This window comes from Misgurnus anguillicaudatus, chromosome 19 (assembly GCF_027580225.2).
Source record: "Misgurnus anguillicaudatus chromosome 19, ASM2758022v2, whole genome shotgun sequence".
Taxonomy (NCBI): Eukaryota; Metazoa; Chordata; class Actinopteri; order Cypriniformes; family Cobitidae; genus Misgurnus; species Misgurnus anguillicaudatus.
In genome coordinates, this window is record NC_073355.2 from 164,419 (window position 1) to 308,597 (window position 144,179).

Here is a 144,179-nt window from a genome sequence, read left to right on the forward strand (position 1 = left end):
TCCGACGTCACTTTGCGCAGTGGGTATGTAAACAAATGACCCAGAGGCTTTCTTTGTTATAACATAATTTTATTTAGTTTCCACTTTTATGAACGGTTGGGATGCTTAATTTCATAATGATCTGTGTTATGATGCTTTATCTTATAATTTCACTCTGTATTAAAATTGCATCAAAGCTCTTGAAGTGTCCCTTTAACAACACAGACCCCCCCACCCCCAAATAACAAGATGACCTAAAATATGTAAGTTGTTTTATATATGTTGCACCAATATTAATTTTCAGTCCTGTATTTTACTTTGCTTTATTCATGCAGTTATCGTCTAATAACTCATCTGTTAAAGTTTTTTTCAGTTGCTAACAAGCATTTACCATTACCAATACTTAAAGGAATAGTAAAACATTTATATCAATGAATCATAAAATGGCCCTGATATGTCACTAAACATTAAGAAATCATTGACAACAGTGGTCTGGCCAGGATATTGTCATTTATAAAGTGGAGTTGCAGCCCTCAACGGATGTTTATGTTATCATTGCGTGTATTGGCTACCAGTTGTGTGATTGCAGTACCAGTTTTAGCCACAAGTTTTGTGACTGCAATACCAGTTTTGGCCACAATCCTACATACTGTTCCTTTAAAGTGCCCATATTATGACTGCTTTTTCACAAGTTAAATAGGTGTATGAGTTCCATAAAGCATGTTTCAAAAGTTGTTTGCTTGAAATAGCTTGTATGAAAAGATTGTTACCCATCTCTAGTAGCCTCTGTTTCAGTGCCTTTCAGATTGTGCCGTTTTGAGCTGGTCATTACATATTTATGAGCTGCTGCTCCTTTGATCACGCCCCACTACTAACGTCATGTGCGCGTGCGCATGCTCAGTGGTATTGTGAGCAGTACAGACCATACTGTGTTATTTTTATATATTAATATTAACGGTTTATGTTGCCAACAGACAAATCAAGCAAAAAAGTATCACTAATAAGGACACTCCAGGAGAAGAAACTCATGACACACAATGATTCCAGAGTAAATTGTGATGTAGCAGTCTCAACAGTACACTCGTTTTCCCTGGACAATACTAACATATTCCCGTTATAAAACATTTTCAAACGCATTATTTTCGCAAATGACAGAAATTTAGACCCAGCGGGGGATGTATACTGCTTGTGGACCGCGTGCTTATTGCTAGAAGCTAGCGGGAGGTCCGGACCGTAAAGTTACAAGAGTCTCGGGGGTACGTTAGCCTCTTCAGAAAAGCGGGGGCGGTAAGGCCTGGTCTCGGTTAGTTTGGCAAAACACTTAGTTTGGCAAAGCACTATTACTTAGTTCATGTAGAATTGTAAAATAAAGCCGTTAAATATTTTTTTTAACTTTCGAAACCACGCTGCAAACTATCTAGCCTGCAAAGAAGTATCTATATAGGCTTCGGTCTACATTACAAACAATTATTCACATTACTATACATTTAAAAGGTATAATTTACGGGATTAGCATCAATGTTTGGTCTCTGTTTTGAGATACAGATGCTCTAGCATCGTAAATGTAGTATTTTGTGACAGATGACAACATGGAAAATATAACATGGCTTCTTACCTTTTGTTTTAATATATCGATCGCGAATCGAATCAAGTCTGTTTCAGATGTGTGAATGATCCAGTCCAATAAAATACAATGACCATTTTTGTCCACAGATGCGTATAATCCGTGAAATATAGATACATAGTCTTACATCAGATTTCGCATGAATGTCTTATCACCTACAATCTGAGGACTATTTCGTCGTAACACACTGTATATAAGATTACTCCGGGTTCCAATAACCACGCGTTAAAACTTTGTTTTTAAAAGTAGGCGGGAGTATAATCCATAATATCCAAATAGCACTGTTATTTCGGGGAGAAATGATGACAGCACAGAGGGTATCAGCGAAGTGACTGACTGCTCTGTGCTCTCTCTAGCTCCCTGGTGGGTGGAGACCTGCGAGTGGGGTGGTGGGCGGGAAAATTCAAACGGAATGTGACGAAGCGGCTAGTTACGTCACAACGGAGCCGAGTTTAAACTTGTGCAATCTGAGACTCAAGGCAGAGGAAATTCAGAAACGTGTATCTCACTCAAAACAGCATGGATGGATTTTTTTCCAAGTTTGTATGCGTGTGGGTAGCCTGGTAATACCATCCTATGCTATTTTGCTTCGCTTCATAGACAGAGTCTGGCTGGGCACAATTGACAATCGTTTTCCTTCTCGTGGGAGGGGCTTGTCTGAAGTTTAAAATTATTGGTCTAAACATAAGCCAATCACACATAACATTTAGATATGATGTGCTTTATGCGCCGGATCAGCCGCATCGAATCTCTGCTGTAAAATACACGTATGATGTGAAAACAAACCCATCGAGCGAAATACCAGAGTTAACATGGCTATGAACGACTTTTGCAGATTATGTAAAGTAAATCGGGCCATAGCTAGTTGAACACTATCCTTACGGTGGCTTTCCACTCACGTCTAACGGGAGGAAAGCCCCTCTCTCCTCTCAAACTCTTCCACCAGACAACCATAACCATATGTAAATTAAATCTTCCTACCTTATTTTCTGGTTAATCAGGAATGTCACCAAAGAATGTTTGCCCACGCGTCCTCCACCATTAACTGTGAACAATATAATTCCATTCCATGATTTCTCGATCGTTGTGCACGTCAAGCTGTGCTGCACACAGTTTCTCGCTGACGATCGGTAAAGTTGATAAATTAAACTTTTCCAAAAACTTGTCGGGAGTAGGGCAACAACATAATCTCCATTCAAATGTTTAACAAACACTTTTCTTGTTCGGGTTTAAGTTGGCAAGTGCCGGTTCTCCACAACAGAGCAAATAGCTTTCTGTGTCTCCATGTCCACAACAAACTACAACAGTGATTCGGCGTTTAGCGTCTACGTCACGGCTCTCAGCCCGCCCTTTGTTCGTTGATTGGAAGGTCGTTTTGAGACCGGAGGAAAACGGTTTGAATGGGAGGTATCTCAGACTGAGTACAGAAGCGTAATGAAATTTAGCGGAAGTACGAAGTCTGACGTAGTCAGGCTAGCGTGTGGGAGCATCAGAGACACAAATGAACACCCCAAAACCCAGAAAAAGTGAGTTGTCCATAATATGGGCACTTTAAAATACTTTTTCAACACTCTTAACACAGCAAAACACTTACATCATTTCCCCAAATGATTAATTTTCTGCCCAAAACCACATTTTGTTAAATAAATACAAACTCTACATGCTAAATATCTTAGTACAACATAGTGAATGAGCCATCAGTACTTTATGGATTGTAAAAAAGTGACATAATTGCTGCAGTAAAGGCTTTACAAGCATAGTTCTAATCTTCAGTATTTGGCCATGTTCTCGTCGACTTCAAACCGTATTGTCTCTCGCTATGCACCTTGGATAGAAACGCTAAGTATGCCTTATCCACCCCTGGCAATCTTCAGCTGAGATGTCTCTGCAGCCAGACTCCATTGCATCATGGGGGGACAGTTAATCATGTGGTTGATTATCAAAGACTTTTCACCTCCAGGCAGAAAAAAATTCCTCAGTGGGATTGAGGATTGCATGTGAATGGTGGAATGCTATATTGTCCCATGCAATCACAAATGTTTCCTCCCATTTGTTTCCTTTCTGCTTTTGGCAGCAGTTGTGTGGTCTATGATGGTGGCTGTTATTTCATCAGTGACAACAGCTCTTGCTCTCCTTTGAACTGCTTCACGCATTCTTACTCCTATCCCCCTTCCTCTCTCCTTATCCCTTGCCCTTGCTCTACTAGTCCTCTTCGTCAACTTGTTCTCTCCCTAGTCCAACTCTCCCTGCTAACATCAGCATTTAATTGCAAATGATATCCAGCCCATTAAAAGAAAAACATGATTGTCTCTGCATTTAACTTGTTTGACTCTGTGTACCCTGTACCGGGTCCAAAATTATCTTATTTTGACTTAATATAAAATATTCCTTTAATTTTTAATGGTCTGTCATGGACCCAGTACGACATATGATATATTGTTTGAAAGCTTAGACTCTCTACTTTCTGCAGATATGCATCACTTTGAGATATGTTTTACTGTAAGAAAGTTATTTACACTTAATTTACACTATCACCCCCCCCCACACACACACACACTCAATTTTTTATATGATTTAATATTCACATATTTCATATTTGTCAAGTACACATAGGCAAGTCTTACATCAAATGAAAGCTCTCACTCTCATGAATAAGGCTACATTGTTATTTTATAAATCGTCTTTTGTAAACATATGGGAAACTTGAGTGTGAACTGCCTCAGATAGCAAAGATAGCCACAAATGATACACCATCTTTTATCTTAGGTCCTACTCTAAACAATGAGTGCGAGTGTGAGTTTTGAAGGCGACATGCTAAAAAGTTCATTCTTTTTTGGGATGTTTACAGTCTGCTGCTGGTAACAACCAGAACTGTCTGCAGTCTGCTAGAGCACACAGAACCAGAGTTATACACTATCAAAGACAGTGTTTACAACATAAAAAAGACAATTTGGTGTTTCATCATATGAAAAACAACATAAATAACAATATTTGTCACAAACAGTAGCTTTTTATGTAACTTAAAAGGGTTTTCCACAAAATTATACAAAGATATTGCATTTATTCCACTGTATGTGGTTATGGGAGCACTTCAATTATTTTTAGGCGGAAATTAAATACGAAAAGGCTATTATTCCTGCCATCAGTTGGAGTAAAATAACTTTTGCATTTATTATGATAGAAAAAAAATAATTTTTCCTCTGTAAGCAGACAATTGCTGGAATCAAACAAAACTGTCTGCAGGTTTCATTACCACTCAGGGCCAGAGTTATAGACTTTTAAATACAGACTTTAGAAAAAAAAAAACATCAACAAGCGCCTATTTATTTTTGTGTTTATTAGAGGACTGACAACACATACAACCATGTTGAGTTTTATGTAATTTCAAAGGGTTTCCTGTAAAATGATACCAAACTTTGTATGTGCACCTCTGCTTTTGGGTATGGGAAGCTTTTGAAATTGGTGCCATAACATTGTTGTTGACATTTTATAAGGTATATACATTACACACCATGTATATGGCTGTATAAAATACTGTGTAGAAAGTGTCCTAAATTTGAATAATATTTCTTAGAAATTATAGGTAAGAAGGGTGATGTTCTACTCTTGGGCCAACATTTTTCAGACATGTGTGCTGTCCTGAGCTCACTGTGAGTGTACCATGACTTCACATTATGACTACAGTATGAGTTTACTGTGAGTGTACCGTGACCTCACACCGTGACCAACAAAAACTGCTTCCTGCTCTGCTACTGTTCGGACGCTTTTGCTTACTGCTCTGCGCTTTGCTCTATCGCTTTTATATTTATTCTTATAATTTTAACTTCAGCAAATCAGCATAGTGCTCAAACAACAAAGCTTGGCATCAACGTCAATTTACAAACTTTCGGGACTGGAGGATTACAAAAAAGTGGAATTTTTCATCCGTCTAGCCTCCCACCGCCATCAGCTTACATTCCAGAAGGAAAAACACAGCTGCCTTCATTGAAAAGGATAAGAAAAAGGAATGCCTCATCAACAATCTACTTGCTGCACAAACTGCCACAGACTTTTACAAAGGATTGCTGTTCTTGAAACAAAGTTACTTACAGGACTACCAAACCAGACGGAACACACAACAGAGCTTCGTCATCATGGACGCCCTCAGCAAACAGCCGGTGAGTCCAATGAACCTAATGATCAACACACTAATCAATGGTACAAACAGGGAGCAAGACCCAAAATCACTCGAGAAATCAGACTGTCACGAGCATCACATTTTGCCGCAATAGCTTCCTCTACGCCAGATACAGCTAGGACAAGGATTGCAAACACTGACTTTCTACCACCACCTATACATCTTGAGAACAGATTTGAAGTATTTATGAATATGAGTGAGGAATCCCCAAATGTGATAAATGTGACTAAACACCGATCAAATCAGCCAGCAGCTAACACTGATGCTAACTGCCGCTCAAGATCGAGCAGACAGCGGCACTCAGTGCAGAGCGCATCCGAGCCCAGAACTCTGATATTGGGTGACTCAATAATCAGAAACTATAGCAACAGAGACTCAACTACGTGCTGCCTTCCACAAGCAACCGTTTCTGATGTAAACAGGGAACTTAAGAACATTCTGATGAAACATAAGACTGTAAATCGAGTTGTCATTCATGTGGGGAAGAATGATATTCACAAAGAGCAATCTGAACTCCTTAAGAGGGATTTCAACAAACTTTTTGAAACACTCAGAACAGTAAAAGCTCAGCCGTTCATCAGTGGACCACTTCCAGCAAGAGGAACAAATAGGTTTTCACGTTTGCTTGGACTTAATACATGGCTGCAAAAAACCTGCAACATAAAAGGATTGAACTTTATCAACAACTTCAATCTTTTCTGGAGTCAGAGACAACTATTTAAACAGGATGGCATCCACCCAAACAGGCTGGGTGCAAGAGTTCTAAAGGACAATATCTATTTCTCCCTTCATCATCCTTCAGCAGTGTATGCCAATCCACTCAACCTGAATGGCACACACACACCTGGACAGAGTATGAATGACCACAGGACTTCTTTCCAGCACCTGAATGGACATGATGTTGACATATCCCACAAGGACAGAGATAACACCACTCAGCCACAACAACCACTGCTCATGGACACAATCTCAGCTGAGTCATGCCCACAGAGCTTACTACAGTCAGACTGTGTCAGATTAGAACGGCTCCAAGATTCAGCACCCAAGGACGACTTTCTGGAAAACAGCCAGGGAAACCAGGACAACATATCACAGCCTCCGGTCACATCAGAACAACAGGACTCCTCACTAGATATGTCATTCCTCTCTCCAGCATCCCCGCTTTTGACCTTCTCCGGAATAATGGAGGAACTGGTTTATGCTGGAACTAAACTATCCCACTCTATTGCTGCAAGCCCACAGATTTCAACCAGAAAAATGCAAGCCCCAAAACCACCAAAGCCAGTGGGCCCAGTTCCCCCTCCTCGTCCTGTGAGAGCTCTTCGGTCTCTGACACAACGCCAAGGCACGTATGGCGTAATATTTGTGCCTCAATCCTGAGCGAGCAATTGTAAGTTTTGAGCACAGAGAACTATATTTTGCAAGCACATTACATTATATTTTGAAAAGAAATTAACAATCGCAAAAAAAAAAAATTGTTTGAGCAAATAAAAAAACGATTTTGTGCTCAATAAATGTATTTGCTTGTTTGCTATTATCCATATATTTACGTGCAGTAATAACCCGTCTCACGCAGTTTACTCAGGTGCTCTCTCTCTCTCTCTCTATCTCTCTCTCTCAACCTCTTTCTGTGCGCGCTCAACTCAATGCACACGTTCGCTCAACTTACAACAGCGTAAGAAGTGTGCCACAAAATTAACCAATCAGAAAATTAAAGGTCAATTTTGATTGGCTGTTGGTCTCCAACCAAATCGCTAGTAGAACCAAAGCCCGTCTGGTAGAACTATCTACAGCTTACTGAAACAAATCTAAAAAAATAACTGACTACAGCGAGATTAATGGATTAAAACACATTTTGGTAAGTTTTTTTTTTATTAACTTAAAAGTGTCTTAATAGTTTTGTGTATTATAATGCTGTTGTGTGCAGGGGCGGAGTGGGACCAAAAAAATCTACCGGGAAATTTCGTATACCACCAGCCCTCCGTGGTAAAAAAAGGTATTTTATTGGTAGTAAAACTATGGTAATACAAATCGTAATAAATCTGCCAAAAAAATAAAATAAACATTTTCATAATAATAATAAAATCATTAAATCATGGCTAATTTTCCTAAATGAGTAACTATACAAAATGATACCTGTTTGAAAGACGGAGATGCACCTCAATCAGCTATTACATAACAGAGCGAGACCAGAGATGAAGGTGCTCATAAATGGGAGTAATATGGAATACTTTTTTACATCTTTGAAAAACTGTAAGAATTTTTCCTTTAAATATTATTTTTGTCATAAAATTTTTTGTTTTGAGAGATAATAATGTTTTTTTCACCCTTATTGCTTATTTATTTTTAACGTGCTTGGCACATTTACCTCAAGAGATTATTTCAGTAATTGCTGTTTTTCCAGTAATAATAATACAATTTACATGCCAATCCTGCTTCCTTGTCTTTTTATTCTTTCATTATGCTGTTATGATAAGTTATATGTGGATATTCATTGCCGTTATATACTCTCGTCTAATATTCAAATCATATGCGGAATAATGTGTGCATCTTTGAATAACTGTAAGAATACAGTTCCTTTGAAAATAATTTTTGTCAAAGTTTTGAGAAATAATAATGTTGTGAGGTTATTTATTGCCATATTGCAGTTGAATGCTCGTCTATAATATGAAAATCACATAGTAAGAAATATATAATGTGATACTGCCTTTGCAAATGTGCTGATTTGATACATTCAAGTACTGACCACCAGGCTAGAGATTTTAAACATCCCCCACACTTACTATCAAATAGTCTATCCGCTTGATTTATCAATCCGACCGCATACGGCAATAAACATGCCTTCGGTGGCACGGCTTTTTACATCAGGCTATGCCATTTGGGGAGGAGCCGCTCTAAACCCCTTATATTTTTTTAAATCCTAGACATGGTTGAGCACTTTTATATACTGTGTTGAGCAAAGAGGCTGCACAGTTTATTTATTAAGGGAAGCGGCAGCAAATCAGGCCGCTAGACGGGGTTGCTATATAACTCGCAATGTATATTATTATCAGACTGGCCCTCGCAGCCTCAAAACACTACCGTCCCACCGGGAAATGTCCAGACTCTCCGGATGGCCACTCCGCTGTGACTAAAGTTAGCTTGACTTATCCTTTTCAAAGCACAGCTGCAGACAATGTCATCAGAACAGCAACCCCTAAATGTCCTACCATAGCCACATGTTAGTAGTTTGTAATATTTTGGTTAGTTAGTGTGTTTATTACCTTTATTTTATTTGTCTGCATTCTTAGCGTGCAAACTACATTTTGTTGCTTACGTTAACTAATTTATATAAAAAAAGCAGTAGACTAACTGCAGGATAACTTTATTTTGCAAAGAGAACAATAAAGGCTTAACTTTGTTCTCTGTAATGATTTAAACGTTATTTAAACTTATAACTTTATCTAGAATGCACGTTGCTGCCAGACATTTCAGATGTTAAATTGAAATTGGTCTTCTTGAGGCTTGTGGAGGATGTATGAGAGTTATGCAATCAGCATACAAAGTACATGTATTCCATTACAGGATCAGGAATGTTAATAGTTACATTTAGTAACATTTTGCATTATAAGCAGAATTGAAATAGTTATTCATTTTTTAAAAATAAATTAGTTAACGTAAGCAACGTACGCTACGAATGCAGACAAACAAAATAAAGGTAATAAACACACTAACTAACCAAAATATTACAAACTACTCACATGTGGCCGTGGTGGGACATTTAGGGGTTGCTGTTCTGATGACATTGTCTGCAGCTGTGCTTTGAAAAGGATAAGTCAAGCTAACTTTAATCACAATATGAGATGTAATATTGTAAGTTAAACAACGCAACAGCATTATAATACACAAAACTATCAAGGCATTTTTTATTTTTTCCAAAATGTGTTTTAATCCGTTAGTCTCGCTGTAGTCAGTTATTTTAGTCAGTTATTTTTTTTAGATCTGTTTCAGTAAGCTTCCGGGATGCTGTAGATAGTTTTACCAGACGGGCTTTTGTTCTATTAGCGATTTGGTTGGAGACTAACAGCCAATCAAAATTGACCTTACATTTTCTGATTGGTTGATTTTGTGGCACACTTGTTACGCTGTTGTAAGTTGAGCGAGCATGTGCATTGAGTTGAGCGCGCACAGAAAGAGGTTGAGAGAGAGAGAGAGAGAGAGAGAGAGAGAGAGAGAGAGAGAGCACCTGACTAAACTGCATGAGACGGGTTATTACTGCACGTAAATATATGTATAATAGCAAACAAGCAAATACGTTTATTGAGCACGGAATCGTTTTTTATTTGCTCAAACAAATTTTTTTTTGCGATTGTTAATTTTTGTTCAAAATATAATGTAATGTGCTTGCAAAATATAGTTCTCTGTGCTCAAAACTTACAATTGCTCGCTCAGGATTGAGGCACAAATATTACGCCATAGGCACACACCCTCCTCCATCTGCTGTAGGTGAACCAAAAACAACTGATAATGGCTCTCAGTGATGTGTGTCGGGTTCCTGCTATGAAAATACTAATACTTTTATCAAATGTTTACAAAAGCAGGAACTCAGTGTGCCTGTATCTTTCTCTATTTCTGTTTTAGTACATGATAGAAAGTGTAAGGCTAGATCAAATCGTGTGGCAAATCAATCTAATCTGCTGCCTGTGACTTGTCAAACTAAGATCTCTGTTAGGGAAAAAAATTGTACTATTAAGTTAGCACTTTTAAATATCTGTTCACTTAAAAACAAATCACTTCTAGTCAGCGACTTAATAGCCACAAACAACCTGGATTTTATGTTTCTAAATGAAACATGGCTAGAAGAAAGCTACAGTGCAACAGTCCTTAATGAAACAGCCCCTCCTAACTTTGCCTATTTGAGTTTCTGCAGAACTGCTAGGAGGGGTTGAGGTCTTGCTGCTCTTTTTAAAGATGTCTATCAATGTAAGCAAGTGTCATTTGGGAATTACCCGTCTTTTGAACATCTAGGTATTGTGTTGAAAGGTACCCCACACATTCTACTGACCATTATTTACAGGCCCCCAAAATACTCTCCAGCATTTGTTGAGGACTTTACAGAACTGTTATCAACGATTTCCTCAGAGTTTGACTGTTTTGCTATTGCTGGAGATTTTAACATTCACATAGATAAGCCAGAAAGCATTATGACAAAAGATGTCACAGCTGTTTTAAATACTTTTGATCTGACTCAACATGTACATGGACCCACACACAATCGTGGACACACTCTAGATTTAATTATCAGTAAGGGTGTAAACATTTCATCAGTTGTTATTAAGGATGTAGCACTGTCTGATCATTTCTGTATTTTCTTTGATATATTAATCTCTCCTACTATTGAAACTAGATCTGTGTCTGTCAAAAAGAGATTCTTAAATGAGAACACCAGTGTGCTATTTATGAAGGCTATATCTTTAACACCAAGCATATCTGCAGACTCTGTTGATTTTCTCCTTGATTCCTTTAATTCGAAAGTTAAGAGTGTAATCGATGATATTGCTCCTGTAAAAGTCAGGAAGAAGAATGGCAGGCAAAAATCACCTTGGAGAAACTCAACAGAGGTGCAGAATATGAAGAGACAATGCAGAAAAGCTGAGCGCATGTGGCGGAAGACAAAACTTGTAGTCCATTATAATATCTATAAAGACAGCCTTCGTGCTTTCAGTGTGGAACTAGGCAAAGCTAGACAGACTTTCTTTTCAAATATTATAAACAAAAACATAAATAACACACGCACTCTTTTTGCTACTATAGAGAGACTAACAACCCCCCCAAGTCACATTCCAAGTGAAATGCTCTCAGACAGCAAATGTAGTGAGTTTGCTAACTTTTTCTCTGAGAAAATCAATAATATCAGAAAGGTGATCAGCACATCCTTGAGCTGCACCGGGGTCAGACAAATCAGACCACAACATCAGAAAGTAGTTACGATGTCTGATTTCGAAGCAGTTGATGGTAAAATTTTGGAAGAAACAGTACAGCATCTTAAAACATCAACCTGTGCCCTTGACACACTCCCAACATCTTTTTTCAAAAGTGTCTTTAACTGTTTAGAAGCAGATCTCCTAAAAGTGGTAAATTCATCACTTCACTCTGGGACTTTTCCAAAGTCCCTTAAAACTGCAGTTGTTAAGCCCCTCCTGAAAAAGAGCAACCTAGATAACACTGTATTGAGCAACTACAGACCAATCTCAAATCTTCCTTTCATAGGCAAGATCATTGAAAAAGTTGTTTTCAATCAGCTGAACAAATTCTTAATTTCTAATGGTTACTTTGACATTTTTCAATCTGGTTTCAGACCACACCACAGTACAGAGACAGCGCTCATAAAGATAATAAATGATATTCGCCTCAACACAGACACAGGCAAACTATCAGTGCTGGTGCTACTTGACCTCAGTGCTGCTTTTGACACTGTCGATCACAACATACTTCTTGACAAGCTGGAAAACTGGGTAGGGCTTTATGCGGTGGTCCTGAAATGATTCAATTCATACTTAGAAGGGAGAGGTTATTATGTAAGTATAGGTGGCCATAAATCTGAGTGGACATCCATGACATGAGGAGTCCCACAAGGATCAATTATTGCACCACTCCTGTTCCAACCTGTATATGCTCCCACTAAGCCAAATAATAAGAGAGAACCAATTTGACTATCACAGTTATGCAGACGAAACTAAGATCTACTTAGCTCTATCCTCTAACAACTACAGCCCCATTGACTCCCTGTGCAAATGCATTGATGAAGTTAACAGTTGGATGTGCCAAAACTTTCTTCAGTTAAACAAAGAGAAAACTGAAGTCATTGCGTTTGGAAACAAAGATAAAGTTCTCAAGGTGAATGCATACCTTGACGCTAGGGGTCAAACAACTAAAAATCAAGTCAGGAATCTTGGTGTGATTCTGGAGTCTGACCTTAGTTTCAGCAGTCATGTCAAAGCAATAACTAAATCAGCATACTATCATCTCAAAAATATCGCAAGAATTAGATGCTTTGTTTCCAGACAAGACTTAGAGAAACTTGTGCATGCTTTCATCACCAGCAGGGTGGATTATTGTAATGGCCTCCTCACTGGCCTTACCAAAAAGACCATTAGACAGCTCCAGCTCATTCAGAACGCTGCTGCCAGGATTCTGAGCAGAACCAGAAAATATGAACATATCACACCAGTCCTCAGGTCGCTACACTGGCTACCAGTTACATTTAGGATTGATTTTAAAGTATTATTAATGGTATATAAATCACTCAGTGGACTAGGACCTCAATACATTGCTGATATGCTCATTGAATACAAACCTATCAGATCACTCAGATCATTAGGATCACATCAGCTAGAAATACCAAGGGTTCACTCAAAGCAAGGAGAGTCAGCTTTTAGCTATTATGCCAGTCGCAGCTGGAACCAGCTTCCAGAAGAGATCAGATGTGCTCCAACAGTAGCCACATTCAAATCCAGACTCAAAACACATCTGTTTAGCTATGCATTTACTGAATGAGCACTATGCTGCGTCCGAACTGATTGCACTATATTATATATGCACTATTTTAATTATTTTCTATTTCTCTTGTTTTTATTCTTATTTTTAACTGTTTTATACTTTTATTCCTGTTTTATTCTTTTTCACACATTTAAACAGTTTTTATTAAAATCACATTTATTTTCTTTTAATTGATATTTTAAATTCATGTATCTTTGATTTTTGTTTTCTCATTTCTATGTAAAGCACTTTGAATGACCTTTGTGTATGAAATGTGCTATACAAATAAACTTTGCCTTGCCTTGCCTTTGCCTCACATCATGAGCTATTGTCACAATGGAAGGTCACAGCACACTCACTGTGCGCTCATACTATGGACACTACGTCAGGTCATGGCACACCCATTGTGCACTCATACCATGAACTTAACATTTTGAAATCACAATGAACTCACATATAGCTCACACTGTGATTATGACTGGGTATGATTTTACTGTGTTGTAATGCTGTGTGTTATGATTTCACTGTGTTGTGAAGCTGTGTGTTATAAATTTAAATGATTGTGATGTTGTGTGTCATGATGCTCTGTGTTTTCTGATTCATTTGTTATTCTTAGGAGGTAATCGGAATGCTTGGCTCCTACATTACCAAGTCAGGAACCAGAATTTAAGAAGACAGTTTTATAGCACAGTCTCTAGCACACCCTGTGTGTTGATAGAGATGGAAAACTACAGTGATGACGGTTTGCAACAGTACAATACAACATTTTCATTGCCAACTATCATATTTTTGACAGATTTCATAGTGCTATAAAAACATAGTAGGGGAGAGCGGGGCACAACCTAACGCTTTTTGACTTTGGTTCTATCATTCAAAAAATATTTAAGTTAGAATAATCTTTTTTTACATAATCAACACACATCACTGCTACAAATTAACATTTAAAGTTTGTTTGTGGGACCTACTGTAATTGTACAATTAAATTACAATTGTCAGTTATTTCAGTATTTACATTGTTTTCATTTCATTATCATTACACTCACCTAAAGGATTATTAGGAACACCATACTAATACTGTGTTTGACCCCCTTTCGCCTTCAGAACTGCCTTAATTTTACGTGGCATTGATTCAACAAGGTGCTGAAAGCATTCTTTAGAAATGTTGGCCCATATTGATAGGATAGCATCTTGCAGTTGATGGAGATTTGTGGGATGCACATCCAGGACACAAAGCTTCCGTTCCACCACATCCCAAAGATGCTCTATTGGGTTGAGAGCTGGTGACTGTGGGGGCCATTTTAGTACAGTGAACTCATTGTCATGTCCAAGAAACCAATTTGAAATGATTCAAGCTTTGTGACATGGTGCATTATTCTGCTGGAAGTAGCCATCAAAGGATGAGTACATGGTGGTCATAAAGGGATGGACATGGTCAGAAACAATGCTCAGGTAGGCCGTGGCATTGAAAATGATTCCCAATTGGCACTAAGGGGCCTAAAGTGTGACAAGGAAACATCCCCCACACCATTACACCACCAGCCTGCACAGTGGTAACAAGGCATGTTGGATCCATGTTCTCATTCTGTTTACGCCAAATTCTGACTCTACCATCTGAATGTCTCAACAGAAATCAAGAATCATCAGACCAGGCAACATTTTTCCAGTCTTCAACTGTTCAATTTTGGTGAGCTCGTGCAAATTGTAGCCTCTTTTTCCTATTTGTAGAGGAGATTAGTGGTACCCAGTGGGGTCTTCTGCTGTTGTAGCCCATCCACCTCAAGGTTGTGCGTGTTGTGGCTTCACAAATGCTTTGCTGCATACCTCGGTTGTAATGAGTGGTTATTTCAATCAAAGTTGCTCTTCTATCAGCTTGAATCAGTCGGCTCATTCTCCTCTGACCTCTAGCACCAACAAGGCATTTTTGCCCACATGACTGCCGCATACTAAATGTTTTTACCCTTTTCACACCATTCTTTATAAACCCTAGAAATGGTTTTGTGTGGAAAATCCCAGTAACTGAGCAGATTGTGAAATATTCAGACCGGCCCGTCTGGCACCAACAACCATGTCACGCTCAAAATTTCTTAAATCACCTTTCTTTCCCATTCTGACATTCAGTTTAGAGTTCAGGGGCCGTATTCACAAATAATTTTATCTTACCACTAAGAGTACTCTTAAATCGCACTAAAAGATTTTAGCTAGGAGTTTTAGGACTAAAATGTGTGGAGAAGGGGTGGTGGGGGGATGCTGCAAACTGACAACATAGTGAGGTAAGACTGCTGAGTCTATTTGTACCCTCTTAGGTTGATTGCTGAGTGCTTCCACCTGTGTTTGATTATCTGAGAATGCTTTCACCTGTGATTGATTATCTGAGAATGCTTTCACCTGTGTTTGATTATCTGAGAATGCTTTCACCTGTGTTTGATTATCAGAGAGTGCTTTCACCTGTGTTTAATTATCTGAACATGCTCCTCCCGAACCTTGTTAATAAAACATCATTTCACGAGTTCACACTTACATATAATTTGGAGGGTAAAGTTTAATGCGTATTTGGCGTGCTGTCCGGAGGGAGGGCTCCGAGCTCGGAGTTCGGCCCGAACCCAGAGTACTCCCCCCAAAGTGCAAGAGCAGAGGACAGCCGCCAGACTAAAGACCCCCCAAATGAGTGCCGAGCTTGGCGGGCTGGCATCTCGAGAAGGTGCCTGGGTGCTTGACCGGGGAGGCCCGTAATAGTGGCTCTCCGTCTGAGCTGAAGGCCCCTGTTGGTCTGTGAACGGGGAGCGATTGTAGGGAGGAAAAGTTCTCACTCTTTCTGCTATGGGACCAGTGCTTGCTGGACAGAAAGAGCACACTGCAAAGTAAGTGCTTGCCCGGGAGATTTTCTCACACTGCATCGCTGGATGAAAGAGAAAATGTAAGTGCTCTACCGGAAAAGTTCTCACTCCGTCTGCTGTGAGACCAATGCTCGCTAGACGGAAACGAAACAGGAAAATGGGCGTTTGCCCGGGAGATTTTCTCACACTGCATCGCTGGATGAAAAATGTAAATGCTCTATCGGAAAAGTTCTCACTCTTTCTGCTATGGGACCAGTGCTTGCTGGACAGAAAGAGCAAACTGCAAAGTAAGTGCTTGCCTGGGAGATTTTCTCACACTGCATCGCTGGATGAAAGAGAAAATGTAAGTGCTCTACCGGAAAAGTTCTCGCTCCTTCTGCTGTGAGACCAATGCTCGCTAGACGGAAACGGAACAGAAAAATGGGCGCTTGCCCGGGGGATTTTCTCACACTGCATCGCTGGATGAAAGAGAAACCTTAAGTGCTCTATTGGAAAAGTTCTCACTCTTTCTGCTATGGGACCAGTGCTTGCTGGACAGAAAGAGGAAACTGGAAAGTAAGTGCTTGCCCGGGAGATTTTCTCACACTGCATCGCTGGATGGAGGAGAAAACTGAAGTGCTCTACGGGGAAGAGCTGACTCCGTCCGCTGTGAGACCAATGCTCGCTGGACGGAAAGGAAACAGAAAAGGAAAACGAGTGCTTGTCCGGGAGATTTTCTCACACTGCATCGCTGGATGAAAGAGAAAATGTAAGTGCTCTACCGGGAAAGGTCTCGCTCCGTCCGCTGTGAGACCAGTGCTCGCTGGACGTAAAGGAAACAGAGGAAAAATGAGTGCTTGCCCAGGAGATTTTCTCACACTGCATCGCTGGATGAAAGAGAAAACTTAAGTGCTCTACTGGGGAAGAGCTCACTCCGTCCGCTGTGAGACCAATGCTCGCTGGACGGAAAGGAAACAGAAAAGGAAAACGAGTGCTTGTCCGGGAGATTTTCTCACACTGCATCACTGGATGAAAGAGAAAATGTAAGTGCTCTACCGGAAAAGTTCTCGCTCCGTCCGCTGTGAGACTAGTGGTCGCTGGACGGAAAGGAAACAGAGGAAAAATGAGTGCTTGCCCAGGAGATTTTCTCACACTGCATCGCTGGATGAAAGAGAAAACTTAAGTGCTCTACTGGGGAAGAGCTCACTCCGTCCGCTGTGAGACCAATGCTCGCTGGACGGAAAGGAAACAGAAAAGGAAAACGAGTGCTTGTCCGGGAGATTTTCTCACACTGCATTACTGGATGAAAGAGAAAACTTAAGTGCTCTACTGGGGAAGAGCTCACTCCGTCCGCTGTGAGACCAATGCTCGCTGGACGGAAAGGAAACAGAAAAGGAAAACGAGTGCTTGTCCGGGAGATTTTCTCACACTGCATCGCTGGATGAAAGAGAAATGTAAGTGCTCTACCGGAAAAGATCTCGCTCCGTCCGCTGTGAGACTAGTGCTCGCTGGACGGAAAGGAAACAGAGGAAAAATGAGTGCTTGCCCAGGAGATTTTCTCACACTGCATCGCTGGATGAAAGAGAAAACTTAAGTGCTCTACTGGGGAAGAGCTCACTCCGTCCGCTGTGAGACCAATGCTCGCTGGACTGAAAGGAAACAGAAAAGGAAAACGAGTGCTTGTCCGGGAGATTTTCTCACACTGCATCGCTGGATGAAAGAGAAAATGTAAGTGCTCTACCGGAAAAGTTCTCGCTCCGTCCGCTGTGAGACCAGTGCTCGCTGGACGTAAAGGAAACAGAGGAAAAATGAGTGCTTGCCCAGGAGATTTTCTCACACTGCTTCGCTGGATGAAAGAGAAAACTTAAGTGCTCTACTGGGGACGAGCTCACTCCGTCCGCTGTGAGACCAATGCTCGCTGGACGGAAAGGAAACAGAAAAGGAAAACGAGTGCTTGTCCGGGAGATTTTCTCACACTGCATCACTGGATGAAAGAGAAAATGTAAGTGCTCTACCGGAAAAGTTCTCGCTCCGTCCGCTGTGAGACTAGTGGTCGCTGGACGGAAAGGAAACAGAGGAAAAATGAGTGCTTGCCCAGGAGATTTTCTCACACTGCTTCGCTGGATGAAAGAGAAAACTTAAGTGCTCTACTGGGGAAGAGCTCACTCCGTCCGCTGTGAGACCAATGCTCGCTGGACGGAAAGGAAACAGAAAAGGAAAACGAGTGCTTGTCCGGGAGATTTTCTAACACTGCATCGCTGGATGAAAGAGAAAATATAAGTGCTCCACCGGAAAAGTTCTCGCTCCGTCCGCTGTGAGACCAGTGCTCGCTGGACGGAAAGGAAACAGAAAAGGAAAACGAGTGCTTGTCCGGGAGATTTTCTCACACTGCATCACTGGATGAAAGAGAAAATGTAAGTGCTCTACCGGAAAAGTTCTCGCTCCGTCCGCTGTGAGACTAGTGGTCGCTGGACGGAAAGGAAACAGAGGAAAAATGAGTGCTTGCTCAGGAGATTCTCTCACACTGCATCGCTGGATGAAGGAGAAAACTTAAGTGCTCTACTGGGGAAGAACTCACTCCGTCCGCTGTGAGACCAATGCTCGCTGGACGGAAAGGAAACAGAAAAGGAAAACGAGAGCTTGTCCGCCAGATTTTCTAACACTCCATCGCTGGATGAAAGAGAAAATGTAAGTGCTCTACCGGAAAAGTTCTCGCTCCGTCCGCTGTGAGACTAGTGGTCGCTGGACGGAAAGGAAACAGAGGAAAAATGAGTGCTTGCCCAGGAGATTTTCTCACACTGCATCGCTGGATGAAAGAGAAAACTTAAGTGCTCTACTGGGGAAGAGCTCACTCCGTCCGCTGTGAGACCAATGCTCGCTGGACGGAAAGGAAACAGAAAAGGAAAACGAGTGCTTGTCCTGGAGATTGTCTCACACTGCATCGCTGGATGTAAGAGAAAATTTAAGTGCTCTACCGTGTAAGTTCTCTCTCCGTCCGCTGTGAGACCAATGCTCGCTGGACGGAAAGGAAACAGAAAAGGAAAACGAGTGCTTGTCCGGGAGATTTTCTCACACTGCATCGCTGGATGAAAGAGAAAATGTAAGTGCTCTACCGGAAAAGTTCTCGCTCCGTCCGCTGTGAGACTAGTGGTCGCTGGACGGAAAGGAAACAGAGGAAAAATGAGTGCTTGCCCAGGAGATTTTCTCACACTGCATCGCTGGATGAAAGAGAAAACTTAAGTGCTCTACTGGGGAAGAGCTCACTCCGTCCGCTGTGAGACCAATGCTCGCTGGACGGAAAGGAAACAGAAAACGAAAACGAGTGCTTGTCCGGGAGATTTACTCACACTGCATCGCAGTATGTATTACTATATGTAAGTGCTCTACCGGAAAAGTTCTCGCTCCGTCCGCTGTGAGACTAGTGCTCGCTGGACGGAAAGGAAACATAGGAAAAATGAGTGCTTGCCCAGGAGATTTTCTCACACTGCATCGCTGGATGAAAGAGAAAACTTAAGTGCTCTACTGGGGAAGAGCTCACTCCGTCCGCTGTGAGACCAATGCTTGCTGGACGGAAAGGAAACAGAAAAGGAAAACGAGTGCTTGTCCGGGAGATTCTCACACTGCATCGCTGGATGAAAGAGAAAATGTAAGTGCTCTACCGGAAAAGTTCTCGCTCCGTCCGCTGTGAGAACAGTGCTCGCTAGACGGAAAGGAAATGGAAAAAATTAGTGCTTGCCCGGGAGATTTTCTCACACTGCATCGCTGGATGAAAGAGAAAACGTAAGTGCTCTACCGGGGAAGTTCTCACTCCATCCGCTGTGAGACCAATGCTCGCTGGATGGAAAGAGGAAACAGGAAAGAGGAGAAAAGAGGGGATTTGAGTTTGAGGGTTACTCGATTAGGGTTTGGTGGGCTTTTTTAATGTGGAACCGGTTTGTCCTGATATAGCTTTGGAAAGCATTAGAGGACCATCTCCCAAGGGCTTGGATCTGCTGTTGGGAGAGGCCTTTTTGGGCTGCTGAAGTTGCTGCCCCGATGCGGAATGAGTGACTTGAAAAATTCTTTGCTGGAATGCCTGACTGTTGGAGAACAGATTTGAGGTGTTTCTGGAACCAAAAACGTGTCACAGGTTTTTTGGATTTGTCTAAAAATAGGGGTTCCAGGGGAGATTTAGCCTGGGAACTTCTCCAATGTAGATAGGCCAGAATTGACTGGTATGGTTGGATTTGCGAAGCGAGATTAAAAACGTAGATGAAATGACCTTTTTTGGTTTGATCCATTTTACTTTGTTTAATCAGATATGAAATAGTTTCGCCGTCTAGTACTGATAAGTCTGAGATGGTTGGGTGGATTTTTGGGTCAAATTTAGAAGTAATGGCGAGTTCCGAGCATCTAAGAAAACCAAAAAAGGCTAGGATAAACATAGCATCGAGTGTGCGAGCGGAACCAATGGGCTGGTAGCCTGTGCGGAGGGTCTGAATACATTTGGTGAGAATGTCTAGCGTTATAGGTTGTCTGGCGTCGGGGCGGGGGGGCTGGGATTTTTGAATTCCTTTAATTAGGAGAGAGGTTTGGGAATTGATTATCTCCGTGGAAGGAGCACCGTACATCAATTTATGGAAAAACTGGATGCCGCTCAAATAACCTTTAATGGACCCGACTTGTAGGCCCTTAATGATGTTAAGGAACGAGATAAAAGAGGTGATTGAAAGGAGAGAAAAATCAGGGAAAGGCAGGTTATAAGAGGCATGGAATGTTTTAAAGCATCTCCAAGCGGTAACGTAGGATTGAAGGGTCCTGGGAGATACCGCTTGAAGGATAGTGTCGAGTGATGCGTCAAACAGTGGTTTTAACGGGTGGGTTATGGGAATATTAGTTCTGAATAGCGAAGAGCTGGAGTTGGGAATTGTTCCGCCTCTGGAGCCAGCATCCTGAATTTCTGAGAGGATCTGAGCTCGGATGGATTGGGAAACTGGTGGAGGTTCCATGGCGACTGCGTTGGATGGAACAGGCGTTGGAGTGGCTGAAAAACAAAGAGGATATGGTGATTTATTTTGTATAGTAGAACCGGGAAGGGTATGATCCGGGGCTGCGAATGACATTGGTGCCCTTGTGATTGGAAGACCTGTTGGAAATTGAAAAGGAAAGTTAGAATGAGGATGTGAGGGATGATAGAAATCGCTGTGTGCTTGGGCTGCAAGCGGAGGCAGGGCTGTGCTCGTTTGAGTTGTTGCACCTGCGGGCCATTGGAAGTGGGTGGGGTTGTAACCTGTTGGGTAGAACTGATGACCCTGTTGTATCTGTGGTGCTAGCGGCGATAGCTTCACGCAAGTGTTTGCCACCGGAGCTGGAGGCCACTGAAAAAGAAAAGGGTTATGAACAGCTAGAGAATAAAACTGCGGCTGTGGGGAGGCTTCTGGGCCTGTCTGCATACAGCGCTGCTGTAGCGTAAGCAGAGGTGGAGGGCTGAGCCTCGTCGGCCGGTGGTAATGAACCTGTCATGGCGAAATCTGGAGCTTTGCCCAGGCTAGCTGAGGGCCTGTTGCTGCGGCGACTCAACAGCTGGCGCGAGCTGCGACCTGAGCGAGAAGACGATGGTGGTGACTGGGCAGGCGATTTTTGAGCCCTGTGGGCTTTGCTCTGCTTGTGAGTCGTCTTGGGAGTCGACTGAAGGGATACATACAGTGAGTACAGCTCCGCTTTGTTCATCTTCCTCGGAGCTTGAAGGTCTGAGTTACTCAGCGCTTGCCTCAGTCTGGCTACGGTCCATTTCCCAATAGGAGGGATCGTCGAGACGGCCGAGCGGTAGGAGGAAGGAGGTGGGTGTCTAGTCGGGGGCAGTGAAGATTGGTCCCGGCGCTTTGGTGAGCGCCGGGCTGATCGGGCCGGTGTGCAGCCGCGAGGAGAAGCCAGGGGCTCAAGTGGGACGTCCGGTGTAGGAGGGATGACCGTGGGCTCGGTGGGGTGTGGAGATGCATCCCTGGAGGTGTCCGTGTCTTTGTTGGAAGAGGAGCTTGATTGAGACATTTCTGCTGCAAACTGACAACATAGTGAGGTAAGACTGCTGAGTCTATTTGTACCCTCTTAGGTTGATTGCTGAGTGCTTCCACCTGTGTTTGATTATCTGAGAATGCTTTCACCTGTGTTTGATTATCTGAGAATGCTTTCACCTGTGTTTGATTATCAGAGAGTGCTTTCACCTGTGTTTAATTATCTGAACATGCTCCTCCCGAACTTTGTTAATAAAACATCATGTGTTACAATTAACCCTGTGTTAGTTTGTGCCCGCTCACCCCTACACTTCTCATTCAGTGGATGTTTGCTCGAGTGACACATTTCTGTGTGAAATGTGATGTGAATCTGTCACTGTGTAATGTGGGTGTGCATTTACATAAACCAGAGAGAGGGTAAAGAATAATTGGTAAAAACAAAACTTTAAGATCATTAAGAAAATGTATGTTAAAATGTATGTTACATTCCCATGAATTATTAGATTCTTACACATTAAAAAAGTACTATCACAGACATTTTGGTTTATAAGTTGCCATGTATTCTAGATATATACTAACAGGTAATGCACCATTCTTGTAAGTCTTGACACTATCTGTTTTTCGGTTTTGTCACAGAAAACGAGATATCAAAGGACCTGCAAGATATGTCTGATAAATTCCGTGCTCGTCTGTTGCGTGAAATGCCACTTAGAGTCGCAAAGCATCACCATAGGGTTATGCCCCCAAAAGAGGATAGTAAAGATGGAACCAGACAACGCAAAAGGTACTGCAAACAACAGTTTAATTCCTACATTTAAAATGAATGCAGGTGCAACACAGTTTTAACTAGTCCCCAAAACCCTGCTGCGAGGATAGGAAACCAGTGATCGCCGCAATTCTTGTCTAAGCTCTGTGGACAAGACAAGGCTTTGAAATGGTTCACGGGACAAAAACGAAAACCAGAAACTTTTGATGTTTGGCAAGGAACAGAAACTAAAAAAAAAAACATATGTTCCGGAACAGAATCGTTTATTTAAAATAATCGTTACTGGTTAATACCAGTAGCCTACTCAAGCCCAAGTCTCTAATGCTCAGGGAAATATCTACGAAGTATCTCAAGATGTTTTTTTTTAAATACTAATAAGTGGTGTAACGGATCGCAGTTGATCTGTGATCCGTATAGATCACAACCCACGGTTCGCACTAAAAAACAAAATAATTTTCACTTTATGTGAAGTGACTGTTTATGCTGCATCTTCTTCCCAAAGCGTTGTTTGGAATTCGTCCTCCGTCTGTGTGTGTGATATTAAACCCATGATTTACTCACCCCTAAGCTGTCCGAGATGCATATGTCCATCGTTTATCAGACAAACACATTTTTAGATATTTTAGAAAATGTTTTAGATCTTTCAGTTAAATTAAATGTGAAGTTATAAATAAAGGATTATAAATAAAGGTCTTCTGAGGGTAATCCGTGCAGTGTTGTTGTAGAAATATCCATATTTAAAACTTTATAAACGAAAATAACTATCTTCCGGTAGCGCCGCTATCTTAGACTCCTCTGTATTCAGGAGAGAGTATTAGCGTAGTGTACGCAGTTTTCTTAGTGACATATAACAAACTCGGAGGGCGGGGGCAGCAGCATAGTAACCTCCGTACGCTGCGTGAAGCTCTGATCTTGAATGCGGACGCAACTAAGATGGCGGCCCTACCGGATGCGAGTTATTTTAGTTTATAAAGTTTTACATGTGGATATTTCTACAACGAAACTGCACGGATTACCCTCAGAAGGACTTTGTTTATCATCGTGGAGCCGTTTGGATTTATTTTGTGAAGGGTGGATGCACATTTTTTTGGACTTGAAGGTCGTGGACCCCATAACTTCACATTTGATTAACTGAAAGATCTAAAACATTTTCTAAAATAACTGAAAATGTCATCTTCTGAAAAATGATGGACATATGCATCTCGGACGGCTTCGGGGTGAGTAAATCATGGGTTAAATATAATTTTTGGCCGAACTATCCCTTTAAGTGAAATCAACAAATGTAGGCATGTCAGAATTACAGTTATTCTGCTTACATAATGTAGCCTTTTTAATGTTTGATGACAAGATAGAGACTTCAGTAAAATTATGTAGACTAATAATTGAAGTTAAATGTCCTAATGATCAGCCTACTTATTTGAATGTCCCACAGCTGACATGGAACGTTATTAACCGGTTTGGGAACTTTATTTTTCAGGAACGTAATTTTTAGTGTTGAACCAAAAAACTGGAAACGTAAAAATACTGTTTCTGTTCGGAACGAACAAATTGGGAAAAAATTCTGGTTCAAAGCCCTGGGACAAGAGATTGGGCAAGGTAAAGAAACCAGGGAGCTTTTCATTCTACGGACACACCTGTGCACCGGTGTGCCCAATACATTTATCCAAAGTGAAAATCAGAAAACAATTAAGTGATTTGTCATAGGCAGGCAGTAATACAAGGAATGCTTATAACAAGTTACAAGTTTTTATGAGGGGCCACGCGGCTGGAAAATTATACTTCACTTATAAATACATTTACTGTATAAAAGCATGCATATACACATAAACACTCACATATGTATACTATATGTGTATACTATTGGTTGTTTAAGAAAATACCTGTGAAATTCATCAGACTGGCTAACACCAGACCATGTCTCCTTCAGTCTGGGAACCCTATGCTATGGAAGCAAATAAGAGACAGAACTATTTGAAATTTAACAGCTACTGAATACTTAGTTTTGAAATATTTTCTTTTGAAAAACATTTATCTGAATTTATTTGTTCTGAATTCACCCCTTTGAAATTATTTTACTTTGGAAACCATTTATCTGAATTGATTTGCTCTGAATTCACCCCTTTGAAATTATTTTAATTTGGAAACCATGTATCTGAATTTATTTGTTTTGAATTCACCTCCCAAAACCTGAATTTCGATGAATATTTTAAAATTCTTACAAATTCAGATACAAAAAAATCAGCTTACAGAATTTCAGATAAAATAGATTCAGGTTGATCAAATATAATTGCTAAATATTCACATGGTAACATCCGGGAATGGCAGGAAAAGCAGTAGAGTACCGAGCATAATCTCCATCTGCTTTTAGTCGATCTCACCAGCAGGTGGTGCAGGGTTAGGGTTTTTAAACGGCAACAGTAGCCTATTGGCAATTTTATTTATATAGCACCATTGATAACAACCCAATCGCAATCTTAAAATAAATTAACCAATTCTAAATTAAAAGTTACATCTCTACCATGACATTGTAACACTGCCCCCTACTGGGGTAGTAAATCAACACAAACAGATTATTTACTGGACAAGAATGTTTATTTTGAGCAAGCCACAGCCAAGAAAATATCCAAACACAAAACACCCAACTCAATAAAAAAGTAACAATTTTATTAGATTAAAGTTGACAACAATTTACCCATTTAAAATACAAGAATGAAAACAGTTTGCAATTCATTTTGGATGGACACCTTCAAAGGGACAGCTGATAAAAGAATGAAAGTTCACAATAAATTATTTCCTGATAAAGACTTCCACGAGTTCTGTATTCTTAGCAGGGGGATACCACGATGTTAGTGCCACACATTATTTTACCCACCCACTATGCAGAGCAATGCACAACAAATTTATCAAACACCCTAACATGTAAATATATCAATTTAACACCGCAAAGTAATAAATACACCATCAAATATTCAATAAATATCATTAATATCACTCAAGCTAAAGACACAGCCATCGTCAATTACGGTAAAATTGATATACAAAATTGATGGGATAAACAACCTGCACGCAACCCCTGTTTACATACAAACAGTGAAATGAGTGCCGGGAGACCGTGGCATAATTCGTACCTCACATTTATCAAGGTCTCCATGCAGGGGCGCAACTACCCAGTGCTAGAGGGGTATGCAGCAACAATTTTGGCGCCCCCCCCCACTCCCACAAAAAATGCATTCACATTTTGGATTTTAAAAAGTACAAATATGGCACACACACATAAATACAAACAACATTAATTAACAACATTAGCAAACACTAACCAGTCTGTTAACATTAATATTTGACATGCTTCCTTTTATTTTCCATTTTTCAGCTCAGCAACCTTGGTTTTGCATTTTAAGCTGGCCTTAATTTAAACCCATATTTGGCTGCTATTAGTGATGCACTGATATAAAAAAACTCTGGTCCAAATTCATACCAATGCATCTCAAGTTAGTAATGTCAGGGTGTGGTGGTGGATAGAACCCATTTGCAGACAGCTCGTAACTTAAAGATGTTTATTAAAACATAAATACCCTCGAGGGGGCAAAACAATGACAATAACTAGAAAAATAACCATGACAAGGCAAATCACACATGACATTTTATCATTGTATACACAATGAACCGGCACAAGAAATAAGACACAATGGCATTAAATAGGGAAAACTAAACTAGGGAACAATGACAAACAGGTGAAGGGAATAAACAAATCATGAATAATTAACAAGGAAACGAGGGGGCAGGGTTAAGACTTAAAGGAGCATTTCACCCATTGAAACATTAATCTTTATTGAAAGTGCGTCATATTTGTAGTTGAAATGTAACATACATTTCGAATATGGTGCCTATTTGACCAAGAAAAGGGGTGTTTGTAGTCTCACCCCCTCAACAAAGATATAGCACTTCCTTCTTTCAATGATGCAAAATGATGATTTTTACATCATTGAAAGAAGGAAGTGCAACACTGAAATCTGTATTTCTCCTGTCTCAGCGGCAACTGAGGAAATAATGCACGACTATTCAAAAACATGACTGGGGATCTAACTATACAAAGATTAATGCAAATGTGTGAAGTGTCCCTTTAAGACAGGAGAGCATGCGGTACACAAAACATAAACACAGAGCACGTGACTCTCCACACAGACACAAGACAACTATACAGGGATGTCAGGACCCTGTCAAAGTAAACTAGACATTAAAAACAAGACAAAGATTCTGACAGGATCCTGACAAGTAATGCATACGTATACACTTGTGAATAACTTGCATAAACTAAGAAGCTAAGGTGAACGGAGCCATAAAGCAAGTAGGTGCACCGCTATTTGATGTAACTTGTAGTAATTAACAAAAAAACGGAGCCTTATTTGAGAGCAGAACTAATAACACCAGACTAAGCATTGACACAAACAAGCACAATAATTTTATAAAAGCAGTTGTCTATCAGTGTGTATAGAATTGAGTCAATACGGTCTTGGCTTTTAGACTGCAGTCTGCCTATGCTATTCCAACCTAACCCAGACTGCAAGTGAAATGTCTGACACCTTCAGTTCAGCAGCTTCCAGCTCAAACTCTCTAATGGAGATGCCAGGGATAACACTCAGGTTTTGTGCGTCCACGGTGCACAAATGTGGATGAGTTATGACTTTGAACAAATCGGCATGTCTGCGGAAGTCCGCAAAACGTGATTTGAATGACATCAGTAAATCAGATGTGAAGGCTGCGAGCTGCCTGAGGTCGAAATGATGAGCGGGGTCCCTCGCTAAGCAATCCTCTCTGTATGCTTGTCACAACCGGCTCAAGTCATGACAAAAAGGAGGACGCAGTGAAACCCAAAATAACAATTAATCTTTTTTTTAAGGGAAATAATAATAAAACTGAACTTGCTAAGGCTTTTGACAATTTAAAAGAACAAATGCATTTGAAACCACAAAATTAGCAAACCAATACTTACAAAATAAAGAAGTAACAAAACCCAAAATAACCAAACGAAAAACCCAAACGGAGATCTCTCTCAAACACAATTAACCACAAACTTAAATAATGAAAGATAACGAGCAACAGATGCAGATGATGTATCGGTAGCTCCACCCACTGGCCGGCCGCATCGGGGAAGCCAGAAACCCGTCACACACCCCTCCTAAAAAAAAGACCACCAACAATAAATAAAAAAAACAAAAACAAATAAATCACTATCCTGTTTCCCAAACAGTATTAGGCCATGTTGGTCACACTCATAACTTCAGTCCCTCAGTTCTTCATCTCCTCCCAGCAACCTTGGCGCCTAGGAAGCAAAATTTAAGAAAGGGAAAAAAGAGAGAGACAAGAATACGGGTGTACCAGCAGAACAGGGCATCAGCAAATTTCTAATGAATAAGCCTGGAGAAATAGGCACCATCTCATAAGCCGCTGGTTTGGGTTTTGTAAGGAGCGCAAAAAAGTTAATGGGTTATGGTCAGTATAGACGACCAAAGGACCCTCCGTCGCCCCCACGTACACATCAAAGTGTTGCAATGCCCATATTAAAGCCAGTGCTTCTTTCTCAATTACAGAATAATTTAACTGGTATGAGTTAAATTTCCGGGAAAAGAAAGCCACTGGAAGGTCAATACCTTCCTCAGATTTCTGGATCAAGACTGCACCCGTGCCTATGTTGCTTGCATCTACTTGTAATTGAAAAGGCTGGTCAAATTTCGGAGCCGCCAATACAGGAGCTTCTGTAAGCAACATTTTAATCTTCTCAAAAGCCTCTTGGCAAATATGATTCCAATGGAACTTTACGGTCCCACGTAATAAATTTGTTAAAGGCGCAGCCACCACAGAGAAATTCCGACAGAAACAACGGTAAAATCCCACCATGCCCAAAAAACACATTAATTCCTTTTTGGTAGTTGGAGTAGGATAATTATCAATGACGTCTACTTTCCCAAGAACCGGCCGCACCTGACCTTGACCCACAATCTTACCAAGGTAGGTAACAGTGGCTTTTGCAAACTCACACTTTGATAGATTTACAGTCAAATGGGCTTCAACAAAGCGATCCAACAAAGCCCGAATACGCTGTAAATGCTCGTCCCATGTGTGGCTGTAAACTACCACATCGTCCAAATATACAGCACAGCCCTTTAAACCAGAGATGACGTGATTCATTAATCGCTGAAAAGTGGCAGGCGCGTTTCGCAAACCGAAACTCATTACTTTATAAGTAAATAATCCAGACGGTGTAACAAAGGCAGATATTTCCCTCGCCCTTGCAGTTAGGAGTACTTGTCAATACCCTTTCAAAAGGTCAAACTTGGTCACAAATTTGGCACTTCCCACCTGATCAATGCAATCCTCAATTCGAGGTAAAGGAAAAGAGTCCGGTTTGGTAACCGCATTTACCTTTCGATAATCCATGCAAAATCGAAAGGAGCCATCAGATTTACTCACCAACAACGACGGGGATGCCCAACTAGAAAATGAGGGTTCAGCAATACCATTTTTTAGCATATAGTCAATTTCAGCATCCAGATGTTTTTTCTTATTTGCTAAAACACAATAGTAGCGCTAACGAATAGAATCCCCGACATCTATATCGTGCTCGATTAAATGAGTACATGATGGAATATCGGAAAACAGCGAGACGTACTGAGTAATTAAATTAATCAAGTCAGTACGTTGCTCACTCACCAAATAATTGAGCCGATCACCTAGCGTTGCAAGAGCCTCTGAATTTTGCAAACGGCCTTGCAAAGCCGAATCACCAGGATAAAACTCATCTTCAGAGGGGGTTACATCAGGTCCAACAGTTTGTGTCAAAAGAACAGGTTTAATATCCGACCCCTTTATTTTTTCATGTCAGTACCAGTAATGATTTTATTAACCTCCCTGCAGGCATAATAGTGTATTACACCGGATTTCCCACGGACTGCGGAACGGCTGCGGATCCGCTGCGGAACGGCGGCGGAGTCAATCGGTTTCCATTCAATTCAATGTGTGTATTTCCACTGACTGCGTTCCGAATCCGTCACAGCTCCGGCCATCCGCAGCCCTCCGGCACAAATACGCAGAGCTTCTATTTTTGACGGATGCCGGACAGCTCCGCAGGGCGGAGCCATGACTTTATCGCGTGATCATACCTGAATTCGCGAGAACTCGTGTTTTTCTTTATTAAATCTTTGCAATACAAACATTACAAACACACACAAATAAAGTAATTAATACAGAAACAACAAACAATAGACAAGAACAGAGCCAGGGGGAGTTTCAAATAAATACATTAAAGATAGAGCATAAGTAAATGTTTTAGCAGCCTTCTTATTTTATAAATTTTAGATGGATTTGATGTACTGCTCTGTCTACGCGAGATCTCGTGTTGTGATCTGGGCTGGTTTGTAAAAACATCATAATTCAACGGCATAATGGGCAGAGACAGAACTAGGTATCGCGCGATCATCACGTGAATTTACGAGACCTCATGGGTCCTCGTCACTTCAGCACGCAGCCGCTCTGCAACAAATACGGATCTGGTGGGTATTGGCGGACGGCGGAGCCATAACGCAGTGGAGCTGATCTGCAGCCGTTCCGCAGTCGGTGGAAATCCGGGGTTAGCAAATTTATATGACACACTCTGGTCTTTTTGTTTCGATCGGGAGTTTCAAACAAATAATTTAGATCTGATATTTGACGGGCAACGGTGTAAGGTCCAACAAATTTAGCCTGAAAAGGCGAACCCACAATAGGCAACAATGCAAGAACTTGATAACCTTGTTGAAATGAACGAACTTCTGTATGGCGATCAAAGAAGCGCTTCATTCGGTCCTGTGCCTTGCCTAAACGCGCTTTTGCTATCTGACCAACCTCAAAAATGTTCCTACGGAAATCGCTAACATAAGTCAGAAAATTTTTTGGCGGATCAGATTTTTTCCAGTCATCAGCCAAAACATCCAAAGGACCTCGTATATCATGCCCAAACACAAGCTCGTTAGGACTAAAACCTGTACTCTCTTGTGAAGCCTCACGAGCAGCCATCAGCATCCAGGGTAACCTCGCTCCCCAGTCTTTCCCCATCTGAGTGCAGTACGATCGTAGTAAGGACTTCAGTGTTTGGTGAAATCTTTCCAGAGCTCCCTGGCTCTGCGCATGGTAAGCACTGGAAAGATTATGTTTAATGTGAAGTTGCGTTAATATTTGACCAAACACATTAGATGTAAAATTACTACCTTGGTCTGACTGAATAACCCGTGGTATTCCAAAGACAGAAATAAACTGCGTAAGCACTTTCAAGACATTTTTCGCAGTAATAGAATGAAGCGTGTAAGCGGATGGATAACGTGTTACCTGGCACATAACTGTGAATAAATACTCGCTGCCTGACTTTGACTTCGGCAAAAGGCCGACACAGTCCACTATCAAATACTCAAAAGGTTGACTTATTACAGGAATTGGATAAAGTGGTGCTGGTTTTATCCCTTGATTAGGTTTTCCCGTAATTTGGCAAGTATGACATGATTTAATGTAAGTAGAAACATCCTGTTTTAATTTTGGCCAAAATAATCGCTTTAAAAGCAATTTATAGGTCTTTTTGACACCCAAGTGGCCAGATGTATCATGTGCAGTTTTTAACACAATGCCTCGAAATTTCTGAGGAACAACAATTTGTACCATAGGGTCTCCGATTGCAAAATCTCCATGTGGTACCCATTTTCGAACCAACACACCGTCATCTAGGTAATAACCAGAAGGAAGATTGGCAATCGCGTCACACGGAACAACCCGATCAAACAGCTCATTTAGGGTCAAATCCAATTTTTGTTCCATCACAAGATCATTTCTCGATACTGACAAAATTGACGGAATTTCCAAAGTACTAATCTCCTTTGGACTATTACAATTATCAGCTATTTGGTTTTTTGTCATAGCTCGTGTTACGGCACAGGACGGCAAAACCGTGGTGATGAACGAAGAATGATCTTCACTCTCCGATTCGTGAAGAACGGGAGACGGGGTCACCACCAGGTTTGACGAACAATCTTTCCAAACGCAGTTTCCTGCCAAATCATTCCCTAGTATAACCTGTATTCCTTCAACTTGCAAACAAGGTCGAACACCAATTTTCACTTTACTCTGAATTAAATCAGACTGCAGGACAATTTGATGGAGAGGAATGGTCATAACATCCATACCGATGCCACGTATCAGCACATTATCTCCTGTATACGAGGTTGATGAAAAGGGCAGTACTGACTCTAAAATGAAGGATTCAGATGAACCTGTGTCCCGCAGGATTTTTACAGGCACCTTTTCCTCAGAATCAAGCAAACTTACATAACCTTCTGTAACAAAGGCATTAAAAGTCAGATCGCAGGGTGCGCAAACGGTTTTCTCATGAGGATGAAATGCCGAAACAGCCAAAGCAACAGGTTTCGCAGGTGGAAATTTTTTACTGTTTTTGGACGTTTCTCTCATTTTCAACATCGGACACTCATTTTTCCAATGATCAAATGTATGACAATAATTACACACATTATTTGTATCTTGTCCTCCAACAAATTCACGTTGAAATTTACCAGGCTGTGCGGATTTACGCCACGGCTCACTACAACTAGTTCCTCTATACATCTTAGCCGAAGTCTTATGAATTAACGAAAATTCATCCGCGGCAACAGCTGCTTCATAAGCAGTGAGATTTTTTTGTTCGCTTATGTAAGTTGCTACACGATCAGAAATACAATTTTTTAATTGTTCAAGCACAATCAAATCCTTTAAGTCGTCTAGTGTTTCAACCTTAGAAGCCGTACACCAGCGATTAAAGTACATCGAAATATCACGTAGAAACTCAACATGTGTCTACTTCTCCCCTTTTCTCCAAGACCTGAATTTTTGCCTGTATGCCTCCGGAACTAATTCATAAGATTTTAAAACCGTGGTCTTCACAGTCTGATAATTTGCCGCATCTGTACTAAGAGAGGAGTACGCTTCTTGAGCCCTGCCCGTAAAAATACATTGCAACATCAAAGTGCGTTCGTCATCTGGCCAATTTCTTGCCTCAGCAACACGTTCAAATAATACAAAAAATCGTTCCACATCTTTTTCATCAAATTTTGGAATCAGTCTCAAATTACTCACAATATCAAATTTACGTAAGTCGTGTTCACTTTCCGACCCATTTGTGCCAGAAATTCTTCCAACTTTAATCAAATCCAAGCGATAACGTTCAAGGTCTATCTGTTGTTTTTGCAACTGAATCTTAGATAATTCGAGACGACTTTGGGCTTCAAATATTTTTTCTTTTGTCGCAGCTTCAATCAACAACAGTTTTTTTTGCTGTTCAAACGTCAATTCAGACGTTTTAGATGTAACCTTAGCAACAGGTTTTGATTGCGACTTTAATATCTCACGTTCATTCAGCTCGGCTTTTATGACCGTTTTAATTGTATCTTTTAAACGCTTATCTTGGACAGATAACGTAATTTCATAATGATCCGCAACTTCTAAAAGTTGGTCTTTTGAAAAGTCATCCAAAAGATGGTCTATCGAAGAGTTTATTAAAACTCCGTCAGATGATCTTTTGGATGTATTAAAATTAGGGATGCACCGAATCCAGATTTTTTAGGTTCGGCCGAATCCCGAATCCACCTTTTAAGATTCGGCCGAATCCGAAACCGAATCCTACTCGCATCCTTATTCCATTAACACAGTAAACACATTAATGAAGTAAACAACGTCCACAGCAGTGTATTTCTCATTTTATTTAATTTTAACTACATTATGCCAGGATGACAAGTTGGAAAAACTATTTTGACAATTACCATAAGCCTATGCATAATGAAAGCGATGCGTTGCGACACGCTCGTTTTTCCAATAAGCAAGCAGCTCCGCGCTGAAAACTATATTTAACTTTGAGTGAGAAGCTCCACTCGTCAATGTCAGTTTTCACGCGGCCATCCAATTACAGTGGAGGAGAGGCGGGACATTACCACAGCAACCAACCGGCTCACAGCTTAAGCATCACAGCTACCAAGCGCTCGGCTGAAAAACAGCTGGCATTTGGCGTCCTCAAGGCGTTTTCAGCCGTGTTTAAAAGTTTTGGTGTGTCCAGCCCCTAAGGCTCACCGAAAGGAAAAGCTCATCTCCACGTCAGCACCCGATGTGTGTAATCAACGGCCGCGTGACGTCGACCAGCGTAGCGCAAGCCAAGGGTTCGGTTCGGTGGGAAAAAAATCTAGGATTTGGCCGAACCCGAACCCCATCAAAAAGCCCAGTATTCGGCCGAATCCGAATCCTGGATTCGGTGCATCCCTAATTAAAATGTATTAAAATAAGGTAAGCTTATTTTAATACATAGGTAACAAGATTGAAGTGCAGCTCCCCCTAACTAAATCATAAACTAAACTGAACCCTAGTCTTCATATAGTTACTTGCGGTGGGTATTTACACACTACAAACCAGTGTTTGCAACAACAACCAATTGACTTGTTGCCATTACAAAACACGGACGTGTTCCCAAGCTATTGCTCTAACCGCTTTCACCATACAAAAAAATAAATTAAAATAACAAACAGAGCATCCCGTTAAGGATACCCTCTTATTCCTAACTAGGGAAATGCACTTCAAAACCATCACCTATTCAACTTTTCAAAATAGCTTACTTACTAAATTCAATTCAGCACAAATGTTTACAAAAACAAATATAAACGAATATACCTAATTCACTGCAGCCCTCCAAAACTAAAATTTCAAGAAATAACCAAATATTATAATCAGCCAAATTATCAAGAAATTAACCAACTTAAATTCTTACTCAAAACTTAAACTTAAAGGACGAGCCCCCAAATTTGTCACAACCGGCTCAAGTCATGACAAAAAGGAGGACGCAGTGAAACCCAAAATAACAATTAATCTTTTATATAAGGGAAATAATAATTAAACTGAACTTGCTAAGGCTTTTGACAATTTAAAAGAACAAATGCATTTGAAACCACAAAATTAGCAAACCAATACTTACAAAATAAAGAAGTAACAAAACCCAAAATAACCAAACGAAAAACCCAAACGGAGATCTCTCTCAAACACAATTAACCCCAAACTTAAAGATAATGATAGTTACTTACTGTATATCTTGTCTTTTTACTTCATTAAGATCAGAATCTGCAGGTAAAATTACAATAATAAGGTGACTTGACTTGGACTTGACTTGACTTGACCTACTACAGGACTTGACTTGACTTGACATAGCCTGTGACTTGACTTGACTTGACTTGCCCAAGAAAAAAAATACTTGGGAATTACTTGAGACTTGAAGGTTCAGACTTGAGACTTACTTGAGACTTGCATGTGTGTGACTTGGTCCCATCTCTGTTAAATAGTGTCACTATCATGGAAAAACAGAAAAGACCAAAATTGATGCCAACTTGGGCACTTGTTACAGTTTTTTTTTTTTTTGAATTGCTAAAACATTTTTTTAAACCATCACACATTTTCTCAAAACCTTAAACACAATTCCGAATTGTCAAAACTAAATTCACAGAACCCCTGATTCTTCTTGCAAAATTGAACAATTCCTTCAAAACCATTTCACCTGTACTCAAAATAAATCTAAGCTTTCAAATCATACACACATAAGTCTCTAATATAAAACACTACCGAGCAATTGAATTAAAAAATTGAAAACACAACACCCAGGACATCTGCTGACAGAAAAATACATTGATTATTGTATATAACAACATACTTGATAAATACTGTTAAAAATCTCTATTACTGTAATCACCAGTTTAGTTCAGTGAATATAGTGAATACTTTACTGCAAGTAAGGTTCTTTACTGCTAAAAGAGTGCATGATTTGACCAATGGGTTTAGGCCACTATGAATTTGGTTCAGAGATTGGGGTTTAGTGTTTTAGCAAGTCAGAAAAAGAGTTTACCTGGTAAATACACAATACAAGGGGGTAACAAGTGCCACTTTAATTTACAGCCCCCAAATATAATATTTACCTGGTAAATACACAATACAAGGGGGTAACAAGTGCCACTTTAATTTACAGCCCCCAAATATAATATTTACCTGGTAAATACACAATACAAGGGGGTAACAAGCACTTTAATTAACAGCCACTTACAATTTACTTAAGAGTATAAGTTATTTATAATTTTCCAGATAGTTTTCCCCCTTATTACCCCAAACATAACATACTGTTCCCTAAGTACGTACTGTAGAGATACTCTGTTGTTACAAATAGGTACACTGTAAATTCGGTTTAATTACGTGGTACATTGTGGGTTGTAATATAAACTTAATGCACACATACATCTATTAAACACTCGCATATACATACAAACTTTCGGAACTTGTATATGTGAGTGTTTATAGATGTATTGCATGCATTAAGTTATTCACAAGTGTATATGTATGCATTGCTAACTTAAGATGTATTGGTGTGAATTTCACATTAGTGTGCACATGTATTTCATAGGTATTTGCTTAAACATCCAATTGTATACATGTATATGCGAGTGTTTATATGGGTTTGTGGATGCTTTTATATATGTATTCATTAGTAAAGTATCATTTTCTAGCCGCGTGGCCCCTAATAAGTTTTCACTATTCCGACACAATACCTGTTGAGGGAGAAAGAGGGTGTTAGTATTTTTTTAAGTTCCTGTTCTTTCTGTGTTTTTGAAGCTTTGATTGTGTTTACGGTGCGCAATATAATGTGTTCATGTTTCACGTGTAAAAAAACTGTATTTTTCACACAGTTTACTTATCTGTATACCTGTTTTCACTGTCCTAAAAACAGTCTGATGTCTTCCTTGTTCTATGATTGTGTAGTTTGTTTAGTGTGTTGTGATTCGATAGCAGCTTAGTTTAGCAGAGCTGTTTGAGCTTAGCTGGCGACTGACGTATTCCTGTGGGCGGAGTTTAGTCAAAAACTGTTTTATTGATGTCATTCAAATGAGAAATAGAGGACTGTAGTCCAAACCGGCCGTTTGCTGTAGGCTTTGAAGGGGGAATTCTGTTAAAGGAAATATATTGCCTGACAGTGAACTTGAGCTTTATCATTTTACAGGTATTATTTATGCTCTAACAGCAACATTTAACACAAATTAAAGTTTGAAAAATGGGATCAGGAAGAACCTGACCTTTACATTAGAAGAGGTATGTCTGCAGTCAATATCAATTTGTCAAGTATTTTGGAAAGAGATAAGTTTATGTTGCTTTTGGTACGTAGTGAGAGATGTGCCTGACCAGACTACTATAGGAAGATCATTCCACCAGCAGAGAGTACTGAAGGTAAATGAGCGGGAACGTGATTTAGTGTCCTCTTGTAAAAGTATGACAAGACACTGCTTATTTGCTTAACACAACATTCTGGATAGGGTGTAGGAATGCAGGAACGTGTGAAAGTATGCCGGTGCAGTGCCAGTAAAGCTCTTTTGGTGAGCAGTAGTGACTTATACCTGACATGCGCTTTAAGCGGTAGCCAGTGGAGAGAGATGAAGAACGGTGTTACATGAGCCCTTTTGGCCTCCTGGAAGATGAGCCAAGCTGCTGCGTTCTGAACCAGTTGGAGTGGTTTGATGCTCTGTGCAGGAAGGCCTGAAAGAAGAGCATTCCAGTAGTTTAGCCTAAAGATTACCAGGACCTGGATCAGGAGTTGTGCAGCATGCTCCGTAAGGAATGGGCGTATCTTTCTGATATTGATAATAGGGATCAATACATATGATTAGCACCTGACCAAACCTCAACACGCCTATATGGAAACACAAAAACATAGCCAGGGAGAGGGAACAAAGTCAAATGGGTCAATGAGGGACAATAGGTACAGTACAAAGAAGATGATAGGTCTTCAGACGGTCTGAACAGTTAATGTACCTTCAAATGTTGTGAGCCACCAGATTATTTATAAAGACTTTTCATTTGCTCTCTGGATCAACATGAATATCTCAGTTTTGATTTTTCTTTGATACAGTCTATGCATAATCTTGCCTTACTTTGTCTCTCCAGTCTTCTGGTTTGTGCTGGAAAGAGATCCCAGTGTTTCCTAAAGGTAATTTACTGATTACTGTACCCACCTTTTTTCAGTTTTTTTTAACATTACAGTTTGTAATTATTATATCAGTTTTCAATGAATATGGTAAAATGCAGGACGTAAAAAGGTATGAGTGAAGGAGGATGTTTTACCTTCAGATAACATTGGTTGTCTGCCCCTAAGGATTTCAAAGTAAATATTAAATATATTGGTAATTTTATACGAGGTTGAAGATTTTATTAACCGGTTTTAATATAATCAAATGTCTGCAAATTTTTCGTAAGGCCGCACACAATGATTGACACACACAATAGACTTTTTTCATGAAAACACATTCAATCAATCAATCAAATCAAATCAAATGAATATGAAACTAATATAAACTATACATGATTGGGTAACAGGATTGGAAAATTTGGGGCCATGTGGTTTGCCTGTTTCGGACCATGTGTTGGTTTAGAGTTGAGTGATAAACATACAGTATATTTTGCATTGATCTATGAGTATTTTTAAGGAAGAATTAGAAATGTCTTGTTTTTTGTACTTTTGTTTGTCTTATTTGCATTGTTTACCTATTATGTATATTGGAATTGTATATCTATGTAATACTGTACCTTTTTACTAATTATATCAATCTGCTTGCCCTTAAGTGTTAATCTATTTAGACAAAGGGTGAATGTCTTTTGTATAGTTAGCACTGAAACGTCTGCTTGCTTTTTTCTGTTTTTAACTCAAGTGCAAATACAATTTTAAAAAATCAAAAATGTTTTTCTAGACTTCTCGTGTCTAGTTTGTATCTAGTGTGTGGCTAGGCTACCCACCTTTTTGTAAAAATAACTTTCTTGCGATAACTTTAACTTATTCCCCGCCAGCATTTTTTTTTTTTAAAGTTGCCTGACCGCATTTTTTTGTGATTTTCATAAAAGTTTTACAAAATGCCTTCCAGGAAAATTTTCTTCTAAAAATATAAACATACAAATATCTGACCCGTCAAGGAAACCAGTGACACAATTCGGCAGCACAAGTTTCAAGATAATGAGAAAGTTTTTTTTCAAAATTGGTGATTTTCATTTTTTTGCAGAATCTGTTAGTTGAGATCACGAAGAAACCTCTCCATGTTTGTGAGATAGCAGTTTTTGTATATATAAAAGCGTACATTTTGCGGTTGAAATCGGCTTGTTTTTCCGGAGATTCTAGCGTGCAGCGGGGGCGTCATTGTCTGTGTGTATTTACATACTGGATAAGCGGCTTTTGTTTGTTTTGTTTTGCCCCCCCCCCCCCAAGGGAACAGCGTGGCTACCTAATAGGGATAGTTAACCTAAAAATGAAAACAATGTCATTAATGACTCACCCTTATGTCGTTCTAAACTCAAATGACCTCTGTTCATCTTCAGAACACAGATTAAGATGTTTTAACGTTTGATGTAGTCCGAGAGCTTTCTGTCCCTCCATTGAAAATGTATGTATGGTTTCCATGTCCAGAAAGGTAATAAAAACATCATCAAAGTAGTCCATGGGACATCAGTGGGTCATAGGGGTGGGCGGTATGAGCAAAAATTCATATCAAGGTATTTTCCACTCTTACGGCAGGTATAGCGGTATTACGGTATGTTGCCATATGAGATAAAACATTTTGGAGTCACACTGTAGTAAACCTTAGTTAAATTACTGGCAAAATTTGTATTTTTAACCTTATGTTACTAATAAGTGAGGGATTGAACATAGACATGATTTTTTTTATCTTTTCCCATTTTTCCTTTAAAAGTGCCATTGTGTGGATGGGTGGACTTATCTTCTTATGCATATTGTCACTAATTTGGGAAGTATGAAAGTATGGAAATTAGTATGGTCATTTGCTGGTAGGCTATGTGCCTTATTACAATGTTTTACGCTACATCCAACAACTTTAAAGCTGTGTGCTGTGTATATCTTGTGTCTGTTTGATTTATAAATATACAAAGAAAAAGATTTTCTTTTTGTTGTTAATATGAACATCTGATGGGAGATGCCAACTCACTTTAAATTATTATTAATCCATGACCGCATTAATAAATGCAGTTTATATTAATACAAGTTAGTTATATTAATAAATGTATTTATTGCATTTAATTTAATTAACCAGCAGATTCACAGTGCCAAAAACACTCCACTCATACGTTTTTAAGCGTAAATATGCACTTTGTATTGTTTAATAGCCTCTCTAATTAATAAATCTGCATTAAGAAAACGAAATGTACCATTTTTAATGTGTTTGGTATGTTGCTAACGTTAACCGCTAAAGGACTCTGAAAGCGCTATTCATTTAACCGTAACTCCTCAACCATTTGCGCTATCAAAAAGGAATGGTTCTTAAAAGAAAATAAATTGCACTTTTTGGCAAATTATGGTTTACTTTTCGGTAATTTCTTGCTTTCCGTCCAATTGCTGCTGTTATCTGGAGAGCGCAGTAGAGAGCAGATCTGAGTGAAAAGGGAGTAACACCGTTAAACGCCTTTGAAGCAGTGAGGTAAAAAAGCCTCCTAAATGTATAACACTGTTGATGCGCTGTTGGTGTCTTGGGACTCAACAGCCAGACTGTTTAAGTTGATTTTCAATAAAGCAGTGTTGATCTTGTTCGCGTCTGGGTCCTCTTATGTTTCAGAACCTGGTAATGCTTGGGTAAGCAACGTGCTGGTTTCTCGCCAAACTCGCTGTATACAGATCACAACACCTGAAATATATTCTTTGGCAGGATTTGCGTGCACTATGATGTGCATCCTCTTAAAAAAAATTATGATTAAAAATGTATTGAAGTGCGATCTGAGCTTTTTGTTTTGTGTTTCTGTGGACAGCGCATCTCGGGAACGGATGTATGACTTTTAAGACTTGGGTAAACTTCCGCGGGGTCTTAAAAAAATAACATTCAGAAAGTTACATTTAAGTTCTAGGATGAAGATCTGGGCGTTTTAAGGCCTTAGATAAAACTTTCTGAAGGTTAGTTTTTTTAACACCCCGCGGGAACCCTGATAAGTGCAAAAATAGAATTTAAAATATGTAACGCCGGTATCAACGGTTTTGCAAAATCCATATCATGGTGTGACACAATACCGGTAATTACTATCATACCGGTTTATCGCCCACCCCTAGTGGGTCAGTTAGAATGTGTTGAAGCATCGAAAATACATTTTGGTCCAAAAATAACAAAAATGACGACACTATTTAGCATTGTCTTCTCTTCCGCGTCTATTGTGAACCGCGTGAAGTCACGTGACTGTAGTGACACGACTGACCTGTTATCCTCACACAAAGATCGTTGAATAATTGTCTACATGTTTTGTATATCAATATTTTCCATGACGTCATTGGCTGGAGTCATTGGCTGGTGGAGGAACGAGCGAGCGACTTGGCTAGCATACTTTTTGGAGTGCCTACCTTCACATGGCCACAACTTATCCAAACATTATCAGAAGGACTCAGTCCTTGGTTGAAATTCTGAGGATCCTTGACATTGGAACATTCCTTCGACGGATGTCGATTACGTAACATCCTCGAAATTCTGGAACACCCACTGTCTTGACAATCTTAAATTTTTCTCATCTCCTTCCAATCCTCTGTTAGTCATATGAGACAGGGTTGTCCGGTCAGTACGTGATTTACACTCTGATTCACAAACGCGTGTGTTTGGACTCGTTCTCGCTTAACAAAGAACATCAGGTGAGGGAGAGTGGAGGATGATGGGAAGTGAAGTCCAATTGACAATGATAGGGAAAACAACGGGAAACAGGCAGGGAGACAGATTGAGACTGTGACAGTATGGGTGTTTTGATTTTAGGAGTATGGCTTGTATGCATATCTTGAAACCCTTTATTGGTGCAATGTGCGCATATCAAATGATCAAATCTGATTTGAAGCTTGTGCCATATAAACACACACATCAATCCGATCACATTATTAGGTGTTCATGTTAACGCTATGGTAGGATTATCAATCAGAATGATTTCATTCAGATTGAGGCAAAAGATGTCCATGTAAGTTAATGATATAATAATGACATCATATATAATCCTGATGAAATCTAATTAAACCTGTTTTTGATGCCTAGGTTCTGTGTCGGAGCTGTTTTGAAGCATTCCGGTCCATTCAGCCATTTGAGAATGCTTTTAAAAGCATTAGCGCTTGCTTTGGCACTGAGGTTCTGATCTATTTCACCTTCTTCAGAACTCTCTTTTTCTACAACATCCTCCTCATCTTGATCAATGGGCTTTTTCTGCTCCTGCCACAAATTGCAATTCCTCCTCATTTTCAGAACAGCAGCACACATTCGCTCGCGGAGCCCTGGCTGCTCACTGGGACGGTAATGATCCATGCTTAAAATATAAATGTGTAGTAAAGGGTGGGAGGTCCTCTATGGAACAGTTTCCTCATTTCACATCAAACGGTAAAAACACATGGTTACTGTAGTAAAATCATGGTAACCACAAAATAACCATAGTTTTGACAACCATGGTTTTCAAAAACCATAGTTAAACCTTGGTTAGTGTAGTAAAACCAGGGTTCCCTTTCAGTCGGTCACTACGACGTCACGTCGTGACCGACAAATTGGGAACCGCTTCGCGGGTGACCTATCTACTTTAAGAAACTATGAAAACGCCAATGAACTTGGCATGCAGGTATTTGCATAATCCCAGCGCCGCCCGCCAGGTGCGTATATAAGCCCCAGGTGCACAATACCAAATCAGCTTTTATTGCTTCGAAGCCAGCAGACATCTGCTTACGAAAAGCGTACTGATCTTCGTAGATCCTTTTTTTCTGAAGAGAAATATATCTCAGCTTGCTGAAGTTGGTTGGGCTAAGACACCTCAGCGGAGGCTCGCAGTGTTTTTCTCCACCCTTTCTCTCTCTCTCTCTCTCTCTCTCTTTAATTTAGGATTTGAGTTCGAGTGAGTGCGTTGCCTCTGCCTGTGTGTTTCACCAGCTTGCACAAAAGAGTGATTTCTCTAAAGGAGCAGTACGTTTGAGCTTTGTGTCTTTTTAAAGACAGCCACTCATTCGTGTCACAGTCGGGTTCGTCTTTTTAAAGATGGAATTCCGTCCGTGCTCCGTTTCTGGATGCGGTGTGTTCATCGCCCCCCCTCGCACGATATCTGGGGGTGTGGGAACAGCTTCCCAGCCCGTCGCGTTGGCTTTTACGCACGATTCGTCTCGGCTATGTGATCCAGTTTGCCCGGCGTCCCCCCAAATTCTCCGCCATTCATTTCACTACGGTGAGAGCTGCCGATGCGCATGTCCTCCGTGCGGAGATCGCTGTCCTATTGGCGAAGGACGCGATCGAGCTGGTCCCTCCAGCTGAGATGAGGTCGGGGTTTTACAGCGCTTACTTTATTGTACCCAAGAAAAGCGGCGGCTTGCGACCGATCCTGGACCTGCGTTCGCTGAACCGTGTACTTCACAGAATGCCGTTCAAGATGCTGACGCCCAAGCGCATATTTCTATGCATTTGTCCAAACGATTGGTTCGCATCTATCGACCTGAAGGACGCGTACTTCCACGTATCGATTCTCCCCCGGCACAGGCCGTTTCTCCGCTTTGCTTTCGAGGGGCGAGCATACCAGTACAAAGTCCTCCCATTCGGGCTCTCTCTGTCTCCCCGTGTATTCACCAAAGTAGTGGAGGGGGCTTTAAAACCCCTGAGAGAGAAAGGTGTGCGCATTCTCGTGTATCTAGACGATTGGCTCATAATAGCTCAAACACGTCAGACGCTGTGTTATAGATTTAACTCTAAAACACCTTGCTCGTTTGGGTCTTCGGGTCAACTGGGAAAAGAACAAGCTTTGCCCCGTGCAGAGAATCTCTTTTCTCGGGATGGAACTGGACTCGGTCGATTTGACAGCTCGTCTAACAGAAGCGCGTGTACAGTCGATTCTGACTTGCCTGAATACATTCAAGAGCAAGAGCGCAGTCCCGCTGAAACAATTTCAGAAGCTCCTGGGGCATATGGCAGCAGCTGCGGCTGTGACACCGCTCGGGCTGCTTCATATGCGACCGCTTCAGCATTGGCTTCACAACCGAGTCCCAAGGAGAGCGTGGTTGCACGGCATTCACCGTGTTATCATTACACCTGCGTGTCGTCGCACTTTCACTCCGTGGTCAGACCGTGCGTTTCTCCGAGCCGGTGTGCCTCTGAGACAGGTCTCCAGGCATGCAATAGTATGCAGATGCTTCGGACCAGTAGCCGAGTGGCCATCGGGAGAGTCAGGACATTTCCCGGTGGGCCGGTAGTGTTTTGAGGCTGCGAGGGCCGGTCTGATAATAGTTACACATTGCAAGTTATATAGCAACCCCGTCTGGTGGCCTGATGTGCGGCCGTTTCCCTCTGGTCAAACTGCAGCCTCTTTGCTCAACACAGTAGGCTATATAAAAGTGCTCAACCTGTTCGGCAAGTCCAACCATGTTTTTAAAAAATATAGGGGGATAATTGAACGGCCCCTCTCCAAATTGCATAGCCTGTCGGCCTTTGATGTGAATAGCTGCGTCGCCGAATGCTTGTTTATTTCAGTACATATTCGGTCGGATTGATCCATCAAGCGGAGACTATTTGATAGAAAGTGTGGATTAAGGATGTTTAGAATCTCTAGCCTGGTGGTCAGTACTTGAATGGATAAAATCAGCACATTTGCAAAGGTTTATCTCCATATGGCTATATATAATAAATAAAATTTAGAAGGGTAACTTTGCAGTATCACATTTTATATTTCCTACTATTAGATTTCTATTAGATTTCCATATTAGTAGACGAGAGTATTCAACTGAAATATATAAATATCCTCACAACATTATTTTTTCTCAAAACTTTGACAAAAATTATTTTCAAATGAACTGTATTCTTACAGTTATTCAAAGATGCACACATTATTCCGGATATGATTTGAATATTAGACGAGATAATATAACGGCAATGGACGTCTCATATGCCATAAAATATGCACATATAAATTAACATTACAGCATAATGAAATGAATAAAAAGACAAGGAAGCAGGATTGGCATGTAAATTGTATTATTATTAGCGGGGAAAAAAGCAATATTACTGAAATAATCTCTGAGGTAATGCGCCAAACACGTTAAAATAAATAAGCAAAAACCGTGGAAAAACATTATTATCTCTCAAAACTTTATATGACAAAAATTATATTTAACGGAAATATTCTTACAGTTATTCAAAGATGCACAAATTATTCCATATTACTCCCGTTTTTGAGCACATTCATCTCTGGTAAGTGGTCTCGCTCTGTTATGTAATAGCTGATTGAGGTGCGCATCTCCGTCTTTCAACCAGGTATAATTTTGTATAGTTACTCATTTAGGAAAATTAGCCATGATTTAATGATTTCATTAATATTATGAAAATGTTTTTTTTGGGGGGGGGCAAATTGATTACGATTTGTTGTACCCTAGTTTTACTACAAATAGGCTACGAGACATTTTTTTTTACCACGGAGGGCCGGTGGTATACGAAATTTCCCGGCAGATTTTTTGGTCCCACTCCGCCCCTGCTTCGGACACGGGGTGGGGGGCCACGTATGATGGGCTTGCGGCTTCGTGGGTCTGGACGGCACCCCAGCTGCATTGGCACATAAATTGCCGAGAAATGAGGGCTGTATATCTTGCGCTCGTCCGTTTCAGCAACGATTTACGGGGCAAAGACGTATTAGTTCGCACAGACAATACTGCGACCGTTGCGTACATCAATCGCCAATCACCTCCTCACTTGGAGTCAGAAAAACTTGAGGTCTCTTCGTGCCATTTACATTCCTGGCACGCTCAATATAGAGGCGGATGCGCTCTCTCAGGCTGCACAGATAGATCTGTTTGCTTCCCCAGAGACGACCCATTGTCGCCTGTTCTATTCACTAGCCGACGACTCGCTCGGCGTGGATGCATTGGCACACAGCTGGCCACGACACATGGCAAATACGCGTTCCCCCCTGGTGAGCCTCACTGCGCAAACCCTATGCAAGATCTGGGAGGACGAGGAGAACGTGCTGTTGATGGCACCATATTGGACAACCAGGAGTTGGTTTCCAGAACTCTCTCTCCTCGCGACAGCCCCTTCTTTAAAGATTCCCCTGAGGAAGGACCTTCTTTCTCAACAAGAGGGCACATTATGGCACCTTTGGAACCTCCATGTGTGGTCTCTGGATGGGGCACGGAGGATTTGAGTGATTTACCGCAAGAGGTATCTAACACTATTGCTGCAGCGCGAGCGCCGTCTACGAGACAGGCTTACGCACTTAAATGGAATCTGTTTGTCAACTGATGTTCTTCCCAATGTGAGAGCCCCCGAGAATGCCTGATTAGTGTTGTGCTTTTGTATCTCCAGCATCGTTTGGAGAATAGGCTGTCACCATCCACTATTAAGTTCAATATCGCTGCGATATCAGCTCACCATTCACCCATAAACGGTAGGACAGTGGGTCAGCACGACCTGGTCATTAGATTTCTCAGAGGCGCTCGAAGGCTGAATCCTTCGCATCCTCCCTCTATTCCTCCTTGGGACCTGTCCTTGGTGCTGAAATCACTCCAGGAAGCCCCATTTGAGCCTCTGCATAGTGTGAGTGTTAACCCTTGTGCATCAATTTAAAAAAGTTACACATAGGTTCACAGGGGACAAATATGTCCATGTCCAAAAAGTGTCATAAAAATATTATAGATTAATATTTTTTTCCACTTTCACTGATGCCATTTTTTAACCAACATCAGCTCTAATCAAAATTACCAAACATTCATTAATTTTCAGAATGTTAACCCTTTAAATGCTGGTTTGTTTACACAATGCCACTGCTGTTTTTTTATGAAAAAGAAGAAAAATTTTAATTATTTTCAATTTACTAAATTCTAAGAAGATTTTTTTTGTTTGAGTATTACAGCCTTGGATATGTCAATGATTAACACCAACATTAATTTTTATGCATTCATATTTTTTATGCAGTATCAGATAAAAAAAAGTTACCTCTCAGGTCCATAAAGGACAAAAATGTCCATGTCAAAAAAGTGTCATAAAAATATTATAGATTAATATTTTTTTCCACTCACTGATGCAATTTTTTTAACCAGCATCAGCTCTAATCACAATGACCAAACATTCATTAATTTTCAGAATTTTAGCCCTTCAAATGCTGGTTTGTTTACACAATGCCACTGTTGTTTTTTATGGAAAAAAACGACACCTCCTTTGCAGCGGTTGTAGTCTTGTGATTTCCAGTACAATATATTTTTTTCATTCAAACTGTTCACACACACGCTCACACACACACACACACACACACGCACATTCTGGTTTCCATGTTTTGTGAGGACATTTCATAGATGTAATGCATTTTATACAATACAAACTGTATATTCTATTCCCCTTACCTACCCCATTCTCTAACACCAACCATCACAGAAACCCTTCTACTACTTCACATTTTCAAGAAACATCATTCTGTTTGATTTATAAGCTTGTTTTCTCATGGGGACCTCAAAATGTCCCCACAAGGTCACAAACATACTGGTATTCCTATCTTTGTGGGGACAATTGGTCACCACAACGTGATAATTACCAGGTACACACAAACACACACACATAAAATTTTTAGTACACACATACAAACCACACTCTGACATCCATACCAACACACCCACACAATTAGAGCTTCATAATATATCTAATTGGCTCTACAATATGCATAAGCAGAAAACAACAATAAAGCGATAATTTGCTTTATATGCCAAACCTAAAAAAATGGCACCATCTGGTAAAAAATAGTAAAAATTTAAATTTTGAAGCCTTGCCAACAGAAGGAAAGCCTGTTAACAAAGATTGCATGATTTTATAGTTGAATGGCACTGGGATTAAAAATTGCAGTTTTAATGGGTTTCAATGGGGATATTTTTGTCCAAAAGGTCCTGAGAGGAAGTATTTTGTGTACCTAGTAGAAAATAGATTTTTTAAAGGAAATGAAGGTGAAATATTAAAATTCCAATAAAAATGCACACCTGTGGCAAATTTTATGCAGTTAGCATTAACGCAGGCAAAGTTTTTAAAAAAAACTGAAAAAGACAAAAATTTCCTCAAGGATGCACAAGGGTTAAATTTCTTACTATGAAGACTTTAACTCGGATTGTGGATACTATAGCCCTTGCATATCAAAAGCAAGACGTGCCTTGTCCATTTAATTTACGTGCTCACTCTACGCGCAGTGTGGCATCATCTTGGGCACTAGCTCGCGGTTCCTCGCTAACGGATATTTGTAGAGCTGCAGGCTGGGCGACACCTAATACGTTCACAAGATTCTAGTGTCAGTGTCGAGCCGGTATCCACTCGGGTTCTTTCTTCTAACTAGTTAAGAACACAGAGGGTCGGCTCGTGTGTCGGCTTGGAGCCTCTATTTTGGTGCTGTAAATTTGCACCATTATGGAAGGCTGTTGAGGCAAAAACGTCACAAAAACTGTTTTTGCTCTCCTCCACCGCCATGATAGCCGATGTTGCGGAGCATCCACTGTCAGCCTATCACTGATGTATTCTTTGTAAACCTGTGTAGGCTAGGCGCCCACATTTGTCCCCTACGTGGGGTTCATTTGTGTGTATAGTCCGTGGGGTTCTAATCCTCCACGTTTTCCTTAGCACGTTTTCCTCTCTGCATACCATGTATTGTTCAGAGACTTTTTTGAGCAACCTGTCAGTTGTTTCATATTTTTTATGTCATCCATTCAACCTTCTTAGGGGATGGCTTCCGCAGTGTTCCTAGCTCCGCTCAGTTTAGGTCGCTTCCCCAGTTCGCTGGTTCACTATCGTGGGTTAGGGAACGGGTAGTGACCGGCCTTCTGCATTTCGCCTTAGGTTCCGCCCCCTATGTGGAGGGCGGAGGGCTTTTGCAGGCACTGGAAGGGTTCAGCTGCAGTGGCGTTTTGGTAGGGATTCCCAATTCGTCGGTCACGACGTGACGTCGTAGTGACCGACTGAAAGGGAACGTCTCGGTTAAGTATGTAACCCTCGTTCCCTGAAGGAAGGGAACGGAGACTTCCCGTCGCCACAGTTTGCTGTTCCATTGCTGTTTATCAGGCCGGGCACTGTTGCTCGGCTTCTCAGCAATAATATAGCTGATTTGGTATTGTGCACCTGCGGCTTATATACGCACTTGGCGGGGCGGCGCCGGCATTATGCAAATACCTGCATGCCAAGTTCATTGGCGTTTTCATAGTTTCTCGAAGTAGATAGGTCACCCGCGAAGCGGTTCCCAATTCGTCGGTCACGACGTGATGTCTCCATTCCCTTCCTTCAGGGAACAAGGGGTTACATACGTAACCGAGACGTTTTGCTGATAATAATCAATGCACCAAAAAACCATGGTTACTACACTTTTACCACACAAAAAAATGGTTAATTTTCATAAGGGACATTTCACTGAATGCTGTGGTCTTTCTTCCCCAACAGGGTATTCTAACAGACTCTGTTATGTTTTATGGTTATTATTCCAACCCCATAAGCGGAAATTGCGGAGCTAACAACAAAATCATGTGTCCTGAAGAATACAACACAACACTGGCATATATCTTTACCCTTGGGAAAGGCCTGTTTGTCACCTGTATAATGCTACTCCACAGGTTTGTAATTGTGTATATACTTTGTGTGAGTTAAAGTTCTGATTTTAGCCGATGTCTAAATCAATTTTGTTTTTCCTGTAGCATGTCAAAATCATTTGAGAGGACTTTCCGAACATTCAAGTCTAATGGTAATCTAGCTTTGAAAGTGTTCAGTTTTTGGGACTTTAACGTGAACAAGGAGCAGTCTGTGAAACGGCAGAAACTCATCTACACTCAACTGAAGGTTAGTATACTTTAGCCTTGGTGGAAATCACATTATTATAATACAACCCCAAATCAGAAAAAGTTGGGACACTGTAGAAATTGTGAGTGAAAAAGTAATGGAATAATTTACAAATCTCATAAACTTATATTTTATTCAAAGTAGAATATAGATAACATATTAAATGTTGAAAGTGAGATATTTTGAAATGTCATGCCAAATATTGGCTCATTTTGGATTTCATGAGAGCTACACATTCCAAAAACAGTTGGGACAGGTAGGAATAAGAGGCCAGAAAATTTAAATGTACAGATAAGGAACAGTTGAAAGACCAATTTGCAACTTATTAGGTCAATTGGCAACATGATTGGGTATAAAAAAAGCCTGTCAGAGTGGCAGTGTCTCTCAGAGGTCAAGATGGGCAGAGAATCACCAATTCCCCCAATGCTGCAGCGAAAAATAGTTTTCTGAGTTTCTCAGAGAAAAATTGCAAAGAGATTGAAGTTATCATCATCTACAGTGCATAATATCATTCAAAGGTTTAGAGAATCTGGAACAGTCTCTGTGCGTAAGGGTCAAGGCCGGAAAACCATACTGGATGCCCGTGATCTTCAGGCTCTTATACGGCACTGCATCACATACAGGAATGCTACTGTAATGGAAATCAAAACATGGGTTCAGGAATACTTCCAAAAAACATTGTCGGTGAACACAAACCATCTCATTCGCCTTTGCTGGCTAAAACGCTATAGGTCAAACAAGAAGCCATATCTAAACATGATCCAGAAGCACAGGGTTTTCTCTGGGCAAGGCTCATTTAAAATGGACTTTGGCAAAGTGGAAAACTGTTATGTGGTCAGACGAATCAAAATTTGAAGGTCTTTTATAGAAAAGTGGGACGACATTTCATCCGGACTAAAGAGGACAATGACAACCCAAGTTATTATTAGCGTTCAGTTCAGAAACCTGCATCACTGATGGCTTGGGGTTGCATGAGTGCGTGTGGCATGGGCAGCTTACACATCTGGAAAGGCACCATCAATGCTGAAAGGTTTATCCAAGTTCTAGATACATATGATCCCATTCAGACGTCGTTTCTTTCAGGGAAGACCTTGCATTTTCCAACATGACAATGCCAGACCACATACTGCATCAATTACAACATCATGGCTGTGTAGAAGAAGGATCCAGGTACTGAAATCGCCAACCTGCAGTCCAGATCTGTCACCCATAGAAAACATTTGGTGCATCATAAAGAGGAAGATGTGACAAAGAAGACCTAAGACAGTTGAGCAACTAGAAGTCTGTGTTAGACAAGAATAGGACAACATTCCTATTTCTAAACATTGGTCCTCCTCCAGCTGTTCCTTATATGTACATTTAACTTTTCTGGCCTCTTATTGCTACCTGTCCCAACTTTTTTTGGAATGTGTAGCTCTCATGAAATCCAAAATAAGCCAATATTTGGCATGACATTTCACAATTTTTCACTTTCAACATTTGATATGTTATCTATATTCTATTGTGAATAAAATATAAGTTTATGAGATTTGTAAATTATTCCATTACTTTTTTACTCACAATTTCTACAGTGTCCCAACTGTCACGGTCCTGTCGGACATCCGTGCTAGATGTAGGTCTGAGTGCATCTGACAGGACCGTGGCAGTATCATGTTCTGTGTGGGGACATGTGGGATCACACTCTGTGTGTGGCTTCCACATGTTCCCGGTGTCTTGTTGCTGTCGTGATCTTGCCAGACCTTAGTATTGTTTCAGGTCTATGTTCTGAGGGCAAGGTCAGGGCAGCATTGTGTTTTGTGGGAACACGTGTGTTTCACATTATTTCTGTGTGACACGTGTTCCCCAGTGTGGTGTGGCTGTTATGGTCCTGCCTGACCTTGGTTATTATCCAGAGGGCAAGACCAGGGCAGCATTGTGTTTATGTGGGAATACGTGTTGTTTCACATCATGTATGTGCAACACCTGTTCCCAGTGTCTTGTCACTTTTACCCTACTCCCTTATGTAATCATGTCTTAAGTGATTAATTATGTTCACCTGTTCCCCATTGATGTGGTGTCTTTATAATGCCCTTGTGTTCTCTGTGTGGTGTGCGTGCGTTGTTGTAGTTACTGTGTTGATGTTCCCCAGTTACCCATCCGAGTTATTCTCGTGTTCTGTTTGATTTGTGTTTCATCACAGTGTTTTGGTTCCTTTCTGTTTTTACCCCCTCGTGGGTTTTTCTGTTATTCCTTTTGTAAATAAATAATTGTTATATTTTTATACATCCTTTGCGTTTGGGTTCTCCTTTTGGTTTTCACTTCCCGGTGTAGAACCGGTCGTGACACCAACTTTTTCTGATTTGGGGTTGTATTCTATTTCAACACTATGTTGAAAAATGCTCTCTAATATGTGTCCAATCTTAACAAACCCTTGACTTGATATGACTGATCAGTAAAACATCCAAGGTTGACCAGAGTGTATAGACATAATAGAAAAGATGAACATTAAAGACATTAAAAAGTGCAACAAAGATACAGGAACAATGTGTAAAAACATTTGCATTCATAGCACAAAAACATCTTACAGTAATTCCTCTCTAGGCTTCATTTTTTAAATTCAAAATATAATTAAAGATGGTTGTTCATGTTAATTTAAGCTGGTCATTTCTGTGTGCTGTAGAACTTCTTGGTCAATAGTCCTGTTAAAAAAGAGGTAATGCCAGTCTTGAGTGATTAAATGAAGTGTTTACCCAAATAAAAAAAAAATCTCTAATTTACTTACCTTCATGACATCTGACTTCCTTTCAAAACATCAAAATATCATACAACAGAAATCAGACATGGTGGTGGCCATCATAGGCCCTTCACCAAATGGTGCACTTCATGTGGACTTTCGGTCTCTTGGCCTTAACAAATTGACAAGCAGTTAATGGCATTCTACTCTGGGCAGAATGGTTGTCGTCTGGCTGCCCGTGATTTTAATGTTGCATGTCTTGCAACGCACTGTTCGTCTTTTGCCATCTTGTTGAAGCCAAAAGCGATGACCCTCTGTACCCCTCCGGCTGACATGTTGATATCTGATCTAAGTGGGCGTGGTGTGCGTAAGGTACGAGAGGGCATGACGGATAATAGTGTCGTTTTAGTCATGACAACGCCATTCTCAGCCGGCGCTCCAGCTTGGTCAACTTAATTTTTTTAAATAATTTATATATTTTATATTCAAACTGAAAGCATGATGTGATTAACACTCAAGTCATTCAAGTCATCGTGTCTCAAGTCAAGTCAAGTCCCGAGTCTTTAACTTCCAAGTCCGAGTCAAGTCTCAAGTATTTTATTTTTTGTCAAGTCAAGTAACAAGTCACAAAAATAGCGACTCGAGTCCAAGTCACCAAGTCACAAGTCCCCATGTCTGGTGCTTGTTAGCTCAACTGTGTTAAACAACTGTTGTCTGTCTGAAATAAATCATTCATTCATTCATTAAAAAAAAGCTTCGAAACTTCCCTAATTTATAAACCCATTATAGCACAAATAATTTGTGTGTGAAGTGAATGAGTGTAATCTATGAAAAGACATGAATGACATTGGCTGCGCGTCTCTTATTTAGAATTCAGAGGTTTTTTAATTAATTTAAAAATTAAAAAATGCTGCTAATATCAAACTTCTTTGAACCAAACTGTAAAAAATTGACCCTTTTCATTTTATTTGGTTTTATTTAATTACACCACACCAGAAAATTTTGATAAATGTAACATAGGCTGCTTACACAAAGCGGGAGAGAGACGAATCCAAATGCAAGAAGGTTTATTAGAGTAATCCCAAAAGGGCAGGCAAACAAATCCAAAGGGCAATCCAAAAGCGTAATCCAAATAACAGGCAAGGGTCAAAACCATAAACATGAACAAGAATACATAACAGACTATGAACAGGAAACAAGACAAAACTATGAAACACTCGGTATGCAGTTGTTACACACGTACAATACTTCGCAGTGATATGGTCTCAATTAACCAGATTTATAGAAAACAAACAGAAAGTACGAAGTGAAGTGTGACATGACAAGATTTCAAAATGCATGAAAATGCAAAAAAGTTGATTGACAGAAATGTAAAAGAAATTTAGTCTAGTAGTTTACCTGGCTGTTGACATGTTTTAGTGTGAAACTAGCATGATTTAAAAAAAGTTATCATGATGAAATATGAAGCTAGCATGAGTTAACATGATTTAACATGAAGTTAGCATGATTTAGCATGAAGTTAGCATGATTTAGCATGACGTTAGCATGATTTAGCATGAAGCTAACATGATTTATCATGAAGCTAGCATGATTTATCATGACATTATCATGATTTAGCATGAAGCTAGCATGATTTAGCATGAAGCTAGCATGATTTATCATGAAGCTAGCATAAATGAACATGCAGCAAACATGATTTATCATGAAGCTAACATGACGCTAGCATGATTTAACATGAACCTACATGATTTATCATGAAGCTAACATTATTTATCATGACATTATCATGATTTAACATGAAGTTAGCATGATTTAATATGAAGCTAACATGATTTAGCATGAAGCTAACATGACGCTAACATATTTTAGCATGAAGCTAGCATGATTTAACATGCAGCTAACATGAAGCTAGTAAGATTTAACATGAAGCTAACATGATTTAACATGAAACTAGGATGATTTAGCATGAAGCTAGCATGATAAGCATGAAGCTAGCATGATGCTAGCATGATTAGCATGAAGCTAGCATGATGTTAACATGATTAGCATAAAGTTAACATTATTATAGCATGATTAACATGAAGCTAACATGATGTTACCATGATTAACATGAAGCTAACATGATGTTAGCATGATTAGCATGAGGCTATGATGATGCTAGCATGATTAGCATTACGTTAGCATGATGCTAGCATGATTAGCATGAAGCTAACATGATGTTAACATGATTAACATGAAGCTAGCATGATGTTAGCATGATTAGCATGAGGCTATGATGATGTTAGCATGATTAGCATTACGTTAGCATGATGCTAACACGATTAGCATGAAGCTAACATGATGTTAACATGATTAACATGAAGCTAGCATGATGTTAGCATGATTAGCATGAGGCTATGATGATGCTAGCATGATTAGCATTACGTTAGCATGATGCTAGCATGATTAGCATGAAGCTAACATGATGTTAACATGATTAACATGAAGCTAGCATGATGCTAGCATGATTAGCATGAAGCTAACATGATGTTAACATGATTAACATGAAGCTAGCATGATGTTAGCATGATTAGCATGAATCTAGCATGTGTCACGGTACAATTGATGAGAAGGATGTGCAGGTTAAACAGTTTTAATAAACATAATTAAAGTTCACAGTAGTACAAATAGTAGACATTCCAAGGAGTAAGACAGATGGTGAACAGGAGCAAACAACCAGTGACATAGAACAACGATCCCACAAAGACACAACCCAGGACACAGCATTTATACAAAAGGTGATTGGTAACAGCTGGTGACAAGAGGCAGGTTATTAACTAATGAGTCCAGGTGATGCCGATGATCAGTGACTGACACAATAAACACACACAAACACAGAACACAGTTTAACACTGTGACAGTACTCCCCCCTAAAGGAGTGGCTTCCAGACACTCCATACGACAACACATAAAAGTTCAGGTGGGTGGAGGAACGGGGGTGGATCTGGGGGAGGGATGGAGGGTCTAGAAACCCAGGGCGGGGCCGGCAGAGCAGGAGGCCAGGGTGGGGCCGGCAGAGCAGAAGGCCAGGGCGGAGACGGCAGAGCAGGAAGCCAGGGCGGAGCCGGCAGAGCAGGAAGCCAGAGAGGGACAGGAACCCAGGATCGTGCTGGTGGTGTCAAGAACCTGGGTAGAGGGAGACAATAGAAAGAGGCCCTCTGGGCCAGGTTAAATAGGGCAGAGAGTTCGAACCTGGCCATCTTGGACCAGGCAGTGAGGGCAGGGAGCTTGGGAACAGCCATCTTAAGACAGGCATAAAGTTCAATACTGGCCATAATCTTAGTGACAATAAAAAGTCTCTGGACCTTCGGGGTGACCACACTAGCTGACCAATGTGGCCCAGGGGGCTCAGATGACTCACTCGGCTCAGATGACTCACTCGGCTCAGATGACTCACTCGGCTCAGATGACACAGACGAAGGATCCTGGAAGGCATCACGGGAGACAGAAGAGCAGAACACGGACCACGCACACCACAGAGCCATGCCAAATATGGGAAGTGCAGAATGCGAAAAACATACCTCAGACGCCACAGAGCTGGGGAGCACAGGACGGGGCACCCCAGCCACCCGTACAGATACCAGTGGTGTATCCACCAGACTGGCGATTAAACATCGGAACTCAGGCCGCGCTGGAGAGTTCATCAAGGCAGTTTGGTGCAAAGGAGTGGGTGTGGCAGCAATTCTGTGAAGGGGTTCAGGCGTGGCCGCCATCTTGTGAAACGACTCGGGTGTCTGTTCCTGCAGGCTTAGTCTCCCAGTCCACAGCGTCTGGTGCACACTACACCCCCTCAAAAATTTCCTACGGCGAAACCTCCTGGATCTCTGAGAGGGGGACTTCACCTCAGTCTTGCCAAACACCCGAATCATCTCCCTTGTCAGTGCCTTGAAAGTAGCACAGCATGGGTGCTGGTTCTCCCACACCTCCGTACCCCATATGGCCGCAGGGCCGGTCAGCAGAAGTAACACGAACATCACCTTAGAGTCCTCAGTCTCAAAAGTCCTGCGATGCACCTCAAGATGCAGAGAACACTGGTTAATAAAGTCTTCACATAACTTAGGCTCACCAGCGTATCTCTCAGGACATTCCGTGCTAGGCTCCAGCTGACCACTCGACTCCATGGGGTTAGGGGAAACGGATGGTGTGGGTGACGCGGAACCACTCCGCAACAACTGGATCTGTTGCTGCCGGTCCGCCACCCTGGCACTCAGTGCTGGTCTCACCCGCTCCAAGTCATTCTCCTGTGATTGATCCATCTGTGAATCCCTGTGTCCAAATCCTGTGACTGGATAACTCGCTCCTTCTATACTGGTGGGATCGTTCTGTCACGGTACAATTGATGAGAAGGATGTGCAGGTTAAACAGTTTTAATAAACATAATTAAAGTTCACAGTAGTACAAATAGTAGACATTCCAAGGAGTAACACAGATGGTAAACAGGAGCAAACAACCAGTGACATAGAACAACGATCCCACAAAGACACAACCCAAGACACAGCATTTATACAAAAGGTGACTGGTGAAAAGAGGCAGGTAATTAACTAATGAGTCCAGGTGATGCTGATGATCAGTGACTGACACAATAAACACACACAAACACAGAACACAGTTTAACACTGTGACAGCATGATGTTAACATGATTAGCATTAAGTTAGCATGATGTTAGCATGATTAGCATGAAGCTGATGTTAGCATGATTAACATGAAGATAGCATGATGCTAGCATTATTAGCATGATGTTAACATGATTAACATGATGTTAGCATGATTAGCATGAAGCTAGCATGATTTAACGTGAAGCCAACAAGATTTAACATGAAGTTAGCATGATTTAGCATTAAGTTAGCAATATTTATTATGAAATTAGCATAAAGCTAGCATGAAACTAGCACGAAGCTAGTATGACTTAGCATGAAGCTAGCATGAAGCTAATATGACCCAAATGTCACGACAGGGTAGGAGAGACAGGACGCAAACGCAAGGTTCCAAATAAATAACATTTAATAATAAAAACACGAGGGCTGACAAGGTGAATACAGAAACTCAGGAACATGAACACAGGAAACAGACAGGGTATCGAAGACAATGATCCAGCAGTGAGCAAACAGAAGGCAGAGGTATATATACACACAGACTAAATGACAAACAGGTGTGATGAGGCAGGTAATTAATCAATGAATGTCCAGGTGATAACAATCGGAACAGAGACAAGACATGACACGGATTAACCGTGACACCAAAGACCCAACCCCCATGTCTCTATGATGTTCGGTTCCAGAGATATAAGGCTTTGTTTATTATGTTGCTAGGCTGCTCATATTTGATTGCTAGGGGCGTGGCTTAATACCTCAATAAGGATGGTGAGCGACTGATTGGTTGCCTGAGTAAAATGAGCCCACACCCATGTCTCTATGACACTGTGCTGCAAAGATATCAATCTGGGCATTTTATAATGGCAGTTATGGGAAATGTTGCTAGGGTGCCCAAAATGGTTGCTAGGGGCGTGGCTTAATAACTCAATAAGGATCCTGAGGGACTGATTGGATGCCTGAGTAAAATGGGCCCACCCCCATGTCTCAATAGGTGTGTTCGACTTCATGCGGCGCTGCGCAGACCGATCGGTCAGCTTGAAGCAGTGCATTCCGGTTAGTATTTTTGTCCGACTTCAGCTGGCGCTGCAGGCACGTGACTGTGTCATATGGTTTTTAAGTACCGCGAGAGCGATTCGAGCAGTTAAATGGTTGTATGTATATATATATATATATTTTTTTTATGTGTGTATGTATGTAAGTGTGTGTGTATGAATTTTTTTTTTTCTCACATTTGCCTTGTAGCCACCCTGTGGATTCTCTATGTATATGCATGTCCTATGTCACTCAGGTGTTTCTTATCACCACATATAAAAGAGATAATTGTTTGTTTGGAGTACATACCCTGAAGAATGATGTTTTGTGCCGCTATGCTTGGGTTGTTTTCCTTACCCCATGTATTTTTAACTTTCTAATATGAAGTAGCCAGTTTAATAAAGGCTTTTAAAATTTTTCATTGAAGAAGAGTGGATTCATATTTTTGATATATTCATTTGGAATTCCCTATCCCAAAGAGCACCTTCAAATATTTGTTTTTTGAACTCCCTGAGCACCCTGGACATTATTTTTCTCATTCCTAACACTTTGTTAAGGGTTACTAACTTAGTTGGTTTGTAAACTGTCTATAAACATAGACAAAGTTGCAACAAATGACTATAATACTTTGTTAAATAGTTAATAAACAGTACCAGTGAAACATGTGGGTTGTCCTGATACTGTACTTGTAACAGTGTAAACATTGCTACACAGAATAAAGTAACTGTTCAAGATCCATTGGTAACTAATGTCATATTTGCATAAACTGTCACTACTGCATATTCTGACACTAGCACAGTAAGATAAGCTATGAAAAAATAATGTTCCTCTGCCTCTTTCTGGTAAATAACGTATAGATGGTTTACAAAGTATTTATTAAGTAAAACAATCGGTTTGCTAACAGTTAAATGACAATAACTAAAGATTAAATAACTAACAATTTAGCATCTATTAATGATGGTTATTATAAAGTGTTACCAAAAAGATATGTTAGCAATAGCATTTCCATATTTTGATATTTATAAGGGATGCGACTGCTTTCACAACCACCAATGCTTAAAAACTTCCCAAGCTATTGCTTGATGCACAGAATTTATTGTGTCGTTTTCCTAACCCCATTTGGTAAATACATTATTTTGTTAAATAGATTATCACGGTGTGGAATAGTTCGTTTCATTAGCACTTTCATTAAAATCTATTACAAAGCTACAGCAACGTCATGGAATTAAACAGCGATTTTGGAACAGATCTGCGTCTTCCTTATCTCGTTAAAAAAAACATATTACAGTATGTAACAGTGGCGAACCGTGAGTACTTCAGCTGGGCCTTCAAAATATGCAATGAAGTGCAAATGCCTCTCCATGCGCAATTACGCATGGCGCAATAAATGAAAGTCACAAATTTAATGGATAGGTTCTACTTACTACACCGCCTTAATTCTTAAAAACAGGAAAATGGAGACAAGTGAGCATGGGGGAAAAAACACCAAAATAAATTGAGAGTAGTTTGTTTTTCGTAAATTTTAAAATTCAGAATATAATACTAGGCTATTCGTATTTCGTTAAATCATACAGTGAACGTGTAAAAATTCTGAGCACGCAAAGTTAAATTACAGAATAGGCATCGTTTGCCTTTAAATGCAGTTTTAAAGCTTAAAATTACTTTAATCTAACTGATAAACACAAATACAGACTCTGCTGCTCTGTAAATTTGCATTTAATTTTTGTTTTTTGTAAATATATATTTAGCTGTAGGATAGCTTGTTAGTCTTTTTTCATAAGGGGAAATATAGCACCCTGCGTTCTCAGTGCACCTCCTTGTGGCTTATAACTGTTATATTTTGCGGGCTCGCAAAATCCCTAGCCCGAGCCCCGGTGAATGTTTTTGCATTCTCTGAGATTTTGTTAGGTAATTATATTGTATGTAATTCGGCGTCGCCTGCAGTCATTACTATCCTCAAGTAAAACTGTCAGGAAGTGAAAGTATAATTAAACCCATTATTTTTCTCGTGTTCACGTCTGATATGCGCAGCGCAGCTGCACGCGCATCTCTCGGCTGTGCTCTTCACGAGTACCCGCTTAAGTAATTTCGTTTTTACCTCAGCCCTATCAAACTAGCCACAACGTCAATCACGTTTTCTGCCATTTACCTCAACCACTCTCACCGCAGAGATTCGGGCCATTAGACGGTCTATGATTAGGACTTCTTCTTCTTTGGTGTTTTACGGCAGCTCGCATCCAGCTTGTTGCATGATTAGGACTTCATGAAGGTTTACAATGCTTTGTTTTTTACCCGCCCACTTGAAATCAAAGCGTGATTGGTCGATTTTCCCGTCACTCTCCACACCAAAACACATAGCTTGGCCTTCCTTGGGATTCTTGAAGTCCTAACCAATGAATGAGCCAGTTTACCGGGCCTTAATAGAGACAGACGATTCTGATTGGATATGAACCTGACAGTAAGCTTAACGTTAGAACATAGATGAGAGAAAATATATTACATGTATTAAATTAAATTAAATATAAATTTAAACATGTAAAAACATATTTTTATTGAATACTTTATTATTTATTAGTATTATTATAAAAAATATTTTTATTAATTTTTTTAGGCCTTCTCTGAAGGCGTAGAAGGCCCTGAAGGTTCCCCACTGGTATGTAACCATATTCCGTTTGTTCGAGAAAAAAGTTGGACTAACTGTTCGTTACAAGCAGCATTTGCCGTCAGGCAGGTATAGCTAACATAAACAGATTTTTGCTACTGCATAACGTTACCTGCTGCAAAATTACATCATTTGCACAATACAACAAGTAGAGCTATTTCATCCAATGTAAATTATTACTTACCACTATCTTGTTTTTTCTTATCCTCCTCTTCCTTTCTCTTCTTTCTTTTCTGGCTTCCAGAAGCATAATAAAGCAATAAACCCCAAGAAGCAGTGGGTTACCAGCGAAGCGAAGCGGAGTGCCTAAACCCCCTTAGCTGTTATAAAATGCACTGGTAACCCAACGCTTCGAGGGGTTTATTGCGTTTATAAAACGGTTACTTCATATGCATAAAGTTAGCGGGATTTTATAAAATAAAACACAAATAAGTTGTAATTATATTAGTATAAATATTACTCTTCCGCCAAACAAAGTAGTTCCTCAGAATCAAGTGTGACTGAAACAGAGCGCAGTTCACAAACAACACAGACGCAGCAAAGATACAATGAAAATATGATATAAGACCGTGGTGTTTATGTTATAAATCACCATTCATCTAATTTATACATTAACATTTATATTGTGCTGCTGAAGTGATGATCAAATATGCTTGTAAGCATGCTGAACTCTTTCCCCGTCAGCGTTTTTTTAAGTTGCCACCCGGTTTTAGTTTAATGCCTTACAGAAAAATTATCTTCTTTAAATAAACATAAATATAAAATGAAAAAACAGACCATCAGCTTTCAAACAACAACAACAACAACAACAAAAAGTTTCATCCTACCTTAATTTGTTCTCTTATCAGTTATCACCTCTCAAATTTTCAGCTAAAAGCGGAGATAATTCCATTTTTGTGAAGAACTTTAGTAAGAAATCATCAGATTCAGACATGAAGAGTACTACACTGTGTTTTCAGTGAATGCGTCAATGGGAAAGATCGCCACCCAGTGGATAATAGCGGGCGTATGAACTTCAGTTATAAACTCCTCAGACAACGTTTTCTCTTTATTGACGAGATGACTCAACAGTATTTATTGACATTTATTGTGCAATTGTAGACAAATTAAAAATATGATTAAAGACTGTTGTGTTTATTCTCATAAATCAGTACGCAGAAACAGTGGCGCAGTGATACTTATGTAATGTGGTCTGAACCGTGAGGTTACCGGTGTATTTTATCACGGCTTAGAACGCGTTTCAACCAATCAGAATGAAGAACCAGAACTGCCCGTTTTATAAATCCGCTTCATGATGACTGCCGAAGTTTTGTATTTTGCCGGCAGCAGAGATCACGTGGTTGGCTGGCTGCCTTTTGTCAGCGACTAGTACTGAGAGGGGGCCCCCTTGAGGTAGCCTGGTAATACCATCCTCTGCTATTTTGCTTCGCTTCATAGACAGAGTCTGGCTGGGCATAATTGACAATCGTTTTCCTTCTTGTGGGAGGGGCTTGTCTGAAGTTTAAAATCATTGGTCTAAACGTAAGCCAATCACACATAACATTTGGATATGATGTGCTTTATGCGCCGATCAGCCGCATCGAATATCTGCTGTAAAATACACGTATAAACCCATCGAGCGAAATACCAGAGTTAACATGGCTATGAACGACTTTTGCAGATTATGTAAAGTAAATCGTGCCAGAGCTAGTTGAACACTATCCTTACGGTGGCTTTCCACTCACGTCTAACGGGAGGAACGCCCCTCTCTCCTCTCAAACTCTTCCACCAGACAACCATAACCATATGTAAATTAAATCTTCCTACCTTATTTTCTGGTTAATCAGGAATGTCACCAAAGAATGCTTGCCCACGCGTCCTCCACCATTAACTGTTAACAATATAATTCCATTCCATGATTTCTCGATCGTTGTGCACGTCAAGCTGTGCTGCACACAGTTTTTCCAAAAACTTGTTGGGAGTAGGGCAACAACATAATCTCCATTCAAATGTTTAACAAACACTTTTCTTGTTCGGGTTTAAGTTGGCAAGTGCCGGTTCTCCACAACAGAGCAAATAGCTTTGTGTGTCTTCATGTCCACAACAAACTACAACCGTGATTCGGCGTTTAGCGTCTACGTCACGGCTCTCAGCCCGCGCTCTGTTCGTTGATTGGACGGTCGTTTTGAGACCGGAGGAAAACGGTTTGAATGGGAGGTATCTCAGACTGAGTACAGAAGCGTAATGAAATTTAACGGAAGTACGAAGTCTGACGTAGTCAGGCTACCCTTGAGGGGGATTCCGATAATAACAGTGTCATTGCACTTTACTGCATTGCATTGACTATCAAAGGGGCACAGTTTGTCGTTGCATTTATTCTCAACCAGTCGTTGTCTTGGGGCCCCAGAAAATTCCGGGGCCCCAAGCAATTGCTTGGTTTGCTTGCCTTGTCACGACGGGCCTGACTGTCTGACATATTTATCAGTTAACTGAGGTTGCTGTCAGCCTCAGCTGACCTCACATGCATAAAGCGCCATCTATAGGGAAAGACGGGGCTTAGCTGGAGGCAAAAAGAGGTGCGGACGCAATGCTGACAAGCATAAAGCTAGCACGTGGAATTTATTAAACATGGATGCAGAAGAATGTTTGGAACTGTCCGAATATGTACAGTCACTGACTCTGCGGGACCGTGACAGTTATTTTTGTAAATTAACTCTGACAGTTGAGTTAGTTCTTGTATCTTGTTCTCATTGAAAACATTTTAACCAGGTTTTGGATATTTCCTAGACCACATATGAACTACTTTCGGGTGATTTGGGGAATTTTGTCAAGACTTATTGTCTAATGTAACCTATCGCTGGGCTAACTATGATTAGCAATGTGGATTATTTTAGGAGATCATTTAAAGGATAGCACACACATTTATCGCTGTATGTTTGTTTAACATTTAAGTTAGCTAGTGCGCTGAAGCTTGAATTATCACCTATAAAACAGAAACTTACTGATTTGTACTACATAAAACCAACACACCAGTACATATGCATAGATAATTTTACCTGATATGAAGTGTGCACTGCAAACACGAGCATTATGATTGTCTCCGTCCATTCAACCACCATTGTCTTCTTTAATGTTATTTCTGTGAAGGAATGTCTGCCGGGATCCGGTAAAACTTTAGTTTTGAACTTTAGTTGATTTTGAAATTGTAATTCATGCTTTTATTACCACTCGTTTAGATTATTGTAATGCACTTTATACTGGTCTTAGCAAATCACTTATGGCACGTTTACAATTAGTTCAAAATGCAGCTGCACGCCTTTTAACTGGAACTCGAAAATTTGACCATATTTCTCCCATCCTTCAATCCCTCCACTGGCTCCCTGTGCACTTTCGCACTATTTTTAAAGTTCTTTTAATTGTTTTTAAATGTTTGCATGGCCTGGCCCCCAGTACCTGTCTGATTTGCTCGTGCCTTACACCCCCTTGCGTTCGCTTTGGTCGGCTGACCAAGCACTGCTGGTCGTCCCTAAGACTAAGCGTAAATCCAGAGGTGACCGTGCGTTTGCCGTGGCAGCTCCAAACCTCTGGAATGAGCTGCCTTTGCACATCAGACTGATTGAGTCTCTTTCTGTTTTTAAATCCTGTCTTAAAACTCATTTATTTTCTTTGGCTTTTAACTCAGTTTGAGGGTTGATTTTGTCAGTTGTGTCTTAAATGCTGTATTTATTTATTTTTTATTGTTTTATCTTTTTACTGTGCGCTTTTGTGGTATGTTTTTGTTTTTATTTTATGGACTGTGTTCAGCACTTTGATCAACAGTGTTGTTTTTAAGGTGCTTTATAAATAAATGTGGATTGGATTGGATTAGTTTTAAATCTCAAGACATTTGCTCGTGGATAGTAAAATACATTTGTAACATGCTTCAAGTTCACAGATACATGTGCATGTATTTGTTAATCATTTTGAGTCTAATTTCAGCCCATAGTTACCCCCTTGTTCTGTGTATGTACCAGGTAACTCTTATATTTGTGGGCCGTAAACTAAAGTGGTGCTTTGTTCACCTCTTGTTATAAATTTAGTTATAGGGTAAATAAACATACACAATATTGTGATGTTTATTTTAAAAACAACTTATTTCAAAACATCTTTACAACACTATATTTAAGTCAACATTAACTTTTATTTCAAATACAAAGTCATGACAGTTTTCTGTTGTTTTTGCAGCTTGGCTTCCTCAGTTGGGGCCTATTGCACAAAACTAGGATAAGGCATTAGGCCGGGATATCTTGGTGATCCTAGCTCAATTTATCTGTGATCCGGTTGCACTAAAGCTGGATAGGGGGCAGGAAGATATGTTATGGTATATATTACCATGGAGATCTATTCTGTGGAGCTAGCCTGCTCCGGACCAGGCTAAATTCCAGGATCTATTTAATCTTGTCCCTTATGTCAGTCAGCAGTCACCACAAACGGAAACCAATAGTTATTTCACTGCCCAATATACATTGTTATCACATATAACTACACACACTGTCATTTTTTTAATGTTTGTGATCATTAATTTCAATAATTTTGGATAAATTGTGATTTTTAGATGATGTTGCTATCATTACATAAATTTACAGTTTCCAATAGACTATAAGGCTATATATAAAATGATAGAACATTAGGGCCACAGAGGGGAAAAAAAACAGACAGAGAATGAAGTCGTAATATTGTAACTTGTTGTTTTAGAGGAAGACAATAGTTACAAAAACAGTTTTGGGGCATTTCGTGGAATTGTACTTCAGTATGGTTTCAGAAACAAGGACATACTTAATCTTTTGGCACATCAGCATCAAATTGTTATAAGTATCAGGACTGTAAAAACAATATGCATCTTTCCACAGAAAGAACCAGCCTCAAATGTATGACTTTCTCCTTTCCTCGGTGTGGCCCTTATACCCTGTCGTATAAAATACACATTCCATAAATATAAAAGCACAAAGTGTAACATTATGGGCCCTATTTTAACGATCTAAGCGCATTGTCTAAAGCGCACAGCGCAACGTCTAAATGGGCGTGTCCGAATCCACTTTTGTTAATTTAACGACGGGAAAATGGTTTGTGCGCCGAGCGCATGGTCGAAAAGGGTTGGTCCTATTTTTTTAATGATTAATGTGAGTATTTTGGGCGTAACGTGCAATAAACCAATGAGAGTCTCAGCTCTCATTCCCTTTAAGTTGCGCTGGCGCTATGTTTAATCCCTATTTAGATGACGGACTTTGTAAACTGAAAAACTAAGTGGAGGGAGAAGATCCCCAGTTTAAGATTAATGTTAAATAATTGTGTTGTTTTTCACTTGTATTGAAATTGTTATTTTTTCATTAAAACCTTCAAAACCCGTTTTTTCATGGAAGTAAAAAGGCTTTTAATTGCTTTAAATGTATGGCTATCCAATATCATCAAAAAATTATTTACAAGTATGTAAGAAAAGGTTTGTACTGTAAAAATACTTTATTTGTAACAAACAGGAGATAAAGAATTCACAAACGGCCCTCCACAAGGTTCAGCACTTGGACAGCGTCAGTTTTTTTTAAGCATTACTTAAAAATGTTTATCATCTCACCATATCCACAGGTACAGAGTCATCCAAAAATCCGTGAGGTAGCATTTAAAAACAGATGCATTTGTTTAAAGCAAAGCATTTATTTACTTACCAGGCTGCAGGTGAAGCAGCTCTTTGTGCCTTCTAACGTCTCATAATTAGTCCTCATTTATGTCCAAGAGACTCAATAATAATCTTTTACATTCAATCCTTTAATCTTTCATATTTAAAAGCATTTTTGTACTGCTGCGCGTTCATGTATGTGTTAAGTAAATCCGCGTTGTCGTCCCGTTTAGGTGCATATTACGAATGCGCTCTTTAAATAACAAAAAAACATATTCCTCCATTGACTTTAGACTTTAGACCAGGTTTTTGTTGGTCAATGGTGTAGCCTATTTTAGTTGCCTCAAAATAGCAAAGCGCCAACAATGCGCCTGAACACACCTCGTTTTCAGACCAGAACGGCCATGGGCGCAAAAGGGGGCGCAAATGCATTTGCTATTGCTCTGCATTGCGCCGGGTGTAAGATAGAGCCCTATGTTTCTTTATTGAATTAGGACAAAACAAAGCAGGTAAACCATCAGCTCCTTTCGAAACTGAAGTCACACAGTGACTCTACAAGATGGAAAGCACAGAATCAAAGCATATTATACAACCAAAGGATAAATACACATTCAAAGGTCTGTATATAACACACCCTGCATGTCTGCACACTGAAATAAATGCAGGACAAATCCATACACATCAACTGAACAGGCAAATTAATGGATGCAGTAGCCTCCCTGCAAGCTTGTATTACAAACAGTATACACACAGTATACAGCACAAACACCAAGAGAGGCCAAATCAATAAAAAAAAATTGAAAGCACACATACTAACTAAAATAATTCAACACATATTGGTCCCTCAGCAGCCGACCACTGTTGTCATCAGGGAAGATTTCCGGATTGTCCCAGTCCATGGCCCTCTCCTTCCTCAGGCAGGCCACATTGTGGAGGACAGCAGAAGCCACAGTAATGTCACATGCCCTCACAGGGCTGACCCTTAATTTTTGAAGGCAGCGAGAGTATGCCTTCAGGAGGCCAAATGTCATTTCAACTCTGGCCCTGGTCCTGGCATGGGCATAGTTGTAGGCCTGCTGTGCTTCCTGGGGGTCTGTGAAAGGTGTCAGGAAAAAAGGCTGGAAGCCATACCCCCTGTCTCCCAACAACACACCAGAAAATTCACCTGTCAACACAAAATCGCATCATTACTACCTCATAAACAGTGATATTCTTGACACAACCATTATGTAAAAAGTGGTTATTAATAGGGGTTGTGTGGCTCACCTTGTGATAGGCACTGATAGATTTCAGAGGTCCAAAGGATTCTGGAGTCCTGGACTGAGCCAGGCCATTTTGCCAGTGTTCAATGGAAAATATCAAAAAGTTATGTTCACCTGAACATTTATGCTGTGAAAATATTTCATATTTACAAAATCTGCCTCATGGGCACCTGAGGGGGCTTTTATCCTTATGTGTGTGCAGTCCAGTCCATCAATGACACTGGGTCCTGTAAAATAAATAAGATTTTGTGATGGCTCCAAATTATGACTCCTCACCATTGTAGACTGAATAGTACTTTCACAAGTTTGACATGATACATCATGCCTTCTGGAATCCAGAGAGATGGTCTCCTCGTCATCATCGCTGTTATGTGCTGATGAAATGGGGCCTTGACCCTATCACATTTAATCAGATTCATATTGAAGCTAGTAGACAAGACATGCCAGGCCTACAGTATGCCTTTGATGGAGCACTCACTGGATCAGCATCGTCTGGTGCTCGTGCTGGTGGCTTTAACACAGTGCTGTCAGACACTGCAAGGCAATAGGCAAACCAAAGTCAGACAGTCCAAATAGATTCAATATGAATGTGATTGTGCCCCATGTAGAGATGGAAGAACATACCTTGTATGAAGCGGGTGGCATCTTGGGAGGGACCTATGCTTGTCTCTTTTCCCCCAGGGATCCCCTCCAACAGGCCTGCCTTTATTAAGCTCCAAAGCTGGCCTCTGCTGGGGTGAGGTCAGCTTTTGGTGACCCACCACCCGTGCCTTGTCTCTGGGTATTCTTTTTCACTGCTAAAACAGTACAGACAATGTGTAAGCAGGCACCTTCTGGGTACAATCTATGTTTGTGCATTATTAAGTATTAGTCAGGGCCCTTACCATTCTGCAGAATGTTCTTGTATTTTAACCTGCTGCCATGTCCGTTTTGGCCCAGTCATGTTTAAACTACATCACACACACAAAAAGAGAGACTTTCTTTATCCCACAAGAACATTCAATGGAGTCACACTGCAAAAAATGACTTACTTTGTATTTTTGTCTTGTTTTCAGTAAAAACATCAAAAAAATTCTTACATTAAGATGCATTTTCTTGATGAGCAAAATGACCTAGGAAAATAAGCAAAAAAATCAGCCAATGGAATAATTTTTTTTTTAAATAAGTGTTTATGAAAGTATATTTCAAAAAAACTTTTAATACATCTTAAATTTAAGAATGTTTTGATATTTTTACGGAAAACAAGACAAAAACATGAAGTCATTTTTTTGCATTGCAATGAGCAAGTAACCTTGGGTCCTTTAAAGGCACTTTATAAATTCAATTGATTATTATTATTAATAGCTCATCTATTTATTCAATTCAATTTTATTTATAAAGCACTTTTCACAAGTGTTTCATTGTTTCAAAGCAGCTTTACATTAATAAAAGCAGAAAAAATGAAAAAAAAAAAAGGTGGACAACATAAGATTACCTTGGCATTCTCACGGAATTTTTTGCTAATTTTTTCGTGGCATTCTCACGGATTTCCGCATATTTCCGTGGCCCTGCCACGGACTTTCTTTTCCGTGGCATTCTCTCGGATTGGTTACTCAACTGTTTTGTCCTATTTTCTTACCATTGTCCCTTCAGTTTAGGGTTAGATTTACATAAAATGACATCCCTACCCAAACCCAACTCTAACCCTAACACCAGGCGACAATTGATTAAAGTTTAGAAAATATAAAAGAATACATCAGAATTTTTTTTATAAACCAATACTTACAGTGACAAACTAACGCAAACCCCAAATCTAACCCTAAACCGAAGCGGCAATGGTTTGAAAATAGGAAAAACAAAGTCCGTGGCAAGTCCACGGAAATATGCGGAGATCCGTGAGAATGCCCCTGAAAAATGACTATCCCACGGAACTTTGTGAGATCATGTTGCATAAGAAGCAGAGTACATAATGAGCGTAGTAATAATGTAAGGCTTTCATTATAATTTATTGAAGCCTTATCCAGTGTGATGGAGTTACTTTACACAATTTCACTCATATTTGCAGTCCATTTCAATAAAAAAAAAATACTGTTTCATAATCAGAGTACAAATGCGTTTTTGGAGATGTGAATTAAATATTTAAATTGTAATTGTGATGTTTCAGCGGAGCTGTGAGTGTGTAATTGTGCACTACTTACGCATTCAGGCGGTCTGCAATACTTTGCCAAGCTTTTTCTCTTTGCTTCATCACTGTGGCGGTGTTGCCTTTCTTCTTAATTATGTCTTTTACCTCCTCGTATGGATTTGTGTCTGTGACGGGGAAAAGAACGCCGCTCTAGTTGCCGTGGTGAATCAGTGAATCTGTGATTGGTGGGGAGTCTATTTGAGTGAGCCGTGAGCGCGCACCTATCCAGGATTGGTTTCACCTGGCTTAATGAATCCGTGTCTGCTCATCCTGGCTTGGTCTTTGTGCAACCAATTAAGCCTAGACGCACTTGTTTTGGCTTTATTGAGCTCAGCTCAGTCATTTATCCTGGATGTCTTAATTCTACTTTTGTGCAACAGGCCCCTGTTGGACTTCTTGTAAACCATGACTCGGATGTTGAGCTGTTCTGTATTACATAAAAAAACATAAATTAAAGTTATTGTGGTATTATTAACTTTAGGCTAATTTATGCTAGCTAACCTGCTGCTAACCTAAGCCGAGTGGCAACTTTCTTAAAAAACATTGTGTATTAACAAAACCAGTCACCTTATGCAGCATGTGGATCTTGCTCACTTCACTCGCAGCCGTACTCCACAGTGTAGAAAGTTTATAAACCCTCTTAAAGAAATTTCACCTCAGGATCGCGTTCAAGCATACCTCCTCCAGACGTGGAGATATGCTTATCGAAGGATAAATATAAAACAAAGCTGTCATGTGCAGTGATGCCTGTAACTTAGCGTCCTCGGTTCTCGCTTTCCCGCTGATTGACGTGTGGGTGTGTTTTTCTAGGGGAAGTGCTCATAAAAAGAAGTGATATGTATGGCTTAGCCCTAAAACGCGCTTCAGATGTGTCAGTCAGCATAATAACTCTTTTAACATTAATCAGGTCCCAAACTTTATCTCTCTAAATAACACTTTTAACATCAAGCAAGTCCTGTGCTTTATTTTCTAATTCCTGCATGTTTTAAAACCTAAACCATTGTCAGACACGCAAGTGGACAACCATCCTTTGTGTATTAGTTAAGCATTTAGGACAGTACACCACTCAGACTGTCCAAAAAATAATAATTTTAGATGTTCAACGACCATTAAGAGCATTGGGATATGTTTGGGACATGACAACACCTTCCCTCTAGTCTAGCACAACAAAAAAGCCACTTCAAAACAAGACCTGATTTCCTCTCTGCAGCCCATAGACACAATTTGGTTGTCTGTGTGCTTTTCAGTCCTACATAATAGAATAGAACAAAACCTTTGCCATTTCTGCAACACTACAAAATATCTTCCTACTCATGCTCGTTCGAATCGTTCCCCATCAGAAATGTGTTTAACTGTCGTTTCCTTTGAAATCTTCCTAAAGTTGATGATGTGAATGACTTTTTGTTTGTTTTAGGAGATGCTATCAGAGCTCAGCTCCACTAAAGGGACGAGAAACATGAAGTCAAGGCTGCGCCGGTTGCCTGTGCATGCATTTATATGGTGCATTTGTCTAGTGAGCATTGGTCTCTGCATGCTGGCTGTGTATCACCTCTGTCAGGATGCCGATCAGGTCAGACTTCATATTTTCAGTCTGATAAACACTGAGCAAATTCTTTCAGATTTGTTTCATTGTAAAGCAGTTTGACCAAATTCATCTGTAGAGCTTCAGGCTACAGGAAGCTTAATGCGAAAGAAACAGACTCCTCACCATACAGCTTTAAAAAGTAAATACAAAGTATGATACATACTTCCTGCAGTAAGAGAGATCTCTGTGGAATGTCAGTGTTACAGAATCAGATTGACAGATATTCTTTTCTGGAATTTAACTCATTTCATTAGAAGGAAGTGTATGTCAGCTCAGCACACAACTCGCCAGCATTTATGATTTCACTTCTGTCTCCGGAGAAATGGCTTCTTCTTAGGAAATGTTGTCATTTATGTCTCTTTGAAGAACTGTACTTATATAATAACTCGGGTGTTCAGATACAGAATTCAGTCACATGGTTTCATAGGTTTTATCCTGTTTAGATATAAGGCTTATTGATTTACATCTTCATGCTTATGTACCTTTTTGTGGATTACAGAAAATGATAGTATTGATTTATATTGCATCTAAATACCAGTACTAAATAATCATTGGGCACAGATGACTTTGTTTCTTAAGAATGTGTGTGATATGTCATCTAGTCTAGTGAATACTTTGGCAACATTTTACAATAAGATCTCATTCATTTACATGAGCTCATGCATTAGCTAAACTGAAGTATGCTTTTTCTTTAAACTAATGTTAACAGTTGCAGTTGTTGATGTTAGCTAATGTAGTTTTATAAATAATGTTATGTTCTCTTGCTCTTATCACATGTAGACCAGCTCTGGGATGTTACTGATCATGCCCGTGATTGTCTCTTGCATCATTCATGTACTGCCTGTTTTCTTCAAGACGTTGTCCAGGCTGGAGCATTACAACTCACCAAACACTTGTATTTATGTCTTCATTGTAAGGTCAGCAGAAACTTCCTCTTTACATTGTGCTCTGATCTTCACATCCTTTATTTCTATGGGTGCACCGATAAATGCCGATATACACTAATAATACGTGGCCGATAACTATTCTGAATCGCAAAGCTGATATTATGCACAGCTTTTCATGTGCTATGGCTTTTAATTAGTAAGTCCTTATCGATGTGAAATCACTGTTAGTTTAAGTCGCTTATAACATGCATTTGAAAAAGCAACACCCGTCAAACATAATCATTATACATATTCTTTAATATCATGAAAATACCTGAAAAGGTTTGAAGAACAGCAATATAAATATATCTTTAAACCATTTCCTGGAGCTGCGTGTGTATGGTTCTTCATCTGCAGCGCATATTGAGTTTCTGCACGAGAGCCCCCTTTAGCTTTTGGATGTAGCAGCATTTCACCATAATTCATTGAGAAGCATAGCAAACATCATTGGCTGATATATTGGTGCACCCCTATTTATTTCATCCTACATTTAAAGGTACAATTTGTAAGATATTTGCAGTAAAATATCCAAAAAACCATTAGGCCAGTGTTATATATTTTGTCCAGCTGATTACTAACAATATCTATAATGTTTTCAACTACATGTAAATCGTGAAAAAACGTAAAAACACTCGACAACAGTGCCGTGGACAAATGCGGAAGTTAGTGTATAGCGTCTGTTGGGCTACTCGTTTGTTTATGGACTACGATTACTCTTTACCGTCTGCCGCTGGTTGTATCAGCAAAGACAGCTCCTGTAAGCGCACGGGCCAACAAAACGACCCAAGAACAGTTTGGTACAAGAAGAGAAAAAGAATGAGGATCAATATTGGTGTTGCATTTTTTGGATGTAGTCTTGCTTGTGTTTTACGCGACAGGTGAGTTGTTTTGATTCGTAACCCTTTAAAAATCTTATGCTTTATATCGATCACAAGATTAGTGTGTAGACTGTAATCAGTGCGTCTTTCCACGGATGATATAATGCACATCAAGAGGTATTGTACTGCAATACAACATAACATTCAATGGTCTCATGTTAAAATGGTCATTTTCAGACACTTACTAATCGAGTAGAGTTTGGTACTGTACAGTCTATCATAATTTTACATCATAACCTCACAATAACATTTGTACTGTCAATACATGTGGAAAATCATTGTAGATTGTAAGTTTGAACACTTAATTCTGTGCTATGTTAACCCCACATCAACAAAGTTTCAATTTAAAGCAACAAAGCTACGCACAAGCTTCCACTTTTAAGACGTCTGGTGTTCACCCTCATCACCTCTTTTTTGCAATCTCCTTCCCTCCTCTTCGGTTTCCACCGGCGTATCTTCCGACTCTCGCTTATTTTCTTTCTCTATTCTCTCCGTCTCTATTGCCTCCAAATCCTCACTTTCTCTTGGTCCCTCTCCTCCTTCATGACTAACAACTTTATCATAAGACGTCCAACTTGACAGTTTCCCTGATTTCAGCCAGATAAGCATATTTATAATATATATATATATATATATATATATATATGTTGGCACGTATATAGAAGAGCAGTGCGTAGAAAAAGACGGCAGCTGTCTTCTACGTTTCTATCAAAAACTATTTAAAATAAAAGCCATTACAAAGGAAATGTTTACTGTTCATGTTTCTTATTCATTTATTTTATGGAAAAATCCCACTTAAAGAAACAGACCGCCATTACATTTTTCCTCTGGTGCACCCCATTGGTGGCAGCTCGCGTACCACCCTTTGTGAATCCCTGCACTACACAAAGCATTTTGGCAGCTTGTCTTCAATAAAAGCAGGTGAAACAATAGGATGTTTTTTATAGTACAATAACCTACAGTAAATTTGATTTCTTACATCATGTCTCTTATATTAAGAAGTGTCTCAGTGTTTGTCTTACAAGTTTACTTAATTTGTTACATTCTTACATCCAACCCAGCTAAACCTCTTGAGACTGTAACAAGAAAACTTCATGACGCAGAAATACAGTATTTATTATTGGTTAGAATAAGAAGTCGTCCAGCTTGTGCTGTAATGTTATCAGCATGTAGGAAGTAGGGATGCTCCGATCAATGCCGATCTCCACTAATAATACGTCTCAGATCACTATTCTGAATCGGACAGCCGATCTTATTACAGCTATTTCATGTACTACGGCTTTTGTTCAGTAAGTCCTTATCGATCTGAAATCACTGTTAGTTTGAGTCGTTTATAACATGCATTTGAAAAAGCAACACTCGTCAAACATAATTATTAAACATATTCTTTATTATCATGAAAATACCTGAAAAGGTTTGAAGAACAGAAATATAAATATATCCTTCAGCCATATCATGGAGCTGCATGTCATCACAGCTGCGTGTGTGTTGTTCTTCGTCTACAGCGCATTTTGAGTTTCTGCACGAGAGCGCCCCCTGGCTTTTGGATGTAGCGGCATTTCACCGTAATTCATTGAGAAACATAGCAAGCATGATCGGCCAATCGATCGGAGCATCCCTAGTAGGAAGACATTTGACTGTCATGTGACATGTAAAGCACAAAACAAAAGATGATATTAAAGCAATATCACTGGAGTAAAAGTGTGACACGGCTCTATATCATCATGGCTGTGATTATTCCAAAGGCAACAGGCAGTTGAGTACAGGAGACAATCACATCTGTGATGATATGGAGCAATGTCATACAACTACAAGATCGAAAATAAGTTATTCAAGTGTCCCAATGTATAGTGAGCCAGTGTCCTTACCAGTGCCCGAGCCCTTGTACACGATAAACTGCGTTTTTGGACTCTTTCACAAGCACTTCGGGAAGGGGACACAAGTAAACAGACAATTTTTTTCATTATTCTATTCGCCAAGTGTATTTTAATTAGCTATAATTGCGACACCATCACGCAACTCCCTGAAACGTTTACACATCAAGAGCTCGGATCTTCGAAGGGATTAGGACATAGGGATGATCACTTCACCCACTGATATATGACCTAGGGAGCTGGGGAACTGATTGAGACACACAGTCTTTTAAAACAGCGTTTGTGCAGGTGAATGCGTGAGCATCCGCTCTGGTGGCTGCTTTTTGTAGTTACAGATATGTGAGTGACCGTACAGCTCAAGTGGTTAAACAAGCCTCCCTCACTTATTCTAAAATCACCAGTGCTAGAATCATACAAATGGTGAAGTGGTTCCCATAATACTGGTGGAATGTCTCATGGCTATTAGCTATTATCAAATTCGAGAACCAGAAAGAGCTGTTGTATAACACCGTACAAATTTATCAGGATACGTGTTAAAGCCCCCATTTTGTTCCCTATCATTTTCATGATTTTACATTTCCTTTGTTGTGTAAGTTTATGTAAGTACATGTTAACTATCTGCAAAGTTACAAATCTCAAAGTCTACAATGACACGAGCTACCGTCTCCAACTTAAATCTCAGTTCATAGACTAGAACAAACGTAAAAATTGTAGTCATCAGTTTTCTTCCGCAGGGAGTTGACGATGCTCAAAAATGCACTGAAATCTGAAGGGAACAGAAGTGGCTGGTTGAGGAACAAACTGTCTCGAGTGTGTTTGCAAACTGTTGTTAAGCCTTTAAAGAATTTACTACTGACTATTCTAACACGAGTTTTGAGCAGTGCAGAAACTTGTGTTAGCGCTTCAGCTTGGCCATCTGCATTTTCTGGATCAGATTTGGCTTGAAAAAATAAGGTAGTAAAGACGATATTGGCCGTTTCTCAATCTAAAGGCGGCAGCCTCTGGAGGTCACATATGCAGGCTGCATACGTCATCAAGCCTAACTTATTTAAGTTAACTAGGCATTACATTCACAAGTCATAAGCATATTACAACAATTTACAATTACTAAGAATAATGGTCAACTTTAACATTTTTATTATTCTGATATAAGTGTTGATGACGTATGAGCCAACATACTTGACCCACGGAGGCTGCAGCCCCCCCATTAAGAAACAGCCACTCTCTCCTGTTGGGAGCTGATCTTCCTGATATTGTAAGGAGCGTCACACTCTTCAGGTATTTGGCCAATCACAACTAGGGCTGGGTACCGAACGTCGATACTTTTATGGTATCAAACGAAAAACTCAGATATAAAAATGATTTATCTTTCGGTGCCAAATTTCGGTTCCAAAAGCCAAGCGGATGTGTCTGTGTGAGCCTGTACTTGCATGTAAGGACCTAAAGCGCCACTGATTGGCTTTCCACCACCACGTGACGGGGAGGATTTCTGAAAATACTAGCGGTCCTACTCGCAGTCACCCAACACAAGTGTAGAAAGGATGTAATATGAGAAATATACAGAAAGTCTTTGTGACAGTCTTACCAATAGAGTTAGCGCAAGTATGGCCATGTTGTCTCCGCGAAAGGCACGTCAACCAAAACGGTGCTTCTCCTAAAGTGACTAGGGGTTTCAATTTAAAGCACGCGCGCAGCCTGTGTCTCTGCTTGTTTTACTCATGCCAGGTTCCCCATGCCAAGACCTCACGCGCGCGTTTAACTTATTTTTTTACAGTCTCGTTATTTAAAACAAACTAAAATTCGATTAAACTGGTTTGCTAATTTCACTTGAATGAAAAGACATTGAATGCCTTTTCTACTCATTTTAAAAATCCCAAATGTATTTAATATTTTGATAATAATGATGTTGAGTATTGTTTACAAAAAACAAACATGCATACAAATCTTCCCAGTAAAACCTTCACACCTGATAAACATTAGATAATGTCTAGAAGAATCATGTGAGCAGCTATTGAGAAAACATGTCTGGAGAACAATCACATGCTCAGTCCCTTTGCAAGAACGTCTGGATACGGATACATAAATAATAATGCTTGGACAGTTGAATGGTGTAAACGAGGAAGGGGGGATTGGAACAGGGAAGTCTGGTCGAACTTCATGACCTGGACTGATCAGCCCAAGAGAAATGTCACAACTCAATCTCAACTTAGTAAATACAAGACAAATGAACGGTTTCATTGCTTCATTAATCATCCAAGTACAACAATAAAGAAATATACAAGGTCCTATGAAAATATATCAAATATATAAATGTGGGGTGTGGGGGAACAACATTTAAATTCTGACAGTAAGCCTTTACAATCTATACTAATAGTTGGTGGAGTGATTAGGGTGCAGATGCCTGTTAAAGTTCAAGTTAAGCTTTATTATCATTTTGCTATGTGTGAACATACAGTGGAACAATGTCGCGTCTCTCAGGACCACGGCACAAAGCAGTAATCTAAGTACACATATACTATAAATAATTGACTGTACATACACATAAGACAGACTAAGACACAAGCAGTGTTGGGGTAACGCATTACAAGTAATGTGCATTACGTAATAATATAAAACAGATAAAACCCTTAAATAACAGTATCAGATAATGTGACAAAACAAGTCCAGGTTCACGATTTCACAACTTTACATTTGTTTTCATTAATTTTTTATAAGGCTGTCAGGTATGGGTTATAGATACAGTTTGTAATGGCGCTTTTCCATTGCATAGTACGCCACAGTTTGGGTCGGGTCAGCTCACTTTTCTTCTGGCTTGGTTAGCTTTTCCATCAAGTTTAGTATCACTTCAGAGTGGGAGGGATTATAGTCATTATATTTACTCTGTCTACTGCTGTGACATCATACTAGTGAGAGCGTTGTTGAAATGCTATACGTTCCCATACATTCATTTATTTCTCAGTCTGCCACAAAATCAAAATTGACCACCACAAGTAGATGTTTGCACATCGCGTTTTATCAGTATCTCTGTTTCACGTAACAGTTTCTGTACATACACCCGTGGCATTAAGTCAAATAAAACCTGCGTGTCGCGATTTTCACTGCTAAAAGGGAGTTTGTACAGATGGCAACAAGCTTGCTTGAGATAGCGCAAGCATGAAGGTAAAGCTAATCTTTTGCATTATACCGATGACACTGGTAGTGACGATTCTCTAAGACCAATCAGTGATCTACAGTGTTGTCACGTCATGGAACCCCAACCGAGGTGGTACTAAAATAGTATCGGGTACAACGTACTGTAACCAGTTGAAAAGCCCCCCAAAGTAAACCAACCCAAACCGTGGGGTACTATGCATTGAAAAAGCGCCATTAGTAAAATCTTCAAGATTCCTAAACATGATTTCAGGAAAGCTTTAAACAACAGTAGATGTTATCATGTCAAGCAAATATCAGTCATTTCTTGCATTCTTTCTGTTTCTCAGGAACTTTTTGTTGATGGGTTGCATTTTCAGTGTTCTGGTTTACCACTGGTTGGGGAAAATTGGAGGCAAGAAAGCAAGAAACAACATACAGGTGACATAAACCAAAGAAAACATGACATATAAAGATTTAAAAATCAACCGGTTAAAAAGTTCACAATTGTCAATGTGTTTTGTATAGGGTGCATGTGAATGATGATTTAAACTTACTAAACATGTAAAGAAATATTTTATATGAGCCAGGCTTGTTTAGGACACGATTGTTTCTGTGTTTACCTGCAGTGCTGGGAGACGTTTGTCGGTCAAGAGATTTATCGTTTAGTTTTGATGGATCTTATATTTGCCGTGCTTTACGTCATCTTTGGCGAGTTTCTATGGGGGTAAGTTTACCTGATTGGATATTAAGGTCATTCAAGGGTTCCCTTTCAGTCAGTTACTACAACGTCACGTCATGACCGACGAATTGGGAACTCGCTTAGAGAGACCAATCTACTTCGAGTACTACTAAAACGCCAATGAACTTGGCATTGAGGTATTTGCATAATGCTGACGCCACCCCGCTAGGTGCGTATATAAGCAGCAGGTGCAAATATGGAACTTAGCTATTTCGCTTCTAAAGCCGGCAGATCTACTGCTATCGAGAAGCTCTCTTATCTGCTCGTGTTCTATGAGACCGCCGTTATCTGTTGACCCCTTCAGCCCTCACCCCTCACCTCTCTCGATTCACGGGCCGCTAAAGGTATGGTGATGTCCCAACTCTGGAGGGGACAGCCTGTCCTTTCCTCACTGACCGATAGCAGTCATCCGCACGATCGGCGTCTGCAAATCAGGTTCGCGAAGAGGCGGCCCCTGCACTACACGGCGTTGCCGCAGGTATGTCAGGTTAAGGCTCTGACAGATCTACACGAGGGAGGTCACGACTCAGCCATCAGTTCGTCCAGGTCACCGCCAGGCTTTTGGTTGTGCGATGTCCACATTACTGGTCCAGGAACACCATCTCAGGCTGTGTCTAGCAAACATGAGTGAGGTCGATAAGAGTCGTCTCCTGAATGTCCAGACTGGCCTTTTCGGCGATGTGGTAGAGTGCTTTACAGCAGTACTCGACTCCAGCAGACTGAGGCCATCATGCTGCGTCAGAAGCCAGGTGCCCCCTTCCGGTCCATCTATGCCGCCACCTCAGCCTGCTCCTCGCCGAGGGCGCATGTCATGGCTTTTGTCGTCCTCTAGGCAGCTATGAGGAACTCGCTGTGACAAGCCTGCCTTGCCTGCTCAACCCGCCACCTATAGAGGTAAGAAAGGTCCAAGCGGTCCCGAGACGGGCGACCTGGAATCGGATGGGATCACTCTTCGGGAGACGGTGGAAAATCCTTGGTTTCATTCTGCTTTTCCGCCAACCGGTACCCACAGACCACACTAAGAGTGCATTCCTCTTCCCTCTCCAGGTCTCCTGAGGATTGAGAGAGCCGTGAGCGGGCACACACCAGCTCACCCTCCTCCTCTTCCTCTATCGCCAGCGGGTGTTTTCCGGAGTCTGCGCTCTCTGCAAAGGAGACCAGACGACCATCACACTCACCGGAGTCTGCACTCTCCGCTCAGGAGAACAGACGACCATCACCTTCAGCAGGCTCAGGTCAGTGTCACACCACACACTGTAGTTGCGTGCACTCTTATGGCGCGCGCACCGGCAGTCTCACCTGTTCCGCTCGTCTGCCCCACCGCGAGCCCTCCGGTAGTGCCGTTAATTCCCCTCGCACGGTCTCTGGTCTCTCTTGGCTTCAGCTTACCAGCCCGTCCTGTTGGTTATTACGCACTATCCGCCTCGGCTATGAAATTCAATTCAACCAGCATACACCCAAATTCTCGGGCATTCGTTTCACTACAGTGAAAACGTCTGATGCACATGTACTGCGTGCAGAACTCGATGTCCTCCTGGCGAAGGACGCGATCGAGCCAGTCCCTCCAGCCGAGATGAGCTCAGGCTTTTACAGCCCGTATTTTATAGTTCCACAGAAGGGCGGTGGGTTACGACCGATCTTGGATTTGCGCGTTCTGAACCGGACTCTCCAAAAACGATCCTTCAGAATGTTAACGCCGGAACTGATATTTCAGTCAATACGCCCCCAAGATTGGTTTGCAGTAATAGATCTGAAAGACGCGTACTTTCATGTGTCCATTCTCTCTCGCCACAGACCGTTTCTTCGCTTTGCGTTCGAGGGGCGGGCATACCAATACAAAGTACTACCATTCGTGCTGTCTCTCTCTCCCCGTGTATTCACAAAGTAGTGGAAGCGGCGTTAAAGCCCCTGAGAGAGAGCGGTGTTCGCATATTGGCTTACCTCGACGATTGGCTTAGACTAGCGCAGTCTCGGCGGACGCTTTACGAGCACAGAGACGTAACACTTCGGCATCTCGCCCGTCTGGGTCTTCGGGTCAACTGGGAAAAGAGCAGAGGATCTCTTTTCTCGGGATGGAACTGGACTCGATCGATTTATCGGCGCGTTTAACAGAAGCGTGCGTCCAGTCGATTCTGACTTGCCTCGGTTCATTCCGAGGGAAGAACGCGGTCCCTCTGAAACAATTTCAGAAGCTCCTGGGACATATGGCAGCAGCCGCGGCTGTGACACTGCTCGGGCTGCTCCATGAGACCGCTTCAGCGTTGGCTTTACAATCGAGTCCCGATGAGAGCGTGGCGCACTGGCATACACCGTGTAACCATTACACCTGCGTGTCGTTTCATTTTCACCCCGTGGTCAGACCCAGCATTTCTGAGGGCATGATATGCACTCGAGACAGGTCTCCTGGCATTCTGTAGCACATACGATGCCCCCAGCACGGGGTGAGCAGTCACGTAGGACGGGCTTGCAGTCTCAGGGGTGTTCACAGCACCCCAACTGCCGCGAGCGGTGGACTGTATATCTGGGACTCGTACGCTCCGCTACGGAGATGCGAGGGAAGGATGTATTAGTCGGCACCGACAACATTGCGACTGTTGCGTTATGAACCGTCAAGGTGTTTTTTGCGCTCTCGTCACCTGTCGCATCTCGCTCGTCATCTCCTCCTTTGGAGTCAGAAGCATCTGAGGTCCCTTCGTGCCATTTACATCCCGGGTTCGCTCAATACAGCGGTAGACGCGCTTTCCCGAGCTGCGCGCCCTGGCGAATGGCGACTCCACCCCCAGACGGTTCAGCTAATTTGGAAGAAGTTCGGTCGTGTGCAGATAGATCTGTTTGCGTCACCGGACGATACCCATTGTTGCCTATTTTATTCACTAACCGAGAGCAGCCTTGGCGTGGATGCATTGGCACACAGCTGGCCGTGGGGGATGCACAACTACGCATTTCCACCAGTGAGCTTAATCGCACAGACACTGTGCAAGGTCAGGCAGGACGAGGAGAGCCTTCTACTGGTCGCGCCTTACTGGACAACCAGGAATTGGTTTCCAGAACTGATGCTCCTCGCGACAGCCCCTCCCTGGCAGATTCCTCTGAGGAAGGACCTTTCTTTCTCAAGGAGGGGGCACATTATCGCACCCACGTCCCGACCTGTGGGATCTCCACATATGGTCGTTAAGCGCACGCAAGGTTTAGGTGATTTATCGCAAGCGGTATCTAACACCATCACGAGCGCCGTCCACAAGATGGGCTTACGCGCTTAAATGGAACCTTTTCGTTGATTGGTGTTCTTCGCAACGCGAGGACCCTCGAGAATGCCCCATTAATATCGTGCTTACATACCTCCAACTAGATGGTAGGTTGTCACCCTCCACCATTAAAGTTGACGTCGCTGCTATATCTGCACATCACTCTTTAATAAACGGCAGATCGGTTGGCCAGCACGATTTAATTATTAGATTTCTAAGAGGCGCACGAAGGCTACATCCTTCGCGCCCTCCCTCTATTCCTCCTTGGGACCTGTCCATGGTGCTGAAAGCCCTGCAGGGACCCCCGTTCAAGCCTTTGCAGTCTGTGAGTCTGAAGTTTTTGTCAATGAAAACTCTGACCCTGCTCGCATTGGCCTCTGTTAAGAGGGTAGGTGACCTTCATGCATTCTCCATCGACGATTCGTGCCTTCAGTTTGGTCCTGCTGTCTCGAGCGTAACACTCAGACCCAGATCAGGCTACATGCCCAAAGTTCCCACCACTCCCTTCAGAGATCAGGTGGTGAGCTTGCAAGCGCTGCCCCTGGAGGAGGCAGACCCAACCATGGCTTTATTATGTCCCGTACGCGCTCTGCGCCTCTACATGGGTCGCACACAAAGCCTCAGGACCTCAGATCAGCTCTTTGTTTGTTACGGTGGTCAGCAGAGAGGGAAAGCTGTCACTAAGCAGAGGATGTCTCATTGGATAGTTGATACTATCGCCCTTGCTTATAATCTGCAGGGCATTCCTTGTCCATTTAATTTAAGAGCTCACTCTACTAGAAGTGTTGCCTCATCTTGGGCACGTGCTCGTGGTTCCTTGCTAACAGACATCTGCAGAGCTGCTGGTTGGGCGACACCTAATACGTTCATTAGATTGTACAATGTTCGTGTCGAGCCTGTCTCCTCTCGTGTCCTTTCCTCGTTAGGTGAAGCACAGAAAACAGGCTCGCAGGTCGGCTTGCAGCCTCCGACTGCTGCTCCAAATTGAGTTTCAGTATGTTAGGCCATTAAGACAAAAATGCGTAATGGTTTGATTTGTCTTCCTCCGCTGCCTTGGCAGCCTGATGTTGCGGAGCATCCGCTGCCAGCCTCTCACTAGCTGCATCCTTCGAACCTGTGTTTGGCTCGGGCATCCACATTGCGTCCCACCGGGTTCCTCTGTGAGTATTTTTCCGTGGGGTTAATCCTACTAGCCCACGTTTCCCTCAGCAGAGCACTGCTTTGCTTACACAGCCACGGCTGTCTTTTATACCTTAACTACGGTTGACTTTCGCCCACCAATAGCCCTTAACGGGGCGGTGGCTTCCGCAGCGTTCCTATCCCGCTCAGATAGGGCGCTTCCCAGTCGCTGGCACTACTGTGGGGTTAAAGGAACATGTAGTGCCAGGTCTTCTGCCTTAAAACCTAATTCTCCTTCTCCTTAAGTGGAACCGGAGGGCTTTACGCAGACACTGGAAGAGGTCAGCCCTCAGTGGCGTTTTGGTAGGGATTCCCAATTCGTCAGTCACGACATGACGTCGTAGTGATCGACTGAAAGGGAACGTCTCGGTTACGTATGTAACCCACGTTCCCTGAAGGAAGGGAACGGAGACGTCCCGTCGCCACAGGGCGGCTCCCTGCTGTTTATCGTCCGGTCACACTCTCCCGGCTTTCTCAGCGAAAAGAAGCTAATTTCCATATTTGCACCTGCTGCTTATATACGCACCTGGCGGGGTTGCGTCAGCATTATGCAAATACCTCAATGCCAAGTTCATTGGCATTTTAGTAGTACTTGAAGTAGATTGGTCTTTCTAAGTGAGTTCCCAATTCGTCGGTCACGACGTGACGTCTCCGTTCCCTTCCTTCAGGGAATGTGGGTTACATACGTAACCGAGACGTTTCATTGACTCTTTCTGTCTCTTCAGGCTTTATACTAGAAACGTGTCATTAGGAAGAAAGAAGCTGGATTTTGACATTGCATTCAACATTCTGGAGCTCATCTATGGTCAAACACTTGTTTGGTAAGATGACACAATAGAGCACAATTGATATTCAGGCAAAATGTGTTGTTATGGTACAGCCGTTGGTTTTTAAACACTCTCCTTTTTCCTTTCTAGGCTCGGCCTGTTGTTCGCACCTTTGCTCCCTGCAGTGCAAATTGGGAAACTGTTTCTCCTTTTTATCCTTAAAAAGGTAACAATCTTCTTTATGTTATGTAAGAGATAATCCACGGCTAGCCATGCATTAAAGGATTTATATTTAGAGGCGAAGAAGAACCACCCGACGTGAAGTGCATTAAGTAAGGGATTATCCACGGCTAGCCATGCATTAAAGGGTTTTAATGCACGACGCAGCGAAGAACCACTCGACGCGTAGCGGAGTTAAAGCTGTAATTAATGTTTACAGTGTAATCTTTTAACAGACGGGTAAAAATGACAGTCATTTTCTAAGTTCGCACTCCGTCCTCTTTAAATAAAGTAGTGCCATTGTATTGCTTTTATTTAAATGAATTATCACACTTATTTAAATTCATTATTAAAAGAGAGAGAAAAAGAACTGAGAGAGAGAGAGAGAGAGAGAGAGAGAGATGCGTGCGCGAGTTACCTGTGGCTGTGTGTGTCTCTTATTTAAAGTTTAGCCCCGAATGTATTTTGAAAAGTTGACTGACAAATATGAAACCGGACAATAGCCTATGCAAACCTTTTAAATCAAGTTGTCTTATTTCATTGTGCTTTGGCTTTACTGCATACAGTCTGTTAGAAATAGACAAAGGGCTAGGTGGTCTTAAAAATCTAGCCTATAGAATACGTTTCTTTGCTGTCAGTAGCCTATGGGCTACTCCGTTTCTGCCACTCTGTTGAATATGCAACAGGTAGGGGAGGAGCTAACGAGACCACTATTTAGCTACCAGAATGGAACCACTGATCTCTACAATGATAACTTGAAAAAGTATCTTAAATATTTAAATCAGATAATTTAACACATTATTACATTAAATGTAATAATATAAAACAGGGGTTCCCAAACTTTTTTTCCTGCGCACCCCCTTCTATGCCCCAACCGGGTTGGCGCACCCCCAATCCACACTTCAAAAAAAAGCTAAAAAGATTTGTTTTTAAAGACTCATGTTTAATCTTGCGCAAATAACCAGGGGCCGGTTGCAACTACGTCTGACATTGTGAAAAATATTTACGCGTGTTGCACCATCTGAAACTATCCAGATAGCAATGAGTCGGCGGACCACCGGCGGTGCTCTGGCGGTAGTAAGCGTCATAAGGGCGTAATCGCAAACAGGTCTGACGGCGGACCGCCGCTGCAGCCGCTTTTGCATTAATTAAGCAGTCGGTCCGCCGGCTGCATGCTGGCGGCATCTCGCAACAAATGAGAGTGACGTATTCGGCGGCAAAAGTTTCATCCCCGCCAGTGGGACGCACCTATAGCCGACAGCAGACGCAGCTATGCTCAGCGTAGATGCGCGCCCCCGTGTATGCGTTTAACCACTGTGATATTTAGATGCCATTCGAGTTTCCTATGGTAAAAAATTTACACTTACTGCCATCAGCTAATAGAAGATATATGAGAGTTTCCTCATGTTTAGCAGTGCGCTCTCCTTCTAGATGCGTGCGTAACGTGCAGACCCATTATTCACGAAAGCCTTTACTGTTCGCACAAAAGGTGTTTAATAGTTTGCAGATTCATTGTAACAGCTCAAGTTTAAAACAAAATTAAATGAAAGCTTTTAATAGTAAGTTCTCTACAGTGTCTTTGTAAGCATTTATGTATTTTATTATATAATTCATTGGCGGTCTCTTTACCATGCATGAAAACACATTGCTCGAGTATCCTGTGCATTAGACGTGCCCATGTCTCGTCACATTTCATTATTTCTATTTTTGCCATAAAAACGTCTCTCTCTCTTGGTCCCTCTCCTCCTTCGTGACTAACAACTTTATCATAAGACGTTCCACACTTGACAGTTTCCCTGATTTCAGCCAGTTAAGCATATTTATAATATATATGGAATGAATGAAACGAGTTGGCACGCATATGGTGGCTGCAGTGCATAACAGAAGAGCAGTGCGTAGAAAAAGACAGCAGCTGTCTTCTACGTTTCTATCAAAAACTAATTTATTATAGTTTTTTATTTAAAATAAAAGCGATTACAAAGGAAATGTTTACTGTTCATTTTTTATTTTTTTAATGTATGGAAAATCCCATTTAAAGAAACAGACCGCCATTACATTTTTCCTCTCGCGCACCCCCTGGTGGCAGCTCGCGTACCCCTGGGGGTGCTCGCACCACACTTTGGGAATCCCTGATATAAAACATAATACCATGAAACAAAATAATATTTATAAAAACATTCCGAAAATAGCCCCTGTAATCTTTTCTTACACTGACCTTAATATTTATTCAATTACAACAGCCAATGGCAAGTTTCCAGCAGCAATACATTCATATTTAGTTTTAGATGTTCTGTTTATGTTTTAGACGTTCTGTATGGTACATAAATAAGATGGTTATACAGTAGGTGTACAGTATTGTAGGTTTATTTATCACTTGATCGTTATTCCTTTGGTGCAGCAGTTTAATAATCTAATTTTGGCGGTTCTGTGACATCATCAGCTCATTCAGGTTATGTGTAAAACTCATGTGCAAAAATCTACTCGAGAGGAAAGATTAAAGTTCTTATGACATTTTACTCCTGCGACTCGCTGCGATTAGGTGAGTACACTTTTATATGCTACAGATCACGTTAATATTCTTATAGGCTCTGTGCACGATGTGGCGACCGCTGACGTTTCGGGCTTGTCTGTGGGGCCCAGTGCTTCCGGTGAGGACTTCCGGTGTGGTGATCTGGCGGCGAGAGCGGTAGACGGAGAGACACCAGCGACTGAGTTCAACGAACAGCGACAAAGAGATATGTTTAGAGAAAGGGACTGGCCTTCCAACAGGTAAAAAAGTTAGCATTAGATTGTTGTGTTCCCAGCCAGTCACGTTATAATAACGCAGAGATACGTTTTCAGTCCTGTAGATACTGCGGTAAGTCAAGATCCGTAGGGACAGCTTCAACCCTACCTGTATGTGCGTGTAGCAGGCATCTTTCGTAGTGACTACTAAGGGGTTGAGAAGATTAATAAAAGAAGCTTAACCGGTTCTCTTACACCGGACTTGACTCTTTTATACTTAAAAATTATACTTCTAATAATAAATGTATTTCTAAAATGTTTTCGTGTAAATACTTTATAATGAATGTTTCTATTTGCAATAGTTTCTTGTAAATACTTTATAATTAATGTTCTATGATTTTGTTAGACATTTACTTACCAGAATGGATTAATGAAACAATATTTTGTTTACATCTTTTCCATTATTAAAAAGATAATTATTTTCAAACAACCGTATACATGTATATGAACCATTTAAACCCCATTCTCCAAAATTTATGAGATGGACAGTTACACGTTACAACTAAGGAAAGTTTAGCATTGCTTTATACACCTGACCTGATAGCATTAAGAGGAAGCCACACATAGGAGCACATTAAAGTAATATATTTATTAAAGAGGAAAAATGTAGTGCATATTAATCAAATTACATGCCATAAGTGATTCAAACATCCATGTAAAAATAAAAGACAATCAAAGACAATCTACACATTAACACAATATATGTCATTTCCACATTCAGAATCAGGACACAATTTTTAATACTTTAAAGAAAATGAGTATGCTGATTAGGTAAGTAGTGGGCCAGTTATGAAAATAGGCTAAGTCATGTCAGGTTATCAATTGCATAACACTGTACACAATACTGTAATCTAAGGACACCAAAATAAATCACCTGTCTCAATTTACACTTTCATATTGTTTTATAAAAACAGTGAACGCAACATCAGTACTGGAATACCACTGGCCAATTAACCTTAAAGATAACTGACTGGACATGGTTTATAATAACCATACAGTAAATAACAGCAGCTGTCAGAACCAAGTTCTGTGGTTTCCATGAAAGCTATGTGTATGTTTAGGTCATTTATTCGTCATTTTGCATCACAGGGTACAACAAGGAAAAAAAGAAATAACCTAGTAATGTCATACTACACACAAAAAGCCTGCTAACATTAACATTCGATTTGCAAATGTTACAATACATGCAACCTGTTGCAAAACACCAGCCAGATAGGTTTATTTGAATCCTACGTTACAGGTTAACGTTATCTCTCTTAGGTAAATCAAAACTACAGAACATAAACCTGATTAAGGCTTTAAACTGATGAACACTTCTTATTTTTTTTACTCCCTACTCGGAGGTTCTCGTCCTTTCTGTAGCATGTGCCCTGACGCTCACCCTCCCTTATGAATCTTTACTTGAAACTGTGAGGGTTTGGACATCATTCATGTTATGCATACCCTTAATCGTAAATCAACAAAACCCTTTGCACTGGAACAAATAGCCGGTCAAGTTGTCAAAGTCAGTAACGTTTACAAACTGTTAGAGCTAGCTAGTTAGGCAGTTAGCTAATGCTATTACTTACCTTCATAGTTGTTGATGTAACTTAATATATATAATACATCTTATAATCCTTTTCCCTTTTGCTCCTCGGGGCTGAGCATGCCGCTTGTAGTAGCCGGTGTTTGTTGGGCTCGCTCGCTGTTGTCTCTCTGTCTGCCGTTCTGGCTGTCGGATCACCGCACGGGAGGGTGTCGCCGGGGGTGCTGGGCCTCGCGGTCGGGTTCGAGGTGTCAGCGGTCGCCATGTTGTGCACAGAGCCTATTATACACTTTATACACTCTCTGAGTGATCCCTGTATTTAATATGGTCCGGGCTAAGCCCCGGATGTCCTTCAATGCTGGAAACGCCTCTGCTTAAGCATATAGCTAACTTAATGATTCTTGAATTGATTTATTTAAATAATGTATGAATGACAGGCAACACTTGACAGTGATAATGCAATCTTTATTTGAACTAATCATGTCATTTATTTATTTATGTAAAGTGTGAAATAAAACCGGCGTCTCTAACCATGATTACTATATAAGGACACATTACATTTGAAAGCGATGTTTTAAAAGAGATAGACAGAGAACTGAGAGAAAGAGAGAGAGACGCACTTTAAAGAGAGACGAACTCACGTCTCTCTCGCTCTCTCTGCAAGAATAACTGTGTTACTATGGTTACCAATGTTTATAGCAGCGAATTAATTTCTAACTGTAATTAAACTGACTGGAACTACCTGTGCATTAAACGGTTTTAATGCACACCTTCCAGCCAATCAGAATCGAGTATTTAAACAGACCATGGTATAAAGTTTAATAAATACAATTCTGTCATCTTTAACTCCATACAGCTGATGTAACATTGCTTAAGAAGTGCACATACTGCTAATATATCAGGTTCATATTAGGAAATCTTCATGTTTGTCAAATTACATCAGTCACATGGTAATTGATGTATGAATGGATTAAATGTATGTGGTTTATGTGTTGTTGTTGTTTACTCCCTTTATAGAAAAGTTTAATAATAAACTTCCAAGCATCCAAGAAGTACTTGAGCTTTTCACAGATGAACACTCTCTTTATCACTCTTCTGTTTGTCCCTTCATTCACCGGTGCACTTGCATGTGTCATTTATACAACGAGGAGGTTTGTTAAGACAATTTTTTTTTGCATTCACGCTCCATATAAGATGTATATCATATATTTGGTCCAAAAGAACGAAATGATCGATCACAGGTAGAGAATCTGATTAGGATTTGTTCATTGGGTCTGTTTCAGGAACAGACCTTCATCAGGTTGTGGCCCCTTCAGAAACCTGCCTCAAATATTCCTGTCAAGCAAACAGTGGAGGAGCGGCCAAGCGAGCCCAATCCCCAGTCTGGTCTGGATGAGCTGGCTTTATATTTATGTGCTGGACAACAGTTTATTGCTCTTCGTCGTCGTAGGCCTGATCCTGTGAGGAGTTATTGTCTTCTAAGCATTGTACACTGTTGATTCATTCTTTTCTGATGCTAATATCTGTCTCTTTGCAGCATCAGCATATATATTCAAACGCAAGCTTTGGCTGGCCAAAAGGAATTAATATCAATGTTGCAAGAACACATGGAGTATGAGAGTATTATGATCTGATCCTGTGAGTTATACAACAGCAGATATCAGAGAATGAACAAAAAGCATGTGAGAGCGTTGGCTAAATATATATGCTTATGTTCTGCCAGATTTTATACACGAATAATGCTCATACAATTAGCAAACCGCAGCAATACTCATACAGTATACATGTGAGGGTTTGGTTGCATGAATTATTAAACATCTTTGTATTTTTAGGAGAGTAAAGGTAAGAAGTCCCTGATAAAGAAACTGAAGGAGGCCATGGAAACCTGACACGAAGTCAAAGAAGTCTCTTTATTCTTCACAGTTTTGCTTGATTCATTTCTGTATGTCCATATTCGGGATATTTACTTTTTGTATATGAATCTTGAATAACTTTGATATTCAGATCTAGCTGTTTTTGTTTAAGGCATATGCTCTATGTTGTGGATTCTACTGAAACTGAAGTTGTTCCTGATAGAGAAACATGATGAGACATAAAATACTCTGAACGTTTCAGCATTTGCTTTGTAATTGTGTACGTTTTCGCATTAAAGCTGATGGTTTTGTTTATGTTTAACCTTAAGGACTTTTCTAGTTTTGTGTATTGTGAGGTGTGTATTGCAATGAAAATGATCATCTTATTGTACGGTGTTTTATCGTCCTTGTTTATGCTGGTGATGATGAATAAAAAAAATCAGCGAGCACTGTTATGACATTACAAAGTTTTTAGATTTGAGCTCAGCTTGAGTTGTGAAACTTGATTCAGCACATTATGTAAGGAATAATGTAGGGGAGACCGCGGTTGGTTGTCACAATTTTTACTCATCTTCAAAAAAATCTTTCAGCAGTAATTCGTACATGAAATGAAAACTTGGGGTCTTGGCTTTAAATACTTTTCGAATGTATTGTAACAGGAAGTAATTAACCATCAAAGACACTCTGACACAATGTGACAACCAACCCCATCACGGGGTTGGTTGTCCCTATATAGAGGTTCAATAGAGTGCCGAAGTAATGGCGTCACTTTGTAGGCTAAAACGCGGAAGTGAGTTAGCATTTTAGCACTACGGGTTCCCTCGCCCTGAAGTCTATGGGTTTTTTGAATGGGTTTTTGCTAAATCGCCTGAAATAAGGTCTGTGGTTAACAAAACCTCTAAATATTTTCACGTTTTGTTCTATGACATAAAATACACCAGTTATAATCTGCTTGTTATAAACTTTATTGTGCCTTAAAAATGGTGGTTGCTAACAAGTTGCTAATAGGGACTACATCCTTGGCGGGAAGTTTAGACGTCATCATGACAGGAAATCTGTCACTAGCCTTTCAGCCTCACGTTCTCAGAAGTTTACGTTTCAGTTAATATACATAACGTTATATATTTAGTCTTTTTAAATTGTAGTTTTTCCAAATATTGTTGTACTGTGGAGAGACTGTAGTTTGACATGTTTTGTTTTGTCCGGAGATGCAACCACAAGTCGTCGATGAAAGATGCGCGTTTACCGTCCGATGTTCCCCAGCGGAGACTGTTCGTGCCGTAAGGTAAGCTAACACAACGATGATTTCCATGTGAACACCGTATTTACTGCCTTAATGTGGCCATGCACGACCAAACTTTAATGGTGCATATTGCTCAAAACGCGAATGATATGATACTTTGACGGTCAGATGGAATTAAAAACCCTACTAACCCTAACCCTAAGTTAGCAAGAATAAACGTTTTTCATAACAAAATCAACAGCTAAAATAACTTACCTGTGTCTTTCTCTTAAAATATTTTAAAGTTTGTTTACTTTGCTGTTTAATAGATTAGATCTGCTGCAGTTTTATTAAAGGTTAACGTTACTTCGAGAAATTTGTTTTTCGAGAAGTGTATTCAAAATAATACCTGGTTTATTGACTTTTATTCAACTTTGCTTTAACCACTAATAATAATGATTGTATTTGTAAACAGCACTAGTTAGGCATTAGGTAACAATGATATTAATCTTTGTTATTTTAGTAGTAAATGTTAACTATATTGAACGTGCTATATAAACATGGACGGATCAATGAAGAAGATTAATGTAAATGCTGAAAAACTCCATTCTAATTTAATACAAATATTTTATTGTGTGATTTTTGTCATTTTAATTGGTAAAGGTTTAACTTCCATAAAACTAACACCGCTTATTTTGAATTTATCCTTAGACGAGCTGACCGGATGCTCAGTGTATATTCTCGCATCTGCAGCTGTCATTTTCCTGCAGGGGATAAAATGTCCCCGTTTTGTTTATATCCACAAATGATGTTCCCACTGGACAAATTCATACTCCCTGAGACAGGATATGGCTGATGTGCCTAAAAATGTTCCACCACCCATTTATAAAGAGGAGGAAATGGCTACAATTTATGGCTGACAAAGATGATGAACCATCTCCGGCTGATCAAACCCTCACTATCAATTCTGAGGAACAACCAAATAAAAGCACAACTAAAGAAGAGCTGCAGTCTGGACGAAGAAGAAGAATCCAGCTTGAGATTGAGCATTCCATAACAGAGATTCAGCTTCTCAAAGACTAACTCCAAAGGCAAACGAGTAACTGTCATGACAGGTATTCAGCCTTTCAGATTAGTGAAAGTGTTATTCGAATGGAGATGCTTTCAGTGCTGTGTGTGAATATGTTGCTCATTTTGAGGATTCCGTTACGTACTTTGCTGGATGGAGGAGACCCAAAGAAATCATCCTTGAGGACCTTGATTAAAATTCGCCACAACTATACACACTTGCACATGCATTTTTCATGTGGGCTTTCACAGTGTGTTGCAAAAATACTTTCTTTCCCTGTAGAGACTTGTCATGTGAATTATATAGTATATCGTTTGTTTTCAGTTTACTTATTTTATGAAAATAAAGATGTTTACTACAAAACTTGCTGCAATGTTTCTGTGGATCAGTGATTGGAGCATTTTGTTAACTTTTGTTTAATTCCCAGAGAACACGCTGATATCTATAGCTTGAATGCACTGTAAGTCACTTGTCTAACAAATACCAACAATTAAATGTTAAACTATTGTATACTATTGTAACTATACACCAGTCAGCTCACAGTAATGTGAGATAAAATTTACTACACAGGCTCTCACATTGGGGCTTGGGGATTACCAGGTAAAAATATATAGAAAATGTGAACAAAATTAGTATATATGGTTTATTTAGGGAACATGTATGGTTTAATTATAATATATTGTATTTAAGCATTGATGCTATTGGACAATTCTCTTTAAATTCAACATATATAATTATATATAACTATTATATTAAATGTTTGGAATTTAACTGTGTTCTGTTTGTTCAGAGATTGTATAGTTATCTTATAAATACATAGAACACTTTATTTAACTCCTCTATCTCTCCATAGTTTTACTTAATGAGACTTGATAAACCTTGTCCCTCATGCTGGCCCTTACAATACCGGTAAGTAAACCAGCATCTAAGCTGCACTGTTATGTCCAGATTTATAGTGGTTCTCTCTCCTCGATCTATGGTTTTCTATCGTCTAAGTAAGAAAAAGTACATAAGATTGGAAATTGATACAGTTTGAGGAAGCTTGATGATGACGTTGATCCGCGACCGGTGCGCTGTAGTCCGTTTTATAGCATATCGTTATATCTGACTTCAAAATGTATACATTTTCGATTAACTTATAAAGATTATCTTGATAGACAAAAAGTGTAAGGTTCATAACTCTTGTTGAACACAGATCTTATTTTTTGCGATTTTCCAAAAGTCTATGGGGAAAATGAATGGCTTTTCGATCGAGGGAACCCATGCGCCGCTAACTTCTGGGTTGGCCTACAAAAGTGACGTCATAACTTCGGCACTCTATAGGATTTCAGTGATAAATTGGGATCTGAAAAGAAGATGTGTAACTTTTTCGTTTTTTAAGCTAAAGACTGCAAATAATTTTTAATATGAATACCACCCCTATGATAGTTGTCATCAATGCCCCTTATGTTTAAACAATGGGATTAAAGTGGGTGATCAGTTACTTGAATTGTCTACTGTGTTGAGAAATAAAATGAAATATTTTTTAGTGTTACAACCTCTTAATTATCTTTCATTATGTAAGTTGCCTAACAGCAAACAAAAACAAACAAACAGACAAACAGTCTTTAAAGGTCTACATGTCCAATACTCACATGTGACAACCAACCCTGCAAGCTATGTGACAACCATCCCCAACTGACTTCTTGACAAACATGATAAGCTACCTGCCACACGGTTTTAACTTGATAACTAAAAGATGACTCAAAATAAATCTACTACGTTTGGCTTTTTAATGAGTTTTTGTTTTTGAATGACTAATATCCTACAAGATCTCAACACAAAAACAACACCAACATGAAAATGTACTCTTAAAAAATTGTCTCCTAACCTCAATGTTTTGTGTCTGCTCAGCAAAATTACAAGTGCAAATGAGTAAGCTATTAAAGGCTAACAAATTGATATCAAAATTGTACACACACAGCGCCATGTAGTGTGTCTGGAATAAGCAATGTGACAACCAACCCGTGAGACAACCAGCCCCGGTCTCCCCTACAGGCAGCAGGTTGTTATCTAAGAAATATGCCCTGACAACCTGCTGACTGTATATTATCATGCCACTTATTACGCAGCAATTTACCTCATAAGTAAGGTGAGGAACATTAAATATGGATTTGAAATATTTTATTTGCTCCTTTTTAACAAATCCAGACCTTCAGTAAGGAAAACCCGTTTAGTTTCACTTTTAAGATAAGACAAGACGTTCAAATGTCACAAACACACAAACACACTGTAACATCTGAAGACAATCATAGAGGAAACAAAAAAAGAACAACAAACAAAAATCTCGTAAGAAAAGGGATTAGAGAGAAAAATGATGTATATGTGGTGTATGTAATCTGATCTTATCTATCTACTGATTCTCTGTGGGAGGAGTCACTCATCCACTTTATAAAAGCAGTACTTTCTACCTGATTCACCACCACACTATCTGTCATTCACTCATCTGATGAAGGTAATGTACTCTACAGCGTGGGATTGATTATTTCACATGAACATTTCTAATGGATATATTAATCATTGTTTTAGTAACCTCTTACGGGTAAAGAAGTTTATGTTCACTTCAGCTTTTACTAATACATTTTTAAAATCTAAAGTTGTATCTGTTACTATGAGTTAAACTAACATGAATAACTTTATTGACATCAACTAACATTAACAAATAAACTGTATTGTTCATTGTTAGTTCATCCCTGCTGAAAAAACCCAGCTAAAACAAGGTGGTCATAGCTGGTTTATCATTCTGGTTTAAGAGGAGTTTTGACCACTTTTTTAGCTGGCCAGGCTGGTTGTAGCTGTTCTAAGCTGGTCTGGCTGGTTTTAGCTGGTCAGGATGGCTGGTCTTATCTTGTCAGGTTGGTCTTAGCTGGTTTTAGCTGATCAGGCTGGCTGGTCTTAGCTGGTTTAATTCCTTATGTGGCGCAAATCCCTTGTAATGGACATTTTAAAATTAATATATCTCAGGCATCTGGTCTTGTTTTAAAGAGTCACTTTAGGGTTTTTCACAGAACTGTCTGGAGGTGATTTTTTTTTTAGAAATTTCAAAAACATATTAATTTTAATAATAACATTATAAAAATGTAAATATTTCACAAAAGCAATAATGTAAACACGAAGCCATAAACATGAAGCCATATGTCTCAAGTAGTTGTGATCCAAATTTTAAGTTAAAATGTGTAAAGGTGTCAACGGCTTGCTGCATACTCTTGTCACAAATTAATCAATTACTGTCACTGCATTATTAAATGTAAAAAGGTTTGGAAATATGACAACTACACTCTTTGGGCTTTCCAACGATATATAGTTTGTCAAGATTGTTTAGGTTTAGAACAGGGTATTAGTGTTACAAATATATAATAACAACTTGGGCCCACCTGTATACCCGTGGCATATTAAAAAGTGTCTCTCACTATGTCATTCCTTTACCAAAATGTTGATGATATGAAATATACACTTTTAGAGCTTTCAAATGATATATAGTTTGTCATGATTGGATAAGTGTTCACATGCAAAACACTGAAGTAAACGTTGGCGTCCCGCTAGGAGCTAAAACCTGCTATTTCCATCTTAAACCAGCCAACCAGCTTAGCTAATGCATTTACTAATGCAAACTTTTATCTTTATCCTTTTAAACATATGTTAACAGTCAGCCAGTGGTTTTTTTGGTATTTGTATGAATGAAACTTGCTCGAGTCGTTCTTTTGTTCGACAGATTTTTTCATTATTTCAGATTATCCTGCGATCGTTCAGAAATGGAATCCACATGTCGCTTATACATCAGCCTTCCGAAAGAACATGAGGAAACTTTTGAAGAAAAATTTGGAGAATGGGTAAACTAACTGTTATTGGGTTAACAGGGGTAAACATTACTAAATATACCGTATACTCACCATACTCTCACTTTACCGCTTATCATAAGTATTGGGAAGTTTATGCCAGTACAGTTACATATTATATATTTGACTGAAGCAGGGCTGGTCACATGACCTAAGGAAGGCAGCACATGTATATCAAATTAACCCAATATAACCACATTCACACATACGGTTAGTCAAAATCGAGTTTATGTGTATATCTGATTTGAATGACTGACTATTGTTGTCGCTGTGTGTCGCAACTGTACAGATCTGATTCGTGTAACATTTTCTGAAATTGGTTTATGTGTTATGTGCATGGAGGTGTTTGCAGTTTGATAGTTTTCATGGGACGTCACACACTAAAGAGTTCGCCCCGCTGGAGGGCAGAATAGCGCTATCTTCATCAAGTGCAGCAGGGAAATTTTCTCGGAGAGACCCTTGACCCCTTGATTTTGATCAAGAAAGCGAGTCTGCTCCATATGTGCACTTTAGGCTGCTCCATATGCGACACGATTGTGATCTCGCAACAGCAGCTCACACAATGTGCATCGTCATTATATGTTTTGCACTTAATTTACCCCATGTGATTAAGTTGGGGTTAGAGTTGGTGTTTGGGTTAGGATCTAGGTCTAAAAATTAGAAAGTGATTCTAACCCCAAGCGACAATGATATGAAAATAGGAAAAAACAATGAAAAAACAATACATAAAATGACACGAGACATTCGTGTTCCTGGCACAGAAAAAAACTGAATTGGATACAGATAAAGTGATAAAATTTTATAACACAGATTTACAAGAGATTAGGTTGAAGAGGACATATGGTTGCCCTAGATTAGGGGCTTAGGGCATACCATTTAAACCCATTGCAAGGGTTACACCAGTAGTGTGCATTTGTGAAACATAAGCAATGACATACATCCAAGTGAACAAGATGAAAGGAGAAAGTCATCAGTGAGGGAAGGATATTAAAAGTGGACTTATAAAGAGCCCATGAGTCTGTAAAGTGTCCTATTTGTCATTTTAGCCATCAGAATTGTGCTTATAAGCGCCTCCTTTGCACCTTCGGTGTTGTCTTTGGCGTAGCCCGCACTGCTGCAGACTCCACACCAGTTACCTACAGTAATCTTTGCCAAAGACCAAAAGGCCAGAGTGTGACATTTAGGACATTGTTGTTTCAGCAATCTGACATCTGACGACGTGTTTATGTTTTACGTGTGAGTGTGACACAAACAAAATGCTATGTCAAATCTGATCAGAGCATTCAGATCAAAATGGATTTACATAAGATATGTGATTTGAAGGAGATTTCAAGCACATATGAATGTAGCTTAAAATAAATCTTTAAAAATCTGAAGCAATTTTTTTCCCATTCACACTTGCTAAATAGGATCAGATTCCTATTGGATATACGCAAACATATGGATTTGGATTCATAATGTGAACGTAGTCATATGTGTTGTCCAGGAAGGACCAGGCCGGTTCCGGCTAACTCCGGGCAAATAAATCGAAGATGATCGGGATCAGGTGTGCCAAGTGAGCGTGGCGAGTAAGGATTGGACATAGTAGTGAAAAGGAGGCTCATAAAAGGGTGTGGAAGAACCGGAAGGGAGGAGTTGTTTCGGAGATTCTGCGAGTTCTCTTTGGGAGCCCGCTGGGCTGCTGTGAAAGGGGAATGGGTGAGGGGAAGCGGTAAACCGAAACCAAGAGTAGACGAGCTTCTGGTTAAAAGGAAGCCAATGGCGAATGAAAAGTAACCTTCAAAGAAGGAGTCGAAAAGCCACGTTGATCCGGTGTTCGCGGAGTAGAGAAGCGGAGAGAGTACGGGGGCTGGAGAGACGAGTCTGAGGAGAGAGTTTTTCCGTCAGGCGCTGTGAGTGAGGCGGAGGTGTCCGATGCATGTGGAGATACGTTCCCGTGTGGATTTGCAGGCTTGGGTGAAATCGAGCTGGAGGATGTAAAAGCCTAATGTACTCACCTGTACACATCCCTGTACGCCCAAAGCTAAAAGCCCAGTGTACTCACCTGTATGCATCCCCGTATGCCCAAGACTACGAGCCCAGTGTACTTACCGACCGGAATGCCCCTTCCCCCTGTGTGTGAGCCCAGGAGATGAAGGCTAAAGGACTTGAGATTCTTTTAAGTATTTAAATCCCCCTTTGTTATTTTAATATTTAATAAAGAGTGTTACATTTTATTTCCCTTGTCTGTCTGGTCATTGGGATGTTTTGGGACCTCCTCGGGGTGGGAACAGAAGGAGGAGCGTGACCCGCGACAGGGGCGGTCTGCTCCGACCTGTGACATGTGTCATGCAAAATTTCTAGCTTTATCAGAAGTTACTGTAAGCTTAACTTGAATAAGAGGATATTAATTCAGTTTATGTTTTCTCTTGTGTTTTTTATAGGACTATGGGATTGTTGTTACAGAGTTGAATCCATGTTTGACAGATGTTGATCTTCGTGCCTACTTTCATAGGTTTGGGACAATAACAGAATGTGTTGTAAGTGGAAATTGTGAAACTTTCTATAAGAGCTAATGGTTCAGGAATGAATTCTCAAAAAGCCCATATTGTGTTGTTTGGTTGTTCATATTTTGGCCAGATCTTTAATTGATGACCTAAAATATCTTTGACTTTTTTCAAATGAAAAAAAATAGTTTGCTTGTCTTTATCTCGATGAACAGATCAATACAGACGAGTCATCAGGTTGCCCAAAGGGTGTGGGGTTTGTGAGATATTCATCTTCAGATCAGGCTGAAGCACCTCTAACAAATGATTCACACTATCTTGGAGGCTTTCAGGTGAAAATACGCAAAGTTTGTACACCAAAGATGAATCAAAGTTAATGTAAGCATCATTTCCAGTGATATAATAAATGTTTTAATATGAAATCAGGATTTCCCCAGATTTAACTTGAGAACGTGTTTGTCCTGACCAGTTTACAGAGCTGCTGAAATATCATCATGCACCACCAACCTTCATATGCTGTACAAAGTGTTTGATATCAAACCTCTTTTTCTTGTTTCATTCACAGAAATGTGAAATAACTGATTCTGTATATAATAACAATTTAGTGTCAGATTTTAATTACATTTATATTGCTTGGATATTTTATTATGATTCAATGCCAATGACATAGTAAATTAATTCTCCCAACACTTTTGAGTTGCCAGATTAGGTTTCTGAGATTAATAGCACATTAAGAGAGAATTCTATGATCTTCAAGAGAACTAACAAAGACAACAGATATTTCACCGTATATGAGGCCAGACAGCATATAGTGAGGTTATCTGGTAAATCTGAATTAAACTTTTTTGTGATTCAGTCACTCAGTAAATTAATTGTAGTCATTTAATTTAACACTGAAGTGCAGAGAGAGTTGTTTCACCTTCATCTCATTTATTTCTGCCCAGATGTGAAAACTGTGCTCTTAGCTTGTCAAAAAACACAGAACAATGTCATTTTTTGCCATGTTATTTTATTAAACTTCTTCTGATGAGTCTTTTCTTATCACAATGTGTACAAAATCTGGTAGGCTACAGTGGTCCAGAGTAAGTGCTTCTGTGAAAGACGGTCTGTCATTTTAAAGCTGATTTACCTGAATTGTACATCTTACTCATTAAAACATGTTTCTGTTTGCAATAGTGAATGCTAATTATGTCTTTGTTATAGTCCAAGATCCTCTGCTCAATTATTTACAGTTACAATGCAAAGCTTTGAAACTAACTAGTAAAGCAAAATGTACACATTAACTTATATATTTCAAATTGCTGTCTGTATAGCCAACCTGATAAAAACATGGACGTACTGAAGGTTCATTGAAGTGTTGCTGTTCTTAGATCAGTATGATCACACACGCGCGCACATATCACTGTACAGCCAGTGATGGGAGAAAAGCTTCGAATCAATTGAACCAATTGCTTCACAAAATGATTCACTCTTTCGAAGCATTAGAAACACTATAAGCTTTTGCTCGCCTTTGTATGCTGCGCACCTCTGGCGCAACTACAAAAAGAAGAGCATGCAGGCTTTGGTGGTGGCATATAATGACTCCTTTAGAATGCTATTGAAAGAACCGCGGAACAACAGTGCGAGTGAGATGTTTGCTAACAGTGGTATAAGATCTTGTGCAGCTAACATTAGACATTGTATCTATACATTTATGTGTAGAATTCAGAATCAATCAAACTGTATTGTTCAAGCCCTGGTATGTCCGAAGAAAAGTTCGATCAGGTTTACTTCAAGAATTTGGAAGCACTGGCGCTCCTCTTTATATGTATAAATAATGTATAGTATTTTTCTATTTTTCCATTTTTGTGTAAATTCTTATACTTGTTTTGTAAGCTTTTCTTTTTAATACTATGGACCAGGATTTTGTGTCCTTAATAAAGATTTAATAATATACACGCTGGCGACACCTGCTGGTCAAAGTGTGTAAAGGCAACGAAATCTTATCACCTTCTATAAACAATTGCATGTATATTCACAACAGTCACAGTATAACACTTTCAATAAAATGTACAAATCATGAAATATCATTAAATATTAGTATTATTCAGGTTGTCAGGTTTTTACGGCACCTATTATACAAAAAAACTTTAAATGTCAAAACCATGGTTATTTTGTGGTTACCATGGTTTTACTACAGTTTTTTTAACTGTAGTAAAGCCATGGTTAATTTGCCCAGCAAACACATGACACTTCATTTTTTTAACGTTCATAAAAATAAAACTCACCCGAAAATTAGTAAAGGATATAGACACTGATTCGTGTGTGTGTGTGTGTGTGTGTGTGTGTGTGTGCGTGCAAGCATAATGTGTCTTTGCTTTAACACTTGTGGTCACTTAAAGTTTATGTATGTTGTTAAAATAGCATAAGATGGTTTTTGTATTTACTCAAAAACAATTAAAATTGGTAAAATTGTGGAAATTGTGGATTCTTCATTATTTCACTGTAGCTGATTTGTATATGAGCAATTCCTTGCAAATGTTAAACTTATCACAAAAAGTAAAGTTTTTACTCACACTGGTATCTCATATGTCAATATACAATGTCTGTTAAAAGTTTTAAGCATTTTCCCCCATACTTTGATATTTTCAAAGAAAATGTCATAATTGTCATGTCTGTAAATCGTTTTATTCCTCATAAATATGCATACAAAAATTTAAATAAATGAAGAGTTTCGTTGCAAAACGAGATAAATCAATTTTTTAACATTTTTGTCAAAACATGTTTATTATTATGTTATCATGTTATTATTTTATTTTATGGTGCTACTTAGCTGTATTTTTTAAGGTTTAAATGAAAACAAACCAACTGCAGTTGCATTGAAATTAATTGGAATGCACAACCAAAAAACGAGATTTCTGAACAATTAAAAAACTGTGGTTATCTCGTTTTGCAACGAAACTCTTCAAATATAGGGAATGTGGAGTTGACGTCACGCGGTGTTGCAATATGGATAATCCGCCATATTTGCAGGCACGCGTCCTATCCCGCTGTATTTGAGTTCATGTGTTGGAGGTTGTTTTTGTATTTTCTGTCGAGATTTTAATAAACTTCGATATGTTTGGTCAGTACTGCTCGATCAAGCAGGTCACGCGATCGTTCAGGGAGGAAACTGAACAACGGAATACGTTTTTTCAGCTTTTATTCGTGGAAAAAACAAAGGAAGCCGGTGCAGGAGCTGACGAAAAGACGCCGGATCGCGTGGTTTGCCTGCTGCAGTTAGGAGAAAAACGTTTACTTTTCGAAAAAAATCCCTGCAATCAGCAGAGTGTGTTCGCTGCATTTTCAGTCATTCAGTAATTTGTGATTTATAAAAGCAGAACCACTTAAATTGTCTTGTTTTTATGCTAACACTGTCAAACTAACTTGTAAATGTAAGTTATTGATTGATTCATTGATTCATTCATTCATTTCTGATCACCCTAAACACATGAGTTATAAAAATAAATATTTAGACCATTTTGACGATTGTAACACGTATTTTTTATTAAATGCAACTGCTCAAACCCACTGCTTGTGACTCTTTAAATAACAACGTTAGCTAAATATTTAGCATTTTGTTTGTTTTAATAACTTGGCCAAAACAGAAGTGTCATCTTATGAACATGTGTTAATTCATCGCACAGAATACAACGGAGAAATTATTTTATAGAATCATTAAGATAAGTAGGTATTAACACATAGGGAATGTTAATGTACGTCACGGCAGTGCTGCATTATGGGACGTGGGCGCCATATTTAGAGGCACCGCCGACCGCTATGCCATTTAATTGTGCGTGTGTTCAGTTAAAAACTAGGTAAAATTGAAGAAGAACGGAAGAAATCGAGAAGTTGAAAGAAAAAGAGAAGGGACCCTATAGGGAGAAACTAAATGCTACTGCCAAAAAACTTTATTTGGACAAATAAACAACATAGATCCATGATTTAGCAGCCCAAGACTGGATTACGGATCCAGACGCACTACCTCCGCTTACATATCTGGACAATTACCTTGTTTTTGCAGGACTTTATTTATACTTTGCAGGAGTTTAAGAACTATAAATCCCTTCAAGCTGATAGTAAGATGACACTTCTTCTTTTGGAGTCTTATGGTTGGCAAACCAGCTATTTACTGACAATGTGTTAATACCTACTTATCTTAATGATTCTATAAAATAATTTCTCCGTTGTATTCTGTGCGATGAATTAACACATGTTCATAAGATGACACTTCTGTTTTGGCCAAGTTATTAAAACAAACAAAATGCTAAATATTTAGCTAACGTTGTTATTAAAAGAGTCACAAGCAGTGGGTTTGAGCAGTTGCATTTAATAAAAAATACGTGTTACAATCGTCAAAATGGTCTAAATATTTATTTTTATAACTCATGTGTTTAGGGTGATCAGAAATGAATGAATGAATCAATGAATCAATCAATAACTTACATTTACAAGTTAGTTTGACAGTGTTAGCATAAAAACAAGACAATTTAAGTGGTTCTGCTTTTATAAATCACAAATTACTGAATGACTGAAAATGCAGCGAACACACTCTGCTGATTGCAGGGATTTTTTTCGAAAAGTAAACGTTTTTCTCCTAACTGCAGCAGGCAAACCACGCGATCCGGCGTCTTTTCGTCAGCTCCTGCACCGGCTTCCTTTGTTTTTTCCACGAATAAAAGCTGAAAAAACGTATTCCGTTGTTCAGTTTCCTCCCTGAACGATCGCGTGACCTGCTTGATCGAGCAGTACTGACCAAACATATCGAAGTTTATTAAAATCTCGACAGAAAATACAAAAACAACCTCCAACACATGAACTCAAATACAGCGGGATAGGACGCGTGCCTGCAAATATGGCGGATTATCCATATTGCAACACCGCGTGACGTCAACTCCACATTCCCTATTGTCAGTAAATAGCTGGTTTGCCAACCATAAGACTCCAAAAGAAGAAGTGTCATCTTACTATCAGCTTGAAGGGATTTATAGTTCTTAAACTCCTGCAAAGTATAAATAAAGTCCTGCAAAAACAAGGTAATTGTCCAGATATGTAAGCGGAGGTAGTGCGTCTGGATCCGTAATCCAGTCTTGGGCTGCTAAATCATGGATCTATGTTGTTTATTTGTCCAAATAAAGTTTTTTGGCAGTAGCATTTAGTTTCTCCCTATAGGGTCCCTTCTCTTTTTCTTTCAACTTCTCGATTTCTTCCGTTCTTCTTCAATTTTACCTAGTTTTTAACTGAACACACGCACAATTAAATGGCATAGCGGTCGGCGGTGCCTCTAAACATGGCGCCCACATCCCATAATGCAACACTGCGGTGACGTACATTAACATTCCCTATAGTTTGTTCTTTGAAGATCCAAATATATTAGAACAATGGCTGTATTTTAGGACTTGGCACTTAATCTGGACTGAAGGACTGTTGGACTCTGGCATATTGTTTTATTGTTATATGACAATGATGACAATTTGTGTTTCTTTCTTTTTCTGTTCTATCAAGCATTTAAGTAAAAAAAAACGATTATTTTAACTACTTTTATTATACGTGAAGATTAGGTGACGCATTTCCGCTCGCCCGCTAGTGGAGGTCACGTGTTTCCTGTGGAGCTCCACTCGCCCGTAGTCTGCAGCCAGCGTCATCACCCGGCGGCCATCTTACCACAGGCAGCTCGCTCACTCGTAGCATTAATGATGCATGTACTATTAAATGACCATAACTTGCTCAATTTTCCACCGATTTTGAAATGGTTTGGTTTCTTACAAATGTTATTAACATGGCTATAATTCAGGATGCTTTAACATGTTTCATTAATTTTTTTTAGTATAAGTATACAGTGTCACAGGTACATGTTTGACGTTTATAACAAACCAACCCGTTTGAAAATCGGTAGAAAATTAAGCAAGTTATGGTCATTTAAAAGCACATGCTTTATTAAAACACAATGCTACGAGTGAGCGAGCGCCCTGTCGTCAGATGGCCGCCAAATGCGGACGTTCCACTCAATTGGCCAGCAGCGCGAGCGAGACATCTAGCCTTTATTATACATATCTATGGTTTCGAAGCCTCACGTTTTTCAATCCGAAGGCTGCAGCCTCCTGAGAGCGCAAATGCACAGTATCCACGCTGCATACGTCATTAAGCCTGGTTTATTTAGTTAAATGAGCATTACATTCGCAAAGCATAGGCATATTACAACAATTTACGATTAAGTAAGAATAATAGTCAACTTAATAATTGTTAATATTTTGAAATAAGACAATCTTGATGACGTATGCAGTCTCCAAATGCAACCTCCGGAGGCTGCAGCCTTCAGATTGAGAAACGGCCTATGTGCAGCAAACATTGAAGTCATTTCCGTCAGTGACGTCACGGAAGCCCGGATGACCAAGAGCGTGACAGAATGGAGAGCGCGGCAAATGAGATCGTGTTTAAAAAGGTGCGTTAAGAGATGACATTGTACGAGATTATTATAATTATAGATGTCGTGTTAAGATTAAGTTAAAGATCGTTATTTTATTGTTTTTGACAGACGCAATTCTTGTTGATCTGATAATGATTTTCAGTGATTAACAGTCGAGTCGTGTCATTTACAGGAAACCATCAGCAAACTTTTGACACTGTTTTTCAAAGAAGACAAAACTAAAGGTGAGATTTTATCATTTGTCCACACATGTCTGTTTAAAGCTCATGTGTGATCAGTGTTGTCAATATTTATAAAAACCTTATCAGTCATAATCAATTTAGTGAGAGGTGGTGATTTTATATATTTCACATACAGCCATCATATCAACTCTTTATCCTCCTGCTATCTGACAGAAGATATAAAAGCCCTCGCAGTTTCATCCCTCAAAATCATCAACACACTTCTTATGCTTGCTTTAGTTCTTATTCAACTTTTAATAACGTATACCCCTTACGAAAACTAACCATGGTTTTAATGTGGTAAAAGTGTAGTAACCATGTTTTTTGGTGTATTGATTACTATAAGCAAAACCATGGTTTTACTATACTAACCATGTTTTTTTTTTTGTTTTAACTGTAGTAAAACCATGGATAATTTTCGTGAGCGACATTTTTCAGCAGTGATTTAAAAATGTTTTATGTCTGAAATTATTCATACATTGACCCGTGCATCACTGTTCTGTAGTCAAGGTAAAAACAACCCGCACCCGACCGACATTTTCAACTAACTCGCACACAACTCGGATATATATATATATATATATATATGAAACTCCAGGGCTGAAAATGAGTCCCACTCTGGCCTTGGCACCATAAACACAATCATAGCTTCAAAAACATAGGAAAAACTGGACCTTTAAAGTAGAGATTTATCGACTGGCCGATTAATTGGCCGATTTTTGGCATATTTAAAAAAATCGTCTTTGGCCAATTTTGCTGCAAAATTGGGCCGATTAATAGGCAGGCGCATCTGCGGGCACCTAAGCGTTGTTGTAGAACTCGTGATGCTGCCTCTTGCTGCAAGCTGATCGCTCCCGTCTCGTGTGTGTACAGCCATGCCTTGTTCACAAACAGCTTTAGTAAACGATGGCGGGATCGCGTGAATTAAGCAGCCAGTACAACAGCGCAACGGGCTTATGTCTCGCGGTGCACTGTCCGTGCAAAGATTAGGCTCATTTCATGTGATTAATGAGTGATGATATTTTTTGTTTGCATGACAGAGAGAGCCGCGTGCGCACACTTTCTTTCTTTAAACTGATGGCGAAAGGTCGGAAGACCAAATCATATCCACAGAGGAAATGTTTTTCGTGTTGTTACAGTAACACTTTGTTTACAGTTTTGCGCTGCTCAGCCTGGATTACAACACAATGCGTCCGATTCGCGAACTGACTCCTTTGAACGGATTCGTTTGAATGAATGGTTGAAACAACAGATCTGTCTCAACACCAAACTCACAAGACGTCACTGTCAGCACAATCAGTCACTTATAGCGCCTCAGAAATGAGAATGTAAATGTGTTTAGAAAGATTTGCCCTAAATAACAGTCTCAACTAAAAAACATAGACATTTACTATGTTAACTTTATAATGAATAAATAATTTATCAGGTCTACCAAATGGAATTTTATCCTACAAAGCAATAAAAGCAATGGTAAAAAAACTAATCAAAGATGATGATTCAAGATTCAAGATTTTTATTTGTCACATACACAATTATATAAAGCATATATAATCAGCAGTGAAATGTGATTCAGGTCTGCTCCAAGGACAGTGCAATTATTAAAGTAAACAACACAGTAGAACAATATACATAAATATAGCTATAAAAGGAATGGAATGCAAGTAAACAATAAAAATATGAGAGAAAATTAAAAGTAAAGGGATATAAGGATGTATACTGTAGAATTAAATAATGAATGGAAAATAATTAAATAATGAATGGAAAATAATGTGCATGAAGGTACACAGTAGTCTTAAATATTAAGATACACAGGTGTGTACGAGAGGCAAATGTGCAAACAGGTTGACACTTTCAGTATGTCAAAGTGAGGTAGTGAATGACTTTCTGATAAAGTGAATATTAAGTGTAAACATGATGACGATAAGAGTCTGGTTTTGAGTTAAGTAGCCGGATGGCCTGGGGGAAGAAACTCCTCCTAAGTCTCTCCTTTTTGGCCATCAGGCTACGGAAGGGCTTACCAGATGGCTGCAAAGTGAAAAGATGGTTACTGGGGTGAATGGAGTCCTTGATAATTTTAACAGCTCTGCTTTTGCAGCATTTGAGGTAGATGTCCTGCATAGAGGGGAGAGAAGACCCAGAGATGCGCTCAGCTAAGCACACTACTCTCTGAAGGGCTTTGCAGTCAATATACTTTCTATGGCTCCTGAATAGAAAGTTTTCAGGATAGCTGGCGAGACTCTGAATTTCCTCAGTTGTCGCAGATGGTACAGTCTTTGCCTGGCTTTGTTAATCTGTGCTTGAATGTGTGCAGTCCAAGTCAGGTTCTCTGAGATGTTTACACCAAGGTACTTGAAGCTGCTCACCCTCTCTACAGGAGATCCACTGATCATAAGAGGAGTAAGGGGCTGCTGTTGTCTCTTCCTGAAGTCAACAATCATCTCTTTAGTTTCTCTTTAGTTTAGACAGCAGAGTGTCAGGTAATATCTGTGTCTGATAAATGCATGGTGCAGAGGAGGTTGTAAAACTCTTCAGAAAGACACGTCATAATTTTTTTAAATACTTTGACTTAAATAGTGACATGTTTACATTTAAAATATCTGCTAATGATAAGAACATTTTGATTATTATGTACTCAGGGTGTCCGCGGATCCTTAAAAAGTCTTAAAACGTCTTAAAATCTGTACTATGAAAATAAGGCCTTAAAGCAACACTAAAGACTTATTGCTCTTCGCTCCCCCTACAGGTTAGAAGCGTAATTGTTCATTACCACTGTCGTAAATACTGCAGCATAGCTGGCTCTGATTGGATTGTAGGTCGGCCGTAAAGCAAGTTTTTGTATTTTTCACCTGAACTACAGGACTGCGACCCGACGGTTGGAAACTTCTTCAGTGCGGTTTTGGCCGATAGAGGGCTGCAAAGCGAATGTGAAAGTGCCATTCACCCTGTTTCGAGTGGATGAACCACTGAAACTTTTTTGGAAACGTTATTTTAAGGTAAAAAAAACTTTTTGGTGTTGCTTTAATTAGCATTAAAATGTCTTAAATTTGAGTATCAAAGGTCTTAAAAATCTTGTCCAACCGGGACCGCCAAGAAGATTGTAACTGTTTTACATGTTCGTCGTGTGTCAGGCAGAACTAAATAGGCAGAATCAATTAAAGCACAAATTCGCAGGGAGTTTGCTAAAGTGCATGGACCGGCTATTAAAAAATGGAGAAAGTGTGCGTTAGCTATGGGAAAGTGTAAATTCAACGAGAACTGGTTACTTAACCCTGATTTTGCGCGGTGGTTAAGACCAGTTAGTGGCAACGTGTATGAGGTCCGTTGTTTGTTTTGTAAGAAAGTTCTAAAGCTCGGAACAATGGGGATCAAAGCTTTGGAGGCACACATGCAGTGTGAGAAACACAAATCCGCTGCAGAAACCTGCCGAAAAACACTCGGCATCTCGCAGTTCTGTTCCGTTGTTGTGCCTAACGTTACCTCAGTAGCCCTACCAAACAGCGCAAGTGCATGCGAAACATCCGCATCAGCAGCCAGCTCCGCGGTTTCAACTTCATCAGACATCCGAACCACGTTTGGCTCCACTGCAACACTAAGAGCAGAGGTAGTGTGGTGTCTGCATACCGTAACAAAACACCAGTCCTATAACGCTAACGAGGCTGTTGGGGACATTTTCTGATCTATTTTCCCAGACTCCGAAATCGCACGTACATTTGCGTGCGGTAAAGACAAAACTGCCTACATTGCAAGATTTGGACTGGCTCCTTACATAACCAAGATCCTCGTTGCGGATGTTAACAAGGAAATGTTTGTTTTAATGTTTGATGAGAGCCTCAATGAAATGTCCAAAAATAAGCAATTAGACTTGCATGTCAGATACTGGGGACAAGATCATGTCCAGTCAAGATACCTCGGGTCGCAATTCATGGGACACGGCACCGCTCAGGATTTGCTTCACCATTTCAAAGTAAGTACCCATAATCAGTTTTATGTATTTTATGTATTCTAGCCTGTGATAATACAATACTTCAATACAATACATTGATACAAATACATTAAAACGTCATCCACCCAGATAGTGTGGTTTAAAGATTAGTGTTAATAAAGTAAAACTGACTCGGTGTTGAAGTGAATGAAATAATGAAGTGATGATGAATGGACATTAATGATGAACACATGCTGTTAACAAACACAATCACTGAGGAAAAGATTAATAACAAAAAGTCACCTTAACAGTGATTAGTTTTACCTTAAGCTGGACATTTGGCCCTTAATTTTTTGTTTTTATAGCAGCCAAAGAAGACAAAATTATATTGTTTGTTGTTGATGCTGATATTAGTACTATTAGTAATATTATGTAATCATTTTACTGATAATGGGTGTGTTTTGAACACTTAACCTATAATACAACAGTGTTGTGATGGTTTCTGTAAAAGAATACAAAAACTTCACTGATTTAGTGTTCATTTTTAATACTCTGGTTGTGGATTATTACCACTGAAGGTTTTGCTGTGTACCAATATACCAAACCTTGATCTATTTTTTAGCTGTGCCACTTAGCACTACAGTAATACAAATTTAACAAATCTTTGTAATTTTCAGGAATGTGCACAGCAGCTGGACCATCTGTTTCTATGGATGGACCGAATGTCAATTGGAGGTTTTTAGAACTGCTGCAACAAGATCAACGTGAACAGTTTGGTGGCACACAGCTAATTGTGGTAGGGAGCTGTGGCCTCCACACCCTACATAACATAACGCCTGCAAACATGGCTTCCTCGTGTGGCAGCTGTAGAAGGTTCTAAGGGCCTTGCACATACTCTTCCACAATACGCCAGCTAGGAGAGAGGATTTTACCACACTCACCAAATGCACAAAATTTCCAAAAAACGTTCTGTGGACATAGATGGCTCGAAAATCTACCAGTCGTGGAGCGAGCTTTGGAAATCTGGCCGTCAGCGACCATGTACATAGATGCAGTTAGGAAAAAGAAGCTACCAAATCCGGGAACAGCCTCTTATGACACCCTTGAAGTTGCCGAAAAAGACCCTCTTTTTCTGGCAAAACTACATTTCTACATGGCCATCACAAGGACCTTTAGTCCTTTTCTTACCTTCTATCAAACAGATGTACCAGTGATTCCGTTCCTTGCCAAAGACTTGGCTGAGCTGTTGAAGGTATTGTTATACTAGTTCAGCACTCTGTTAATGCTTATCATTTTATTTTAAATCTTATAGATGTCTTACTATTAACTATTATAGCCTATGGGGCAAGGGGATAAAGCAAACACAAAGAGCAATGCTTATAACAAAATTATACTACAATAGTATTTTTCTGTTTTAAATCAAATTGTAGTTAAAGGAAAACACCACTGTTTTTTCAATATTTTACTATGTTCTTCCCTCAACTTAGACAAATTAAAACATACCTCTCTTTTTTCAATGCATACACTTAAAGTTTGGTGGCTTCTAAATTCATCCCTGTTTGGATCCTAAGGAATGAATGGGGCTAGGCTAAATGCTAACACATTCACAATGCACCGTACAAAGATTAAGTGCACACATTGAAAAAAGATAGGTATGTATTAATTTGTCTAAGTTGAGGTAAGAACATAGTAAAATATTGAAAAATGTGGTGTTTTCCTTCAAGTAAAGCAATATTTGGGTAACATTATTAGTGTCTTGCAGAGTATGCTGAGGCGTTTTGTCAAGAAAGAGGTACTCAAGGACATCAGTCCACTGCAGCTGGTTAGACTGGATGTCACTGACAAGCAGAGCTGGGTCAACCCTAGGGAAGTAAACATAGGCTTGGGTGCAGAATCACTCCTTAAGGTATTCTTTCACCTATAACATTTAAATTGTCATAGATTCAGCTGAATGCTTGATTTTATAATAGGTTATAATAGGTTGTTTACATCCATGAGGAACTACTGAAAAAGAAAAAGATAGGGGAACTAACAGTCCTGGAATTTAAGAGAGACTGTGTCAAAGTGATGTCTACTATCATCCAGAAAGTACAGGACAAAAGCCCATTGAAGTATCCTGTAGTGAGGCAGGTGGCCTGTTTGAACCCCAGCATGATGTTTTCTGACCCTGACTGGTGCATAAGCAGTATGACAAAACTGGTGCAGATGTTTTTGCAAGCCCAGCAGTTGTCAGGAGGTGTCTCGGCTGGTAGGAAAGAATAGTTCAATTCAACGTGCATTAAGTTATGAATTATGCTTCTAAATGTGAATAATTTAATTTTTTAAATACTAATAATTAAGTTAATATAATTTTTTCAAACAGTTTTTTTCTGTAGGTGATGTGATAATCCAGCAGTTTAGTGACTTCCTATCTGTTGAAAATGAGACCTTGATCTCATACCAATCCACAGAGACCAGACTTGACACATTCCTGCACGGTGTTCTTGCCCAACGCTATACTGAGTTATGGGGCTTTTGCAGGAAACTGCTTCTCTTGTCCCATGGGCAGGCTACAGTCAAGAGGGGATTCTCTGTAAATAAAGAAGTGGAGACCTGCAATATGCAGGAAGAGACAATGATCACCCATCGACTGATATGTGATTATGTCAACATCTGTGGGGGCGTCCTCAGTGTCCCTATCGCTAAGGAGTTACTGGCCTCTGCTGCATCTGCTAGGTCTAGATACAGAATCCACCTTAATCAGCAGAAAGCCAGGAAAATCACAGACGTCCAGACACAAAAACGGAAAGCTTTAGAAGAAAACATTGAGGACCTGAAAAAGAGAGTTCTGGTCCCCAGGTATCTATGAGCCTGGAGTGGGATGCTGATCAGCTTGCAGAAGAAGCTGAAGGAAAAGCTGGCACCTTGATGGCACAACTCATTACAAAATCAAACACACTGAGAAAGAGATACAAAGAAAAAACAAATGAATTACAGCAAATAAAGACAGATTTGGAGACAAAGAGCAAAGAACTTAGATCAATGCAGTAAAAATTAAATGTTTAAGTTCATGTTTATAAATGTCAAAGTTGGAGGGATAGTTCACCCAGGGGTGGGGGTTCTGTCATCATTTGCTCTCATGTTGTTACAAACCTGTATACATGTCTGTGTTCTGATCAACACGAGGGAGGGTGTTTTGAGGAATGTTTGTAACCAAACCAATCATGAGCCCCATTCACTTCCATAGGAGGAAAAAGAATATCATGGAAGTGAATGAGGCTCATGATTGGTTTGGTTACAAACATTCCTCAAAATACCTTCCTTCGTGTTGATCAGAACAAAGACATGAGAGTAAATGATGACAGAATTTTCATTTTTGGGTGAACTATCCCTTTAAACGTTAAGTGTACATGCCTCATGTTACTGCTGTGTAGTGTTTAAAATATTTGAAGGCTGTCAATGTTCTGCCTAATGCTTAGTCAGCTCAAAGACTGTTTTGCTTTTTTTGTATAACTCGTTCTATTTGCCAATAAACTTCGCGTTAAGGATGGTATTTGGTGGTATTGTGTGTTGTTTGTGTGTTCATTTTGTGACTACGATGCTGGTCTTAAATTTAATTCTGCATGGTATTAAAAAGGTCTTAAAAAGTCTTAAATCTACCTCTTGTAAACCTGCAGGTACCCTGGTACTTATAGAAAATCGGCCATCGGCTGCCCGGATTTCTAAATATCGGCATCGGCCAGAGAAAAAGCCATGTCGGTCGACCTCTACTTTAAAGCAATTTCCTGTATATATTTTATTGTTTTACCATTTCTCTGACCTGAAACCACCACACCACATTAACGTATAGACGTTTATAAAGGGAGATTAGATGTGCCTGTGCTTGTTCAAACTCAGCCCAGCTAAAGTCTTTGGTGTGATTTACTGTTTACTACATAAACTCATCCTGTGTAATGTAAAGAAGATTCAGTGAACATAATCTGTAATATTGACTTGAGCGTAAGAACATGGAAATCAATGATAGAAATCAAACTTGGATGATCTTAATCTCATCTTTAGGAAGGATCACATATTTGCCCATAATGTTATGAGTTTTAACTGATATAAAACTACAGACTCTGTGTAAACACATGTTAATACTAATGAATAACAATCAAGTAATATAATTATTATGTTAATGTAGGTAAATTTGAGTACTTTAGTTTATTGTGGAAGATTATTGATGAGTTTTAAATCTGTCACAGTCAGTAGTGATGCTGTTATACTGGTGGGTGAGATGCTGAAAGTGTTTGTAGAAGGTAAGATGACTCTCGCTGTACTGCTACAGTTTAATCTAGTTGATTTCTTTCATCTCTATTCATCTGTGTGAATCTTTATGTTTCAGAGGCGACACGTCGATCAGTTAAACAGGCCATGAATGAAGACTGTGATACAGTTAATATTGAGCACTATGAAAAGATTTTACCCCAGCTGGTGAGTTTAGTCCACTGACAGATCTTTCATTTCATGCATGATAAAGTTCAGGGCTTCTGCAATACAGTTAATATAAGAGAATTAAAGGACCGTGTGTATTTTAATTTAAGATCGTATTTGCAGTACAATGACTATTTATATATAAATAGTTGTAGATCTTTTATAAACGTGTCCGCGGAGCTTTCGGAGTATGCTCACCGCGGCTGCATGCGGATGGCCGTGTTCGACACGTACGCAATACAAATTATTTCTTATTCAAATGATTATTCTACCAGGCCATCAGTGCAGCACTGATTTGCAACATTTACAGTACATTAAAAATAATAGGATAAGTGAAGAAAGGTAGCTGATCCACCATTGCAAACAAAGTTTACAACAAACAACAAGAAAACAAAAAAACAGAAATCCAGCATTATGGTGAGGAAAATGCTCCACAGCTTTCTGTTCTTGGAAGAAGGGAAAATAAAATAAGAGAAAACAAGAGTGTTTGTGCAAATGCTGTCTATTTCCATGGTGTAATTTTTGTAGTGGAGTGTCCTGTCTTTTCTCGCGCACTGTTTCTGTTGTATGCGTACTGTCCATGCATATTTGTTACCTTGTAGGACTGCATTTTTAAATGGGGGCATTAGTATGGCTGTATTAAGGCTCAGTAATGGCAAAATAAAGCAATAAGCCCCAAGAAGCAGTGGGTTACCAGTGCATTTTATAACAGCTAAGGGGCATTGTTAGGCACGACACGAAGCGGAGTGCCTAAAACCCCCTTAGCTGTTATAAAATGCACTGTTAAGCCGAAAGTATACTAGGGACGTCCGCATGACGTCATTTTCGTCATCAGGAGGGTCCGCGGCCGGCCGCGGGGACCTTCCGCGTGCAGCCCAAAATTTGAGACAGTGCGCGTACAGTCCGCGTACGACAGCGCATGCGCGTGAAAATATTTAGACAGGACACTCCACTATAAACAATTATACAAAGGAAATAGACAGCATTTGCACACACACTATCGTTTTTCTTCTTTAACTTTTACTTCTTCCAAGAACAGAAAGCTGTGGAGCATGTTTGTTTGATTCCTGTTCTTTGTTGTCTTGTTGTTTGTTCTAAACTGTGTTTGCAATGGTGGATCAGTAACTTTTCTTCACCTAGCCTAATGTTTTAATGTACTGTAAATGTCGCCAAATCAGTGCTGCCCTGACAGCCTGTTAGACTAATAATTTGAATAAGAAATCATTTGTATTGCGTATAGTGTCGAACGCGGCCATCCGCGTGTAGCCGCGGGGACTATACTCGGAAAGCTTCGTGGACGCGTGCGCGCGCGAGCCAGACGTGGACGCGGAAAAAAGTATACCCCGGCCTTTACCCCACTGCTTCGCGGGACTTATTGCTTTTATAAAACGGTTACTTCATAGACATAGCAGGATTTCATAAAATAAAACACAAATAAGTTGTAATTATATTAGTACAAATATTAGTCTTCCGCCAAACAAAGTAGTTCCTCAGAATCAAGTGTGGCTGCAACAGAGCGCAGTTCACAAACAACACAGATGCAGCAAAGACACAATGAAAATATGATTTAAGACTGTGGTGTTTATTTTATAAATCAACATTCATCTAATTTAATTTAGACATTAACCTTTATATCGTGCAACTGTTGAAGTGATGATCAAATATGGAAGCATGCTTAATTCTTTCCCCGTCAGCGTTTTTTTTTTAAGTTGTCACCCAGTTTTAGTTTAAAGCTGTAGTCTACGATGTTGAAAATCGGTCTAGAAAGCCTGAGACGGTTAGTAAGTTTTAAAAAACTCATCCCGCCCCTCTGTGCTACCTGATCCCTCCCACCGGGAAACCACCTGAACAACGTCACTCATTCAAGCTGTGATCACTGGTAGTAAACATCAGAACAGAGATTTACTGAGCAGTAAACACATAAAGCCTTGAAGGAATGAACAATTACAATTATGATTGTAATTGACGTTATTTACTTTCACAACAACGTTTGGCATACGTTTCCCCTCCTGAGCTTCAAGAAATGACTTTATAAATATAATTACTTTGACCCGTGATACGCGATGCTAAACGGCTAACATTCCAATGCCGACCGGCAGCATGAGCATGTTGTCAGATTGATAATATCATATTTATGTAACACCTCACACAATCCTTGTAAATATAATTACTTTGACCCGTGATACACGATGCATAACATTCCGATTCGCTAGCTACCATACACTGACACAAATTTCATGTGGCAGGCAGGAGAGGGGCGGGGTGGTGTGCGATGGGGTGGAGACGCGAGCACGAGGTGGATTTTCAAATGTAGCAGGGATTGGATGAGAGCAGTTGACCAATGTAGGCTGTCCGGCCGGACAGTTTACATTGGTCAACTTATCTGCTACCCAATAGACTGAATGGATTTTTTAAATTCTTTTTTCTCTTCATATTTTTAGGATTTTACTGTAGAACCATAACCAGCATCTAAACGAGGTTATTAATAATGAACAATCTTTGAAATCGTAGACCATAGCTTTAATGCCTTACAGAAAAAAATATTCTTTAAATCAGTGGTCTCAAACTCCCGGCCCGCGGGCCATTTGCGGCCCGCCCTCCCCCTCTTTGCGGCCCGCGGCACCTTTCAACAATATAACATAATCTGGTCCGCAGAAAGATTTTTATTCACTTTGTTATACATTCGTTTGATTTTTAATTTAAACGTTTAAGAGTTCGTTCACATGTCGTGTCTAACAACACGTGTTAAGGCGTTTCTTACTTTCTAAAGTGCTCGGGAGCGGAAGTTGCGCTCCGTGGCGTGGGGTCACCCGTTGCTAAGCAGCCATGAGCCGCGCGCGCCGCTCCGGTGATTGCCAGGATAACGGAATGCGTGGTCGGATTTTAATTCCTCAACTGAACCTCGCGTCAATCATATCATTATCACCATGCGATCAGTTAATCTGGTCGGGACTTTGTAGTGTTTGTCCAGAGAAGATTTGTTACTTCCGGGTGGATATCAGCTGTTACTCAGAGAAGAGCTGCGGTGGGTAAACATCAACAAGTCACTTCTAATGGAGACACCGAGAGCCTTAATGCAACACATAAACTACAGATAAGAAAAAGAGCCATCAAAGTGCCCAGGTTACGAAAAGAGGAAAGATGAGGAGAAACGTACAGAGGATAAAAGTATGTATACTGCTATATATAATGAAGTATATATAATGAAGTATAATATATTACTATGTAGCTTGCTATGCAATTACACATAGAGCAGTGTTATTTTTTTCTGTTTAACTAGCTTATGTAACATTGACTACCCATTTAAAAGATTTAGGATCACTTTCACTTGTTAATATTTTTCCACATATAATAACAAATTCATTAAAACTGTGGAATAACAAAGATGGAACTACTGAAGTCAATACTATGACTGAAAACAATCCAAAATAAATCAAAACACTGATGGTAATTTTTTATAATAGTTTATAAATGTATACAAACATTTTATATGTTAGTTAAGTGCAAGGTTTTAATAGGCCTTAGTTATTAAAGATAAGCTTAAGAAATTATTTACTTTTATAAAATAATGTATATTTAAAAGATAAAAAACACTGCTATTATTATACATTAAATAATAGAATTGAAACAGTACATTTACAGAAATATTGTACTTTTTTGAACCTTAAAATAGCTCTGCGGACCTCTGATGAAATGTCAATCTCAGAAATGGCCCCAAGCCAGTTTGAGTTTGAGACCCCTGCTTTAAATAAACATAAAATATCAAATGAAAGAACAGACCATCAGCTTTCAAACAACAACAAAAGTTTCATCCTACCTTAATTTGTTCTCTTATCAGTTATCACCTCTCAAATTTTCCATTTTTCCATTTTTGTGAAGAACTTTTGTAAGAGATCAGATTCAGACCCATTAAAACGTACACGTCACGCTAAATCCCCCACAATGCTGTTGTGTCGAGTGAATACGTCAGTGTTTAAGTTGGGTAAGATTGCCATCTAGTGGATAATAGCGGAAATATCAATTTAAGACAAAAACAACTCAGAGAACGTTTTCTCTTTATTGACGAGATGACTCAACAATATTTATTGACATTTATCTGGATATCGCCATAATTGTGCAAATGTAGAAAAATTAAAAAATGATTAAAGACTGTGGTGTTTATTTTCATAAATTAGTACGCAGCAACAGTGGCGCAGTGATACTTGTGATGCCGGGGTATTTTATCACGGCTTAGAACGTGTTTCAACCAATCAGAATGAAGAACCAGAACGAGCCGTTTTATAATAGTCTTTAAAAAACCAACATGATAAAGAACTGTGATAAAACCGCAAAATCACGACACCCCCCCCCCAAAAAAAAAAAACAATCGTGATATGTTTTTTCCCCTATTGCCCACCCCTACTCCAAATGTTTATTTTATTTACTCTGTTTTGATGAATGAATGAAAACCTCCTTGTCATTGTAAAACTCAGCATACAATGAGGTTACAGGCGCTGCTGCTGTTGTTGTCGCCAAATCAAACATATAAGATATACATAAATAGATTTGTCCTTCTATTATTCTATGTAGTGTGCATTAAATACAAATAATTTCCTGTGTTCTGCTGGTCTGCACCGCATGATCAAACAGGTGATGTGTTAGTTACTCTATTCTTGCCTGGTGGCAGTTTGTTTTTATTTTCTGTGTTTTCAATAATATATCTGATCCATGTCTCATAGCTGTTGTTTAATTTAAAGTTTCTTTCACAGCTTCTTGATTTTTAGCCAGCAGATGGCGGCATTACCTTGTTGAACTGAACATGGACAGCCCAGACATCTCTGGACAGTGCAGTAATCTCATGTTGTTGATTGTTTGTATTATACGTGTGACTGATGAAATAAAACACTTTTCTTTTTCTTCCTTTGTTTTCTTTTGTGTTCTTCTTCTTATGGTAGTAGTGTATAGTGATGTGATTGTTGTAATGTCTGCTGTTATTTCTCTGTATTGCCACCTGTGCTCGACTTGGCAGCAGGTGCTTCCAGTATGCTCAGCCGCGCTCCCCCATCAAAGCCTCTTGAAGCAGTTGGAATTGATTAAAGTAATAAGGGAGACGGCAAAACCTCTTAGATGATGACAAGTGGCAGGAAAATGGAGCACTTCCCCCTCCGGCCACTTTGAAGTTTTTCCCTTCCCCTTGATGCCCTGCAGTCGGGTGTAGCCGAAGGTGTCATGGAGGTGAGAGGCCACAGGACAGAATGCGTGTGTGTGGAGAAAGCGTGTCGGCCGGTTAAAATGATTGCGAACACACGCGTAGTTGTTGGGTTGTAGTGAATAACAAAATGCATTGGAACAGAGGAACGTGACACAGGAAGAGAGGGGTGTAAATGAGTCGCTTTGATCACAGCAATGAGAATACATTTTGTACTGATAATTGTGCCTTTAACCTGAGTTGTCAGCTCTGAAACTAGTACTGGTTTGGGCTTATGAGGTAAGCAGAGGACTATAGGCACGTTCAACACCTTGAAGAGGAGAAATGGGCTCATCTTACCTAAAGAGACTCTAAATTTAATCAGAGTAACAGCAATGCATGCTGTGTGAATGTCAGGGACAGTTTAAATGGTGCAGACATCTTAAAATCATTTCTGTAGAGAATATTTGAGTTATGCTCAGCACTTTAAGATTTTATCAGCAAGAAATTAGATTTGATAAAGATTTTAAAAGGTTTTAAACCCAGCAGTAAGGCATGTCTACGGAGAGGTCATCCATGTTTTAATTTTTGCTTGCTTGTTTTCTTGTTATCCTGACATGATAATCCAAATGTCATAATGTAACTTCCTGCCCATAATTTTTAATTTATTTTGAAGTGGACTGCTGATACACATGAGTTGGGGTCTTAGCCGTTACCAGATGTGTAGCCAAGACTTAATAAATAAAGTTGTTTGATGTTCTTGAATTTAGGGACCATCTCTACAGTAATAATGTATACGTAAATATCAAAAATCTAAAAAATGTGCATTATAGTTGATAACTACATGAACAGTTGGTTTTGTGACTGTTTGTTGACTAAGTTATTCCATTTAAATGCTGTATAAAGTAGAAATGTATATATTATGGAGTTAGAGACAGTCCCTATGGTCACCATTATCAAATTGTCAGTTATTAAAAAAATCCATTTCAGCTTTAGCAAATCCCTCATACAAGTAAAATCTCATTTGTAGTGTTGTAGTTCTTAAGACCGGTCTCAAGACCACTTTTTAAATTTTTCCTTGGCCAAAGAGGACTCCGAATTTTATTTCAAGACCGGTCAAGACCACAACTGATGGCACATCACAAATTTAATGCAGTTTATTCAGGTTTTGCATATGATGCTGGCATTGTTTAAGCATTGTTTAAGTTTCTTTCAATGACAGTTTTTCTAATTTTATTACTAAAAACACCTGCATTGTGTTAAGTGGAAAGACAGTTCAGAAAAAATGGTTATGTCACGAGTGACGAACAGGCGGAACTGAAAATAGTGGGAGAAGGTTCCGCCCGGACCAACTTCCGCAAACAACGGCACTTCCGGGTAACCCCGGGCAACGCAAATCAGGGCGAAACACACGCCAGGTGTGTGCAATGACGCGGCGAACGGCCATTGGATAAACCGTGTGCGTGAGGAGGATAAAAGCAGCATCAGGAAACCAGGAAGTGGTCGATTGTGGTCGTTGTGAGAGAGCAGTCAGCGACATTTTGGCATGGGGACTGAAGAGACAGGCTGTACATTGTGCAAGGATGTATTGGAGTATCGGAAAGATCTGCGTTTCGCCGGTAACCTCCAGGAAAGGGTATTTGCTGTGTTGTTGCAACCCATTACTTACCTGATGTGTGTGATGTTGTGAGAGCTGTTGGAAAGTCATCTACAGCGAAACCCGAGTAGATTGTGACGACCTAAGAACTGCACAGCGGAAGGAAGGACCCGGGAGCTGTGGGGAAAGGAGATCAAAACAGAGGTCGTGAGTACATTCATTGTTTACTTCTGGATGAGTCGATAAATTATAAACTCACTGCTGTGTGGAAGGATCTTTGTTTTCTGTAGTGGCCCCACCGTAGAAGATCGAAGTCGGTGGGTGTGCCAAGGAAGGACGAGGTGCGCAGAGCGCTGTAAGGGGGCTGACGAACTCTATCCCACTCGCTGTGACGGTGCTCCAACGACTTCCCCCCGGCACAAAGCTGGATCGAGTGTGAGAGTACTGGCCTTATATTTCACGAAAGAGTGAGTGTGCTAATTCGACGTGTGTGCACTGGAGTGTTGCTGTGTAGTGCTGTGTCTCCTGCCATTCATACTTACCCCAGGTCCGGCTGAAGTACCGTGTGTGTGGGCTCGTGGAGTGCAGAAACGGTGGTACCAACGTGGATCTACATCATTATTCCCCCTGGCTTGTGTGTACCTCGCCGAAAAAGAAAACTATGAGTACAGTGATTGAAACATTGCAGCAATAACAGCATTGATCTGTAAAGAGCAAAGAAACCCCGGTCAGGTGATGTACAGTTTTCACTCATCGTAAATGCTGCTTAAAGAAGAAGTCCTTCAGTGCAAGTAGAGCCTATATATCCAAAACCAAGAGTTATACTTACCTATCACGCCTGTGAGTCCCATGCAGGGTTATTATCGTAAACGAAAACTATTACGAAAACTGAAACTATTAGTGAAAAAACATTTTCGTTAAATTAAATAAAATAAAAACGAAGGTTTCTAAAAAAAAAAACGAAAACTAAACTATAACTATAATGTGGACCTGTAAAACTAACTAAAATTTAGGAAAACAAAACTTCCGTTTTCGTTTTTTAAATGTTATTGGATCAGCAGTTGAACACAGAGTCACTCATATTACCAGATCATAAGCAAATGAGCAGATGTTGCTGAATCATTAATGACCAATAGGTGGCACCAGGCAGTCTATTAGAACTCCTGACCTGCACAGCAGCGTCACGTGATGTGTATGACGCTGTCAGGGCACTGGATCCCTGCCACACGAGCCAACAGTTCGGTTCAGAAAACATCATCTTGTTGCTAACGGCTAGTTTAGTAAGACAATGTTTCTGCTGGCTAACCATTACAATAACTGAAGAAGGCTTAATTATCTCAGTGTACTGTACACGGAAACATTAAAACGTTAAATATGGCTGAAAACGCTGACGCCAACCGCGTGCTTGGCAGTGTTAGCTGACGCTTTTTGGTTGCTATGATGCAGAATGTCCGCTTAACTAATCTGAAACTATTATATGCATTTGCGGATAATCATATTATATATTAATATAATATTATATATTAATATTTAGTCAACAAATAGGTATATTATGTTAGTACAGCGATCTCTTCTGGTACAGAAATGGACACTCATAGACAGAACATTAAACTTTGCATTGATTTTCAGTTGTTGTGCAGTTTGTACAAGTAGGATGTGCTGATTTACTCTAAATTATCTGGGTTATTTTTAACCCAATGCTGGGAAAATATTGGACAGAACCACTGATCTATATAAATGATCTATATAAACCGGCAGACGGCGTCATTGACTTCCATTCAAAATCATGATCAAAATGTACCCCCTTTACAGCGTATCAGTTATACAAGGTTAATTTTTAGGATATGTGTACGTTAATTATTTGTTAATTCTGGTGTTATTTGCAATGTTTATGTTTTGCAGGATAATGGATTTATAAAAAAACGTTAAGGTGAGTGTGTCTGTTGCATTTGTTAATGACACGGGTATAAATAAAGTTTTTTTTGACATTCAGCTACACTGTGACGGTCAGCGTTATTTCTCTAAATAAGTTTAGGTAACTTGTAAGTTTAGATAACATAATTACAAAACAAGCAAATTATTGCATGCACATACGGTACAAAGTATGATTATTTATTTAGAATTCAGAATGAGCAGGTTTGTCATTAATACTAAATATGCTGTGGTCTGTCTGCTGATCTGATACTGTAATGAAGATGAATGTATAATAACTGATTAAAACGCAAAATGTACAACTTTCAGTAAATAACTATTTACATGCTTTGGACGTTTGTGTTGTAATAATGTACAGGGTAACTTCACATATAAAAACGAAGACTAGTAAAGTGATGTTTTATCATTAAAATCTGATCCCGTCCATTGATTTAATAGAACGTTTGGGTATACAAACATGGAGGCGCGGTGGCTTCACAAGTGTGACGTCATGCGCAATCCAGTCATTTATATAGATCAGTGGACAGAACACATATGTTGGTTTATAAATAAACATATGCTGGGTTGTTTCAATGAAATGCTGGGTTGTTTTAACTCATGTTTGGGTTAACAACAACCCAGCATATGATTATTTATAAACAAACATGTATATTTATATATGTATATTATATTTACCCAAATAACACAACAGAATTTAGAGTGTTGGTTGGTGTGGTATTTGTCCTGGCCTTAAATAAACAAATAAACAAAACTTTTTTTTTTTAAATCCTCTTATTCTCATCGTATTTTCAACATTTCCAGATTTGGCAAGGCTAAAACTAAATAAAAACTAAAAGTAATGATTTTTGAAAAATAGAAACGAAATCAAAACTATTTATGCACCACTAAAAGAACTAAAACTAAACTGAAATAAAATAACACATTACAAAACGAAATAAAAAATAAAAACTTAGAGCTAAGAGCCTGTAAACCCAAACCAAGAGTTATATTTACCTCTCACGCCTGTGAGTCCCACGTAGCACGTCAGCGGAACAGGAGCCTGTAAACCTAAATCAAGAGTTATACTTGGGTCAAAGACGAAAAGGGGGTTTAAAGCATAAAAAAAATAAAAGTGTAAAAGAGCTTTAAATTTAGTCTTTTTCACATACATTAGAATATGTCTTGTTTAACTTTGTTTTTCTGAGCAAAAAATAATTACTACCATACATTTTTACTGGAATTTTACAGAGGACACCAACTAAAATGTCATTCAGTGTAACAATATTTTTATGCAAAAAAATATTATCAGACATTTTTAGAAAAACTATTATTTGATGACACATTACAAGACTCTATTTATAGATCACAGTGCAGACACCAAATACTAACTATTTGTCATATTAAAGCATTTTACATCGCCAATATCCTTTAAACCATTAGGTTTTACCCATTTGTCAGAAAGAAGTTTTTGTAAGGAAGTGAAAATCAATTCAAATCAAATAAAATTTTTGTAGGATCACACATTATTTTACATATTTTAATAAGTATATTGTTTCATTTCTACATAAATATATCTGTTACACCGAATGACCATGGTTTGTTACACTGAATGACATTTTGACAAAAGTGTCATTGTTTCCATTATTGCAATGTTTTGAATATTATTCTGTATCATTTTATTCCTAAACAAATCACAGAAGTAGTTGCTGAAATTAATAATCATTTTATTCCACAATACATATCATATTCGTAAAAATTAACTGAACAGGTGGTAATACTGTATAATAAGATCCAGAACTGTCCTTATACGTTTAGCTTCTGCCCTGTGTTTTCTTTGATTTTCCCGCCATTGCTTTTGCCTCTTCTCAGCTGCAGCATCTGATAAATTCCTGATTGACGGGTGATCAGGATTTGCAGCAAGGCAGCTTGCTTTCTTCTCTGGTTGCTGAAATACAGATTCCATGTAATTATTGACATAAAACGTGTTATTAATTAAAAATACTTTCTGTTTGGCAACATAAATGACATGTTATCAGGATTTGTATTATGGGCGGAGAATCAGTGGCCTCTCTTAAAGGGATAGTTCACCCAAAAATGAAAATTCTGTCATCATTTACTCACTTTCGTGTTGTTTCAAACCCGCATAAATGGAAGGAAGATATTTTGAGAAATGTTGGCAACCAAACCTTTTGTGGACCCCATACTATGATACTAAAAATAATACTATGGAATAAAATGGGGTCCACGAACGGTCCGGCCACAAACATCACTCAAAATATCTTCCTTTGTGTTTATCAGAACAAAAAAAAATTTGTTTGTGGGCATCTAAAAGAAATCAGTACCAAAACGACAAAAATGCATTAAAACATTAATATTGATAAAGTTTGATATATTTTTTTGTGCTAAACATCCCTCATTTATCTGAAATAGAAATAAAATGCTAAAAATGTTATCTAAACAGTGACACTCTCATTCAGTGTAATGGATGACACTGTGGTGTAACATACAATTTGCATTACACCGAATGACAAAACATTACCCTGAATGACGAAACTTTTACTTAAGCTAATATTAGTAGTAAACAACTAGATACCTATATCAAACAGTGAACTTGACCAGAAAGGTTTATCATCATTATTCACAACATCTACTTATTTTTCAAAAAAATCTAACAATAAAAGTGTTTTTTTGCATTTCACTGAATGACAGTCGTTTTTGTAACTCAAGATACCACACTATGAAAAGGTGAATTTATCAAATATTTAAGAGCAATAAACTTACCTTGCTGAATCACCACATGGTCTTCAGGGGGCCTTTTGATGATGTCACAGACTGCTTGATGAGTATTGTTTGTTTATTTAATTTCAAAATGGATTCCTGATCCCGTTACACTGAATGACCTCTGACAAACTGCATATTCGGGACAAAAGTCCCCTAGTTGTTTCAATATTTAACGAAAAAAAATAACACATAGTCCTATTAATATAAAACAGCCAACACTTATGTGAACATGCCAAGGAAGCAAATATTTTTTTTAACATGGTATTTTATACGTTTATTTCAAAATGTATTAGTAAAATCATAGTCCGGACCATTACGCTGAATGACGATTTTACACTTTGGAGCATTATTAAACTCATATTTGGTCATTGTATTTTCACAAAAGTTATTTGAAACATAAAAGTAGACATTTTACTTGCATTTTATATGTTTTTTTTGTATGTAAAATCACTTTTGTAAATTATATTTGATGCGGACACCAAAATGGTGACGTCTCGTCTTTGACCCACTTACCTATCACGCCTGCGAGTCCCACGCAGTACATCTGCAACACCTGGAACGAGAGACAGAGCAGAATATCTTATTCATTCTTGTGATCACAGGAAACAGGGAGAGAAAGATCTCCGAGACACGGGAGGAAGGGCCTACCTCCATCAACGAAGTCCTGCTTTGTCCCGGTTCTGGGGTTGATACCGGACTCCCAAAGGGGAAGGCTTCCTAACTGCAGGTGACCGCTAGACTTCTCTCAAGTAATTGTGTGTTCTTTTGCCTCCAGGAGCCGAGGAGGGCGCCACGTGTGCACTAAAAAGAAAGAAGGAAGCCACGATCAGAACTAAAGGAAGAGAAAATACTTACCGAGGACGAAGGAGCTCCGTCCTTTCCCCTTGGCCCCCTTCTCTCCCCCTGCAAAGAACACTCAAAAAATAAACTTGGGCATGTGTTGGATTAGCTAATTAGGAGTTTGCTTAAATTACATGAATGAATGGGGTTTATCTTCTTTAAATGATTCATTCTTGTCTGTAAAACGTGATTAAAAGTAAATTCAGATGAATTATTAACATACAGATCAATGCAATGAGAAGTGGATTAATCAAAACAACGACCGTCTGTACTACGTCATTGACCTGCAGCTGATTGGACGAACGCGTCACGTGGGTCTAGGTACTCTCCTGAATTTCAAAAGCATAATGGCGGCTCGTTCGGAGTGTACAATCTCGTATTTTACGAAAATGGTTCATCGAAACGTTTTTTGAAGACATTTTAAGCGAGAAATAGGCTATGCAGTTGCTGAATCTGTCATCGTTTCAGATCCACAAAGGTCAGTTTGAAAGATTTTCGTCAGATTTTGAAAGGCGGGAAACGAGACGGCCGCTACTCATTTGAATACAGGTAGTTTGATTCAACTAATTCACCTAACATGAGAATGAGCGGGCGAATCGATGCTCCGCTTCTCGTGAAACTACCAGAATGCATTGCACAGCTGCTCCCTTGAAGCGTGGACGTGAGGCTGACTTTGAACTAACGTGATTCAGGAGTCGGATACAGCAGACACGGATGACTATCAAGCTGCATGTTTCCCATCCTCCATCCACGTGTAAGTAATACATATATTTAAATATCGTTAATTTAATTTAACTTGGTCAGTGATAATAGTCATTGGCCCTTGTAAAACGTTTCTCAGTGCAATCGTTTTCTCTAGACCTAACGTTACAATATAATCTGTGTTTTTTAATTTCCTTGATATTACATTTTCACTGGTAAGTTCTGGAATTCATTATCTCTATTTGGGTTGATATAATATTGGGTTGTTTTTTCATTAAAAAAAAGATTTTCTGCACAAAGTTGAGTAACGTCTCTTATGTGTAACTACGAGTACTTAAATGCTTATTTGCAACATAAATATTGCTTATGTTTTAACATTTTAAAAGTGTTTATCTCTTTGTAACCAAAAATTAATCCGAAATGTATTTGTTTAAATTCTTTTATTTCTTTATTTCTACAGGTAAATTAAGTCCATTTCGAACAGGTTCTGTCCCTATGCTTTGAGAGGTGTACCTCATGAAATACATGGTAAGTTTATGTATTGTTAATATATCTTTTTAATCATTGTTTATCTGAATTTATACGGTTTTATTTAGTTCGTGCATATACAAGTTTGATTGAAATGTACAGGTGGAAAACGTGGCATATAACCAACAAGTTAGGTGTTTTATTATTCTATTGGTTCGTGTGAGTTAACTACCGCCCTCACTGGGTTTTGCTGGAATTTGAGTGGTTGTTCGAGAGAGGTGATTGACAAGTGCGGAGGTTTTGTTTTGAGATGTGAATTGTAGATACGCGCTTGCGGTAAGAAGATCGTTATTTGCTTAATTATTTGCAAGTTTAAAAATCTTGAACTGTAATGTAGACCCTAGGGAAAGCACCGACACAAAGATGAAACCATTGTGTTTACTTCTTCGAGTTCGCCGCGAGTGTTCTACGGCCGTGCCGTATACGGTCCAGTGTTGTTAATCTGCCGTGCAGGCGCAAATACACGGTTTCATTCTTAATGCGCATATCAACGACTCGAGTAGGTTGCGTCCAAATACCCACACTTGCGGTCTTGGTAACTGGAGAGCGCGTGCACGTGACATGAAGTAAGCGCACAAGACTGTCCCATGTCTTAACACTGGCAAAATGCAGTGCCCTCATCGCACAATTAACCCACACTACCATACCGATTCGACGCGGTTTTCAAGGCTAAGCTATCACGTTATGCATCATGTTCTGAATATATATGTTGAAACGTTTACCCAGACCACGTGAGATGTCGTGGAAACGTTTAACTGTATTAATAAATGGATTTTACATATTTTGGTAGTAAAACAGAAAGTGTTCCACATTTAATTTGTGCAAACATTATGTATTTTGTAAAACATCTGTAACTGCTTTTATAACATTAAAACAACATTAAAGCTCACATAACACTCGCTATTTCTGTTGTTAATCTGAAGTACATATAGAGTAGTATTACATCCTTTATATCTCCAAAGAGTCTTTAGTTTAATCAGATTTATAAAAGAACGATTAGCTTTACCGATTATTTTGAGGAGGAGTACGAGTCATGCAACACTATACAACACTGTTTAACTTCTGATTCACTACATGTTCGTGTCATTTATATAATATGCATGCACCTATTTCCAACATAAGACAGAAATCAAGAAGAGGAACAATGAGCATATCGTGAAGTTGAAAATGGAGAAGACTTTCTCATACAGGAAGCAAGAAATCCTTAAAGGAGAGCCTTTGATTGCAGACTTCAAAAGCAGATGGCCAGCTCTGGTCACTGCGAAAGAGGTGATCGTTCTGTGTGTGCTTAGGTTTTTTAATCTGTTATGTTCTGACAGGGTTAGTGACGTGCATTAATGTTTTCCAGATCGATAGGGAGTTCCATCGCATATCAACTTTACCTCTACTTTCTACATTCTGTGCTGCTTTTGACCAGTACTCTACATGTCTGATGGAGATATTTGAATGCAAAGGTGGAGCAGCTGGAAGAAAAATCAGAAATGTCATGGCGGAGACTTCCAAGGTTTGTCGGAAAATTTGTTGATTTATGCTTATATACTCTTTTTTTTATATATATAATATGTACAGTGCTCTTTACAACAGAGTGTACAGCACAGCTGGAAAGAATACTAAAATATTCTACTCAATTAAAGGTACCATACAAATTTTAGCTAAATAAAATTACCCATCTTATAAAATAAATTGCAATAAAAAAATAAATGGACCCACATCTAAAATATTGAGGGAGGTACAATTTTATAATTGAATTCATATTCCTTTTTAAAGTTTAAAAATAATTAAAGTGGGGTGTTAAGAGATACTGTACCTGTTATGCCTACTAAAAGTGTTACCTGCAGTAGTACTTTCTACCTCTAGTGTGCAGCTATTATATTACGTCAGCTGAGATCTTAATGTAAATAATAATATCACATCGTAAACCTTTTTGGGTAGAAATCGCAAAGCACCATGTGTTGCCTTTTAAGAATACTCTGAAAAATAAAGTATATTGCCTAAAAGAGTTTCCTTTCCCCCCTCAGGACGACACAATTCAAACGAGACGAGCATGTGTCCTCAAGTCCTTGTGCATCTACTTGAAAGAAGACAACGAGAAACTTGTGAAGGATTATAAGGTGAGTAATGTATGTTTGGCAAAGAAGATGGAAAGAGGACATTTACTTGCTTGTAGGAATGTAAATATGGATTGTGAATCAGTAAAAAAAATCAATTTAAATGTGTATAGGAGTTCGGTTGAGATTTTGATGCCTAGGGTCTGACTCTTAATGTCAGTTAACATACAGCAGGTAATCTTAGGGCGCACTCACATTATCCAAACCAAACCATTCCCCAGCGCGAATGTCACCCCTCCTTACTCCCCCATGTGCACGCACTCACACTGTACTTTTATCGATCCGAGTCCGGGCACGCTTTCGTCATTAAGATGCGATTGTTTTGAAAAAAACAGGAAGTAAAGCTCTCACTGAACAATGGAACCCACCGTAAGGATAGGTCTGTGTTTTTTTATTCGGAGTCGTTTGGTGCGCGATTACATACAGCCCTCTCACATGTCATCATATTGCTTAGTTGATCTGTCACGTGCGCAGCGCGGACATTCACGTAACCCCGCTGCGCGCATCAAAAGGTTTTTACGGAGGCAGATGAAGGTGAGTGGTCGCGCAACTGAGGTCTTCACCTTTTGAATCGCTCTGAGGCGCGATTGCGCTCACACTACAGCCTTCCGCGCCTGAGGCCAAGTGAACCGCGCTCCGGCCCACCTCTGCAACCCGGCCGCGGCGCGATTAACCAATCCGCGCCCGGGCGCGGAACAGAGCACTCACACTAGTCAAACGAACCAGGCTTTGGGGGTCAAACGCGCCCGAGCGCGGTTTGGTTTGGATAGTGTGAGTGCGCTCTTAGTTTGCTTAAACACGGTTACAGTGTATACTAGGGGTGGCACGGTTCATGAAAAAAATCCGAACCGTTCGCTTGTCTCAGTTCGGAGCGTGTGTGCGTCGCACGGTTCGACGGTTCATGACATGTGCAATGTATGTAGCCTCGTGCCCTGTGTGTGACCTCAGATAGCGTGTTTCCCTTTTGTCGAATCGCGGGAAAGAAGAGGTGACTGGTGTGGATAGTGAGTGCTGCAGGTCATGTTACGTGTAGAAATGGCAAGTGGGAAGGAAGTCTGCATGCGCCAGCGTCGTATAAGTTTGGTGTGTGGAAACATGTTACCTATGATAACAGCGGAAATAAAACAATAGATAGAACTCCAGTCTATGGGTTGAATGTGTTCGAACAGCCACAAGCGACAGCCTTCTCTCCGCCCATTTATCTAATCTGAGGTACTGAACACAATTGTTTTTCGTCTTTTCTGACTTCTGCCGGGAACATACGGTGAACAGTGCTATTTTTAGCCTTTAATTGATAAAACGAAAGCGGCTGATTTCCGCGTAGTTTCATTTTGCTAGCATGTGAAAGTTGCGCGACCCTATTTCATAAATTGCCTCTCAAATTAATCAGGATAGAAGTTGTCAAAAGTGGACAAAAGAGACGGATTTAAATACTACAGGTGTAAACGTTATGTTTCTCTCTCGTTCACATATATTTAAGCAGCCTCTCAGTGATAAATCTTAGAGCTACACTGTAGTTGACAGTTTGATAAATGCAAGTTATCTTTGTGTGCTAAAAAGGCACATAAGTTCATGTAGATGGCAATACACAGTCTATTGTTTTGCCAAATAAATAAAAAGCATGTTGAAATCATCAATGTCTTCCCTCTTGCTGTATCAAAATCTCATCTGGCTTTCCTCAGAGATGGTCCCAATAATGTGCTTAAAGTCAAATTCAGTTTGTGCATGATTACATAATATAACATTTTAATACTGTTATACTAAAATATGGATAATTAAGACATTAATAAGATAATACATTTCTGAAGTGTTAAAAAATTAAAAGAAAAAATAACAAAAAGAACCGCACTGAACCGAGAACCCTGACCATAAAACCGTGATACGAACCGAGGGCGTGCCACCCCTAGTGGGTACGGAAAGTATTCAGACCCCTTTAATTTGTTACTCTTTGAGGCTGTTTACACTTGGCATCAACACGCGCCCCCATCGATCGGATCACAAGCGGACGACGCCAACGCCGGGTGCAAACAGTGCTCAAAAAGTTTTTTGCTTGTCCACTTTCGACCACATTCAGAGGTAGTCGAAACCTCTTTCGATCGGATTGCTTTTGTAGTGTAAACGCACACATGGCTGAATGCGCTCAAACACCCACACGCGAACGCCCTCCCTCCGCCCATTTATCTAATCTGAGGTACTGAGCACAATGTTTTACGTCTTTTCTGACTTCTGGCGTGAACACACAGTGACCAGCGCTATTTTTAGCCTTTCATTAATAAAAGTAGAGCGACTGATCTCCGTAGTTTTGAAAGCGTGTGAAAGATGCGCGATCTTGTTTCGTCAATTGCGCTGAAGGTTCGGAGAAGGCTCTAACATATACATGTACAAAACACTGTGCAGCATGTTTACTAACAACACAAGCAGCGGACTCTGACATAATATTAGTTCACGTCCATATAATCTCATCATTGTTTTCAGATGTGTTTTCATCGATTGGATCAGAAGTGGACAAAAGAGACACATTACGTTTACACCTGGTATTTAACTTTCGACCGCTTCTGTCCTGAATACTGTGTGGGTGTGGGCAAGTCTCTCTATTGTAATTTAAACGCAAGCGGGAGTAATGATGAGTTTATATGGACACAAACTAATATGTCGGAATCTGCTGCTTGTGTTGTAAGTAAACATGCTGCACAGTGTTTTGTACATGTGTATGTTGGGGCGTTCTCTGAATTTTCAGCGCAATTGATGAAATAAGATGAAACTGCGGAGATCGGAAGCTTTGGTTTTATCAATGAAAGGCTAAAAATAGCGCCGTACACCATGTGTCAGAGAAGACGGAGAACAGTGTGTTCAGTATCTCGGATTGGATGTATGGGCGGAGAGAGGGCGGTCTCAGGTGGCTGTTCGAACACATCCAACCACATGTTAGTTTGCACTACAAAAGCAATCCAATCGAGGGGGTTTTGACAACCTCTGAATGTGGTTGAAAATGGACGAGCTCAAAACGTTTTGAACACCGTTTACACCTGGCATTAACATCGTCTACTTGTGATTCGATCAACGAAAACGTATGTTAATGCCAAGTGTAAACAGCCTCTAAATGGTCTTTCGTGTGGCTTTATTTCAATGGAAAGGATTCCAACACGGAGACATAGAATAGTCTGCGGCTTAAGAGACAGAGACGATATTTGGCACACCGTACTTAGTGTTGCATTTGGGTCCTGCTTGGTAAGCTTGCGTTCAGTATTATAAAATACCGTTTCTTCCATTCTCAAAACAGCAAATGAGTGGTGAAAAATTAAGTCAATTTGAAATTATTTAATGTACCCATATGCCCTTGTTGATAAACAAGCCTCTTTCTTTTTTTATTAATATAAAATTGTTTCAGATTACTGATTGTGGACAGCTGGTGGTACTTAAGTGGTTTATTTGACATGCACCTCCTGTTAATAAAACATCACTTAAAGGGATACTTCACCGATTTAGCAGAAAATCGTCATATTACATCATCGGAGGACTTTTTTGCAGAACCAAAATGCAGATATCTCTCCTCTCAGGGGGAAATGAGGGAGGGAAACATGGTCATTCAGTAATACTGCCGGTGTTCTACAGATACAAAGCTGAATGCTAAATCGGTGAAGTATCCCTTTAAGGTGCATTTTTTTTTTCAGAACAGATATAGTATAAATTATAATATTCGTAGGTGTGTTTTATTAGTGTTTATAAAACAGTTAGTTCCAATCCTTGATTCTGATTGGTCAATAGGTGTGCTTTATTCACGATAAAACACTGCTATGACCGCTTCCACCAACGGTTCTGTTTATCACTGCGCCCTTAACAACACCCTTAGCAACCACACATATCGATTTGTTGTTTTTATTTGAGCTTTCATGCATATTTCACATTGGAACCACTGATCTATATAAATGACTGGATTGCGCATGACATCACACTTGTGAAGCCACCGCGCCGCCATGTTGGTATATCCAAACGTTCTATTAAATCAATGGACATTGTCAGATTTTAATGATAAAACATCACTTTACTCGTCTTCATTTTTATATCTGAAGTTACCCTGTACATTATTACAACACAAACGTCCAAAGCATGTAAATAGTTATTTACTGAAAGTTGTACATTTTGTGTTTTAAACAGTTATTATACATTCATCTTCATTACAGTATCCGATCAGCAGACAGACCACAGCATATTTAGTATTAATGACAATAAACGTGCTCATTCTGAAATCTAAATAAATAATCATACTTTGTACCGTATGTGCATGCAATAATTTGCTAGTTTTGTAATTATGTTATCTAAACTTACAAGTTACCTAAACTTATTTAGAGAAATAACGCTGACCGTGTAGCTGAATGTCAAAAAAAACTTTATTTATACCCGTGTCATTAACAAATGCAACAGACACACTCACATTAACGGTTTTTTATAAATCCATTATCCTGCCCGATTAAAACATAAACATTGCAAATAACACCAGAATTAACAAATAATTAACGTACACATATCCTAAAAATTAACCTTGTGTAACTGATACGCTGTAAAGGGGGTAAATTTTAATCATGATTTTGAATGGAAGTCAATGACGCTCTCTGCCGGTTGGGTATACCAAGATGGCGGCTCGAACTCTGCGCTGGCTTCACCTCACGCAGTAACGTAAAGCGTTCTATGCGCAATCCAGTCATTTATATAGATCAGTGATTGGAACACATTTTTGTTCATGGTCAGAGACTATTTTTTCTAGCGGAAGGAATGCTTTTTATTGATTTAACTTCATGTAAGTTGCACTAATATTTTTTTAACTTTATTGTGTGGTAACCGTTTGATAAAAGCAATAAGTTACTTGAGGCAAGTCCTGTATCGTCAATAAGTAACGGCTGAAGGGGTTGTGTCGCCTTCGGCCGTTACTTATTCACGATACAGCAACGCCTCTCGTACCTTATTGCTTACGTATGCAAGTTTGGAGTGACCATTTTAATCTATTATGTGCATAGCTGAAATGATGTAATAGCTTCAAGCACACATAAAACATTTTATCCATTGCATCCCACAGAACACAGACCTCGAGGCCAGTGCTTCCATGGAGCAAACTGTGATGGGGGTGTATGTCATACAGAAGGAGGGTGCGGAGCCTGAAGATAAGCCAGAGGACATTGGTGTCCTGATCGAAGGTGTGGAGGTCCTCCGTGAGTTAGGAAATATTATGGACGCCTGTGCTTTGTTATTTGGACTAATATACTGTCTGAACCTAAGTTACCCAGCAGACCTCAAATGCACCTTTGAATCTGCAAATACCGATCTCATACCAGTGTTTTTAAAAATGTTTACATTTCATTGTTTTAACAGCTGTACTGCCTGTATTGATGTGACCAGTATTGCAATCTTGTATGGTAAATTGTTCCCAGTTTAGTAGCAAAATGCTACAATTGGCTGCATGTGTACTTCAGACAAAATGTTTTATAAAAAGCACTGTTGCATAAATAAAAATGTAAAATGGATTTGCACGTTTTTTTTTACATTCTTGTCCTAGGAATGAAAACAATACTAATAAAACCAGCAAGATTGACACACGTTCATCCAACAACACTGACATTACTATAACTGACAAAATCTATACGAGTTGATATGTCAATGTGGAATTTTGTTCTACTGAAGTATTTGACCAATGTAGAATAAACTCAAATTGATTTAACTAAACCGACTAAGAAAAATCATATAAATTAAACAAGATGTAAATGCATTGAATGCAAATACCAATATTATGTTTAACCAACACATGTATACTGTGTTCAAATAACATCATGAAGGTTCGTTGACTTGACTTGGTTTGTTTAGATGGAATATAGGTGGCATGATAAAATCATGTTCATCCAATGAATTTTTTTTTTGAGTGAAGAACACGCCAGAGATTATTTTAAATTCCCCTTAACCATCTTGATTTTAATTAATTTAAATAAAGCTTGTTTTAACTTTCACTTATCTGGTCTCATTGCTTGGTCATTGGGGTGCTTTTGGGGACCTCCTCGAGGTGGAACGTCCGGAGGGGCATTAGTGGCCCGCTCCGGTTGGTAACAGTTAAGTTGATTTCAGCTCTTTAGTGTTTGTTCACTTTTATTTGCTTATAGACAAAGATAAATTCCCACATATCATATCTGCAATGCCTTTGATTATTTTATCAACTTCTTTGATGGCATACGCACGCATACACACAGACAAGAAGTAAATAAATAATAATAATTATATGTGTGTATATACACACAGTATATAATAATATAAATATAAATAGTGGTGGCAGAATCTGATTAGACACAGCAATAGGACTCAGGGAAGAGGTGATTATTATTATTATTATTAGAAAGTGTCAGTCTCAGAAGCGACTTTTGAAAGAAGTCATGGCAGCCTCCTTTGATGGTTTAGGCAGTGGTGCAATGTTGGGTGGCAGCGCAGGCTGTGGCAGGGCAAGTGAGGAGGTTGGCACCTTGAAAACAATGTTTGGATCGAGTCTTGTCAATGGCCTTCAAGACCCACTGCTTGGATCTCTTGCAGAACATTTGGTTGAACCGTGCTTCTCCTGTAAAGGGTAGGAAATTAGATTAGATTCAACTTTACTGTCATTATGCAGACTACAAAAAAGTACAAAAAAACAAAACAAAGTGTAATTCGTGTCCAACCAGAACTGCAAAAAATATTGTGCAGTGTAGACAGTAGTATACTGTTTGTTTACAGAAGGTGGTTTAAAGTAATATAAACAAAATATAAATGTGTGCAGTTTATTAGCTGTTACCTTGTAAGAGCAGAATAAATATGGATTTGTAATATGAAGCATTTATGAACAACATGTACAGACATGGCCGTAGCCAGCTATGAGGTCACAGAGGTCCAGACCTCGGTCATTTTTTCATATAAAAAAATAACATTTTAAGTTCTCTGAAGGACTAATTAGTTTTTCAAAAAGAATCCGCATATATAATTAAGTTTGGACAGTTTACTGTATAGTTTAGTGTAAAACGACTAAGATTGGTTTAAGCTACGATGGTGCAGGTACAGAATTTGCATCCCATTGTTGCCAGATCTTCTTTAGACGTAGTGTTTTAGCAATTAATGTGACACTTTGACATTATCTATAAAGTGATTGTGTAGGTTAGAGATTTCTCTGATTTATTTCTGAAATACAAGGTTTGGACAAACTTTGTTTTTTAAGGCCAATTATTTTTGCCTGTTTTTCGTACTAATATCTGGCAACATGGAAACTGAAAGTTATCGAGACGCATAATTCAGCGCGAGCAGGTTATTGCTGATACTACATTCGGTAAGATAAAAGCAATAATCATCATAATTGTGTCTGTAAGAGTATCAACAGTATCAACAACACTATCGAAAAACAGAAAATAACTCTGGTACAAAGATGTAGAAGAATTGGGTTTAAATAAAATATGCCAAATATGTTAAAACAAGTAGCGTAAAACGGTAAAGCTAATCTTAACAAAACATAAGCATAAAGAATTCTGTTATTTAATTTAATTTAGAAGTTAACCTTTAACAAAGTCATGCTGAAAACAATAAGAGCACTAAACAAGTTCTTGTTTAAAATCTTGTAACGTTTTTGTTATATAATATTGCTTATTAAAATGATTACAAAAATAAACATGGCTGCATGAAAAAGTAATAAATAATCCAGCAGTCCCAGTCCATCCCCCAAAACAGAGAGTGTGTACCCAAAGTGTAAAAAGGTTAAGACAAAATATTTTAGATCCCAGGTAAAAATCAAGTATGCGTAATGTACTTAAAACACTTAAATACTAGCAAGTACATTTGTAAGTTATGTAAAGTTATGCTACAAATATACTTATTAAAAGTAAAGTTGTACTTGAGCAGTACTTCAGTTTACCTGAAAAAGTAAGAATACCAGTACCAACTAGATTTTTATTGAAATAAATGATGTCTCAAAATAACACTTAGATGTTCTTAACTTAATTTTAAGAAGTACCAAAAACAAATGTGATATATAGGCCACAAAATGAGTGCACGAAAATAGTACATTTACTAAGTGTACTTAAAAAGTGTATTTTATTTAAGTGCACTTTTTCACCTGGGATAGCATTTGTTAACTCTTAAAACCCCACCCTGGACCTCGGTAATTTTCAAACCCTGGCTACGGCCATGTGTACAGATATGTGCGATGTAGTAACAGTAACCTAATAGTAGTAACAATAATATTGATGTAGTGTATAAACAGAATATATTATAAGAAAAACACAATAAATATTCATATTCAGCAAGAACCATATAGATAAGATTATGTACAGCTATGGGCAGTGTGGTACCATTGTAGTGCAAGAACTAACATTATAAGGGTAACACTTTACAATAAGGTTGTATTAGTTAACATTAGTTAATGCATTAGTTAACATGAACTAACCATGAACAACATCTCTGTTCACCATTAGTTAATTTTTGTTCACATTAACTCACACATATATTAATGCATCTCCGTTAACAGCGCAATTAGTTAACATTAGTTAATGCATTAGTTAACATTAGTTAACCATGAACATCACCTCTGTTCACCATTAGTTAATTTTTGTTAACGTTAACTCACACATATATTAATGCATCTATTCACGTTAACCTCACAATTAGTTAACATTAGTTAAAGCATTAGTTCGCATAAACTCACCATGAACAACATCTCTGTTCAGCATTAGTTAACCTTTGTTAATGTTAACTCACACATATATTAATGCATCTATTCACGTTAACCTCACAATTAGTTAACATGAATGCATTAGTTAACCTGAACTAATGCCTGTAAATAGCCTTAAATTTTTAAGGTTAACGTACTGTACATATTTAAATTAGTTTACTTAGCAGTTGACACACTAAGGGTAAATATTTCTAATATATTTATTTGGTATTAACTGATGTAATACTAGCATTTGTAGACCCTTTATTGACATGACTTACCATTAACAAAGCATTTATTAAGGGAAATTGTGAACCTTATTGTAAAGTGTAATCTATTTAACATTAACTGATGTGATACTAGAATTTGTATACCCTTTATTGACATGACTTACCATTAACAAAGCATGTATTAAAGGAATTTGTAAACTTTATTGTAAAGTGTAATAAAAGAGGGTAAGAACCTTTATTACCTTACATAACTGGTCAACATTAGCAATCTTTGCCAGCACAAAAAATACAAAATAATTATTAAGAACAAAAACTTGTTTCTACACAGAACCACATACATTACATGACAGTGGTATAACAATTTATACATATTACACATTAATAAAAAGACAATTGGAAATTAATTAACATAACTGTAGTGTTTTGATTTATTTAAAGTAAGAATTATGTATACATACATACATACATACATACATACATACATACATACATATAATTAATGGGACTAACAAAGAGGTATTTAAAAATAATAAAATAAGGAGGATCTGGGAGTGAGCAAGTATGGTCAGGTAAGGCTGGACAAATACTGAATAATCACATTTGGAAATGATCAGCTTTGTGTTTTAAAGTTGATATTTTCGATGAATGTCCTTCAACAGTCTTCCAAGAGGACCATTTCTGTGCCGGTTTCCAAGTCAGTAAGTCCACTCTATCAGCTTTAGATGTTGTTTAAGTAGGTCCTCTGTTCTATTTCCTCAAAGGGTGTTTTCACATATAGTTCGTTTGAGCCCTCCAAACGCTCTCGGAGCGGTTCAGTGTGTATATGTGAACAAACCAAGTGATCTCAGACCCCTTAAGAGGACCCAGAAACTAACCGTACTCAGACCACCTCCGGAGGTGGTCTGAGTACGGTTCTTTTGTGGGTCCGTTTGTGGTTCGATTTGTTTGTGACATGTGAAAGCAATGAGGTCCCGGTCCACTTTGCGTTTCGTTTCGCCAAATGTCCCTAGCGGCTTGCCATACCTGCAGCCGTGTTCCGTCACTGCTGAAACAAAAAACTTTTCGCCATGGCAGGTCGCGGAGTCGTGTGGTCTTATGAAGAAAGTTGTGCACTTATTGATATTTGGAAAGAGGATGGCATTAAACGCCAGCTATTCTCAACACACAAAAACATAAAAGTATTTCTTCTGTTTTCTCAAAAACTAAAAAGAAAGGGGCTACAACAGAACAGCACTACAGTGTCGCGTAAAAGTGAAAAAACTACGACAGAAGTACATGAGCCCCCGTGATAAAATGCGTCGAAGTGGGGAGTCTGCTGAAATCAAGGATTCGTGTCCGTTCTACGGCGATTTGAATGAAATTTTGGGTGCAAGCGCTTGTGCTTGTCCAGCAGATGTTGTCGAAGGTGGAAGTGTGGACTTGCAGAATGAAGAGGAAGGAGGTAAGGATAATTTTGGCATCCGTGTAAATGCTTATAATTAATACACATTATGAGGTTATTAAACAGACAATATTCGTGGAACATATGATTGCACCTATCCAGGGTCCGAAATTAACTTTTTGGCTCACCTGCCACGGGGACTGGTAGATGAAAAAATCTACCAGCCAAGCATATTTTTTACCGGCCAGAATAATAAACAGCCTTTTTTTGTCACATGTATATTAATTTAATTTGCTGTATTCATGGCAGGGCTCGCAAAATTTCAAAATCCCTGGTGGCCCTTCGGGCAGGCACTCTTCAGTTTTTGGTAGCCCGAAATAAATGCAAGTAGTCTGAATAAAAAATACATTACTTTTAATGTAGAATATTAAGACAAAAGATCTATCAAAACACAAATAACACATATCAATTTTCAGTACATATCAATCATCAGTACAATTTTTCTTCTAACCGAAGTGAAATATCTATACATCAGATTCTGAATCTGAAATATGAACTGAAGTCAAAGAAAAAAAAGCCACTTGACTTTGTGGGCATAGCACAGTCTTATTCAATTAGTTTTACCACGGGCTAAATTTTGCCAATACAAAGCCAATAGGTCCTCTAACCACAATGTTTAATCTGCTATTCTTGTTGTTGTTTTGATGCTGTTGTTTTTTTAACAAACAAAAAGACTGGATTTCCATGTAAACCAACTTTTCCTGCTCATCCAACACCAGATATACTCACCATTTAAAAGTGGTTTAGTGGGTCACAAAACTCACAGTTTGGATCATTCAGTTACAGATTGGATCATTTTTTCGATCAGAAAAAAAGGGGCTACTGTTAGACGGTGGGCCGAGGCTCCGTATCTGCTTTACTTTTCGAAATGGATGATCCCCATGGAGGGAGAACCTGAATTTGTAAAGTTTGGACGGTTGTTTTATTCTCAACGATATGAAAAGTGTTGCCACTCGCATTTATTGCACATTTTCCCCCGACATGATAAAATGCCCCCGTAAATATGCAGGCAAACGCTTTTGCCTACTATATCAGTCGAACCAATAGAGCGGCAAGATACTGACATAGGATTATTATTAACCAATCAGATTTAGGTTAATAGAACAGCTGTTATGGATTCATAAACGAGCTGCAGCGGAATTGACCATCGCCAAGGACATTCTTTGTGTGATTGTAAGTATTCATTTGATTTAATTGATATCTATTTAAAATGTTTGTTGTGTAAACTGGTTTGTTCAAACGTATGTATGCGTCTCGTTAGTGTCGTTTTACGTAGGCGTAGACTAACGTTAACCGTTCAGTACAACAACGATGTTCCGTGCAGATTCACTTTTACCGCCGATCGATCATACACAAAACATGTATATGTGTCGTCTTCATTTCTCTTACATCTCCGTTTAAGAGAGACACACCCCAGCCGGTTGTTCTAGTAATATTTCATAAAGTTTGCGCCCACTGCGCTTGAAAATGACCGGTGGGCAAGCCACACTTCGACAGCTGCTTGGGTGTAGACAACTAGAGCAGCGAAAATGTACATTACGATATATTTTATGCTTTTCACAGTATTATAGTTTTTATAAGCTGCAATGTTCACTCCCTCTGTTTCTTCTGTCACAGGAGTGACGATCTTTTGGGCGGAACCAAAAGTTGGGAAAGTTTGGTTCCGCCCGGATGTTTTCGCCCGGACCGGGAAGAGAAAACACCGGACATCCGGTAGCACCGCGAGGGCTGTAATCAGCCAAACTACGGACAGCTGCGGGTAATTAACAAGAACGCCGGGTGATTGGACGAAGGCAACACCCGGGCGAATACTTAAGAGCAGCTTAAATCACAGTTTGTGTTGTTGTTATGACCAGTGTTGGTGTGTGCTGTAGCGCTGAGTTAAACTCACCGGGTACGCCAGTTGGATTATTGGACTCTCTCTCTCTCTTTGTGCATCGTGGGATTTCGGCGGAGGCAGCTATTAAAGACCTTACGGGTTGGAAAGTAAGTGGAGGCCGCCTGTGTATAAACGAAGTGAAGGAAGAAGGAACGTGCTATTGTGAGTACCCATCTGTGTAGTTGGAATTATCACAGGAGAAGTTAACCAAAGGAAGCGTGAGATAACAGAAGCACCGCAGTTGTGAGTAAACGAACTCATTCATTGAATATACCTTGCATGTATTTTACCTGGATATCCTTTAAGTGCTTTCCAGCGAGAGTGAGTGGCCCCGCCCCTGAGTCAGCGTGGTGGGTGAGCCACAGGATCTTTGTGTGAGACAGCCGCAGCGACGGAAACCAACTGCTAGGCCGTGTTACCATCTCCACATTCTTGCCCAGAGCGAGGCGAGGGAAGACGGGCGTCTATTGTGTGCACTGAGCGTGGTGGGTGAGTCTTGGATGTAGAAATTTCACTTTGAAGTGGTGCCGTGTATATTGCAGTGAGATTGCTGTGTCGTGTCAGACGTACCCCGCCTCCAGTCACTCGCTAGGGGCGCTGAAGAGGAAGACGGATCCTAGAATAACCCTGTGTATGATTATGCTGTGAGTGTGTTTCAGCATTGGAAATTTCGGAATAGCTCCTGAAGTATTTTCGTAGCCAGACGCTTGGCGGACTTGTGTTAGGAGTGGCGGTGAAGATCTGTACGGCTGGCGGTGTGAGTATTACCAGTTACAGTGCTACTTTACCTGTGTGTTGTCTATTATCACAGAGTCAGAGGCGAAGGAGATCCGCTGCCCCGAGGTCTCTACAAAGGGGCGCCCCGGTCCGGTTGTCGGTTGCCAACAGGCGTCGAGGAAAGGGCAGCGCTCGACCCGGGTGTGACGGCGTGACACTTCCGCCCCTCTGTAGAATCAACAAGTCAGCCGAGAGGGCTTGGTCCCCGGCGCTATCTTGGAAACCACTGCCGGTCGATACAGTACGCCTAGCCGTTATCGTGAGTCCGCTACCCGGAGAGAATATAACATAACCTGTTCAGTCTGTCCATCAACAGGGAAGAAAGCTGTCGTCTGTGGAGTAAGAGAGAGAGAGAAACAGTGTGAGCTCCAAGGAGACCCGTTGTGAAGGAGAACTATACGTACCAGAAGCTGTAATCAGCGACGAGGTGAGAGAATTAACCGAGGACGATTCACTGTCCCTTTGTGTCCCAGCTGTCGTCTGTGGAGGAAGAGAGAGAGAAACAGTGTGAGCTCCAAGGAGACCCGTTGTGAAGGAGAACCATACGTACCAGAAGCTGTAATCAGCGACGAGGTGAGAGAATTAACTGAGAACGATTCACTGTGCCTTTGTGTCCCAGCTGTCGTCTGTGGAGGAAGAGGGAGAGAAACAGTGTGAGCTCCAAGGAGACCCGTTGTGAAGGAGAACTATACGTACCAGAAGCTGTAATCAGCGACGAGGTGAGAGAATTAACCGAGGACGATTCACTGTGCCTTTGTGTCCCAGCTGTCGTCTGTGGAGGAAGAGTGAGAGAAACAGTGTGAGCTCCAAGGAGACCCGTTGTGAAGGAGAACCATACGTACCAGAAGCTGTAATCAGCGACGAGGTGAGAGAATTAACTGAGAACGATTCACTGTGCCTTTGTGTCCCAGCTGTCGTCTGTGGAGGAAGAGAGAGAGAAACAGTGTGAGTACTAAAGTGACGAGTTGAGGAGGAAGATTCATACTTACCCAGCAGCTGTAGTCGGTGGAGACCCTCGTGAGGACGATCCGCTGTGTCTTCGTGCCCTAGTGGTAGCCTGTAGAGAGGAAGAGAAACAGGAAAGGAGAGTGAGTCGACAACTAAGGAGCCGCGTGGGAAGACGGCGGAGTGCCGCGAATTACACGCAGGTACACGGACAGGAAATAGTACATGCCCATATTCATTGTGATTTTATTCTGCCTCCAGGAAGGAAGAGGAGCGCGCCACGGGCAGAGGGAACCAGAGGCGGGAGCCCGTTCCC

At 39.7% G+C, this 144,179-nt stretch overlaps 4 protein-coding genes and 2 long non-coding RNA genes across 12 annotated transcripts; 5 read left to right on the forward strand and 1 right to left on the reverse strand.

Moving 5' to 3' along the window:
- The first annotated feature begins 37,705 nt into the window (after positions 1-37,705).
- tmc6a (transmembrane channel-like 6a) lies at positions 37,706-91,178 on the forward strand. The gene is made up of 13 exons (XM_073856773.1): positions 37,706-37,934; positions 41,998-42,249; positions 49,372-49,541; positions 49,623-49,764; positions 71,273-71,428; positions 72,224-72,360; positions 78,601-78,691; positions 78,880-78,977; positions 84,142-84,237; positions 84,334-84,409; positions 89,729-89,862; positions 89,995-90,171; positions 90,249-91,178. The coding sequence occupies exons 1-13, from the start codon at positions 37,860-37,862 to the stop codon at positions 90,343-90,345; spliced, it is 1,701 nt and encodes a 566-aa protein (XP_073712874.1). The 5' UTR covers positions 37,706-37,859; the 3' UTR covers positions 90,346-91,178.
- On the reverse strand, positions 66,898-68,768 carry LOC129426607 (uncharacterized). The gene is made up of 3 exons (XR_012359045.1): positions 68,579-68,768; positions 68,319-68,491; positions 66,898-68,228 (listed from the first exon to the last, which is right to left on the reverse strand). It is a non-coding gene; the product is annotated as an uncharacterized lncRNA (long non-coding RNA).
- A 4,083-nt stretch (positions 91,179-95,261) lies between the features above and the next one.
- LOC129423399 (uncharacterized) lies at positions 95,262-100,602 on the forward strand. Its single transcript, XR_008637714.2, has 5 exons — positions 95,262-95,349; positions 96,625-96,724; positions 99,154-99,249; positions 99,432-99,594; positions 99,686-100,602. It is a non-coding gene; the product is annotated as an uncharacterized lncRNA (long non-coding RNA).
- Positions 100,603-105,295: 4,693 nt separating this feature from the next.
- Positions 105,296-126,622, forward strand: cenpx (centromere protein X). 2 transcript variants are annotated; one of them, XM_055183028.2, is made up of 5 exons: positions 105,296-105,676; positions 105,834-105,885; positions 114,028-114,081; positions 114,168-114,256; positions 126,488-126,622. In XM_055183028.2, exons 1-5 carry the CDS (start codon positions 105,641-105,643, stop codon positions 126,515-126,517), a joined length of 261 nt encoding a protein of 86 aa, XP_055039003.1. In that variant the 5' UTR covers positions 105,296-105,640; the 3' UTR covers positions 126,518-126,622. The 2 variants fall into 2 exon arrangements, with proteins under 2 accessions (XP_055039003.1, XP_055039016.1); XM_055183041.2 differs by lacking the exon at positions 126,488-126,622 and adding an exon at positions 119,005-119,152 and having other exon boundaries at positions 105,323-105,676.
- On the forward strand, positions 107,973-112,970 carry LOC141350947 (uncharacterized). The gene is made up of 4 exons (XM_073856774.1): positions 107,973-111,056; positions 111,567-111,710; positions 111,803-112,052; positions 112,180-112,970. Exons 1-4 carry the CDS (start codon positions 110,844-110,846, stop codon positions 112,650-112,652), a joined length of 1,080 nt encoding a protein of 359 aa, XP_073712875.1. The 5' UTR covers positions 107,973-110,843; the 3' UTR covers positions 112,653-112,970.
- A 366-nt stretch (positions 126,623-126,988) lies between the features above and the next one.
- On the forward strand, positions 126,989-135,406 carry LOC129440201 (uncharacterized). 6 transcript variants are annotated; one of them, XM_073856777.1, is made up of 6 exons: positions 126,989-127,306; positions 127,715-127,782; positions 128,909-129,051; positions 129,131-129,286; positions 129,801-129,893; positions 134,962-135,406. In XM_073856777.1, exons 3-6 carry the CDS (start codon positions 128,950-128,952, stop codon positions 135,316-135,318), a joined length of 708 nt encoding a protein of 235 aa, XP_073712878.1. In that variant the 5' UTR covers positions 126,989-127,306; positions 127,715-127,782; positions 128,909-128,949; the 3' UTR covers positions 135,319-135,406. The 6 variants fall into 6 exon arrangements, with proteins under 6 accessions (XP_073712878.1, XP_073712876.1, XP_073712877.1 ...); XM_073856775.1 differs by having other exon boundaries at positions 126,990-127,306; positions 128,905-129,051; XM_073856776.1 differs by lacking the exon at positions 126,989-127,306 and adding an exon at positions 127,365-127,469 and having other exon boundaries at positions 128,905-129,051.
- Positions 135,407-144,179: the final 8,773 nt, after the last annotated feature.

Excerpts from the sequence above, each read along its gene's own strand:
- LOC141350947 (XM_073856774.1), top strand. The coding sequence starts at position 110,844 with ATGTACATAGATGCAGTTAGGAAAAAGAAGCTACCAAATCCGGGAACA. Across the intron at positions 111,711-111,802 it reads GTGCAGAATCACTCCTTAAG|GAACTACTGAAAAAGAAAAA; the intron begins GTATTCTTTCAC and ends TACATCCATGAG. Across the intron at positions 112,053-112,179 it reads GTCAGGAGGTGTCTCGGCTG|GTGATGTGATAATCCAGCAG; the intron begins GTAGGAAAGAAT and ends TTTTTTCTGTAG.
- tmc6a (XM_073856773.1), top strand. The coding sequence starts at position 37,860 with ATGCATAATCTTGCCTTACTTTGTCTCTCCAGTCTTCTGGTTTGTGCT. Across the intron at positions 49,542-49,622 it reads TGTATAATGCTACTCCACAG|CATGTCAAAATCATTTGAGA; the intron begins GTTTGTAATTGT and ends TTTTTCCTGTAG. Across the intron at positions 72,361-78,600 it reads ATTTATGTCTTCATTGTAAG|GAACTTTTTGTTGATGGGTT; the intron begins GTCAGCAGAAAC and ends TCTGTTTCTCAG.
- cenpx (XM_055183028.2), top strand. The coding sequence starts at position 105,641 with ATGGAGAGCGCGGCAAATGAGATCGTGTTTAAAAAG. Across the intron at positions 105,886-114,027 it reads CAAAGAAGACAAAACTAAAG|TCAGTAGTGATGCTGTTATA; the intron begins GTGAGATTTTAT and ends AATCTGTCACAG. Across the intron at positions 114,257-126,487 it reads AAAAGATTTTACCCCAGCTG|GAGCCGAGGAGGGCGCCACG; the intron begins GTGAGTTTAGTC and ends TTTTGCCTCCAG.
- LOC129440201 (XM_073856775.1), top strand. Across the intron at positions 129,052-129,130 it reads CTCTGGTCACTGCGAAAGAG|ATCGATAGGGAGTTCCATCG; the intron begins GTGATCGTTCTG and ends AATGTTTTCCAG. Across the intron at positions 129,287-129,800 it reads TCATGGCGGAGACTTCCAAG|GACGACACAATTCAAACGAG; the intron begins GTTTGTCGGAAA and ends TTCCCCCCTCAG.